Here is a 125898-nt window from a genome sequence, read left to right as displayed (position 1 = left end):
CTCAACATAGCCCTGTGGGAAACGTCTCCTTTGAAACAGGACATTATGGTGACTGTCAGCTACCCAAGAGTGCCTGCGAGTATGAGAGTCACAGCACCAGCCTTCCCTACATAAATAATTTTGCTTAAACAAATAGCATTGAGTTCATTGTACTCGTTATGGGAAATATCTCAAATAAGGCAAATACTGAGGTTGTCAGAGAGATATGTCTTATCTGAGGCAAAGGGCAATTTTTTAGGGGAGGTCATCACTGTTGACTGATTAAACACAATCCTGATGGGATGTCTAACACGTACTTATCCTTAGAAATGCCTCACTTTTTCTGGGTAGCCTTTGAGAGCAAAAGCTTGTCCTGGTCCCTTGCCCAACTTCTATTTCCTATGCAATTATCTGTTATCTCAAAGCAAACGTACAACAAAAGAGCAGAACGAACAAGACCTTTGCAAAATGAGGTGCTGAACCACTGCTATGCTTTGAAGGATTACAGCACACAAATAAGAAGTGTGTGTAGCCAAACGTACTCGATATCTCACCATCCTGGCAATTCTGTGTCTCCTTTCTACAGCAGCTTTTCACTCCACCATAGTCCTATGTCTCTTTTGAGATGTAACTCAAATTAAATGCACAAAATCTTCCAAGTTACTTTAACTGAGTCAACAAATAATAATCCCAGGATCAAGCCATGAAACCGCAATCTCTGAGGATGATAATTTTTTCTCCTTTTGTTTCTGATGGGCTGGTAAGGAACTGTTCATATCTTTGAAACTATAAATGGGTTTGGAAAAATGAGTTCTGCACAGGTGAAACAGCAGGATTAAGGATGTCTTTAACCACATCATCACTTCAATTTTCTTGCCTTATTGCTAATAACTGCTCTTTGCAGTAGCTGAGCAGCTTACCAGCATTCAGGTGTGCATCAGCATGACTCCTCGAGAGACCTGGTGGCACTACCTCCTTTTGAAAGCTGGAAAAAGGAAAAACTAGAAGATTGAGGTAAAAAAATGCCACCTTTCCAATTACTAGGAGTGCTCAGCTTGAGATTTTTCTGAATGCTCCATGTTTTATAGCATCACGCAGACTTTGTGGTTTAAACATAAAGACTTTGCACTGGCTGCGAGCACTCAGACGTGGAAATCTGAAGTAAAGTATTAATCCAGTGCTTGTGCCCCTACGTCCCTACTGAAGCACAGCCAAGTCAATGGATACCTCCCACCTCCCTCCTCTTTTCCTACCCCGGTGCATTGCATACATGCATGCTCAGCAGACCAACAAAAGGACAGGAGAGACAAGACAGCAAATAATGCAATGATCCCCGGTGTTCAGGGACTTCACCTTGACTCTCCATTTCAAGTGGAAGGCGCTCAGGTACTATAAAAGGTGGTGGCAATGTATCACTGTAAAATAAATTAATATCTCATGCCAGGCACATAAACAACTAGGAATACACTAAAATAAAATTGATTGTGAGTAATTTGCTGCATACTTTGTGCAACTTGCATGATGGGAAGTGCAAGAGAAGAAAGGGTTCTCCAGCCTGGTGTTCAAACACCCTTCTCAGACCATCTCTTCTCCCTCATCTAACTCACCACAAGCTTTCTTCAGCAGACACTGAAAAAGCCCCTCCAGAGCCCTGTGTGCTCCCATTGAGCCCTCAGCCCATCCTGGAACACCAGGACTGAAAGGCTGGAGGGGAGTGGCACACAGTGCAGGAGGCAAGTGTCTCCTACCTTGTCTTACAGTCAACCAAGAATCCAGCTGACTGGGTTCACCTTATGTCCAGGAGCAAAAGAGAAGGACTTCACCTCTGTCACTGCTGCTGGGCAGGGTTTGTCCCTCGTGCCCTGCTTGGCTGCCCATTCCCAGGCTATAGGAGAAACCAGGGAGCACAAGACACATGGACAACAGGTTGTTCACCATGTTATAGGAATACTAGCCATGTAGGAAATATCCCATCTACATGCTGAACAAAGCCTTGGCCAGAGAGGATCTTGGCTAAACTAGTCTCTGACTTTAGTAAAGGAGATCGTTTTCAATTAAATGGGCATTTTATAAAGTGATGAGTAATTTGAAGGTAATTTTTGGGTTTGATGTCTTAGCATATACTGCAGTTGGCTTATTTAAATCATTTTTAAAATGTCTGTGGTGAGACTACACAGTTCTCTGATTTCAGGATTATCAGTCTTTCATGGGGCCACATTATTTTTATCTGATTACACCTAATTTCACTTGTCCTGCCCAGCAAGAATCGCCTAAGTAACAGCCCTCACATCCTCAACCTTGGCTTCGAAGCAGAAAGGTTCATGATCTGGAAAAGTGGGTAAAGATTTACTGACGGGGAGATTTTAAAAAAAAGCACCTCATGCAAAGAAAGACAGAGACAAGCATTTAAAAATCTTGAATACCTGTCATTTTACCCGAGTTGAAATCTTCCTGCCACGAGTAATTCAAAGCAGTTTAACATAACATCAGGGACCTGACTCCTGTTTCATTTACCTCGCTGAAAAAAAAAACAGAATAAACCCATTCTATTCAGAGGAACTAAACCATTTTAAACAGGATTGGAGGTCATGAGTAGGCGTATGAAATCTAGGCAAATTTACATGATGTAGGAGTCCCCAGCTTTTCAGACACAGTATAGCTATTTAGTGAACGATCAGCAGTTCATTATATTAGTGTTGGCACGCAGTACATGGTAGCAGATGACTGGGTAACACATTTCAAATGATCACTGTAAATCACATTTAGCTCATGCTTTCACTGAGCGCTGCTCACCATTATCTCCTGTGGAGATCTTTTCAGGCATCAGCTTTGGGGGAGCGTGCACCAAAATGCTCTCTCTATATATTTTGAGAAGTGTAGAGAGAGATGGAGCAGGAGGTCAATGATCTGCATACCTACGCCCAGCAGGACCAGGTTGGGTAATGCTGAAAGCAGCCTCTACGTGGACCAGCAGAGCTTCAAAATCCTATTGTAGCATCTCCTACCCACGATGGAAACCGTTGCCCATCCCTGCACTCCCAGGACAGTTCGTGCTGGGGCAGGATCAATAAATAGATGCTGTTTACATCTCCACTTCCTCACTCTAAATGTCAGGAGGGTTATGGGTTATATTTTGCTTTTGTGTGCAGTGTTTGTGAGGTGCATCCCATGTTTCCTGCTCTCGGTTTTGCCTGTGCATGCACCGATTGTGTGGATACTGCCTTATCTTTATCCCAGCTAAGCTTTTTATCTGCATTCTGCTGTTTATTGCTTAAAACACCCCCATACAGTCATTTGGCAGCTGAACACATGCCTTGTGAAAGGAAGGGAAGAAGTGGAAGGGCACTTACAGTAGATTTAGAGGCTTATTACAGTAACCAGCAGTTCATGCCAGATACTATATAGCCAAAGCATTGAATAGGATTTCAAAACCTATCAAAATCCAGATACTGTAGGATACATGAGCCAGCAGTGTGCCCAGGTGGCCAAGAAGGCCAATGGCATCTTGGCTTGTATCAGAAATGGTGTGACCAGCAGGTCCAGGGAGGTTATTCTCCCTCTGTACTCGGCACTGGTGAGACCGCACCTTGAATACTGTGTTCAGTTCTGGACCTCTCACCACAAGAAGGATGTTGAGGCTCTGGAGCGTGTCCAGAGAAGAGCAACAAAGCTGGTGAGGGGCTGGAGAACAAGTCTGACGAGGAGCGGCTGAGAGAGCTGGGGTTGTTTAGCCTGGAGAAGAGGAGGCTGAGGGGAGACCTTATTACTCTCTACAACTACCTGAAAGGAGGTTGTGGAGAGGAGGGAGCTGGGGTCTTCTCCAAGTGACAGGGGACAGGACAAGGGGGAATGTCCTCAAGCTCTGCCAGGGGAGGTTCAGGTTGGATATCAGAAAAAAATTCTTCACAGAAAGAGTCATTGGGCACTGGCAGAGGCTGCCCAGGGAGGTGGTCGAGTCGCCTTCCCTGGAGGTGTTTAAGGAAAGGGTGGATGAAGTGCTTAGGGACATGGTTTAGGGAGTGTTAGGAATGGTTGGACTCGATGATCCCGTGGGTCCTTTCCAACCTGGTGATTCTGTGATTCTGTGACTTCTCTGTCATTTATCTGTCCCCCATCACAGGGTCAAAATAGTGCCTTTCATTGTACAGACCCAGTGCACCAGTGCTACTTTTCCACAAGGCTAAAACAAAAACCCTGAGCACAAGCACACAGACCTCTAGAGGAGATAAAAATCTGCAGTTTTGTGCCTCCAAACAGCTTCCCAGCACTGGTGTTGGCTATATGAAGCACTGTCCTGCTGAATGCTCAAGGAGGAGGAGCAGTGCCCATGATCCAGCAGTTTGCCATGGAGAACTGCTAATGGCATTTCTTATCTCTTGGCAAAAGATGCTGGTGATTGCAATTTCCAGTTCCATCTATTCCCACCTCCCATTAGACCAATTTGTCTCCTGCAGCAAAGTAGAAGAATAAAATACTTGTGGCACTGATATACACTGTTAGCTCAGTGGCCAGCAACGCCAACTGTGCAATACAACTTATTTAGAAAGTTATTGCCATGACTTAGAGGTATTCTGATGTTTTCTTTGCTTTTTCATCATTTCTTTAGCCTTCCTGTTTTTTTTTCTCCAGGACTGTTGTCTTCACTTCTGGCTTCCATCACAGTCAGAGACATCCGCAGTGACCAGCTCAGCCCAAGCCAATGACCATACAGGTCCTGGAGCAACAACGTGCTTCATCTGGGACTGATGGTCAGGTTACAGTAATCCCTCCATATCCATGGTAAGTCTTGGGAACAGCATAAATGTTGCTGTGTACAGTATTCAGATCCAGGAACAGGGTTTACAATCCCAAAGCAGGCACCTGATATCTCCAAATTGCTTTCTTACCTGTTCCAGTTTGCAAACTATCCCTTCCTGGGAGGTGTCCTAGAGGGAAACTCAGGCCTGGTGGCAATGGTGTTGTATTGCCTACACCACAAATCCATGCCCGTGTTGTTGGGTGGTGAAGTCAGTTGTGCCATCTCACTGGGTGGATGAGATAAGGAGAGTGTGGGAGCATCCAACTGGTTGGGTGGTCATACTAACTGGTTGGATGGTCGTATTCAAAGAGTAGTGGTCAATGGCTCAAAGTTCAGATGGAGATCCATGACAAGTAGTGTCCCTCAGGGGTCTGTACTGGGACCGGTGCTGTTCAATATCTTTATCAATGATATTGACAGCGAGATTGAGCGCACCCTCAGCAAATTTGCAGATGACACCAAGCCCCACCGGAAGGACAGGATGTCATCCAGAGGGACCTGGACAGGCTGGAGAAGTGGGGCTGTGAGAACCTTACGAGGTTCAACAAGGCCAAGTCTAAGGTCCTGCACCTGGGTTGGGGCAATCCCCATTTTCAGTACACAATGGGAGATGACGTGCTTGAGAGCAGCCCTGCAGAGAAGCACTTGGGGATGCTGGTCGATGAGAAGCTCGACATGAGCGAGCAGTGTGCACTCGCAGCCCAGAAGGCCAACCGTGTCCTGGGCTACATCAAAAGAAGGGTGGCCAGCAGGGCGAGGGAGGGGATTCTGCCCCTCTGTTCCTCCCCTGTGAGACCTCATCTGGAGTCCTGTGTCCAGTTCTGGAATCCTCAATGTAAGAAGGATATGGAGCTGTTGGAATGGGTCCAGAGGAGGCTACAAAGATGATCAGAGGGCTGGAGCACCTTCCCTATGAGGACAGGCTGAGAGAGTTGGGCTTGTTCAGCCTGGAGAAGAGAAGGCCCCGAGGAGATCTTATAGCGACCTTCCAGTACCTGAAGGGGCTACAGGAAAGCTGGGGAGGGGCTATTCGTAAAGGCTTGTGGGGATAGGACCAGGGGGAATGAGTACAACTGCAGAGGGGCAGATTTAGACTGGACATTAGGAAGAATTTATTCATTATGAAAGTGGCAAGGCACTGGCACAGATTGCCCAGGGAAATTGTGGCTGCCCCATCCCTGGAGGTGTTCAAGGCCAGGTTGGACGGGGCCTTGGGCAGCCTGAGCTACTGGGATGTTGGAACTAGATGATCTTTAAGGTCCCTTTCAACCCTAAGTATTCTATGACTCTACAATTCGCTAAGCCTCTGGGGTCGTGAGGACTCTTTACGGTGATACCGTTGTCCCATCCACTGCATTGGCCAAGCCCCAGCTGTGGATCCAGCCATACACCATGTTTTCTTTACTTCCCAAAAGCTGCGTGCAAAAGATGGCTCTCCTGAGGCAGCAGCACTGCTCCTCGCTTTCCTTCTTCCAGAGGGAGGGCAAGCAGCTGGGCTCGGGCCGCTGAGGTGAGCCAGGCTGCAGAGCTGGGACTTGGAGCCCCTCAAAGGGCAGTGGTGCTTGGATGTAGGAGCTCCATTCAGTCTGTGCTGAAGACCAAGCCTGTCTGCAAACCTAGGTTTCAGCAGGGCTCGGAAGTCCCAGTGAATTTATCCTGTGATTTAAACAGGGCATGGCTTACTTTAACATTCATTTGGGAAAGAGTTTAGCTTTTAATCCTTCCTTCTCAGGCCAGAAGGGAAGGATCAGTCCCCTCTGTTTTCCTGCTATTGTATAGCACCCTCTGAAAGATCATTAGACCCTTAGTGATGTTTAGATCTAACAGTGATGGGCACATGGTGAATTCCTTAGAAAAATAAGTTTGCTTTGACCGTTGTAAGTTAATTGGGGATTTATTTTCTTTAAAGCCTAAAGCCCCACCTCTTTGGTGTCTGGGTTGGATTGAATAGGACTCAGAGGCCCAACATCCAACCTGGGCTTTGAATAGGATCCCACAAAGCATTTGCTTCGTTCAGACCCCGAATGTGATGGCAATTGCCCAACAAGTGAGTCAGTGAGGTTCTGTGAATCTGTTTATCAGACAGCAACAATCGTTTGTGGAAATGTCTTTTGTAGCAACAGAAGAGTCTATTTGATGGTAGCACTGACTAATGTAAATGAGGATTAATTAATGTTTTCCTGCAGTGATGTTGGCACTGATAGTGCCTTATTCATGTAATTTAATTTCTATTGACAGGCTGCTAATGGAAATGGATAGCAATGGGTGTCTCTTCCATCAGGCATGCTCTGCCACAAAAATAAATCTCAGAACTGGCAGTTGGACTTGTTCGTTGCTGGAAATGTGAAGCAGTAAAAGAAGATGAGTCAGAAATAGGGAACAAAGAGACTTATTGTCTTATTCATAGCAGTTGTCCCCCAGGTATTTGAACCAGGGTAAATTTGGGGGTTTGGGTCTGGTTTGGGGTCTCCTGCCCCTGAAGCCAGTTTCAATTCAGCCCCAAATCATGAATATGCAGCTTCAAAGTGGGAGGGAATATATCTAACGTAGGTAGGGGGATGTGCAAGCAGCTCCATAGATCAGGGCTTGGGATGGGAGAGGCTCAGCTCCCGACCTCCACCTCCCTCACAGCCCAGCACAACAGTCGGGAGCAAGAGAGTATAGCTGGGAGAGACCACAGTTAAAATACACCAAATCAGGTCTTTTTCTCCCTATATGGTAATCCTGCATGCAGAGAAGACCCTACTATGAACAGGTCTCCAGGAAAGCCACTAATGTTATTCTAAAGCAGTAACCAGAAATGACTGCTGGTGTTCGTGGATGGTTTGAGTCCAGCAAAAGTCTCAGGTGGGGACCCCTTACAAACAGATTAAAATGGGCCAGTTTTCTTCCGATGTTCAAGTCCACAGTTTCTGCAACTGCTCTAAATAGTGTTCTGAAGTGCAGTTAGGGAACTGCAGGTCATCAGAAATCACAGAAGTAAGAAAGAAGAAAGAAATAATATGGTGGAAAAAAACATACATCATTTTACCTAACTCATTCAAGTACAAAATTAACATACAGATATGTTTTTCTGTCCTATGTAATTAATTCCACACATTGCTTACTTCTTGAGCAAAGATAACATTCTCTTAGTGTCCATGGGAACTCATGGTGAATTTCCAAGCGACCATAATTTTATCCTGTACTGAGGAAGTCCCTCACAAGATTGGCTGAAAGGTTCCCTGAATGAGTGGGGATCAGTTACTCACCAGAGCCCAACCCATACCATTGCCCTGTCCTTGGACGAATGAATAGCAGGAAGCCTTCTTTCAACATCTCTGTATCTTCAAGCATCATCAAGTATATGACACTGAAGAAACTTTAGCTGTTGAAGGTCTTTCATATGACCACCCTGAAACAGACATTTTGGGTCATACTCCAGCTCATACGACAGCCAGTAAAAAAATACTTTGAAATGTGAAATGTGCTTGGTCATAATGAGTGATAAGGTTGGAACAAGAGGGATATACCAACCTGGAAACAAGGCACTGCAGCACTCCTCTGAAAGGCAGGAGCAGCCAAAGCAAGAGCCCTGTGGCTGGTAGCTGCCCCATAACTCTGCTTGTCCCCACATGTACCTGCCTGAAGCTCTCCCTCTAATCTGATCACCCCTTTACATGCTCACCATTAGCATTTGCTTAATCCTCATACCTTCACTGAACTCCATCCTTGTCCTTTTAAAGGGAGAGCAATAACCTCTCCCCTCCAGCTATGCGGCTGCTGCTATCTCCATTCTCTAACCAAACTGAAGGCTCTAATTTGATGCTTCTGCTGTGCTCTGCCCTGACTGCAGCGAGAGCAAAGAGAGCCCAAATTTCAGAAAATGAAGAATTTGCCATCTGAAGTCAAGCATCCATGGAGGGTACTGAAGTTACGAGGGGCTATGATGCCCAAGAGGACCACAATACTAACCGATACATCAAGATATAGGTCTGGGTGGGATCAGCTGTGCCCTGCCTGGTGACACAAAGCTGTGGTGGCCCAGTACACACAAGCCCTCCCAAGATCCTGGTACCTGAAACTATTGCTGCTGCAACAATTTATTCCCTTCTGCCTTCTGGGGTATCTCCTTGCTGCTATGAGCATAGAGGACTCCAGCCGTGGGGACCAGACCCCCTGGTTCCCACCATGAACACATTCAAGCAAGAAGCCAAACCCACTGGAAGATCCCAGGAGTGCACTCACATCTGGTTGGGATACAGAGGTGTTCTCCATCCTTCCTCCCACTGATCCTGAAGCAAAAATAACTGAAGCTCTCATCGGCCAGGACAAAAGGACTGGAAACAGCTCCCCAGCCTCATGCCCAAGATACCCCTAAGGAAAGCAGTCTTAAACAGATGCTGAAAGATTTGGGGGAATAGGGACAAAAGCAAAGGGCCTTCCTCTCCCTGCCATTAGGCAAGCCCAGGGTTGTATGGAGATGTAACGCCGCTCATCAGACAAGTTCACAGGGCTAGAGAAAACAGGTGGGTTTCCGGGTCTAAAAGCCCTTCTTTGGGTTTGAAAGAGAAGTGGTATTTCCAGACTAGGGGTATCGGAGCACAATTTCTTGAGTTTAATTTTGTTAAGTACTTAGGTAAGTGAAAAGAAGGGCTAGCACCTGCACAGAAGAGGGGACTATTAGCAAAGTGATAAGGTTAGGGAGAAAAAAGAGCAAGAATTACTGCCTAAGGAAGGAAGAGAGGTTAGTTCAAGGTAAGACCTGAGGGAAAGTGTTAATGAAAGTCTATGGATTCCTTGGCTTTTTGCAGTCAGCAGAGCTATGAAGGCTGGTTTCCAGGCTCCCCTTTGCCCTCCTTTCCTACAAGCACCTGCCTGCACGAAGTCCTAAGTATCCCATCTGTGACTGGATAGCTATTGTGCTACCCCAAAAGGTGAAGGGGCTGGGACCTGTCCCTCTTACAGAAACACTCTAATTAGTGACGGTATGGAGAGCGGCTCCAGCCAAGCTTAATTCCCCTCCCTGCTTAGGGCAGGGAGCTCAGCAGCAGCCCTGGCCCCTTTTAACGGGGATGTCAGAAGGGGATTATGCAGCGGCTTCCCTTTCCCTTTTTCAGTATTTTACTGCTATGTGCTGCAGCAGGTGCCCGGATTGGGCCCCTCATTGCCAACAACATCCTAAACCTCAGTGGGGCTCAAGCAGCAAGCAGGGGAGGGCAAGCAGGAATTCCCATCCAGATCACAGGTTTGTAGGGGATGGGCCATGGGATGCTTGATGCTCAACACTCAATGTTCCAAGTTTGTGCTCTGGACATGCCTACACGTGCCCCTTCTCTGGAGATCTGGCTGTGCTGAGGGCTCATTAGCTGATTTTATCATGCTGCCCCGAGGCTTTGTTGCTAGGGTGCATGCACGGGCAGTTTGCACCCAGTGCATAGCACCCATGGGACACCACAGCTTGGAGAGCTTGAACCGAGGCTGAGAATCAACCTGCTCCTCCCCAAGCAGTGGTGGGTACCCAGATACACCCCCATATAGGTCTTGAGAGCCATTGCCCTGGCAGACGCACTGCTAAGGAGTGCAGGCAGCTCTAGGGTGGGCAGAAGTGATTTTACCTAGAGTGCTTCCTCTTATTTTTATCACCTATATCCTTTGCTGAACATAGCTCCCAGCAGCTCCACAACAGGTTACGACCCACTGGAAGCATGAGGTTGCACAGAGGCTGGCAGCCACGTTGCTGGAATTGAAACAGTTGCACAAACGATGGGAGATGTTTTGTAAAAAAACACTTTCAAACTGTTATGGGATTCTGAATTTTGGCATTGACAAACATCTTAAAATCCAGTTCCATGTATTTGATCCCCGGAAGGCTGAGCGTTGGGCTTCTATCTGCAAGCTTGCTTATTTTCTGCTGGGCTACCAATAATTTATTTCTTTTTTTTTTTTCTTTATGTATTTGCTAAGCCCATGACCTGACCTCCGCGGACACAGTCACTTACACTGTCTGTTGAGGAGATGTGACCAGCAGGACTCACTTTCTGCTGGATCTACCAAGACCGCCTAGCAGTGTCTGATGAGCACACTTGCTGATCTTCCAATAACAACAGCATGTCATCCTACATCTTCAACACTCCTACCCCACGCAGGCTTTCCCTATCTGTTTCATTTACAGAACACAGTAATTATCTGTTTTATACGTGAAGATACTAGTGGCAGCCTAGCATTGTTCAGCTCACGGTGTTTCACCGCAGGTTGCAGTCTACTCTTGCAGCCCGAGAGGTAAACAAACAGCCTACTTAATAAGTACCAAATTCTGTCAATGCCAGTAGTTGCTATGGTGAGAATTCCCAGTGCGGCGCTGCAGCCCTTGGTCACTCCAGGCAGACAAACGTGGGCGTTTCGGATCACAACACTCTGTTTACTGAAGTAGGACTGAAACGCATCGGAGGGCAGGGGCGGAGGTTGCTGGAACGGGGAGCCTGCTAAGGAAACCACCAGAAGCAAACACTCGTGGATGGGAAGATTTAGGAATAATCAGAAAACCAGCTCAGGTCAGCAGCACCAGATTCAGCACTGGCTGAGGGCTGTTTTGTTTCTGTTGCATTGGTATTTTTCAGGGCAACCAAGAGCACACAGGGATCCAGAGCACAAAATCCCTTGGCGCCTCAGCCAGGAAAGGCACCAAGGAGCAGCTGCAGATGGAGAAATATCTGCTCTTTCAGCCCTCAGGGAAGGCTGTGCAGAAGAGATGAGAAGGCTGATAGCACATTGCTTGATCTGCCTGCTGCATCCTCACTTCATGAGGAAGATCGCAGGCTCCAGGGTTGTCAAACCGTCAACTTTCACTTTGGTTTGACAACAAACTCACTTCACATATATGGTTACATTTAAAGAAAATAAGAGAAGGAAAAAAAGAAAGCTGTTGGAGCAAGTAACGTCCACAGATGCTTCCTAGAAGTAGAACATTATTTTGTGATCTGGCACCAGGATTTTAGCAGCCTATAAAAGGTAAAGTTGGTACTACAGCCAGCCATTTGTACTGTACAAATAAGAGCTGTGAATATATTCTGGAAGTAATGTCAAAGAGGACCAGATGGGAAATGAGCAGCATTCATTCTAATTTAACAAAGACAGCTAACCCAGAATATGCATTAGCATGTAGCATTTTCATCTGTCTCCATTCAGAACAGATTCTTGGTATCATTTCCAAGCAAAGGAAATTGAAGGAATACTTATTCCTTGGTGAATTACTGTTCTCTCATAATTGGAAAAGTTTGGCATCCGAAGCTAGGTGTAATATGTTTTGCCTGGAAATGTATGCAAGGACACAACACACCCACAAAACCCTGCGTTTGGGCGTGCAGCCAGCTCTATGTGTTTTGGTCCATGCTGGATGGATCCAGGGTTTTGGAGGCCCCGGGCACGTTACTGGCCTGTGGAGAGAGATTTCCTGCAGCACGGCAGCAAGGGAAGGCTGCGCCATCCGCACAGTGGGTTTGATGCAGGAGCTGAGGGAATTGTCTCCAGACAGGGGTCAGTCTGCACATTAAAGTGACCGCAGGTCTGATTCCCTCTTTTCTTGCATAGACCCATTACAGCTTCTGTGTGACATACACTTTGGATGCACACTTTGAGGACTAATCCCAAATTCACAGGATACCAAATCCTGGATGCACATTCTTAGGAAACAAACTCATAGAATAGAATCATAGAATCACTAGATGGGAAGAGATCCACTGGGTCATCGAGTCCAACAATAATGTTTGGCTCTTCCAGGACTGCATCAAGCAGGATGAGCCTGTTTGAGGAAAGGGATCCCAGGGTACAATAAACTGCAAGATTTCTTCATGTGTTTAGTAGAACCTCTGATCCAATTTTTAAACAACACACCATTTCCATTCCCTTTCTTTTTTTTTTTTTCCTTAAATATTTAGAAGGGATTAGCTACAGAAAACAAGCCACATCCTGAGCAATTTTTCCATCTTGAATTCAATCTTTTTATTGAAAATAGTTCATTACTGGAACGTCTCTCAAATTCCAAGCTCCTTTGTGTAACATTTCTTTTTTTGAAGTCCAGAACCGCCGCAGTTCCCCCAAGCCCCTCATCCTGCCACGTTCTAAAGCCAAAATTTTATAACATTCTGCTCAGTGGAGCTCTGCATTTACAACATACCATTAATTTACGATAGCAGTGCAACTTCAACACACAGTTAACGAACAGGTACCAGATCCATCGCAGAGCACTCCTCCTTTGTCCAGGAGAAATGCACAGAAACGACCCGTCCTCTCTGCCATTCAGCAGTGTTTTCTCGGTATGTTATACAGCCCTTGGGCCAAGTCCTGCCCACTGAGTGACCCTTCCAGAACCAAACTCAGGGAGCTCTGCTGCGGAGCCTCTCTTAAGAACAGCAAACTGAGCAAAAGCCTGAAAACCAGTTGAGGTCAGACCAGATCACCATCAAGTTTCCACCTGACCTTGAAAAATCTGATCAAAATGCACGGCTCTGACTGCAAGTTGACACTGTACACAAAATGCTTTTTGTATGACTGAAGCATCTGGTTTAATGGATCTTTTCAGTCCCTTGGCTTTTCCTACACAGAATCACATTTGGAGTGGCTATGTGTAACTCCTGGCCAGTGGTCTGTGCCTGCAGGGCACAAATCCTCTTTCTATCTCTCTCAATAACACCTACAATTCATCCAGCTGGTATGTGAATAACCCACTTTCAGAAGTAGAACGGGGTTTCCTACTTTCCAGGTAAAGGCTCTGCCTTGATCCCAGGGACAGCTGCGCTGGCGTGGCTCCATGAGGGTCCTGGCACACCGGGGAAAATCAAATCTAGAAGTCCCCAACTAAGGTCTGCAGCCAGCGCCAGATCCATCCCAGCAGATTCACCCAAATCCCTGCACCTTCCAGCTCCAAGATTCTGCCCCGTAGGTCCCTGCATTGCTTCCTACGGGGTCACTGCACTAACGTGTATTTGCTGTGTAATTTGCCGTGAACGAGATACAGTGGAGCCTGCTGAAAGTGGTGGCAGCCTGTTCCACTCCCTGCTTCATCGCTGCTTCGTGTACTAAGCACTTAGGTGCAAAACTGGCTGTCAGTGAGTGAAGTGAGGCACGGCTTTGAGAGTTTATAAAGCAATACTGAACAACGTGAGACTGCTGCTGTGTGAATACATGAATATCCCTCCATCATCATGGCCAGGAACAAAAATACCAGTCGGAAAAAATATTAACCTGCAATTACACGCAGTATAGTGCACCAAATCCCCTACACCCAATCATCTTTTTTTTCTGTGCTTTCAGCCTCTGCAAAGCTAAGGTGTAGGTTGTGTCCTATTCATTAAGGCTGGAGTAATGACTTACGAAGGCTCTTGAAATCACTACCCTTTCTAGCTAGGGCAAAGCAAGTAGCATGAATGTTTATAGGCAAGAAAGACTAATAATCTCTTTCCCTTCTCCTTTCCTTTTTAAATCCTCCTTTGCCCCTCCTCTCCCGGAACAAACACACTTTTTAAAAGGCTTTTAAATAATCTCATGTTCCTTAACAAAATTACAGCAGCAGTTTCCTCCTTTAATAGCACTCTACTTCTTAGTAATCTTGTTTTAGCTACAGTTTTTGATGAAGAGCACTGGTAGATGAATCATCTGTCACCCCTCTTAGTTATTTTGCCTGGCTTCAGGAAGAAGGAACTCTGTTTTGGAGCACGGTCTCTTCTCCAGAAGAGGAAGCTCTCATTTATGTCTGCTTTTAACTAGGAGTGATAAAAAATTTATTTGAATGCTTAATCAGGGCATAAACAGATGAATTGTGAATGTGACACAATGAATGACTTGGTCATGGCTCTGAGTCACTTACCTCAAATGAATTGAGCTGTCTGCTGCAAGCTAGAGGTCTGCTCCTGCACGTCGCCTTCTTACAGAAAGTGCTGGAAGGCAGTGGCTAAAAGAAAGATCAGAGACTGACCAAGACCCAAGTGTTAGAGACAGTATTTTAGTTCAAGAGCTCTGATGTGGATGATCACTTCTCTGGCAACCTCAGCTATACAAAAGCCCAAAGAAAGACATTTTTAGAAATAGTTATGGTTTTATTTATCAAAATATAAGGGGCAGAAGATACCAGTGAGGGAGAATAAGATTGCATGAACATGCGCACCAAATTGAATTATGCATTCTGCAGCGATTCAAATAAATGCATTAGTAACTGGAAAGAAATCTATAGGAATGTTGTAGCTATGGGTATTTTTTTTTTAATTAGTGTCCCTGTGTAAGTGCATCATTGGATCTTTGCGCTGGAAGAGCTTCTCTTGCACATGTGCTGCTGAGGCTTACACTGACAAGATGCTTACACTGGGACATCACCAGTGTGATGCTCAGCAATGTCACATACAGATCTGCCATTTCCTTAGGTCTGACTGCTTTACGTTCAAGCACATTGTTTTACAGTGGTCCCTACGTAACAGAGGACACTAATAAAAAGCAATCTCTCTTCCTCAAGCTTTGGGTAGGTCTTCCAGGTGACCAGAAACAGTGGACGGTATCAGCTGAGGATGCTGCCGTGTGAGAATCTAATATCAGTGAGGAATGCATGAACCCTACTCCACTGATGATGAGTAGGAATCTTTCAAATGAAGATGGAATAATAGTTTTAAACACCTTTTATTTTTCCTCCTGTCATCTACCACACTCTCCACCTTATTCCTGTCTAAGTTTAACAAGTTGTGAGCTGGTCGAGGCCAACCACATGGCCAATATGATGAAAGGAATGTCTGTATGAAGAGAAATTTATCATTGTATCTATGTGCATGCACCTGACACGTCAATACGTTGCACCTTAACAATTCATCACATACATAGATGCTTGCTTTCCTCCCAACTCATTAAATCTATCCATTCCAAAGACATGGAAATTTTATAGCATTTTCCTGAATTCTGCCACCTTCTCTTGACAGGACAACAGTACCTCCTGGTCAACAACAGCACCTTCTGGTCAACAACAGCTCCTTCTCTGCCAAGTGGTCCAGACGCAGGAGAGGAATATCAGGCCTCCCTCCTCTGACAGCAGATTATCTGATATATAAATGGCTTAATCTGAATCCAGATTGAGTTTCAATTAGATAAACTCCTAACTGCACCTTGGATAATTTCCCTATGAATTTTCTACGGGAGTTAGAGATCTGACATGTTGGCAGTTCGCTCAAACCAACATATCCAGAATGGGTTTTCTTAACATTGGTCAGAAGAGTTTACGTATGAGAGAAAGGAGGGAAAATTCCTTCAATGAATAAAGCACTAGCTATTTTGGTCACAAGCGGCATCAGCTACTTATAGCTCTTTTCCCAGAAATAAATGCATGGCTTTGCAGGTGGTATCTCCAGGAAGGATGAATGTTCCAAGAAAAAGAACTGTTGATCAGAGGTAGCATTCAACTCACAAAGCAGGAATGGCATCTCTGTGCCACGACCTGCTGAATTAACGCAACTAGGATCCACAAGGACTGGTTTCAAAAGTGAACAGGTAAATACAAGGATGAAGTACTTGGGCAGAGGTGTATAAACAATGGGATATATCATTAGTAAAAAAATCATTGGAGGGATGCTGACGAGGACAACGGATCACCTCATGAAATAATGCAAACAGTATAAGGATTAAACAAGAAGAGATTAAAACCTTGACAAATAATCAAAATGAGAACTGAACTTGACTCTAACTAAAGAGAAGGAACTGCTTATAACATGCAAGAGGAATGCAGCTTGGCTGAGAATGACCATGAAACAACAGAGTTCACAAGTCATAGGAAAGGAAGGAAGGAGAACAGCAAAATAAATACAATGGACTTCCAGAAACCATATTTCCAAAACCTCATAGAACTGATAATCATGAGAAACAAGTCTCATAGAAAAGAGAATTCAGGAGAGTTGGCAGCACCTTAAAGAAACAATGGTAAAGACAGCAATTCAAACAATCCCAGCAGTGAAGGGAAAGCAACTGTCGTAAAAGACAGACGATTTGTTTAAATCATGACCACTTCATTGACCTCTAACGCAAAAAATAGTGCATTCAGAAAATGGAAAAGAGAATCATTTGCATGTGAATGTAAATGCATAGGCACGTAGGGAGCAAACCAGGAAAGTCAAGATGTAGAAAGAAATACAACCAACAGGACATCAAGAAAACATTAAATACATTGGCAGGGACACGAAGGCCATGGAAGAACTATCCAGAAGGGAATGAGAGCTAGCAATGCATGGTGTGAAGGCAGTGGAAGTAGTTACCTTTTTTTTACTTCAGCTTTCTGTAAAAAGGCCACTTCCAACCAACTGGTTAACACAATTAGTGCCATGGAGAAGAACTTGGTCTAGAAAGAAGAAAGTATAAATGAAGAATACTTAGCTGAATTAAATATTGTGTGCTTAGGCTACTTGTTAAAGCAATCTCATAGCTGTTAGCAGCTATTTGGGACCCAACAGAGAGGAACTAATTTGTCAGAATACCAGAAAAGGAAGACCTAATGTCTTTTTAGCAAAGGGAGGGGCTGAAGAATAAAGCACAAGCCAACATCATTTGAATTCCTAGAGAGGATTGGAATAAATAAATAAATACTCTATAAACATCTGGAAAATAACAAGGAAGTGAGTAATAGCTAATACAAATTTGTTAAATTACCCAGATATTTTTCCTATCACTAGGTCAGCAGGCTACGCAAGAACTCACAGATGCAATAAACCTATCTTTAGTAGAGATTTTGAGACTCACGTGGCATTCTTATAACTAGAAAACATGATCCACAGCTCCAGACTAAAATGCTGTAAGGTGGATGTCCAACGAAACTGAAGTCAGCAACATCATGCCATTGCAAGAAAGAAAATAGGAGGAAAAAAAAAAGAATCTTAAAGCAAGCACCATACCCAGCCAGGAGTGACCTCTGCCTGGGCTGTGGTGTACTCCTCTAACATTATCCTGGGTTGCTAAGTCCTCACTGGAACTCTGCATCAAATTTAGGGCAGTGGATTTTAAATAAGTTGAGGAACAAGGGCAGAGAAACTACCCTAGGATGACAAGAGTGATCAAGAGTCTAGAAAATATGACCTATGATTATATAAGACCAGAAAAAATACTTTTTTTGTTTCATTGTAAAGAAGAGGCTTCGGAGAGGGGCACAACAGTTGCCTTCAAATTCATGAAGGGTAGCAGCAGAGAGGAAGGGAATATGCTGTGCTCTGTGTCTGTTGCAAACGGGTCAAGAACAGGAATCAAAGTGAAGCAATGCAGTAGCATACATTTTCTGATGGTTAACCACTAGAACAAATTACCGCAACTAAGAAATTTCTGTCTGGGGCTGTTCTTAAGAAGAGACCAGATACCCGCCTGTCATGTAAGAAGTAGGAACCTTTTGTCCTTCCTTAGGGAATGGGATAAACCAGATAATCTCTGGATATCCCCTGTGACCTTATTTTCTGTGATTCATGCACCAGGAAAGTCTCAGATAGAGGTTTCTTTGATGATGACTGCAATGGACCTTAAAAGCAACGTCCAGCTGTGGATAGCAGAAACAGATGGTTCCAGCAGTTTTGAGAAGGCTTCTCAGATAAGTTGTCTTCTGAAAATTCACAAAGATAAGCCACTAGAAAAACAAGAACTTCACTCTTAAGGGAGTGAATTGAGTCTCAGAAGTCAGATCAGCTGAGCTGGTTTCCTAAACTCTTCCCCCCCCCAAGTGACCAGTTAACACCTCCACCCTCACTCCAAGTGTTAACATTTCAGGCAGCGCTTAGAAACATGCAAGGTGATCAGTTGGGAGGAACTCTCAAAGATTGTGTTCAGTAGAGCTCACTGATTTTATTAATATTGCCAGCCTTTAGTACCAAGCCATACAAACCGAGACCAATTGACTTCTTGCACCAGACTTGGCATATGGTTCAGCTGGCAGAAGACCAGAACCCAGAAGCAGAAAACATGCCAGGCAGCAAACTTGAAATGATAGGAAACCACCTTCTTTCTGCTCTGGAGCCCACAGAGACCAGCACCAGCTCAGAGCTGGGCAACCACTGATATAGAAAAGAGTGGTGCCAAGATTGCAGCTTCTTTCTTGGCACAACTTCCATCAAGGATATCTTAACTTTCCTAGTAGCAGTCGGGCAGGAAGACATACATAAGCACTTCTCTCAGGCTGTACTAGCAGGTCAACCCTAACTAAGAGAAGCCACTCTCAGGTCTTATACTGGAAGATATTTAAAAACTTACAGTTCAAATCTATGAAATGCATATCCATGTATGCACTAATTAAAGAAATTACCTGAGCCATACAAATCCAACAGGACTCTTCGGTAAAAGACAGGGGAGAAGACATGTCTTTACCCTGCTGAGTCCACAGCAAAGCTCAAAATACCTTACTCCAGCCAAGTCCCACAAAGAAGAGTGAAAGAAAAATCCTACTCCTCTAGTTACCCTCTAGCTTTCTTCCTAAGCAATCTTCTTCATTCGTATTGTGAGAAGCCACAAGGCTTCTCACAGAGGAGGAAGGAGAGGAATTAATTCTCCACAGCTGGTTCTGCAAGTGCCTTTCTCTCAGGACAGGCAGCTGTAGCCTTTCTGGCCAGAAAGGGAGGGTTAAATCCTACCCTGCCAAGTTTCAAATGGACAACATCCAAAATTATCTTCTTGCCTTTAACTTTCCTGAGTGGACACATTCTGGCCTGGGTAAATGAGACATATGTCCATATCTGCATGCATACTGACAAATGGCATCCCTATACTTCTGCCGTCTCTAAGGCAAGTGGATAAACCCTGCCCTTTCCTAGCTGCTATGATCCTCCAGGGATTTTTTTTTTTATGCAAATGATCTAATAAGCATACTTTCAAAAGATTTGCATATGGGCATAAACTTAGCACAAGCACACAGCCAGAGCACAAGAGCAAAAATCCTGGCCCAGAGGGCTGGGAACAAGGAGGTGTGGGATGCCGGCACTCCACCCTGCCTGAGACTGGCGGTGAGCACATCCCTCCCCTGCCAGAGGGACCAATGTTCTCCAGTCGCGTCCCTTGAGCAGGATGAGTAACTGCTGCCTGCAAGCTCAAGCCACATTTAAAGTTGAGCATAAGCCTCCTCAGCCCTATTTCCACCCTCTCTCATGCACAGCCAGATTCCCACTTGCCACCGTCAGCAGGAGTTGCTGGAGAAAGAAGGAACAGCAGCAGGAGGAAGCCAGGGAGCAGCAACGGGCGGATATTTATGAGTTTTTTATCTGGATCTTGGCAGCCTTTGTTTTGCCGGGGAGGAGGTGAAAGAAGAGCGCCTCGAAGCTTGTGTTTGGTGTGGGGAAACTTATATTGACTTCCCCTGAGCAGCAGGCAGGTGCCTACCTGCGAGGGACCGTGTGGATGGTCCAGCAACTCAAGGCAAAAGCAGAGGGACCCTTCCCTGAGGAAGATGGGGGGAGGATGTCCCCTTCAGTGGGGAAGGAAAGGTCCTGGTCTCACCCGCTAGAGAAAGGACAGCTGCCAGCGGAGGGCACAGCCAGATGCAGGATGGCCAGGAAGGGTGGCAGGGTTGGGTGACAGCAGCCTGGGCTGCAGGAATGGGTGTAAGAGGAGACACGTTACATTTGGCAGCCGGGGCCTCGAGCAGGCCTTGGAGAGTGCAGCTGATTGGGAATGAGTTATGGAGCCAGCTGCCTCCAGCATGCCTGCTTCGAGCGGGAAAGCCCAGTTCTGTGAGCTGTCCCGTGAGAAGGGTCTGGAGCCCAGGAAATACTGGAGCAAGACAGGGGTAAATCCTGCAACTGCATCCCTGAATGTAGAAGAATTTGGTGGCTTGTTGTAAGTGTCCAAGGCAGCCCAAGGGCAGCACAGGATCTTTTGCTTTCCATCTTATCTAACTTTATCTCCCCCAAAATGCTGGTGGGAGGCAGACTCATAGGAAAGCAGGGACTACACTCGTGAGGCTGGACTGTCCCCTTCCAGGGCTGGTCCAGCAGGGAAGCTCGGACGTGGGTTGTCCAAGCTGCAAGGGATGGCTTCTCTTAGCCTTGTTCAGCATTCACCTCCATATTTGTCCACTGGGCTTTTTAAGAAACATCCAAGTTCATACGTTAAGAAGTATTTTTTGCCCTGTTTCCTGAAAAACTATCAGTATCTGTGCTTAGCTACAGCGAAACAACTTTGCATACAAGTTTTGCAGAACAAAAAAGTGAATGTCCATGGCACTTCAGAAAGAATTACAACCACAGTGAGAGAACTAAGGAGTTCAGACTGAAAATCAGGCTGCATCACCAAGAAGAATAAAATGAAAATTTCTATGAGCAGAGAGAATTCCTGGAAATAGCTGCACCTCCCCTCTCTGCTCCTGTGAAGTCAGGTTACAGTGAAAAAAAGGCATTTTTAAATGGCACCAGAGTTTTTGAGTACTGCAGAATATTTACAAAGGCAAAACCAAAGCACAAAAAGCACATGCAGTGTGCTCAAGATAACAAAGAAATTCTGTGATACAGCAGGTAACCGAGCTTGGCTCTGTAGAGACTGAGCATATGCTGTAACTACTGGATCATCTTTCTTCTGTATTACTTTTGCTCAGCTTGGTAATAAAAATACACGTCTTTCTCCACAGGCATATTGACCACGTAATGCTGAACGTAGATTATGAGGTTTTATGTTTGTTTATGATAATGGATGCAAACAAAATACCTGCCTTGCAAAATATTTTGGCTGCCATCCACTGCAAAATGATTGTTAGGAAGAAAGCTAGTCTAAGAAACTCCTTCCCTTCAGCCACCAGAAAAAAGAAATTAGTTAAAAACTAAAGAGTATTTGCCTGTCTATTTGGAAGCCAGCAAGCTGGGCAAAGGCAGGGGCCCAGCAAAGTTTCTGATTAGCAAAACTAGTGACTTTAAAATAAGACCTCAAAGCAAAGTCCCGGCCCTCCCTCAGCTCCCTCTGCTTTCCCTTTGCCGCCTTCTAAAGGTGGCTACAACAGAGGCTCTCTTAACCAAAAAAATGCTTGAACGCAGTTATGTTGGGAGGCACAGTTTCAAAGAGAGGACACACAAAATAATTAAAAGCAATATTCACTGCTCCACTTCAGAGAGTTCCTGTTTGAGCTCAGGAGGGATGAGAGGGAAAGTAAGGGATGCTTCCTGGAGAGCAAGTAAGGTGAATCGAGATAGAAGAGAGAGGTAGGCTCAGGACAGGGAAAAGGTAGGAAACCAGAGCAGATTGTTGCGAGTGGGAGACATGGGTGGGAAAGGAGAAGCAGGTCTGTAGGTGGGGAAGCAGGAAAGCAAGGGGAGCAGGGCGGACAAGAGGATTTTGGAGAGCAGCTAGCCAGCTGGCACACATACAGCAGCTGCTGCTGTGTCAGCCTAGGAGAGTAGCTGCAGCTGCACGCTGGTCATGAATAGCAGAGGAGCAGCGTGCCGGCTGGCTGCTGGACGGACGGGAGGCAGCCGGAGCGCTGAAAAGGCAGGGGGAGGCTCTGTGAAAGGTTTTCCACACAGGGGAACATGACAGCCCTTTGATTTCTGAGCTGTTTATTCTCCAATTGTCCACTCCGGTGGATGATCAGTACTAAAGAGTTAAAATAGGGAGAGGGGGGGAGGGAAAGAAACAGAAGGAAAACTTAGGTCCTAAATGGGGATTTGGGCTTTGATAGCATATCCATAGCATGCAGTTGTCTGGATGTATAGCTTTCATAGTTGTCAGCAGGGATCAAAATCACAGGGTGCTTAAGCTAAAGGAGAAATCTCTGCTCAGTTACTTTCATAGTTGCTTGAGCCACCACTGGAGGAGGACATGATCCCACCACTCAGCCATCTGCTCAGTGTACTGCACATGTCACTCTATAAGCGCTCTATAAGCACTCCCGTGTGAACTCCTCTGCGGCTGTGGTTGCATGCACCCTTTGTGCTTCTACATGAGTGTGGATGCACACATCCCATGTGCTCCTCCACAGCCATAGGTGCATGCACCACGTGTGCTCCTCCACAGCTGTGGGTGCGTGCATCCCACGCACTCCTCTGGGGTTGTGGGTGCTCCCACCCTCTGCGTTCTGCTACAGCCACAGAGGCACCCATTGCATAGACTCCTCCACACCTGTGGGTGCACGCACCATGCATGTTCTTCCACAGTTGTGGATGATCCCACTCTTAAGTTCTCCTCCACAGCTACATTTGTGTGCACCACATTCCTACATGGCTGTGGGCACTTTCAAGCAGCACAGTCCTGCAAGGCTGTGAGTGCATACAGCATGTGTGCTCCTCCACAGCTGTAGGTGATCCCAGCCCCTCCACTCCTCCACAGCTGTAGGTGATCCCAGCCCCTCCACTCCTCCACAGCTGTAGGTGATCCCAGCCCCTCCACATCTCCACAGCTATAGGTGATCCCAGCCCCTCCACTCCTCCACAGCTGAAGGTGGGCCACCCCATGCACTGCCCTATGGCTGTAGGTGATCCCAGTCTCTCCACTCCCCTACATCATGAACATGCTCCTACCCCACACATTTCTTGACCGTGTGTGCTGGCACCGCACGTGTTCTTTCATGTCTGTATGTATCTAGTGGGATATGTCCCTCCCCATAGCAGGGGGGGTTGAACTAGACAATCTGTAAGGTCCCTTCCAACCCAAACTGTTCTATGATTCTATGAATGTCCTACAGGGGCAAAAATGCACACACCCTATGTGCTCCTCGATGGCTAGGGTGCTCCCACCCCACATATTTCTCCTTGACCATGTGTGCTGGCACTGCACGTGCCCTGTCATATCTGTATGTACGATCTACAGGGGTAAGGATACACGTACCCTATGTGCTCCTCCACGGCAAGGGATGCTCCCAGCCCACACGCTGCTCTATGGCTGTAGGTGATCCCAGTCCCTGCACTCCTCCCCAGCTGTAGGTGATCCCAGCCTCCCCGCTCCCCTACAGCTGTGGATGCGTGAACATGCTCCTACAGGGGTGCTTCCACTCCACACGCTTCTCCTTGACTGTGTGTGCCCTTTCACATCTGTACATATGTTCTAAGGGATAAGAATACACATACCCAATTGCTCCTCCATGGTTGGGGTGCTCCTACGCGACGCACCTTGACTGTATGTGCTCTTTCACATCTGTATGTACATTGTAATGGATAAGGATGTGTCCTTATCCTATGTGCTCCTCCACAGCCAGAGATGCTCCCACCCCACACCCCTTTCCTTGACCGTGTGTGCCAGCACTGCACGCACTCTTTCACACCCGTATATACAGGGGTAAGGATACGCACACCCTACGTGCTCCTCCATAGCCAGGGGCGTGCCTACCCCACACACTCCACCAGCGCACACGCCCCACGGCTGCTTCTCCTCCAGCGCTGTGGGTGCATCCACATCCCAACCCACTCGTGTGTGGGTGCATCCGCTACCCCTCAGGCTCACACATGGTGGGGGGGGGGGGGGGCGTGCAGCACCCGTCGAGCTCACACGTGGGGGTCCATCCATTGCCCCTCAGGCTCATACATGGGGGGGGTGTGTGCACCGCCCCATCGGCTCACATGTGGGGGGACATCCACTGCCCCACCGGCTCACACTGGGGGAGCACACACTGCCCGTCGGGCTCACACATGGTGGCGTCCATCACTACCCCTCGGGCTCACACCTTGGGGGGGGGGGCATCCAATGCCCTTTGGGCTAACATGTGGGAGGGCATCCACTGCCCCTCAGGCTCACACCTGGGGGGGTCCATCCACTGCCCCTCGGGCTCACACCTGGGGGGGTCCATCCACTGCCCCTCGGGCTCACACCTGGGGGGTTCCATCCACTGCCCCTCGGGCTCACACCTGGGGGGGGGGGTTCCATCCACTGCCCCTCGGGCTCACACGCGGGGATCCACCCCCGTCCCCCACCCGTGCTCACACGTGGGGGTGCCCCCCCTTTGCCCCCCGACGCGGCCCCCGCGGGCAGAGCGCAGCGGGGCAGGGCGGGGGCCGCCGCCGCCGCCCTTTAAGAGCGGCGCGGGGAGCGGCTCTGGCCCCACCCGCCGTCCGCGGGGCCGGGCCGTCCCCCTCATTAATATGATAGGCGGTGGCAGCGGCGGCGAATGGGTAATGAAGCTGTCACTCCGGCACCTACTTGTTGGGTGTCCGCGGAGCCGAGGCGCACAGAGGGCGAGCGGAGCCCGCGGGAGGGGAGCGGCGGCGGAGGAGCGCTCCGGGCGGCCCCGCCGGCAGCCCATGCCCTGCGCCCCCAGGCGCGCTGCGGGCGGCTCCCCCGCCGCCCATGCCGCGAGCTCCGCGGCCGGTGCTGGGCTCGGAGGGCTCCTCTGAGGCGGCGGCGGCGGCGCGGAGCTGCAGGCATGCGGAGCCGGGCCCCCCGCGCCGCCGCGCTCGGCCTGGCGCTGCTCCTCGCCTCCTGCCTGCAGGTACGGGGCGCGGGGGGCTCCGCGGCGGCGCCTCCCTGCCGCCCGCTCCCTGCCGTGCGCGGCTGAGCGCTGGGAGTGCCTGCGCGGAGACCTAATTCTATCAGCTTTTAGATGCGTACGGTCCTGCATGCGTGTAGGACTCTTTTATATGTGCATGCATATATGAAAAATTATATACACGTGCTTTTTAATACGTATGCATTTATATACACGCGCTTTTTTATGCATGCGCGTACCTATAGATGCGTTTTTATATATGTGCTTGCATATACTCGCTTTTTTACATATGTGCATACTTATATACGCATATTTTTATGTACATGCCTGTATATAAAACTATGCACCTTTATAATTTTTCTTATATATGCATGCACATTCCTACCTTGCAGCCGCTGGATATTGTTCTGTGCTTATATATATATATATGTAAAAATTGTTGCGGTGGGGTTGCCGGTAAAGTTGTCCGAGGGACACAGGGAGCGCCTGTCTAGCTAAATTTTATAAGTATGCATGCATAGATAGATATGTATATAAAATTGTGTGTGTATCTATAATTTTGTCTATATATGCCCGCACCTTCGTGCTTCGCAGCTGCCGGGCATCGTTGTTCTTTGCTCGTGTGCGTATATATATGCTTATATATATGCTTATATATAAAAAAAGCATGTGCTGCTTGCCGGGGGATTGAACCCCGAGCCGGGAAAGTTGTTGGGGGGACGCGGGGAGCGCCTGCCTGGCCGAACCTTATATATGTTTATGCATATAGATATCAAAGTATGGGTATATCTATAATTTTATATACATATGCCTGCACGTTCGTACTTTGCAGCTGACGGGTATCGTTGTTCTTTGCTCACACGTTATCTATACGCGGGTATATTTATATACGAGGCTGTGCTGCCGCGGTGGGGTTGCGCTCCGTGCCGGGGGGGAGCTGTCGGGGGGCTGGGGGTGCCTGGCCGGCTTCACCCCCTGCTGCCCCTCGCTGGTAACGAGCCCGTGTCTTCCCCTTTATTGGTTTTTTTTATTTTTAGGTGTCCCACTCCACGGGCTATTTCGAGCTGCAGCTTAACTCGGTGCGGAATGTAAACGGCGAGTTGTTCAATGGGGAATGCTGCGATGGCATAAAGAGCCCCAGGAACCTGGACTGTACCCGGGACGAGTGCGACACTTACGTGAAAGTCTGTCTCAAGGAATATCAGGCCAAGATCACGATGGTCGGATCCTGCAACTACGGAATCGGATCTACCCCCATTCTCGGTGGAAATATTTTCTATTTGAACAACAACAAATACTCCCATCAAGGCAGAACCCCCGAGACGGGCAGGATTGTTATTCCCTTTCAGTTTGCGTGGCCGGTAGGTTGATGATCGGCGTGCTATTATTACTTTTATCCCTTTATTTTGTCCGTTTTCCCCCGTACCCGTCGGTTCTGCAGCTTCTGCCCCGCTTCCCCGTTAGATAAACCGGGCGCGGAGCGGGATGCGCGGAGCTCGCCTCGAGGAGCGGAGGGGCTCCTGTGGTGCCGGTGCCGCCCGCGGCTCGTGCGAGAGTTTTTTTTTATTATTCAAACAAAACGAACTAATAAGAGTGGAAAAAACCTTCCCCCTTACTCCGCCCCCCCCCCCTTCCCCCCGCCCGACGGCAGCCGGTGGGCGCAGCGCGGGGCTGTCCCCGGCAGGGGGCGCTGCCGGCGCTCCTGCCCCCCCCATCCGTCCCACACCTGCGCGGGGGCAGCGCCTCCCGCGGGGCGAGGGGAGATGGAGCTGCGCGGCCCCGAGGCGGGAGGGAGCCCGCTCCGTGAATGGGGAGCTGTGGGCTTGCAAAGCGTTGGTGCTGCCCCTTCTGTCCTCTCTGGATGGCGGGGGGGGAAGGCTGTGTCTTGCTCCCTAATCTCAACCCAGAAAGGAGAAGGCTCCGGGGGACCTTGCAGCAGCCTTTCAGTGTTGAAAGGGGCTACAGGAAAGCTGAGGAGGGTGTTTTTATAAGGGCTTGGAGTGATAGGGTGACAGGGAATGGCTTTAAATTGGAGGGGGGAAGATTTAGGCTAGGCATTAGGAAGAAATTCTTCATGCTGAGGGTGGTGAGACACTGGCACAGGTTGCCCAGGGAAGCTGTGGCTGCTCCATCCCTGGAGGTGTTCAAGGCCAGGTTGGATGGGCCTTGGGCAGCGTGAGCCAGTGGGATGTCCCTGCCCATGGCAGGGGGGAACTGGATGATCTTTAAGGTTCCTTTCAACCCAAACCATTCTATAGCAGGCACAGCGCTTATCCCTGCCCTCGTCCAGCTTTTCTGGGATGCTGGTGGGGAGTGGGGCTCAGGCTGGACGGTAGGAATGGTTGGGCTCCCTGCCCGCTTGTAGGCAGGTAGGATCCTGCAGGGAGTTCTACAGCTGCTGCTCCTCTCAGCCCTTCCAAGTGGGCCACGGGGTGGAAGCTGGCAAGTTGTGAGGTACTGAGGAATGGGGATGGTGCAATGCCCTAGCTCGGGAGGGAGATGAGTATCGGAAGCCCTGGTACCTGTGGATCGTGTTTGGTACCTGGTGACCAGCAGATAATAGTCCGTACTGACCCCTCAAGATTTGTAGCTCACAGGATCTTTGTTAGTTTAAAAGCTGCTGCTAGAAATAGTCGGGAACAAAGCTGCTCACTTGTATTCTGTGCCTAAAGGAAAACATTTCCTATAAATCACTAAACTTATTCATGTGCTGCTCCAACCTGATTGCTTATGCACCTCAGATTATGACCTGATTGCTCTTTGAAGGCAGGGCTTTTGCTCAAATGAGATGATTAAAAACGTGGTACAACTGTTGAATTTCTCTGCCACAAAGGTGGTTGCGTTCAGGTTGCCAAGTTGGGGCTTTTTGATTGCCTTTGGTGCTGTGGCCTGTTGAAGTTTAAAGATTCCTGTTACCAGGTATAGCCAATACCCTAAAAAGAGGGTATTTGGAACTCTGCTCTTAAGTTATAAGATCAAAGGAAAAATTAAGATTCTTTCTCCACTTTATTGACCATTTAATAGAGGCTTGACAAAATCATAAACTCTTCAGTAGGGGATCTCGGTAACCTTAGCACCTCAAAGTTTTTATCTGCATAAGGAAGTAAGGGTAACTTAACTCACACTTTTATTTTGCCAGTTTCTAGTGTTGCTACTTGAAACAAGAGGAGGGTTTGATAATCCTTACAATGCTGTTCCCTAAGCCGAGCCTTCTTTGGTTTTCCTCTGTTGGAATAAGCACATTCCTACCTTGCAGCTGCCGGATATTGTTGTTCTATGCTCATCAAGTCCTAAGAAAGACCTGTTTGACCTACCTCTTTGCAGGTAAATTACCACAGTGTCTCTAGCGTACAGTGCCTGTCGGCTGCTGTTTCTTGTATCATCACCTCCAGCATTTTAAAGGACTCTGGTTCTTTCCACTGGTTTGTTTTGGTTTTTTGTTTGTTTTTTTCTTGCAGCTGTTGCAAAGCAGGCTGTAATTTATTTAAACAGTGGCACTGCAGTTTAGTGGGTGGCTGGCCGGTTTTTGGAAGGTTTACTGAATACTCTCCCCTGCCCACCCTCGATACTAAAAATAAGCTGTGGAGTAGTTGTGCTTTTAAAAACAGTCCTGTATTGCAGTCTGTGGATGCTCACATGGAAAGAAGTCCCTCCTGTATATTGTAGTTATGTTTTGAATTCTGGATGTTCAGTCTGTTGATGGGGCACACGGCATCTTTGTCACAACTGTACATGAGCTGTTACAGACTGTGCAAGAAGAGGCTTAATTGTAATGCTGGTTTAATGCAAGGCTGTTTTGAAGTAGATTGAGTTCCTGGGTTAAGTTTCAACTCCCTGGGGTAACTTCAAAATTATGCTCAAATAATATTCTCTCTTACCCGACCTTGCAAACAAGAAACAATACAGACATAGGCTTTTCATGTGACTTTTTTTGCTATGCAACAATAATGAAATTAATCTTGCTTTATTGAATATGCTGGGAAGAGACAAGACTAACAAGAATCAAAGTGTGTCCTCTTATGAACCAAATTTGCCTTGGTGCTGGCAGTGAGCAAAGTATTTATTTCAGTAGTTCCAGATTGGATTTTTAAGACTGAAATCCATCTGTAATGAAAACCAGCACTGGTGTATGTGGACTTCTAACTGAAGCTCATCTGAATAACTCCCTCACTTAAGGACGCTAACGTATTATGTATGAATCACTCTGGGAGGTTTTCTTGATGTCTGTTTGATATTACAGTGTTCCAAGCTAACAGTAGTTGTAGGGCAAGTAGTATCTTGAAAGGTGGTGTTTTGCCTTGATTTTATGTTGATGTTTTTTAAAAAATACTTTAAATTATACCTGGTAAAACTTAACTCTAAAATTTGGGCAGATGTGTCTTCTGTAAAGCTGCAGTAGCAGAGTTCAGTGACTTCCACTTTTTGATACAGTGTCAGTTATCCGGTTTATTCCTATTTCCCATCTTTTTTATAGTATCATTATTCTGATCTCTGATTTGCAAGAGGCACTTGGGATATTGCCAAAAAGTTCTTAAAATTACCACCTTGGGATACATCATCCACGGAAATCTGGCAGTGGGAGAGGCTGAGGAACAGCTAGAACAATACAGCTGTCGTCTTCACCCACCTACCTCACATTTCTTTTTCTTTGCCTCCTGCTGTAAAACCTGAATTTAATGTTTGAGGTTGTTAAACAAATGATGCAATTAAAATTTATGTCCAACTTTTAAACAAAAAAGAAGAATTCAAGTAGCTTTTAAGAGTTAATTCTGATTACTTACACAGTTTAGGTTTATTAGTCTTGAGCATTTTTTATTGTAGCACAAAACTGTTCAGCTGCTGAAGCTTTAGGAATGCCCTGCACAGCAGTAGTTATCAATAACAGATTATTGGAGGAATTTTAGATTGGGGTCAATAGACGAGGGATTTCTTTGGAGCTTGCTTCTAAAGATGATGTTTTAAAGTTAGAGATGTTCTACTGGATGTTCTATGTGGAACCATTTTTCGCACTCATTTGTGAGATGGCATGGAATGGAGTGTATTCTTTTCCCTCCACCCTGTTCCTTCCTTCAGGGAATTCACAGCTTTTCCTGCACCATAAATATTGGGATGGCATCCATTACTTCAGTCAATTAGTCATATAGAGGAATTGTTCTGACTAGTTGTGGATGTTGAAATCGTGTATTACTGTGTGTATTGCTATCCATCCTCAGCCCCTCTGGTTTTGAGATTCCAGTGTGACTGACAGTGCTGTATACCTGTGTGTTCAGGGTCTTTGGGATAAATAGCAGAAATGAGCAATTTTGCTTCTCATTCCTTGGTGCTTAGCTAGGACTCTGTGTACCTGTCTGAAGGGGGGAGCAGTTAGTAGAGGTTCAGGCAGCCCTCGCAACTTGCTTGGGTAAAGGGTGCCTTTCCTGCTAGGATGTGGGCAACTAATCTATTGCTTTTGTAAGCACTCGTCTTAAGTTTTTCCTATTTAAAGTGTGATTGTAGAACCTCTCTCTAAATTTCTCAGATAAAAATGTGTGACAGTATGGAAGTGTAATATCCAGGCTCTGTGAGTTTCATCCACATGCAGTCTACATGAGTCTTGTCCAAATGCCTGGAAGGGTTTAGTCTTGATCTAAAACATACATAGGAGCACAAACTCTCAAATATGTAAACCTGTTGAGAGGATATAGCTTAGCTGCAGCAGTAAACATTGAATTTCTTAGAAAGCAACTCCCTTCCCTGCCAAAACCTGGGCCGGAGTACTTGACCTTACAGGTTTTGTTACTTGATGGGTAGCATGTTCTGTTTGGCACTTACAGATGTGTATTTCAGTATAGGATTCTGCATCAAGGTCTCTCAATCCTTCTAATTTGAAAAATGAAGGTGGTTGGCTTCTGGAAGGCATGTATCCTTGAAGGATGTTATCTGGGATCCTTGATACCTGTAGGGAACTAGGTAGCCTGACTGTAAGAAATGTTCTTGTCTATTGTTGTTTGGTGGGTAGATCTACAGTTGGTCTAACTTCTGTCTTAACACAGCCGTCACTGCTCTCTGATCAGGATCTTGAGGCTTTGTAATGAAAACATCCTGGATTAGATTACTTCATGCTCTCTGATGGAGTAAACATGCATCCTGTCAGCTTGAATGACAACCCATCGTGACAGATATGCTTAAATTAGGAAGGTTAAAGTTAGGCCATTTAGCACTGAAAAAGGTACTTGTTTACTGCTGAACCTGGGGGACACTAAGTATGTTTTATGCAGGAGAGAGTAAAAAAAAAATAAAAAATCACAAATGAAATGCCCTCAAGTGATAGAAAATAAGCTTTAGCTCTAAGATGTTGTTCTTTGTTCCATTGAAACTCTTCTTAAAAAAAATAAGCGCATGCAGCACACAGTTGCAAGCGCAAACACAGTTGAAAGCAATACCTGAGGGCAGGTAATAAGAGAGAGCAAGACGTTATGCCAAAATGTAAAATTCACCTGGTATAGCCATGGGTTATAATGCACGTGCATCTCGCCACGTTAGCAGAGGAAGTCAGCATGGAAAAAAATAATGTAGTTAATAGCTGTCTATTGATGAACTGTATAAATGTTTAATGTCTCGTTTGCCGGCAGCCTAACTATTTTCCTCAGTTGAAAGCTCAGCTGATAGCACAAAGCTTTCTTTTTAACGCTTGACCGTTGTTTTCAACCCTGCCTTCTGAAGGTGCTCCTTGCTTACTGGCTCTGCCTGATGGGCTTGTCAGTGGACTCCAGGACTGCTGTGCTAACTGGCAGGCCAAATTGCTTCTTATTTTGATTAGACACTTGTAATCCTTGTGCTCATAAAGCCTTCCCCTGCCTGTTGCAATTGATGGACAGCTATGTTGTCGATCAGAAAACGTGGATCCATGTTTCCTCAGTTTTGGGGAAGTAGATAAGGAATCACACATTTTTGCCTACTGTGTGCTGTATTTGATGAGAAATAAAAAAATTAAAATTAAAACTTTTTTGATCGTAAATTGAAGGTCAGGGCTGGGGCAATGGTTTATTATATGAATGATATCCCTTTAGTTTCAATTTACACTAAATGCTAAGAGTAGTCTGCAGGTTTTATGTTCTTTCTTTACAGAGGGTAATCGGGTGATGTTTTAGAGACTGGCTTTAGCAATGCTGGGTAGTGACAACTCCAGTTGATTTCAATAGCAGCTGCAGGTGTGACCTCTAAAAAAGAATCAAGGCCTTAATGGTGCGCACTTCAGAACCACCCTTTGAAAAAAGGATTTATTATTGGCATGCTGTGTGTGCCAGCAACTATTTGCAGCTTGCCCAGAATAGAAAGCCTAAAGACTTAAGTTTCATGTAACTATAGAAAATCTGTCTTCTAATTTTAAGCAGAAATATTCTTTGCGCTCTTAATCTTTCATGCAATGATGTCACTAAATCTAGAATTTCTTCTGTCTTTGAAATAAATATGCCTCAGAGGATAGTTTTCCGCTAACTATTTAAGCTTTTATATCTTAAAGTTCTGGTTTTTTTTTTTTTTGAATGTCACAGAGATGGTCAGATAGTAAAGAACACTTCTATTTATACTACTTGAAAGCTTGCTTAAATAAACACTTGCTTATTAATCAGAAACACTGAGGCTGAACTAAAACCTTGCAGACAAATAACTTTACCTCCCAGACACCGAGAGTGGTATGCTTACACACCGCTTGTCAGCTTTCTGATCTTTATTCCAGAAGGTGCTCCAGCCAGCTTATCAGTGAAATGCTACACTCTTAGCCACATGGTGTGGGCGTTAAATCTTTGAAAATGGAATAGAATCATAGAATCATCTGGGTTGGAAAGGGCCTTAAAGATCATGTAATTCCAAACTCCCTGCCATGGGCAGGGGCACCTCCCATTAGATCAGGCTGCTCAAGCCTGGCCGTGAACACTTCCAGGGAGGGGGCATCCACAACTTCTCTGGGCAACCTGTGCCAGAGCCTCACCACCCTCATTGTGAAGAATTTCTTCCTAATATCTAATCTAAATAGTCCCCCTTCCAATTTAAAGCCATTCCCTTTCATCCTAATAGGTATTATAGTAGTCAGGATTATTCTAGAGGATGGAGCTGGAGAAGAGGGTGAGGGCATGATTGATTCACTGCAGTGTGATAGAGGCTCTGTAGCACTGTCTCTGGGCTGTGTGAAGATGTTTCAAACACCATTTTCTCAAAAAAAACCCCAACAGTCTGCATATGAAAGGTCCGCTAAAGACATGACTGCTTGTAGCTTTAATCTTAACCAGTCAAGTTTATCTTTAACATGGTTGGGGTAAAACTATAATCGGTTGTGTTTATATCACACTTGCGTTGTTTGGCCTCATTGAGCCAAGTTCTCACCATGTTGTAGATTTTCTGAGCAATCCTGTGAAGTTCAAGGAAATCTGGCATAGATTTTGAGGAGCTTTGTGTTGTAAAAGGTACCTTCTGTGTTTGATGCTGCTGCTTATATTCCTTGCACAAATTCAGCTTCCTTTGAGTTACTATTATAGTTCACTGTTGGTCAGCACAAAAGCTGCTGAAAGTTAAGCTTTTGTCAAGTGATGAATCATGTGAAACAACTACGTTTTGTGGATGTGAAAAAATGCCAAAAATGGTTTACTGCATTTTTAATGTGTTTGTCAGTAATCAATTGCCACAAAGTTTTTCTTGCGTGAGAAGCGTTGCATTTGAGACAGATGTGCAAAGTAAATGATGATTTTATTTTTTTTGACTTTTAAAATTAGTTCGGTTTTTATTATCCTTGAGGGCCAGTGGCCTTCTGGACCCATTTTTGAGCAATGCCACAGTTTCACTACATGTAGGAGAGATGAGTAGAATTCATCCTTTCTGTGTAGTCTGACTCCTTCACTTGTTTTTCCTGTAGGTGTTGCTTGGTGTGAGTGTTGGCTCTGAAATACGCTCTATGAACATGCTTTACAAACTGCTCAAGTTCATAAATCAGCTATGGATGCATCATATACTTAGACATCTGCAGAAGCTTTAAATTACTGTGTGCCTGAAAGCTTCCCTCCCTCTTCTGAAAACAAGGCCAATGTTTTGTCAACTGTTGGTCTTGTTTGTGTTGGTTGCTCTAGATAGAGCTTCTCAACCTACTGAGGAGACTGAAAAGGGAGGGTCATTTTCCTGCTAGCCCATCAATTTACTTTCCTGTGGTTGTCACCAAGTCTAGCTGCTAGTGATCTTCTGACCTAGAGGTAGCTCTTGGGAGCAGCAGTTTGAAAGGAGAGAGGCTACTTCTAGGAGTGCAGAATAAGGGTATTCTGGCGTTGCTTCTGTCTCCTTAATGCTCAGCCAGATGCTCACACAAAGTGTAGTCGCTACTGTTCCTTGGCAGTAACTCCACCGTTCTCTTCCTCTTCAGCACTTGGATATGGATGGGCTTCTTCCCAGAAAGCTGCTCTGGCTTCTGGTTAGTGGGTGTCTAAAACCAGTGAATCTTTGGCCAGAGGTGACCACTGGCAGTACTGTCATATCCAGTTGGTGGCTTTTGGGCTGCATGTTCAGCTGTCGTGTCAACAGGAGGTGGACATGTAACCTGACCGCAACCCCCTTGCCCTGCCACTGCCCCCAGGGTTGGGGAATAAAGCGGTACGAATGGCCAGGACCATCTGTGCTAGGTTACGTGGGGCATCTGCTGAACTTCCACTTCCCATGAGGGTGTGAGACCCTCTTAGAGCTGCTCTGAGCTGCAGCCATACGCCCGGGGAGACCTGTTGGGATGGGGGGAGTTGAACCTGTGTGGTGGTTCTTGTGTAGAGCATCTTGAGTCAGGGAGGAGCGGCCATCTCTGATGTAACCATAGACTTTTTGTGCCTTTGCTTACTTTATGAGGAAAAATACTCTGTATAAAACGCAGTCTTTAAAACCACTGTCTTAAGCAGCGTCTGTTATGTGTCTGTTTGTTGAGCAATGATGCTAGACTGAGACTGAACAGATGAATTTGTTTTGCAGTTACTTGGATGCCTTTGGCTTGTTTTCTGGTCTGATGGCCAGAGTTTTGCTCAGAGTTACTTGGTTTTAGAAATCCAATGTGTGCAATGTAATAGATACGTTTCAGCATCACCAAAGATTTAAATACCATCCAGCTCTGAGATAAATGCTTGCTATTTACCTTGAATGTCTCTGTTGCTGCTTTTGATATTAGACCTTTTTCTTGTAGTTATGTTCAGAGAAAGCTTTGCTGTTATAAAATGTTGAGTTGAGCTATAGCTCGTGCTTATTTATTAAACTTCATTCCCAAGGTAATTTTTTAGAGTTGTAGTTAGCTTTTATTTTGTATAAAAAGGAGGGAAATTACAGGTTTATTTTTTAATTATTTCACATACTAAATAAAGTCTAAGAAGCATATTTGATGTTAAGATCTTCCAATAGTAAGTATTAAGAGGAGGCTCTTAGATGGAACTCATAGTAAGCACAGATTTTATCTGTGGTTGAAATGGTTGGTTGTTCCTCAGTAGCAGTTAGAATGCTGTATTAGGTGGAAGGGGCAAGGCATTTCAAGGCTAAATGACAATCTTAGTCTTACTTGATTAGAGCTTGCAGAGGTTGCTAAGAAACAGCCTAATAGTCCTTGAGTAACCAATTATATGCCCCTTGGACAGATGCACAGGTGCTCATTCTCTGAAGTTTTTTTTTTTAAATCTGAGATAAGGCTACGGTATTAGTACATAAACTGCAATCTGTTTACATCCTGCTTCAGGCTTGAAAGTCCTGATTATATGTATCTTGTTCCCAGCAGGATATGTTCTGTTTTGGTTTTTTTTTTTGTTCAGTACATTACAGTTTGAATATTACACTTAAATTGTTCTTGCAATCCTCCTTCTACTTCCAGATAGCCTGCTAGAGACCTAGCCTCTATGTTCAAATTGGATAAATTTTACATTTCTGGACTTTCGGGGAGTAGGCAATATTAATATTGATTTAGTATCCCACAGTTGGAACAAAATATTAGGTTTGTGTAGTGCTAGGTTTCTTTACTCCTTCTGTTGCAGGTCTCTACGTGCATGTTGTACTGAAGTGTTGTATGAGCTGGCAGTTAAAACATCAAATAGGATTCTTTCATTCTTCTCCCCTCACCCCGGCCCCCGAATATCTATAGTTCTGCTTATAGCATTATAAAGTTCAAATGTCTACCTTAAAACAGTCTGCGCTTTTCATTTTAAAGGTTCAGGATTCCAGCTGGAGAACTCAAGTTCTAATTAGGGAGCTTGTTCATACTTAGAAGGCTTGACTGACATGTGCTTTAAGCAGTAAGTTGAGAAATATCTAAATAGCTTAATTATTGATCTGGTCCCATCAAGACTGAAGTAGAAGCCTTTTGGAGTGTGCGATTTTTGGTACCATTTACTGTTCTTCCTGTTGATGACAGTTTTAATAGTGTTGGTCTGGTAACCTGTGCTGCTGCTCAATAGATTTTTTTTTTTGTGACAGTTTCTTTCTCTTACACAATGAACAAACTTTTTGGGGGGTGCTTTTGATAGATGTAATTCTTTTACATTACAATGACAGTTTTGTATTCCAACATGGAGTTTTTACTCTGTCTGGATGCATGTAATCAGCATTATTATATATAATCAAGTCTAGAAGTCAGGCCATGTTTACTTGGACTACTAAGAGCAAGTGTAGCCATCTGTTGCCCTGCACTAATGACTATTTTTTGTACACAACAATGAACTGATAGTGTCTCTTGTGTTGGTTATAAACTGTTGTTTAAACCATGTGTTTACATATAGGCCCAAAATATTGTAATGTTGAGTTTGGCTGTTGGAGACCTTAGTAGAACTGAGTATTGTTTCTGTGATTCATCTGCACAGACCAATAACACCTTCTCTCAGAAACTGAGGGAAGGGAAGGAAGAAGGGAAGCCGAAATGTTTAGACTTACATATGCACGTAGGGTGTTGGTTGTCAAATACTTAGCGCTCCGATGTTTGCTGCTAAGTTATGATAACTTCAGGGCTGTGTGGTTTATACCTTGTAGTCACTTGACATCTCCTCTTCTTCTGTAAGAGGTGAAGAGTAAAGTGGTTGCTCAAACCTAGCTGGTGGCAATTCTTTATACGTTAGTTCTCAAAATTCAAATCCACTTTTTCTAACTCCCAGATCACTGCAAATGTAAGGTAAATAAAATAAGCTTTAGCTGGCAGGAAAGATAGCCTTGGGTAGTGGCAGCATGCTATCAGTGATAATTTGTTTGTCCCTAAGGCATTAGGATGGATTTTCAAGATTTGGTAGTCTGTGAAACTTCAGCTTGCCAGGGCATCTGGAGAAGACAGAACAGCAGAAGAATCAGTGGCAAATGAAGTACTAAATAAGCTGCGAAGTGTTCTTGAGTACACATTCTTGAGTTGTGAATCCAGCTTCGGACTAGCAGAATTGCTCTTTTTTTTTTTGTTAGCTTACTTTACGTGGTTTCATTCTGTCCTTCACCGATACTCATCCTTATGAGGAAAGCTGTAACGCATACCCACCAGAGAAGTAACTTGGGATTGACAATGAAAGTAACTTGACTTGCCGAGAATCTTTTTCACAGCTTCCAGATATATGACAATGGGGGCAGAAGGGGGAAAAAAATAGAGGAACGTTCTTAATTCTCTTGCTTAAAGTAAACTTACAAGGTGAGAGCCTGCTTTCAAAGGTTGTTCTATGTACTTTTTACAAAGGTTTCCTTCCAAAGATGTGACAGTTTGGGGGTGGTGGTGGCTAATTTGTGATAATACAAAGCTGTATCAGATCTCTGGGTTACATTAGTCTGAAAGATATGATCTGATATCAAAGTTCTGTTGCTTTGTTATGATGGGATTGATCAAGTCTTGGTTGTCATGTATTCAAACGGGTACCTTGGAATTGCAGGCTACATATACTGTTGTAGGCTGTGCTTATTTGCTGCTGTAAGCAGTTCGTATTTACTAGCAATTAAATACAGCATCATGGTTGGTAAAGACTTACTGTAGCCACAAAATACTGTTCAGAAGGTTCAGTCCTGCTGCTGAAATGATACAAACATTTGGTTTAGGAACACGTTTATAAACTTACCTTTTTCATGCCTAAACTCTGGTGTTCCCGTGCATATTTAACTAAGTGTATGTCTGTGAGCGGAATCTCTGTTTAATCCTTGTGTGTTGATCTGCACAAAAGAACTTGCACCATCTCTTATGGTGGTGAGTCCTATTTTTCCGCTCAACTTATTTATTAAATTTATGGAGAATAGCAAGATATGAATATAGCTTTGGTTGTGTCTCTAGTGTCCCGATTCAGAGAGATGAGAAGGTTGTGAGTGAAAGTGAGCACCTATGTATGAAGTTGAAATAAGGTGTTTTCTTTCTGCTTGTTTCTCTGCCATCCTCTTTTGAATATCTGCACATGCTAAACTGAGCTGGTGTTTGGTTTTGGGCTCAAGGAAAGTTTGTGTATTATCCCTTTTTTCTGGTTTAACAACATTTCTGTTACTAGCCATAAGGAAATCCACAACCTATTTGTTAAGTCTCTTGTGAAAATGTGAGATTCAAGTTGACTGAAGCTGTCACACAACTCATGTAGCAATGAAACCTGGACACTTTTCTATGCTAAAAAGGCCTATGAAAGATACCTGTCCTCAGAGCCAATGCCACTGGAGAAAAATAATACCTCTTATTTGGAATTATATAAATGTTTGATCAGTCAGGTTTTTGCCATCACTACGGGTCAGCAAAGCCTTTACCTCATATCTTCTTTCAAATGTAACTCATACTGTCCCAGTAGCTCTAGAGTTGACTTGGTTGGGTAGGACTGATGTGAGAGTTGAAGAGGACTTAGGAAAAATGTGCCCTCGTTTCTGTGCTCCCTTAGGAACAGAGGTCGAGTGTAGGTCTCTGTTCTTCCTAAGGCAAGACATCTAGGCTGATTAGCTTGAATTGATTTTTGTGGGCGTTTGCTTTTTCAAAAACAAAGGGAAAGGCTGCAGTGCTGTCAACAGCTAGCATTATTTAAAAGGGTTAAGATTAAAATGCTACTCACTGTTCCGGGGAACTTTGCATACATAGAACTCGGGGGCATAGCTTTCTTTTTTCTATATTTGCCTACCTTCTCGGTATGCATATTTCCAATACAAAAGAGAGTGCATGCAGGTGTTCCTGTGTATAGAACAATAATTAAAACATGTTATTACATAGTTAGTTAAATTCCCTCTTGACTTCAAGTTGAAATTGTAACGATGCGTGGCTTGAAGTGCCCAGAGGACACTAATATCTATGCCACATGGAGCGAGGAGGGGAGGGGAAGAGTAGTATTAATTACTAGTTTGGCTTTGAATTCTAAATATTAGCAAAAAACAAGTCTTGTGCTAACCATTAACGGGTCTTCATGGTTGTTACTTATACTTCAAAAGAGGCAATCTAGCTACTCTCATTAATACAACACAAAAGTGTGTATATAATGGGCTTATTTATCTTGGACTTCTTCCAAAACTTTAGGAAAAGAGTAGTACTTGGTTAATATCAAGTTTGTCTGAAACAGTTCAAATATGGTAGCAAGTACCTAACTATCAGGATGTATTGTGCTTGTACATTTCTCTTTCAAGAGGATTTTTTCTTCTGCTTTCTAATTCCATCAATACTTTCTTCCGTTCTTTGCTATTGGATTAACTCAGTGGATTTCTGGAAATTGCTAGCGATAGTTCCAGCTGTGGTGGACAGAACTCTTACCTTAATAGCTGTAAAATCATGAAAGTATCTGAGATGTAAATAGCTTTTTTGTTCCTTTTGCATAATGATCAGGCAAAATGTTTATTGAAACTTAATCCTGTGACCCTTCGTGTAAACCAGTGTTATCTGGCAGGTTTCTGGCCTTTTTTTTTTTTTTTGGGGGGGGGGGGGGGCGTCCACTAAAATCAGAAACTAGCAGAGAAATGTCTGCTGGAATTGCTGCTCTTCTCCCTGAATAGGATGTAAGGAAAAACTATTATTTGAGATTCTAGCAGTTTTGCAGGGTTGATGCATGAAGGGTTAATTTAATTGTCCTTCCTGCTGCTTCTGCTCCAGACCTGTCAAAAAGAGGCAACACCGGGGGAGGTTACCTTGGGCTCTCCTGTTTGAGAGAGATGGGTAAAATACAGACTGTGGCACTCAACTTGGCTACCCTCAGGCAAACTAGTAGGATGTTGTATCTTTTCTTATGGTTGTAGTATAGCTACCAAAACAATATAATTCAGTATGCTGTTATATTTAAAATAGTTCTCTTTTGGTAACTGGCTGGCTTTTCTAATGTGTGATTTCTTTAATTTCTTCGAAGGTATAGAAGGAACATTTGCTGATGCTATTCTATGTCCCAGTTTGCTTTCCAGAGAAAGCATGATTGGAACAGACACTTTAATACCTGTATCAACAGATAATTAAAGATTGGTTAACTTCTAATCAGATTGCCTAAAGGTTTACAGAATAAAGGTGTTGAGTAAATTCACTAGCAGAGGGGAGCTGTGGAGGGATGAGTAATGCTTCTTTCGAGCATCGGTGTTTGCTGGTTGCATTTTGCTTTTGTGTTCTGAGCTCATCATTAACTCTGATCAGCTATTTAAAGAAAGATAAGTGACAAGTAAGATGGCAGTAGACATGTCCAGTGGATCTACGGATCAGATCAAATGCAGACAAAGTCTGTCATTCTCTTTGCAGGCTGGAGTGTGTGTGGTAGGGTAGGCTTCCTTTATGTAGAAGTAAAGCAGTTTTACTGAGCTGCTGAATGGTATGGAGTTTCTGGAAGTTTCTTTCCATGACTTTTTAAAGATCTGAAGAAGATATTCTGTGGGTACTGACCAGAATGTTTAAGGCACTTTTCCCGTACTGGGCAGCGTGCAAAAAGTTCAAATCCAAAAAGTCCACTTGAAATAGGTTTGCCTATCTAGGTGCGGCTTTGAAAGACCTGTGATATCTCAATTCCTGCTTTCTGACCCCTGCACGTTTTGCTCCTTTGGTTTCCTGAGGTCGCTAAGGATTCTGATCTCTGCCCACGTTCTGAATCTTTGTTGTCTAAACCCTGAGCTGAACCTGTGGTGACTGTCATGTACATGGCTACTGAGGCAGATCCAAAGGGCTAAGCAGGCACATCCACTGTTCCCCTGTATCAGGAGTACCTAGTGTATCCATGCAGAGTATCTAGCAGGAGCATTTAGGTAGAAATCTGGATGATGAATCTGGCTTGTGCTGAAGAGACTGGATCATCTTCCTGTGTCTGTCTGGGATCTTGAGTAATGATGATGCTCTAAGTCTGATGTCTTTATTTTTCCCTCTTAAATCTTTATTTATTATTTATTTATTATTAGCTGTTATTTCCAGACTGTCACAGATGCTCTTGCATGCACAGCTTTTGTGCCAGTCATGCTAACCTAATCTTCACCCTTCCTATTCTATTCTTTTCCTAATTCCTCCTGGAGAATATAGGTGTTGTTTTGTAAGCTCTTTTGTTCCTTCTTAGTGAGACTGGTTCCTGAGTGACTGAGAGGTCTAGCTTTTAAGGGGGAGGTATTTCTTACTTGTACTTCAGCTAGTGTGGAAGAACATGTCTGTCTGGAACTGTGATACCTGGCTCGGTGCCAGTGCAGAATTGCTTTCCTGGTGGAGTAGGAGTAACTAGGAATAGCACCAAGCTTCATCTATGTTGCACGGATGCCATTAGGGACTGGTTTTGCCTACTGTAAACAAAGTTTGGAGATGAATTGCCTAATTATTTCAGTTACCTCTCTGTAAACCTCAGTTTAGTCTTCCCCAAGACAAATACTGGTTTTCTTAGAGTTAAACCAGGATTTTTATACAAATGTGGTGATAAATTCTTCTCTGAAAAAGCTCTGTGAAATCAGAAAGCTTAGTGTTTCACTTGACACTTGTCAATCTTCAGCAAGTTAATAAATGAAAAATGCTTGTGGTAATTGTGCATTTCTTTTATCTTGCCTTGGATGACAGTATGTTCTGCTTTCAGTCACCTATCACTCTTAAAAGACTGTCTGAATTACGTTTTCCTCAGGGCGAGTTTTAGAAGCCTATAGTCCTCTGAAGCTTTATTCCAAATAGTAAGTTCTCCCAGTTACTAGCTCTAGCTCAGCTTGTCCTTTTTTCTGAATAGCATTCGTTACATTTACTGCAACAGGTGTATGGCTTGCAATGCACCTATTGCATTACATGGTTTGGTGATTTTTGCAAATATTTTACTTCTTGTGACATTTCAGTATTGCAGAAAGGAATCGTGATTAGATTTTTCAATTATGACTACTTCTGTCACTGCTTTCAAAGGGGAGTTGTGAGGTATAATTACAAATTAATTCAGGACTTTTTTTTGTTTCTCCTGGCTTTGCTTTTTTCCTCTAATGTTCCTACGTTGCGATTTTTGTTACCCTGGGGATAATTACTAGTGGCTTGGGCAGACATGCAAGATTAAACAGTGTAAACTTTTTCTTTATTAGTATCTTGTTTTAATGTCAGCCATCAGAAAAACTGGAATACTTGCTTCAGAATAGCACCCATACAGAAACAAGAGTTCGTGGAACATAAGCAAATGTTCATGGAAGTCTTTGGGGAAAGAATATGGAAATCTTTTTTTTTTCATTATCCAAAGCTTTGTTTTCAACCTGGGAACTTCCTAAACTAGTTGTGATTGGTCTCTGAAGTATTTGTGCTAGTCTGCCCTCGGACACGCACCACTTTGTCCTTAGGCAACCTGCGTAACATTTTGCCAGTCCTTGCATGAAGTGCCATCTTTTCTTTTTTTGACCGTGACTCCTGCTAGCTTAATCTGTTGCCCTTTAGTTCTTCTCAAGAACAGGAAAATGGATAGTCTATTCCTAATCATCCCAAGGGCCTTTTTAGCTTTGTAAAGTTCTCCAGGAATGACAGAGCTGGTCAAAACTCCTTAGCCTGGATGAGTCAGATAGTGAGGAGTTTTGACCAGCTCTGTCATTCCTCTCATGGAAATCATTTGGTTCTTTGTTTGTTTTTCTTACCTTTTTCTGGACCTTTGATTTCCAAAATCTGCTTTTTGGGGGATGCTATTCATCCCATCTCTTGGGAGAGGGAGAACTGCACTGCATCCTCCAGCCTCCAGTTACAGAATTGCATGTTGACATAACACTAAAAGTGAATGGTTTTTCCCTTGGTTTCCCCCCTATTCTCTAGCCCACCCTTCCAGCCAGGGTGCATTTTCCAACTGACTTCTGAATATTAAGTGGTCAAGACATGAGTGAGAGTGGGAAGCAGGTCTCTTGATCAAAGAAGTCTACGTTGAGCTTGCTTAGCTTAGCTAGAAACAAGCTGGCTTTGGTGGGTGGAAGGAGTAGATGTTTGAAACCTTGCTTAGCAATACAAATTTGCATAGAACAACAAAGTCACAAGGGGTGTTAACTCAGGAGTATATGAGGCTGTATGAAAATGTGTTTACATTCAGCAAGGTTGGCAGTTTAAATGCTGTATTCCTGTAACGACAATTGGTACAAAGTATTCTTGGATACTGTAGAAAGATCAAGAAATCATTGACAAGATGAAACTGTGTATATGTTAAGTCTAAACTGGTTTCAAGACCTCCTAGAATCTCACTGTTCTAGTCACTAGAATAAAATTGTTACTGATAATTCACCTAAGATTAAATTATTTCTTTCATGAGCATTACACTTGTTCAGCTGCTTGACCAAAGCAAAAAATAATTAATAAACGAGTATTTTTGGTTGAGACTTGGGGAACACTGGAAGTGCCTAGAGGTGGCATAAGCAGAAGGCGTTTGTGGTAGAATGGAAGTGTTTCAACAAAACTAGTAAACTTAGCAGCTTATAGCTTGGATTGGTATTAAACATCAAATTTTTTCTTTGTACTTGCTGGAAAATCTCAGCAAAGGCAAGTTATCACAGGAGCCCGTGTATCTGAGCAGCCAAGTTTTCACTGGTGCTTTTGGGGTTCTTTTTCTCTTGTTTAGTTCTGAAAGTATAGGGAAAACAAATGATTTGGAAGCCAGTCCTGTGGTGTTTGTTCAAATTTAAGTGATCACAGGTGACAGCTTGGATTTCAGAGTTGGAACTTAATCTCCCCGAGTATAGCAGAGATGTGTATATGCTGAAGTCAAGGAAAGGGGGATGGAGTAGGGTGGGGATGAATAGCACGTAACTATAAAAAGCAGAGGCAAGGACTGGCATTGCTGCTATGCACGTAATGGTAAAGGCACTGCTTTAAAATAGGGATGAGGTCTTCTAGAACCTTTAGTGTCCTGTGAACCGAGAGTAGCCGGCAGATCAACTTTTCTTCAGTAGGTCCTGATGACTGCTGCTGGGTCAGATCTGCAGTTTTTCTCAATAGGAAGCTAATGACTGACTTCTGGCACAGTGAACACTGTTTGTGAGGTGCGTGCTTCCCATTTACTCATGGATGCTGCTGCTCTGTCTGTAGCAGTTGTCTGACAGAGCGTGCTATCAAAGGTCAGGGCCAGTACTGAGGTACTGGAAATAAATACTCAGTCTCTAAGACATCATGTGTCACAAGGATGAATTGGCTGAGTTTTGCTTTGAGTTTCTGTCGAGGGTGTTAAGTTATAAGACACTTGTGGAGTCTTTCATCTGAGGATTTAGCTTCTCATATGCAGATGCATCTCCAGAGAGCTTTCTCTTTGCTCAGTATGCGGTGTGAGCTGCGTTTGTGTTCCCCCTTGAGGAGCTGTTGTTGGAGACATGGCATTTTGGCCTCTTCTGAGCTACCTGAAAATGTGTCATTGTTTCTGCAGGAATTTGCTAAAGCTAGTAGGTGACTCCAGATGATTTCTTTTAGCTGCTTGCTGTCTGTGATATAGCAAGACCCCCTCATATTAAGAAACTGTTGCATTCTGCCATAGCAGCAGGATCAGAGAATCTTCAAAACCTTCACTTCAATATTCCTGCAGACACATCATTTGGTAAGGTATGTAATGATCTAGTAGTTTGATCACTTTGGAGAGAAGCACACTATGCTCCTGTTTCACAGAGTACTCGGCACTGCCAAGTAGATGATGTAATACCCCTTGGAGTTCCTCCTTGAAGTTGTTTTATCTTTAGATGTTTGCACCTGGTTGTTGGTAGGATACTTCCACCCAGTTGCTGGGCAATTTTCTTTAACTGGAGGTGAGTCTCTACCTGGGTGTTAGATTTGATATATTAACTCTGAAACTGACTCTAGCTTATTCACCTGTTGTTTTTATTCATGCTCCTTTTGCAATGAAATGAGTCTTAATAGTCTAGACATCTAGATTTCTCCCTGCCACCCCCACATGTGTACACACATACACACCCCTTCAGTTTTGACTTTACTTAGTTTGGGTGAGGGAGTGGAATTAAAGTTTCAAACTCATGTAGGCAGAGATCAGCTGTTGGCTGTTAACCATGGCAAAAAATACCCCCTTCTCCTCCCCTGGTTTTGCAGACTTCCTGAAGATTGTCAGGTGGAGCTGATTCACATGATTTCCCCTGAAACATCAGTAAGGCTCCAAAGCTTGTAAACATCATCCTGCTTTTGTGACAGGGCCAAGAGCAGTATAACTACAGTAATTATTCTCAAATAGAAGGATGCAACTTGTTTAAGTGCTTTCTGCTATCTGCTGCTGGTGTTTGTAGGACTGTAACCTAGCCTTCCACAGAACTTCTAACAAAATGAGTTTATTTGGCTTCCAGAGAGAAGGCTTTTGTTTAGGACTCGCTATGCCAATGGTGTGCACTTCTCAAATGAAAAGTGAGGGTTTAGAGGATGAGCTCCTTCATAATTTTGTATGGTGGAACGGCCTTTGCATTCAGCAGATGAGCTCTTGCATGTGAGCGTGGCTGAAACATCCTTCAAGTTCCAAAAATCAGCTCTATCTCTCCCCCAAATGGGGAACGTTTATTCCCTCAGTAATGGTCTCCATTATGTCTTTGTAATGTGTGCTTCTAGAAGATCAGTCTGCAGGGTTGTTCCATCTGCCTGCCCTTAAACCTGTGTTGAGGATGAGTCCTGTATCTTTTCAGAGTCCTTCTTCAATTTCTTCCTTACTCTTCCTGTACACTTCTGGTTTATTCATGAGGACATTGTAAGAACTTGCCTAACTGCAGAGCTCCTGGGGAAGGAAATAGAATATGCTTGCCTTCAAGTCGGCTCTTCCCGTGGCAAGCAGGCTGCTTGGAGGAGGGGGAGAGAAGCTTAAGGGAAAAAAAGCAGGGAGAGGAAGGAGTGTCCAGACCTGGGCTTGCGTGAGTTCTTTAGAAGTTTCTTAGGAAAGCAAATCTGAGAGTTGACGGTGTTGATGAAGACTTAATGGACTTGGTTGCAAGAAGTACTGGTGATGACTTATTTCTAGTCTAATTTCTGTCACTTCTGGAATAAGGATAGTGGTGTGCTGCTGGCTTTTGATGTGTTTTTACTGTTGAAATGCTCAAATACAAATGTTGCATCTCCTGGATTGAGGTTTGAAAGGAAGTGATACTGACTGCTGCTGAGACCTGGCATTTACTGTGGGACTATGGAACAGAGAGATAATGTGCTGTCTGGATTTGTTTAGGAGCCACATTTTTTCTAATTCATAGCAGATTCCTTCTAAGTTTTTTCCAAGTAGAAACTCCAGTCAAAGTCCTTATTCACATTAACTTGATAATTCTTTGTCAGATAGAAGTGTTCCAATAGACAACAGCTTGAAATTGAAGCAGAAAATGGCAGCTGTTGATTTCACCTCAATTGTAAGTTTTCACATTTTTCAGACTTTGAGTTGGAGAATGTAAGTTCTGAACCTGATTGCAAATGCTGTCAGCAGATGGATCCCTTTTCTTGGGATGAAAAGTCTGACATGCCTGTTTTGCCAAAAACATGATCAGTTTTGAATGTTGACTTGCAAATATCAAGGTAATAGTAGTAGTTCATGAAAAGATAATGCCAAACCAATATTGCAGGTCTTGTTTTCCCCCTCCCCAGAAAGGAGAGAGGATGGGATGGGGAGTGTTTTGTTTAGCCTAAACAGTGGAATAATGCTTTGAAGTTGCTTTTGTCAACACCATTCCTGAGAAAAACACAACTGAAAGAGCATCACCAGGATAAACAGGCTTAATTTGTATCTTTCCAAACTGTGTGGCTGTTCTATTCAGTTAGTTTCTAAGAAATGGCATTCTCATAAAGCGATACTGTTCTGCAGAAGTGTACTAGTGCTTCTCTTCTGACACATAGCCTTTAGCATCTTCTGAGGTTTGGTTTAATGAGCACAAATGCTGTCTTGTATTTAGTTCTTTCTGGAAGAGAAAAGACAAAGACACCAAAGTCAGTAGAATCAAGTGTATTTTCAGTGCAGTATGTTCATCCCCATCCCCTCCCTTTCCAATTGTGCCATGGTCACTTTTAAAATATTTTCTAAATATTTTGCTGGTCGAAATGAGCAACAAATACTACTTCACAGAGCTTTTTCTTTGTGTAAGAAGAGACTGGAGTGTGCATGTCCTGCTGCTGAGGTGCTGGTCTTATCAGCCTACAAGAAGAGGTCTGTGTAAGTTAGAAAAGAAGCAGGTGTGGTGGTGTGTGTATATTACGTGTAAATCACTCATGAATTTCAGGCATTCTTAGGATATTTGCTAAAAAAGTAGTTTTCTGTTGAATTTATGCAGCAACTTGGACATACATAGCTACATCAATCAATACGCTTTGCGAGAACTTCTTGCCTTAAATAGCTTTTAGGCTAGCTTATTCTTATTAAGGATATGTTAAAGAGCCAATACACTGCTGGATGATGCGAGGGGTGAAGATTCACTGTATAGATAGGTTCTGGACAAGAACGAAATTAATGCAAGTTCTGTAACTTCTTTTGGAAGCACAGTTTAAGAAAGACCTTGTCCAGTATAATTATCTGTTCTACAAAAGTTTCTTGCAGCTGGTGCTAGCTGAACATATGCTGAGTAGTCTGTTAGCTTGTTGTGGAGTGTGGACATGAGTAATGCAAGACAATGGTAAAGCTTTTCTAAAATGAGTATACCATTACGTAAGCTAAAAGTATTCTTCGAATTTGATACCCATTACTGAGCCTGTAGCTCTTGCACTTATCAGACAGGGTTATGGTATGGGCAGATATGTGGGTATTAAAATTTACACTTAAGAAATGGTTTAGGTAGTCAAGGAAATATTTCTGGAAAACTCTGTGCAGTGCATTGTGAACACAGTAACACGGATGCTTCTTTAAATTTTCAGCTCTTGTTGTACAGTGAAGTGTAAAATTCAGAAGGACTTCAGCAGATATGGGAGGTTTGATACCTGTTGGGAGACAGGAAGAAGTTTGGGTTTTTAACCAGTAAATTAAGGGTTTGTTTCCTGTTTTGAGGTGTAGTGATTGTAACTCAACAATCCATGCTACCACAGAATGGAATTACTCTTTAAAGTTATTGAGTAGCTCGAGGTGAGGAAGAGATGACAGGTTGGGTTGGTAACCTTAACTGTCTCTTTCTAGAGAAAGAATAGCCACAAAAATCAGTTCTTGTTGTGCTTGTTGAGGGGTTTTGGAGGATGACTATGTAGCTGTCAGAAGAAGGCAGGAAGTTGCACAACTGAATTGTCCCAGCTGAAACTGATTTTCCAGTAAATGTGTTTGTCTACTGTTTACTGCTCTTTGAATAACATTTCCTATGAGTGTGACCACAAGCCTTCCTAAAATGTTACACTCCATATGCTTGCTCACATGTGAATGCCAAGTGTTTGCCTGTTAACGCAGAAGTAGACATGGGAGAGCCAAGGCTGTGGGATGCCAGTAAGTTAAAGGATTCAATAGTGTGAGTCTTACCTTTGTTGTGTGTACTTTAGCTTTTTATAGATGGGTTTATAGTTTTTGGTGGCCAGCAGTGGGAGGAGGGTAAAGCCAATGCTTGAAATGGGGCCAGTAGAGCACAGGGCTTGCAGAACCCTGTCTTTGCCCTGCCTGCCACGAGGAGGCATTGCGGGCTGCGGAGGTCTGTTATATGGCCAGAAATTCAGTTTCATGTCTTGGGAAGAGCTCTATGTCAAAGTCATAGTTGCTTGTAAAGTGCTGTTAAGCAGTAATACTCAACTCGAGTCTATGCCAGCTTCGATGGTCAGATTTGCCACCAGAGCTATGGGACTTCTTATTTTAACCATCTTCAAATGAGTAGAATGCCTCTTCATGTCCATTCCCACCTTCCAGCGTGTGCATGCTAGAATAGTGCATTGCAAGGAGCTCTCTTTACCCACAAGAATTCCCCTGCATCCTAGGCAGAGATAGAAATCTGCTTTCAAGTGGAATGACGGGAAGATACAGTTGACCGATGTGTTTCCTAAGGCAGGAAGTCCAGATTAAATGTTTTTCTGTCTTAGCCTGTGTGGGTAGTCAGATGCAATGGCCAGCTCGCAAAAGGAAAGACCAGTGCTTACATAATATGAGTAAGTAGACATCTGGAAGCACTTGAACGCTGTTTTGTACTTCCAATACAAATCAATGAAACACAGGAAAACTGAGGGATATGCTGGAAGATCAGTTCCTAAAAGTAGGGAAGGTAGATTACAGAGATTTGGATCATGCACTGATTTGCAGAATTGTGCCTAGGTTAACACTTATTTGAACCAAAGTAAGGAGACGTCCAATTACTATAAGGTAATGTTGGGGCAATACTGTTTAGCACTCATTCTCTGATACTATTCGCTTTATTTTTCAGGTTGCAGTTTCGTAGAAGGGTGGCAGGGGAAAACAGGGAGTTGGGGGGTGACGCTACAGAAACGCTTCACTCATTTAAAAAGAAAATAATGGTGGAGTTATGTTCTATATTGTCATATTTCAGAAGGAGAAGGCCTTTCATTTCTCATCTGATCTCCATTAGTTGTTCTTTCCAAGCCCAAGTATGCCTCTGTCCATTATAGTCCCTGATGAGCTTCCCTTTCCCCCTCTTTCCTTGAGTGTAGTCTATTTACCACTAAACCTTTATCTGTTTCAGTGATGGAAAATCTTCCCCAGTATACATCTGAAGGCTGGAAGTACAGGAGAAACGCTTTTCAAAGGCATAGCTTGTGGCTTATATGTTAATATAACTAAGCAATAGAAAAACACGTGCTTAGTGAAGTGCATTTCTGAATAGACTCATCCCTTGCTGTTGTAGGACCTCAGGCAGAGCCCTTCTGCTTAGGCTGCTGCTCTGTTCTTTGCTGCTGCCCTAGAATAGGGAAATTTTGGTGTTATGATCAACCTTTCTTGGTGAGGAGGTGAGGGGTGTAAAAAGCACTTAGAAGATACCTCATAGTAAAAATGTCCAGTGTATAGTCTTAGCACCTTATGAAAGAGAGCTGCATTTTTACATAATCCTCTTCTAAAAGTGATGCTCTTAATTTCTTGGCTGAACGTCCCCAGGCCCGTGTGAATTCACAGATCGTTATCCTGTGATTTCTGCACACATTAAGGCTTGGCTCTGCTGTATTTAACAAGTTTCAGGTTTTGGTTTAGCTTGCTTATAAGCATAAAGATGTGTGCATGAGGGTTTTAGGGTCATGGTGCCGTAACTTTCTGTTCTTGGAGCTTTTCCTTTTAAAAGTATGTAAGAATTTCAGTAACTTGGACAAACTAAACTATTTAAGTTGGAGGTTTAGACAGCAACTCTTGTTAAACTCAAACAAGGTAGACGTTACATGTATGCATAAGGTAACATTTTCCTAAATAAGTTTAGAATTTGAATACCAACATCTATCCTGTGTATTTGGTCCTAAAACAAAAAAAAAAAAAGCCCAAAGCCTTACTTTAGCCTTCGTGTTTTTTCTGAATGATTTTAAAACTGTCTGAAATCATGCTTTTCCTCTTTCCTCAGGAGAAAATATACTACCAAGTGTGATTAATAGTTTCTCTTCCATGTCTTCTGCCGGTCCGTTTTCCAGGCTACCCCTTTCATGAGTTGAAAGCCTTAAGTTCTTGATTAGGTGCAGGGTAGATTTTTGTGTGTTTCTTCTTTAGATATGTTTTCTTAGAAATCAGCAACCAGATCTCTTCTAGACTGATCTTTTGTGAGCTTCCTAAAGGATGGCTCTGATCTTATTCCTTTTTCTTTTTTTTTTTTTTTTTTTTTTTGGTGTTTGGTTGGCTAGATCTTAAATATCTTAGCTGTTTCTCAGTGTTCAGAACCCCTCACTTCATTCAAACCTTTTAGGGCTACTTCTGAAAAGGTTTTCTGTGGCTAAACAAAGCTAAGAATTAGATGCAGTGGGAGGCAAAGAATAATATTTCAGACTGTGGTGGTGGTGAATGTTTTTGTTTTGCTGTTGGCGTACTTTGCCCCACAATTTTTATACTATTATATTTCATACTTTTCAGAAGATGCCTTCAAGGTTTTTCACATGACAGCAGAGAAGTGAAATTTTTAACTACTTCCACTTGGCTTTCTGGTAGCATCAATATCTACTTATTGCAAATTGCTGTTTGTCTGGTGTGTAAGAGCAGTCTTTTATTACTGTCTAACTGATGTCTTCTTTCTTTTCAGAGATCGTTCACGTTAATAATAGAAGCATGGGATTGGGATAATGATACAAAACCTGGTGAGTATTTATGTAAAAGTTCGGAGTTTTCACTTACTCTGTGCTGTGCGTGCACAGACTGGGGGAGAGGGACATGCTATAGTGCTGCAATTAGCTATCCCTGCGAATCAGTCTGAATGCAAGTGTGTTATCCAAGTAAAGGGCATATACAAATCCAAGCGGTGAATAACACGTTAGGAAATGTGACAAGTTACTACTGGTAGGAAAAAGTACGCACGACAGTAAGTGAAAGGCTGTAATATGTGACTCAACTTTAAAGTATTTTTAAAAATCATGGAAGACCCATTTTTATTAAAGGAAAGCTGTCTGTGCTGTAGAGTTGCAGTTTAAATTCTCCTCAGTTTACCCATAACCATGTTGTGCAATACTTGTCATTTTTTTTTGTTGAAAATGTTCTAATTCATGGTATGATTCCTTCTGTTTGTTTCTCCTCAAGTCCTGAAAGTTACCTTTCATTTCTGCCTTGTAAATGCTGTTTCTCAGTATCAGAGCAGGGCTATTGATCTGCAGAAAAAGCAAGATTATTGTATAAATACTTCAGAATCATATGGTTGCCATATTGTTGCTAAAGTAGGACTCCAACTAGAACTTTGGTAATAGTTTACAAGCTTGTCTTAAAATAATCACTGCTTTTGGTTACAGGTGTTGGGTAACTTCAGACTTTCATTTTGATTAATGGTGGATTATTTAATCTTGACTGGGATCAATACAGAGGAAGATAAATGTTTGGATGCTATGATATGGAAGGTTCACATTCCAATCATCATCAGTTTCTTCTAATGATAGGTTCTGTTCTCTGCTGCTTCTCTGACCATCCTGATCAAGATACATCAAGCATAAAAAATTGGCAAGGCTCAATTGCTATTAAGGCCATGTTAGAGTTTCAAGGTCTTTTTCCATGAGGATTGGGATCAGTCCTGCTTGCATTTTCCTGACACTTTCCTAAGCTAGAGATTCTCCTAATAGACTGTCTTCAGTGATAGACAAAGTCATCATGAGTTTGTAGCTTGTTCCTTCACCCTCCTTTTATTAGAATTAAGCTTTTTTTGTTGTTTAACAGTTCCTTCAGCCTTTTCTTATAGGTATGTTTTCTTTAGATCTTCAGTAATACATGTTGCTCCAACCCTTCAGTTGGTCCACAGCCTTCGTGAATGGCACTTGCCAAAGCTGGACATGGTATTCAAAATGAGATCTTGTGTGCTGAGCACAGTGAGCCTGAATCTTGAATAGGTTTAGATATCCCACATAGCAATAGATTGGAGGCATCCTCTTGAATGCTTCCTTTGAAGTACTACATGAAGTTGATTCCTTTTAAGTAGTTTCCAGCTTGGGAATAATTTCCCTGGGGGCATATAATACATATGGAAATGTATAGGAAATATTGGAATATTCATGGCCTAGTTCTAGATAGCACATCAACTTATGGGATGGTGTAGATGGGGGTGAACATGAAGAGCCTATCCTGCAAAATGTTTCTGTATACATTTAAGTGCTGAATATTTGATTTTAAAACGTGACATAAGAAGTAATGCTCTTCTAACTTGATATGTTTGTCTTAGAATCTGCAGAATCCTTTTGCAGATCTGTAGCTCTGAAGTCCAGTTTGGGTTTTTTAATTATGCTCTAAAAGGAGGCAATCTCTTCAGGCTTATGTTAAGTCTTTCTTATGCCTTTTATTTTTTTAACATGCTCTAACAAATCTTTTTATTTGCATTGATGTATTTTTTTTCCCCTGAACTTCAGAACAGCAGGGTATATAATGTTTGGAGGCCCAGTGGGCCATCTGCTTTTCCATGAACTACAGGAGTCTCACTAAGTGTCAGATTACAGTTTAGCTCTCATGATTAACTGCTAATGGCAGGTGAACTTCCCTTTAATATAGGCTACCAGAGAGATGCTGTTAAGCTGTATTGCATTTGAAACTTAAGAGGCTTGTCATGTGAATTTAGGAAGGCTTTCTTGACCTATAATTTGGCAGAAGACTAGCTAAATGCTTAATTTGGTTAAATGTTTCTGTAGTCTGTTTACTGATTCCTTGACAGAGGCGTTACCAAGCTGCAATTTAGACTTGTGTATTAGATTCCTAGGAAGAATTCCTTAATGCTGAAGATCTTTTTTTTATTCTGAGTGGTCTTGGCAGGGAGTCTTCCAGTAGGTTTTTGCCTTGTGCATCTGTCAAGGTGCAAAGACGCTTCACTTGTATTTCTGCAAGGACTACTGAACTGCCAAGCAGGGACAGATCAGTTAATAAGAAAAATGATATATAGGAGAATAGGAAGGGGATTATGGCAACTTCTTCAGAGAAAAGGCAAACAATGTCAGCATCCTGAAGGGGTGAAGAGATTATCTGTGGAAAGATGAACTCTGGATCATATCCTGAACACTGAGCTGGCCTCTGGATCAGCTTACAAGTGTTGCTACTATAAGAAAGATTAATCAGAGTAATTGCCAGAGTCTGTTTATAAGCTGATTAATTAGTTCTAAAGTCAGGTTTTGCTTTCCTTTAATGGGGATGAGTAAGATAAAGTTAAATGCAGGTCCTGCGTTCCCATTTGGACTTTTGAGTGGATATTTATTAAGAAAAACAACCAAAACCCAAGAAGTTTAAAAAAAAAAAAAAGAAGAAGAAAAAAAAATACCCCAGCAAAAAACCCACTTACAAAATACCACACCAAACAAACGGAAAAACAAAACCTGGAAAGAGGGTTTTCTACGGAATAAGCCTTCTAAGGAAGGCTTTAGAATGGTTGTTTTTCTTCCCTCCTATTGTCCTAGCATCCTGTATTCTTCCTTGCACCCATCAAAAGCAAGGTAAGGGTGCTCAGAGCAGATCTGTGCAGTACTGTCTCAGGAGCAAGTCTGCCAGGGCAGATGTTTCCCCAGTACTGCCCTGAACCTTCAAACCATTAAGAGGGGCTTCAGACCCTGGTTCTTGAACTATTACTGCATTTTTTCCCCCTCTTTGGCATAGCAGTGTTGCTTAGAGGGAAGCTGCGGCGGTATTGTGTTACCACTTGTTTGCTTTGTCCCTGGAGTGGGAGGAGAGGAAGCTGTCTTAGATACAGAGTCACTGTAAGGGGCCTGTTCTCTGTCATCTGTCACAGTGGTTCATGTTACTTTCCAGGTAAGTAATTTATTTGAACTTGTAGTTGTGTAGTAGAGGTTTTGGCAATGCTTATCCCAGCACTGCTATTGTGAAGCAAGCTGCCATCTCCAACCGTGAAGTAACTTTCCATTTGACTATGTGCCTACTGTAAGGATGCAGTGGTTGCCTTCCTCTTTCATGTTAGTCTGTAAGAGACTCATCTGTCCTTATGGCTTTTTAAACGGTTCCTTGGCGAAAGCCTGCTTGCTGAGAAGGTACCTTCTGTTCCTCTGGGCATGAAATTCTTATGCTACTGTGTGTGCTTCCTTGCAGACAGCTGCCAACATCACTTTTTGTATTGGTGTAAGTGGCTTGTTGGGAATATCTGACCTCCGCTAACAGTTACCGAGTTGATGAACAGTATTCTTATTTAGATGTAGTCATGGCTCCTGATTGCATACTACAGTTATTATAAATACTCTTCAGATAAGGGTTCTTCTTCCTCTGAACATCAGACGCTTAATTAAAAACCACCTTTTAGCCATCATCTCCATTTATGCAGCTGTTTGCTCTGTTACCAGTTTTTCTAAAGACTTGTAGAAAATGTCGTAGTAATCAGGAAGCCTTATTGCTTCTGAGGGTTATGGGGAAGTTAGAGTAATGTCTGTTGCTTTTTTGAACAATAGCTAAATTCAGTTATCCATTTCATTGCCATTACTAAGGGTTAGGAGTGTAATGTGTGAGTTCCTAACATGAATTTGAATGGTAAGCCAGGTTCAGTTAGCGAACTTGTCTCATCAAAGCAGTTAATTGAGAGGCTGAATATATTCAGTAACACTTTAGCATCATGAGTTATGAAGGAGGAACCTTGACAAACATGTTCCTCCTTGTAATTAAAGATCTCTTTGGAAGATGCACCTTCTGTTTGGGTTCAGTTTTAAATGTGTGAGGTAAAGCAGAATTCTCGTCCTTTGGTACTAAAAGAATTCGGTATTAGAAACTAAATGACTTGGAGCAGATGTGCTGAATCCTTTTGTGGTTCAGGGTAAATTATTTAGCTTTCTTATTGAGGCTGTTAAGCCCTCCTTTTACTGATGCAAGATTGAGGTAAAGCTCTCAAGACTCAGAATACTTTATTTTAAAGTGGAGTTTGTGAAGAGAAGTTTTGGTCTGTTTTAGGGTTTTTTAGGTGGGTTTGTAGTTTTGGTTTTGGTTTGGTTTGTTTGTTTTAAAAAGCAAGCACTATTGGGTTATTTATACCGTTCTTGACCTTGGGTATCCAGATAGTAATAGAACTGTTCTGCATAGGTATGTTTGCAGTACCTATAATGTTAACTGTCGAACTTGAAGATTCTCGGTAAGATTTTAATTACATATGTCACTCCTTTAATCTTAGGACCTGTTCTTCAGTCCATTTGATGCGCTTCGAGTAATGCTTATAGCAGTGGTGTCTCCAGCCATTTTTAATGAGCCTGTGTTGCTTATAGCTGGAAAATAGCTCTGTAATGCATGTTTTCTATTTGTTCAAGTTCCTTGACCATCCAATGATTGAGCACTTTTCTTTTAGTTTTTCATCAAGGTTTTCAGATCAATAATAATTAGAGAAGAATAATATTATGAAAGGATGTTGAATCTAATCATGAAGCTTTTAATGGTGACTGGTAGTATGATCAATATCCTGTTCAGTGGAAAATAAAATGCAGACAGACTTTTCTAGCTTACAGGTTTCTTGTGTGCCTTTATACTGACTGCATGCTGCTGGATGACAGAGGAGTTTAAGTACAGGAATTTCAGAGTTAAAGAGCGGGGATAGATTTCAGTGTGTCTTGTCAAGCCATAAAATGATTTATGCGGACTAGTCCAGGCAAGCATGAATTGTAGCCTATACCACTTTCAATGCTAATTTTTAATCTTTATTTAAAGAAAACGGGCCCTGAAGCTCTGAATTGGGAATATTGTAGCTGTCGTAAATGCGTATGAAATTCATGTATGCAAGCAGAGCTTCTGTACCTTTTCTTATATTTAAATAGTGTTTGGAGTTCCAGCTGCAGCTTGCAGAGTCACCTAGGAAAAACTCTTGCAGTGGGTTATTACCAGACTTGAATAGCAAAAACACTTGAATAGTAAATACACTTGAAGATTCTTATTGCTGGGGTTACTCACCATTTACCCTTACCCTTACTTTGCTTTGCTTATACTTAACATTTACTGAAGCAATGTACTGACTATAGTTGCATCTCATCTAGTAGTAAAGCTTCTATGCCAAGAATAAAATGGATTAATATAAAATAGATACTCATAAAGATGAAAAAGCTTTGTGTTGCCAGTTGCATAGTCTTATATCCTAGAATACTCCTGTTCAATGTGATAGCTAATTCTTTGTGCGTTTGGTCTCACTTAGAGCCTGGCAGTAGCAGTCCTGCTGCTTTCTATGAGGGCAAGGCAGGATGCTTATCAAGTGTATTGCAACAGCGGTCACAATTACCAGCAGTTCCACAGGGGATAAGGATAAGCAGGATAGAGTTGCGAATGGCCCCTTGACAATCTCTTCACTTGTATATTTCTTCTCAAAATGTCACATGCAAGTTGTACGGTGTCCTGTGAAATGCTTGCTAAAGATGTTTTGCCTTTACTATAGAGAGAATGATAAAATGGAAAAAAAGCTAGTTTGCGTACAGAATATAAGCCTACCAGAGCGTTTACTATTACTCAGCAATTTTGCAGCAAATAGTGTGTTTTGCTTTCTTTTTAAAATTAAACTTGCACCAGAGAACTTTAACATCTCAGCTACTAGGTTATGCAGATTTTGCAATTTTATAAGAACAAAAAGGAGTCAGATCAAGATAAAGCTGCTGGTTGTCAGTGTGTGGGTGTGGTATGTTCAGCTGCCTTGAAAAATAAGCTATTTCCTATGGATTATGTTCCAGGGGTTTTTAATATTTCCTTTGGGACACTTTTTTAAATTGGCCTTCCTGTAATGAGCTTTGCAAGGCAAAGGAAAATTCAGTTATACAGTAGATCTTTATCATCATAACATTTTCTTTACTAGGACTTCTCTTAACCAGTTGAGAACTTTTTATTTGTATTTATATGCTCTTGTTGAATTTCTTATTTTAAAAGGTGAAGACTTGTTAATAGAACGAGTGGCATATGCTGGCATGATCAACCCAGAAGATCGATGGAAGACACTACAATTTAATGGTCCTGTTGCCCATTTTGAAGTGCAAATAAGAGTGAAGTGTGATGAAAACTACTACAGTTCTCTGTGCAATAAGTTCTGTGGCCCTCGAGATGATTTTGTTGGTCACTATACATGTGATCAAAATGGAAACAAAGCCTGCATGGAAGGCTGGATGGGAGAAGAATGTAAACAAGGTAGTATTGTTTGCTTTATTTTACATCGGCTCCAATGTGTGTGTAATAGATGAACTGCAGTAGATGTTTTAGTATCACTACTGTAGCATATTAATTTTAACACATACAGACCTTGTCCTCTGAATACAAATGCTTGAAAAAGCTTAGAGTGGAGTCCAGGGCGCAGGATACAGCATTGCTTGAAGTGTGTTCTGTGGAGGATATGCGACAAGTTTAGGACTTGAAGTAGTGAAACATCTTTTTACTAATTGGTTTTATTCAATGGTGGTGTTACTTCAAAGTGTTGTATTATATCTGTTAATTTAAGATTTTATTGAACAGTGATATCAGTAATACCATAGACTTTAATCTTGTAAAAATGGCCTTGTAACACTATTTTCACAAATGAAAAAGTGTAATGTATGCAAAGCTGAAAGCTTTTTGATAGCTTTTATAGTGAACAGAAATTGAAGTGTAAGTCATCCTTTTTTAAATGTAATACTCAGTCAAATATCTTGGCACTTTGCCTTCAATCACTGAATAATTAATGCTAAAATTACTTGACATGCTCCTCTTTATGTTGAGGGCTTCTTGTTTTTTGTTTTCTGTTCCTTTTCTGTAGAAAGCCTGTTAATGAGAGGGGAGACTTCTAGAGCTCATTCATTATCTTTTGAAGCATATTACCAGTCTAATACCAGATTTAAAAAATAACTTTGATAAATGCTTCAGTGCTGATATTCTTGCTGCTAACCTATTTGGCAGCAACTTTTTCAAGGATTTATCTTAAGTTGTTTCATGAACAGTTGTTATGGGGTTGTGTTTTGTGAAATGGATAGCTGGAAGCAATGACTGTTGGACCGTGGTCAAAGAGTCCGTTTGCACAAGCAGCAGATAGGCTGAGTGACAGAAGCCCTAGGTGACAGTCCCAGATTGCTGCTGTACTAGTGGATATCTGGCTGCCTAGACTGATGCGTAAACCTTTTTCTGTTTACAGCTGTGTGTAAACAAGGATGTAATTTGCTCCATGGGGGTTGCAGTGTACCTGGGGAATGCAAGTAAGTCTGCATGCTTGAGTATCTTCTTTGAGTACTGGTCTTTCTAGTATTTTCTCTGTGTTGCTACTTCTAAAACCCCTATTTTAAAATGGAAGAACTATACAAAACTATGGATGGAAATAGAACTGAGGTAGATTTCATGTGTAAGGACTGTATATACTTCGTATTGCTTTGCAATCTTATTCTATTTTTTGCTTGTATAGGACTGAGCAGACTTACTATGTGTAATCCAAACTACGCCTTTGTTAAATGAGAATAATCTTTTTTTCCTTTTCAAAATCCTTAGCAGCTTTGATCTCTATGTACTATCTGTTACCCTCAAATAAAAAGATGAACTTGATCATTGGAATGTTATAACTAGGAAATGCTCACAGTTTTAGAACACTATGTATTTGATCATTAAAATGTAGTAAATTTATCTTTTACAAGAAAAAAAGGGTTTTTTTTGGTAGTAACGTAGTTAACAGTAGCAATTCCAAACTAAACTGTCTACCCCAAGTAAATGTATTTTGAACCTTAAATCTGTGAGAACAGAATCTGAGATGTGCCCTTAATTTATTGAAGAAGCCTAGTAGTTTCTGTGGCAGCAAGAGGAGTTCATAGTTTCCTTGTAGAAGTTCAGACATCCCACACAGCAGGTCAAGGAGAAATGGGTGTTATATTTATACTGGCTGTTGAAGAAATGGGACAGGTCTGCTCACGAGTTTGGGATCCTGTGTGAGTTCTTGAGTTCTTTTGTGGTAAGAGTTGTATGCATTGTTGTAGGAGTGGATTTCTGCTTTGTAAGCTGTACTGAATCTACTTGCTTGGAATGATGTGAAACTCAACTGGCTGCCAGAACCCCCAAGAGCTGACAAATATAATTTGTGGCAAGCTGTGATAGTTTTAAGGCAGTTTTGCTTCATCCTTCTCCTAGTAACTACTGCAACCATCACGGATGTGGCAGAAATAGGATGTAGGTCACTTAGCTTTGGACCTCAAGCTAAGCTAGAGTGGATGTGCAAGTCTGAGCTGTGGCAGCTGACGTGCAAACAAGTCCCATCCTGCTGGAAAGACTGCAGTTCCTGACAGCGGGTATGGCAGATAACAAAGTAAATCCTAAATCGTTGCACCACAGAGTGGTTTCTTACCACCCCGAAACTTCCATCAGCTTCTCCTGACTTGTGGAAGATTTGATCTGTTGTAGCTTCCAAATCTGACCAAAAACTGTGAATTCCATTATATGAATTTACCTATTGTTTAAATTCATTTTTACGTGATATAGAGAGCAGTGTTATCGGTGGATTTGCAGTTTCACTTCTGAAGAACTGTAAAACCCTCCTGTAAAAGATTTTTTTTTCAAGGCAGATCTTTAAACCGTGGCTTCCTTTTTGTAAGAAAATATTTATTTGGAATCTCTTCGTATGACTAGATATTTTGCGTGTGATTTCAAGTTCTGGTGTGCTCCTACTGTCAGTATCACATTTCAGTAAGAAGTATTCCTTACCTTGAACCTTCCAAGGACACATCTTTCCCCTTGAGAAACCTCCTGTAATGAATGCTGGTTCATGTAAGGGTTTCTTTAGTCCTGTAGCTATCAAAGGAGTGTCCCAGGGCCATAGTCATGTTTGCTTTTGGAATGTAAGGAGCCTTTCAATAAAGGTGAAAAAGCAGCAGGCTTTTTTGGTGGCTGAGGGAGGTTGGTGCAGTTTCCTTCTTAGCTTTCATTTCTCTGATATCAGCTGTATCGGGGAGACAGAAGTTGGGGAGGAGGAGGAAGGTTTAAAGAAGGAAATAAAAAAAACTTTGAGGGTAGGGGGCTGGGTGGCTGTGGTATCTCTTAAGGTGTTCGTCAATAGGTCATCTCATATGAGCAAAGCCTTTCCTTAGAGTATATCACTGATGTGATGAACATATCACTGATGTGACGAAGCATCTAATATTGTAAGTTTACGTGCCCCTTTCTAACCTCCCCAGCTAAATAGAGCTCAAAAGTTAACATTGAGTCTGCTGAAGTTGTCTGACCAGAAATAGCGCTAATTTGTTGGATTGATTCTTTTATCTGAAATAAAGTCCTGGGGGAAGGAATTAAGGGACTTAATGTTTCAGATGGGTTGTGTGCCATTTGCCTTGTTTCTTAACGCCTGTCTGCTGGAGTGACAGATCTGTGATCAGCAGGTTAAAGGAAAACAATGGCCTTTATATGTATGGACCACTCTGTTTCTATTATAGCTGCAGACTTGGCTGCCTTTTTAAATGTGACTTGGTAGCTTGAGCTTGTTCGCTCAAATATCTTGAGCTCCTATTCTGTAATAGTTATTAGGCTACATTAGAAACATTGTTTTTAATCCAAACGGGTTGTACATTCTGTAGAAAAATGATGCTGAACTAAAAATAAGCAAGGCTTACAGACGTGACCTTTATCTTCAGCAGTACAAAGGAAGCTGTTATTTAAAAGAAACTGTTTGGTGCTATTGAATTATAATCTAGATCCCTCATCCTGGTTTTTGGACAGTTGCCACTGTCATTTAACAGGTGAAAACAATGTCCTTTTTTAATTCAGAAGGAAAATGAAAATGTGAGAAAAACAAAAAAATGTGGGTAAGAGATGTATGGAAATCTGCTGGTGCCGATAGCTACTTGATTGCCAAAATCCGCTGTGGCACTTAGATACAGAAAAGTTGGAAAACTGTTTCTATCTTCAACTTGTATGAACATGCAGGTAACTTAAGCAATGACTCTGAGTCTTCAGCCTAACTGTCATAGCAAGGACCTACCTTCCATGCTTTGATGTTCCAAAGTAATTTAGAGCTGTTCTTGGGTTAAATGGTATACTAAAAACAGATCTTTGAAGTAGCTGAATGACTGCAGACTGTTAGTAGAGGATATGCCATTAGCGGTAATGGTAGTGGCATATCTGTTGGGCAAGTTCATGTACCCCTCGGTTTGAGGAAGTTATGGTGTTGTGAAGTTTACAGTTTCTTTTGTAGACCTTTCATCAAAGAAAATAGGTAGGGCATGACATGGTGTCTCAAAGAGACCTTATACGGGAAATAATTTTTGTGCTGTGGCTGGGCCTACGTGATAGGTTCTTGTCATTGTGGAGACAGCTTAGAAAAAGTAACAATTTACTGAATAATGAGCAAAATTACATCCTTGAGGAGAGCAAAAGCAACCTAGCTGGATCTTTAAAAGCTGGGAAATTGCAATCATTTAAAATAGATCTAAAGCAAAACAAAACTTTATGCGTAGTGATGTTCAAGTTGGTTGGTCACTGTAATTTCTTTTTTAGCCTACACTGGCAGATCAAATAGTCTTCTTTGACTTCACCAGCCCTTGGTAGTAGGAATTGTCAAAGAAGCCACACTGCCAAGCCATGATGATTGGTCCTTTTTGTATGTATTTGCATCATTTGAAGTACTTCATTAGATTCCATTAAAATGTCTAGAGAAGAATAAAGTTTGGTCTTATGGCTTATAGATATCTTAGGCTTAATCGCCTTAAATTATCAAAATGAATAGAGAGAAACTACAAGTAACAGTTTTTCCTTCCTTGATTAAAACTGTTGACTCGAGTATGTTTGGTGCCACTTGTAAACTGTCAGTAGGCTTAATAACTTAATCTTTCACTTCCTGGTGATCCAGAGTGGTGTGGGTTTGGCAGAAGTGCAGATATGCCTCCTGTCTGGGCTACATTGTCATATTCCTGCCAGGATGATGGTATTTTCAGTAGTCTTCCTACTTTTCCTGTTGCTTTTGAATGTTTGAATTTCTCTTCCATGCAAAACAAATATAGTCAACCCCCTAACGCTGCTTAGCTTGTGTTCAGCCTCTGAAGCTGTGGTAGGACCTACATTATGTCCTGGGAAATGCTGTTTTCAAACAACTGCGAGATAAAAAATTCTTTAGAAAGCGTAAACTAACTGACATGAAGTAGAAATGAGATTAACAGTACTTAAATGTGAATTCATGCAAGGTGAACAAAGGAAGGATCAAGTGTTAAAACCTAAATTTTGATCTGTGTGCTTTGAACTGTGTTACTCTACAGTTGCATTAGAGCTACATGTGACAATGTTGGTGAATGTTAAATGCTTGCCTTGTCTTCCTATCCATTGCAGTAGGACACCTACCAATATTGCTAATCTGCTTGTGTTTGACAGTTGTATACGTGGTAGGATAATATGGTTAACATCAACATTTGGGAACTCTGCCTAAACTTAAAAAAAAACACAAACAAACACAAACAAACAAAAACCAAACAAAAAAAACACCAAAACACCCACCCCAAACCCCCAAAAAGCAGGTTGCTGCATTCTCAAACTCATTCTTGGTTACAGGGAGATCTGGAGAGGCATCTCAAAGTGGGTTGTTACTGAACAAATGTGGAGGACTAGCAAAAGATCTTAGAGGACTGGAAAAAGAAGGAAATAACTGTGTTTCTAAAAATGTGGAGAAAGTGGGACATGGGTAACTTCCACACTGTCTAGATCAGATAGAAATCTCAAAAGAACACTGAAACAAGGGTACCGCTTCTAAACATCTAGGAAATGTTCTCACAAGAGTTACTGGCTAGTGGGGGCTTGTCAAGAGCAGATCTGTATGATATAGCTTCCTTCCACAATTGTTCCAGAATGGATTTATAAGAAATATTATAAGATCTCAAATAAGAAGTCTCATAAGCTGCTCTGGATTGTATACTAGAAGGCCTTGTTTGAGCAGTGTGCTAGCTGCTGTGACATCTGACCGTTTCAGTTCCTGCAACTTGAACTAGATACGGTCCCTAAGAGTGTACAGCTGTTGTTTGGCCCTGCAGGAATGCACTGGGTACCAGTACCTTGCATTGTTTCGTCTCTTTTTTGATGCAAGGTGTACTGTATCACAGCTTTGAGTTTCAAAGAGCTTGGAAAATTACTGCAGTTGCTGAGTACATCGTCATAGAAGTTCTCTTGGCCTGTTATCATAACCAGTATGCTTTTATTGTGGGTTTTTTATGTCCTATAAATAAGCTGTCTGGGATTGATGGCAAGTATTTTACAAGTAGGCGCATTAGACAAAAAAGAATCCCATGTTTTGTTTCCCTTATTGATCAAGGAACTGAGGCACACTCTCTGCTAACTTCCTGGGATGGTTAGTGGGTAGAAAGGCACAGAATGTATCCTAAGGTAGATGCTGCTTCCAGGAGAATGTGAGCTGAGCAGGCGAACGGGAAGTAAAAATGTGTAGTACCTTAACTTGTGTCTGCAGTAGTAGGTAGTGCAGACAAATAGAACATTAGATCAAAGGAGTGCCGAGAACCCAATAATCCATGCTAAAAACACTTCATTTTTTTTTAATTTTAGACTTGCTCTAGTCTGTTCTTATGCACTGAATGCCTGTGTGCAGCTGGAACACATTAGGTGCGCTCCTGGCATACATTGTCTTACACTACCTTAGTTTAACCTAAAAGGAATCCAGTTCCTTTGTTCCAAAACAGTTCTGTGATGTGAACCAACACATCGTCAACAGGAATGATCAGGCAGTTCACTCAAAAAACATGCTCCCGGTGGTAACCAGTGCAAATACAGACACACCCTTTGAGACACTTACTTGCAAGTTAGCTGAGCAACCTTTCCCCATATGTTCTGGGTAAACAATTTTGAATCATCCCCTCTATCAGCTTCTCCGCAGACTTCTGAAGTACTGGAGTGAGAATGTTGGCTCTCAATGACTTCCTTTATGAGAGGAGGAGAAAGTTCATAGGAAGATGTATCTTTTGGTCTAATAAGAATGCTGGGGTGAGGGGAAAGGGTGGCAAGCTTTCAAGTAATTGGATTATTTGAGGTCATTAATGAGGATCTTCTCCTTCCCTATTGATGAAACCATCACGTCTGTTTCAAAGGTGAGAAAGTGGAGAAAGCCTCTGTGACGAGTCTTTAGTCAATGAGCACCGTACTAACTATAACAATGAATCTGGATGCTCAGAATCATAGGATCGCCTAACAGTTAGACCATGTTGCTCTCTGCTATGCAGTGATTAATCTCTTAAAAGGTTAAACAGACTTTCTTATAGTTATTTTAAGTAAATAACTAATATAAAGCTATTGTTCTGGCATATGCCACACCATCCTGTTCACGTCATTAGAAAATTCAGTGGTTTTCCATTTAAGAGGGTTATTTCTCCCCCACTCCTGAATGATGTATTTTGCTTCTGCTCTTAATGTCACTCCTCTGCTTTGTTTTCCTGTATTGAGTGTTTTGGCCATAGCTTCCAAAAGAAATATGAGTGGGAGAAGCTCTCTCCAAAAAGCCTGCTTAAAATGTGTAAATATGGCACAATGATATTCACTTCAGCTTTTGTAAGGTATGCAAGATGCCAGTAAGGTGTAATCTGTGGTAATTAAAGGCTTGTACCATGTTGCTTATATCCGCCCTGAGACTTTCTCAATTTATTTTTAGGTCCCATATTTTGACCTACACTTGAAGTAGTTTGGTTTTATTTCTTTCACGTTGATTTAAGTGTACTTGTACATTAAATGCTGACAAAGCTCTGTAGCTAGGTGTAGAACAGAATTTATTTAGGTATGCTTTCATTCTTGTGTTAGGAGCCTTTTAGTACAGGGTTAACCAGAGTAGATCAGTGATTGGATGAAACCTGCAATAGGAGGTTTCTCAGGTGAACTTCATGTGCAGAAAGGGATAAACCATGTGTGAATTTAGTACAAAACAGCTGATTGAATATTGATTGCTGAGAGCACCCTCATTTATTAGTATGGAACAAGCATCTTCCTTTTAGATAAAGAGGAGTTGATCAAGCAAGGTTCTGAGGGACCATGGCTTACAGACAATTGGAACTGGGAGTACCTCTCTTCACCTTTCTGTATTTCTTCCATAACTACCATTGTAAAATCATGGAGTTTGAGAAGTCTCACCTGCGCAAAGGAGGTCTGGTAAGACCAGATTGCTCAGGGCTTTATCACAAATAGTGTATCTGTTTTACAGTGACAGAAGTATCGGATCCTTTGAATGCCTTGTGCCCTCCGATTTGGAAATGCTCAATTTAAACTTTAACTTTCACTAAATTATAACACAGACATGCTCAGAAGAAAGTCAAAGACCAGTAGGAGCTTTTTCCTTAATTATAACTCTTCTACAAGAGCCTAGGGGAAGCATAGGTCTTTAGAAAAATCTCTATTGAACTTGACCAGTTTAGCTTTTTTAATAGCTGCAGGAAAAGCAAAAACCCCAATTTTTTTTCCTTTTTCCACCTTCCCCTTCACTCCTTCCTCTGAGTAAAATAGGTATCTTTGAGCTGTGTGTAACAATGGATGCTTTTGTTGCACTCTTTAATAACTGAATTTACTATTTTAAGTACATTGAGATGTACTGTAGAAGACATTTCTTCCCTATCCTGGAATTTAGCCATTTGAAGCCCCACTTGCTTATTGTAATGAAGTATGTGCTATAAGTTGAATTATTGTGGCTTTATCTACTTGTCAATGACAGCAGTATTTTTCCTGCATGGTTGCAGTTTCTCTAATCTCAAGACTGAAATGTTATCTAGAAGCTTTGCTAATGTTAACTCCTGCCACCTCCCCTTCCTCCAGCCTTGTGTTAAAGTTTTTGTTTTCTGCTGCCATCAAACCCTTGTCTTTGGGAAAATGGAAGCTGTGAAGCACAGCTATAGAATTACCAAGATCTTTTCTGCAAGTTCTTGGTTTCAAGCATAACTAGCAATTGTTCTTCTATCCCTATTGCGCTCTGCCTGTGTTAATCCTGACCTGAAGGAACGCTTTGGTCTGGAAGCGGATGCCTGTACTTCAGCCTTCCATCAGGAAGTTACCAAACTGCAACAATCTATTTATGGTAGCTTCTTTTGTACTGTGAATAACCCAGAAAGGGCTAAGATTAAGACGTTTCTGATTTTGTTTTGCATGCGTTTGGTTATAAAGAGGAGTTAGAGCCGATGAAGTCAGCAGAGGGGAAGGACAAAGGAAGTGAAATCTTGATTCTAATAAGAATTTTCTTTGTCCATTGAACAATGGGAATCCTTAAGAATTCTCTAAATTTGGCTTATTATTTATTCAGATGTGAAAAACTTCATATTGCAGAAACTTCCAACAAATTATCCTCAAATGGGGAGGGGGTGGCAGAGAAGAAGTAACTTCAGTCCACCACTACACGCACAAGCAGTTTCCTTCTGGCTTTTGTATCTGTGCCTTTTCTGCTGTTCATAGTGGATTGATAACCTTTTTTCATCCTTGTGTTGTGGCTTGATATTTTTTCTTAGAAATGACAATATGCCTGTTTCTGAATTGATTTCACTTAATTGATCACATATTGGTCTAGAAGTGAGCTGACATCTATGTAAACATTATCTTTTTAGAAGGAAGTGGAATTAAAGCTGCTCTAGCACCTGCTAACGTAGGATGCGACCAGACTTCCTGTTCAAAAGGAAATCCTAATTTACTCTTCCTTGTAAAGTGAAGGCTGATAGGCTTACCGCATAGTAACCTTTTGACTTGTAAACACTGTGTTCCTTTGGACTGCTTTTAGCCTCTAGAAATTATTTCCTTAGAGCTTGGTGGAAACGTTAACAGTAAACTTTGCCTGTGTTCAAGATCATGAAAAAAGCAGCAACCGTTTTCTATTGAACTAATTTTAATGAAATCAAGCGTACCTACAAGCTCAAGTAGGTGCTCAAGATGCCTTGAAATTCTGGAAAGGTGGCTGCATTTTACTTTGCACTTTTTTTTGCAGTGTTAAACAAAGAAACTTGTTATCTGTTGGGTATGGAAAACTAATAGAGTTATTGTGATTTATTTGCTTTGTGATGCAGACTTTCACCCCTTGAAAATGCTTGTCGTATGTGGGTGGGGAGCTGGCTCCAGCTAGGATAGTCATGGTGAATCACTGGCAGTAGTGCCAGTTTTGGCATGGATAGAGATTTGGGTTGAGGCCAGTAAAGTGAGTTGCAGTGCTTTTTTTATTGTTTATTACCAGCCCCTGAAAAGATTTTTCTGTCCTTGAGGAGGAAGGAAGAGATCAAATTTAGCAGGAGCAGTATTTATTTCCTCTTACTGCTAATACAGCAAAAGAAAGCTACTTCTGAAATATGTTATGTTTTCCAGGCTTTTGACAGCCTTGCTTAGATGAGCAATCTGAACCCTCTAGACTAGGTACACAGCCGAGGCTCTCCTTAGGAATCCTGAAACTGTGGGGTTTTGAATGAGGAGCAGATACTGGGTCTAAGAATTCAAAATAGTTCTAGAACTTTGTATAAAGAAAATAATCTTGTAAAGACCTGCATGTAGAGTCCTTCTGCCTATGTAAATAGTAGAAAATTAAGTATTGTGCTGCCAGTGTAACCTGTTCTGTTCCTTTGGGGACTGAGATGGCTTACAGAAACGTGGAAGTGGATTGATTCACAAGGAGCCAAGGCACTTCATTTATACTTATTTTTCTTGTCTTCTCTCGCTACGCCCCAAAGACTTAGGAATTTATTTTCTGCTCTTCTGTGGCGTACAAAGAGTGTTGATAATAGAATGGTGGTGTCAAATCTACCAAAGTATGGTTTCCATTCTAATGCTTGTTTCCCCTATGTGTTAGGGCTCCACTGGCATGCATGTGCCCAGCTCCCCTTCGGTGTGTTTTTATGCATCTCTCTCTCTCACTAGTGTGGTTCTTAAATTGTTTATAAGGAATACTCTTAAAAGAACAGGCAGACTCTTTTTGTTGGCCCCAAAAGAATAAGATTATAATTTATTTTTTATTAAAATGTCTGTGAAATATGCTTTTAAAAAAGTGTTACACTATGTGCTTATTTTAAGGTTCAATCTTCAATGTTTTTCTTGTAGCATAAGCAGTTTCTTTTGTTAGCAGAATTCTGTTACAGATAACAAAGATACAAGGCTCTGAGTCGGTCTAGTGACAAAATTTCAATCCTGTTTAAAGCAAAGGAATAATTGTGGATGTTTTTTTCCCCTGTTGTCTCTCCTCCTTTTTACAAAGAGCACTATAATAGAATAAAACTGTAAAAAAGATTCTCTTGAGACACTGTCTCAACTCGGAAAGCTGCCAGGACAGCTGCGTTTCTGGCTGCCCCGGTCTTTCGAGACTGTGACATTCTGGAACAGACCAGCTAATATCTGCAAAGCTACCTTCATACAACAGTGCTGTTGTATGCTTATGCTTGATGCCATAAGCCAGCAGTCTCCTTTCGAAAAGTAATTCGGCTTTTTTTATAGCAATCACAATTCTTGTACTAATGCAAGGTGATTATGTGAAGATGGAACTTCTTGTGAAAGAACCACTAATTTATGTACAGTTCTCATAATGCATAGTGCTTGATGGCGTTTGTTGCCGTGCTGTGTAACATGGTTGAGTAAGATCAGTTCAACAGGACTAGTATCTCCCTCCTAAACAGGAGAAATAAAGTTTTGATGTTTGTTGCACATTGAACAGTGACCTGGTTTTTGAGAACGGTAAGTGTAGTGTTCTAAATACGTAAGTGTAGTGTTCTAAATACCTGTAATGCTGATAATTAAGCATCATGTTGCTAACTTTTAACATGTGAACTTACATCGTAGGTGTCATTATGGTTGGCAAGGACAGTACTGTGATGAGTGTGTCCGCTACCCAGGCTGTGCACATGGGAGCTGTAATGAGCCATGGCAGTGTAATTGTGAAACCAACTGGGGTGGCCTGCTCTGTAACAAAGGTACTTAACATTAATGTATAGGAAAAATAAGTAAAGTTGCATGAATAACTGATAACTCATTAACCTTTTTTTTCTTGCTAGTGTGCAACTACCCAAATATTTCTGTGCTTAACTCTTTACTGTCAGATTGTGCTTAAATATAAGTATAGGAAGTTTAAGACAAAAGGCTTGGAGTGGTCCTGGCTCTAACTCATACACTTGTCTCTTGCTCATCCTTCCCTCTTCTGTGCATAGTCATGAGATGACAGGTTAGCTAATACAATATGGGGATGGCGCGGGTCAGTGATGTTCAGGCTAGAAAGGCATCTGTGTGCCTGAGTAGAGATTAAATGGTGGTATTTGTGTTCCCTGTGGATTGACACTGTTCTCTGTCCAGATCTGAATTACTGTGGAAATCACCATCCCTGCCTGAACGGTGGAACCTGTATGAATACTGAACCAGATGAGTATCGCTGTGCTTGCCCAGACGGCTACTCTGGAAAGAACTGCGAAATTGGTACTTCTGAATATTGCATGTATCTTCAGAAATCTAAAACTGTTTTGGACATGGCTATGTTCTAGTTAACCAGGTGGCATTTTTTTATATGCTCATTGTTGTTTTGGGTTTTTTTTTGTGAAGTGGAGGGGCTATTTCCTCTTTTCCAAAAGCTCGCTTGGTTTCTGAGATAAGTGTTGAACATGATGGTGTACAACTTGTTCTTTCAACAAAGAACAAGTGGGAATATGGCAGCTCCATGTCTCCTGTCTGGTGTCTTAGGCTGGCTATTAAAAAAAAAAAACCACTTAAGGTAACAGAAATGCTACAACAGTTTCCCTTGGGTTTAGATAAGACTGAGACTATTTCTTCTCTTTGAATTCTTCACTTCCTTAATCTGAATGTGAAATAGGGCTGTAGTCTCGTAGAAATGGGTTGGAGGTGCACCTTTCCCTGTTGCCTTCCTGTCACATTTTCTGGTATTCTGGCTTGCTTGCAAACATGCATCTTCAAGCTGGGGAATAATGGACTCTTCAGATTTAGCTGTGGTGTGGGGGCTTCAGCCAATTTTTTTAGCCACCTGGATGTGTTGATATCCATTTTGATAAACTGAAACATGCATTTTAAGATGGTCTCTTAATAATAAGAGTTTCTTAATGCATTTCAATTAATAATGCAGATGTTAACTGCTACAGAACTGTGCTCAAGCCCCCTGCAGTCTAAACAAAGTTCAGTGTTTTCCCTGCTCCCAGTAGCAAAATAGACAAAAACATTTCAATCATGCTTATGATGAATTATGCCTTCTTGACTGGAGCCTAACTGCTTCCTGTCTCAACCACACTACAAAGATATAGCATATTGCTTTTTTATGTGTATCTGTTTGTGTGCTACACAAAGACCTGTGTAATATTCCTGTACTAGACCAAAATATTCCTGTACTAGATACTATCCTGGTATTTGGAGTCTTTTCTTGACTGTTCTGAGTCTGGAGGTAAAGGGTCAAGTGCGCAATTTCTGTTCTCACCTATTGTTTTAAAGATACGATGTTTGAAGAAAAATGGAAACTTTCAGTTCAGCTTTTTCAGCTGTTGTATTACAGTCGGGTGTTCTGCAGTGACTTTCTTTATTATGATGACTTGTTCAATCTTTTTTTTCTGTTCTTCCCTCTTAGAATTTTGCTATTCTGTTAGTTGTAAGTGTACATGGAAAGAAGCCTGTTTTTTTCTTTCACTTAACTTTTGGCCTTAAGTTCATTAAACTATTATCAGTAGAAGGTTTCGCTTTATCAGGATGTTGATCTTACTTGAACTTCTATGGTTTTACAGTATTAATGATACTATCAAAACTTGAATTTACTTCAGCTAGTAGAATGCAATGCAAATTTTTGGCTAAACTGGATAAGATCTTGTTTTGGCTTGCCCTAACAATTGTGTAAAAGTTCCTTGGCTCTCCCAGTGCAGAGGTAGCAGTAAAGTGAGCTGTATGTTTGAGCTCTATACTGATGGTTAGCTGTAGATTAGTGTATGAGCTGCTTTTTTTAGGTACTGGTACCTAACATCCTAGACAATGTAAATTCAGTTTGCAAACTGTATAACGTCCGTGAAAGATTGTAAAATATAAATGCTAGCAACAATTAGAAAGTGTTGCCTAGTAAGTGGATAGCTTTTCTTCTTTCAAAAAGCTTCCTTGGCACCTCTCCCTTCCCTGTTCTCTTGGTCGCTTTAAATCAGTATGCAATTTCTAACTGTGCAAGTTCTCTTTAATTGATATTGGAAGAGTATTTAGAATTTCGTTCCCTCTTTTCTTCCCAGCGGAGCACGCCTGTGTATCTAATCCCTGTGCTAATGGTGGAATTTGTCATGAAATTTCATCAGGCTTTAAGTGTCACTGCCCATCAGGGTGGAGTGGACCAACGTGTGCTATTGGTGGGTATACATTTACTGATGACTGAACCATTGGGTTGGGCAGGTTCATACAGCTTACTTGATAATGGTGGTCTGTTGGGTATAGAATGTGGTGGTAGTCTTCTGTCTTACCTGTCTTTTAACAGCTATGCATTGAGAAACTCTGAAAAGGTTAATGGTACTGTGTGATATCTGCTTGATGCCATTGAGAGCTATAGGTTATCAAAAGCATAGCTGGACCATATCCAAAGAAATGCCCTGTTGCCAAAGCTTGTAGAACAATTCCTGACTCTTTAGCTGGTCTAAAGCAAAATAAAGAATTTCTTCATTTTTAGGAGATACAAATATGAAATGAAAAGTTGTCCACTTCTTAAAGTAGTAGAAGAATAAACTACTCCTCGATTACTTCCTAGATTTAGGAAGAAATTCTGTATGATGAGAGGGTGGTGGGAAGCTGGCCCAGGTTGCTCAGGGAAGTTGTAGATGCCCCCTCCCTGGAAGTGTTCATGGCCAGATTGGATATAGTGGGAGGTTAAACTAGGGGGAACTAAATAATCTTTAAGATCCCTTCCAACCCAAACCATTCTATAACTCTCTTAAATGCGAAAGTATCTGTTTTGGAAGACTAGGAAGAAGTTGAAATGTATTGTGGACCTATGTAAGTGGTTCACCTGTGATTTGGAACACAGGGTTTCTAGCCATTTTTCAGTAGCAACTGTTGTCAAAAAATACTGACTAAACTTCTGTCATGATTAGGAATGTGATTTTTTTTTTTCAATGAATGTGTTAATCTTTGGCAGATTAATTGCTGTTTGCAGATTAGAGAGGAACTCTGAATTTTTCTATCTTAAAAGTCTGAGCTTTTTAGTAAAAAATAGGTTAGAAGTATCTGTTCTTAAGCTTATTTCTTGTTACGTTCTGTCCCTTCATCTCAAGATAACTTTAAGACAGACAATCGGCTTAAGCCAAATTTTAAACCATGTAATGCTAAGCACACTTTGACTTTCCAGATATTGATGAGTGTGCGTCTAACCCCTGTGCACAAGGAGGGACCTGCATCGATGGTGTTAATTCATTTGAGTGTATATGTCCACAACAGTGGATTGGAGCAACATGCCAGCTTGGTAAGTAGTTACCTCTGAAGTTTTGAAGACCACTGGAGATTATTCCTAAGTGATGAATGACTGTGTAAGCGTGTTTCTGCCATGATTTTTTTATTGAAGAAAACATTGAAGAAGTTTTGGTGTTGGAATCTTAGCTCTTTAGATCTTAAAGTCAGAAGTTTCAGGTGAACCTGTAGCTATTTAAGGCCCAGTTCAAGCATACTTACAATAGTTCTTCTAAAACGCCTGTTAACTTAATCTATTACAAAATACAGCATCGGTGATGGTGTAGCTTCTGCTTCGTGGTGGTAGGACAGTGACTACTATAAGCTTATGGAGGCAAGGAAGGGGTTTGCCATGACTAACACATTACCTTTTTGAGTTTTGGCGAGGGGAAAAGTAACATAATGTGCATGTGCTATTATAGCCAAATGTTCATTAAAACGTGGTGATATGTGAATGGGTTCAGTGCCTTACTGAAGTATAATATGAGCTTCTGATGCTTGGATTGCATGGAAACTTTGCTTGGTGCTATGGTAATGTGTTTCTGGGTTTGTTCTTTATTCTCTTCTTTCTTTTATCTTCTTTCACAGATGCTAATGAGTGTGAGGGGAAACCCTGTGTTAATGCTTACTCTTGCAAAAATCTCATTGGTGGATATTACTGTGACTGCATTCCAGGATGGACAGGAGTAAATTGTCATATCAGTTAGTATTTCTTTAGTATGTATGTTGACCATAGGATGATTTATTCTTTCAAACAAGGTTTTATGATGAAACATAGTACACATACTTTTAAAGAAAAAAATACCTGTTGTCAGAATTTTTCTAACTTCCAGCAGTGTAAATTGAAAATCCTGTTTGAAAACTTATTTAGACAATGTAATTGGTGTTAAAATGAGCTTAGATATGCACTTATGTAACTCTAATAAATCTCTCCTTATTTGCTCTTCCCTGATCCTGAACTATATCATGTACTGCTTAAATTTAAAATACCTTTTAGCTAAAACATTCAATATGAAATTAGCTAAGAGCATTTAATTTAATTTCTATTATGCTGTAATAGAAATAGAAAATAATGTATTATGTAATTCTTAAAATAAGTATATCTTGAGACATAAAGCTTTCCATTGAAACATCTAGAAAAATCCTTTCTGAAAATTGTTAGTTCTCACTTTTTATGCTAGACCTGTGCTTTACAACTTAGTCTTCAGTAGAAATTGTAATGCTCTGCATATTTTATCTGTAGATATTAATGACTGTCATGGACAATGTCAACATGGAGGGACTTGTAAGGTAACTTTTGTTTATTACACTCCATCTTGAAAATAAATATTGTTCTGGCTAGTTATGAATTCTGTAGTTTGGAATTACAGGTTGGTTAAATATTAAGTGTAATGTTGCACCTGCAGATTCTACCACAGTTACATAAAATAATTCTGTGTGGTGCTACTTGAATTTTTGTGCGCAAGTTTTATCAATAAACTAATCTTTCTCCTTTTACTCCCCCCGCACCTCTGTGAAGGATGAAGTGAATGGTTACCATTGCTTATGCCCTCGTGGTTTCACAGGAAAAAACTGTGAGATAGAAACAAATGAGTGTGAAAGCAATCCCTGCCAAAACGGAGGCCGTTGCAAAGACCTGGTGAATGGATTCAGTTGCCTGTGTCCACAGGGCTTCTCGGGAGCCTTCTGTGAGGTGAGGGCAGTGGTGACACTACTGCAGTACTTCTTATGGACTGAATTCTTGAAAGGCACATCTCCATGTTTAAAGGGGAGTAACCTAAGGCCAAAGTATTACTGACTAATGTAGTTGTTACTTGACACTCTGAATGAGCAAGTCTGTTGTGTGGTGCTGTCATAGTGGCTGTAATAGTTGAATCTGCAGCCTGATAAACTGCAAGTTGTTGCACATCATGGACATCGGCTCTCCTATATGTTTAAAAGTTTCAAGTATTCCTTAAGTTTGAAATACTTTTCTTGCAGTTTCCAGGACCTTTGTGCTTTTGTTACACTGCAGTATTTTATGTCTTCATCCTAATAATTCTGAAGTGCATAATTGAATTACGTTTCAAGTAAACCTACTGCTGTTTGTAGAAGTATCCACATAATTAAAGGCAGGCAGATTCACAAGTACTGGCTCTTGAAACTGTTTCACGTCATTTTATGAACGCATAGTTCAAGCACTTAAATAATGATTCAGATCTGAAATATTGAAGTCCAAATGATGTATCGTGAAGTACTTTATGAATTAAAGGTCTGCCTCTTTCTAGGAAGGGCATTAGTCTTTCCTCAATGTAAAATTATATTGCCCTAAGAATGTACTCTCTAGCTTTCACTGAGAGCCAAATTAAGTGTTACAGTAAGCAAGACAGTGTCAATGGGAGGCACTGGAGTAAAATTTTGTTGGGTTTGCTCCAAAATTTTTTGTGTAGGACATTGGAGTGATCCCTCTTAAGTGCTGAAGTAATTTTATTCTGTACTATAGGCATTGTCAAGGAAACAATGCCCTCCTTTTATTTGAAATTAAAAAGGGTTGCAGATACTGAGCAGCTTAATAAAAATGGTGCAGTACCTAATAGCTCATGTACCATTTCTACATAAGGGTCATAGCTCGAGTGCTCTACTCTTAGATGATTCATACCATACTGTGTAATTGAAGTTTTAGCAAATCTCTTTGAATAATAGGGGGGAGTTGGCTGCTTGCCTTGTGTGTTGCAGGAAATATCTACCATTGATTCCAGATGCTAAAGTACCAGCTACTGAACTTGCACTGGGAAGGGGAAATTTACACTAATGGAAGGAAACAAATGGAGACATCTGATAGAGGAGATCTGAGAATCTTTGTCAGACCTTTGCTGTTTTCTGTAGTTTGCTTTGAATGCTCTATATGAGAGCATGAAACAGCTTGCAGAAAATCTCTCTGCAGCTGGGATTGGATGTGTTCCTCTTAATTAAATACTGAACATCATTTACATTCCTTCTGTTTTAGTCAGCTTTTTTTTTTTCTCCTTTTTAGCTGCAGAACTACTAAAAATAGTGACCAAATCCACTATCAGACTTGATTTTTGAATCTGTAATGTTGAGAAAGCTATCTTTCTCACAAGAGAGATGTGAAGAGGGAATAATGCACTTGAGGGGAAGAAAGCAACCCTTAAGAATAACATTTTGAAAGAAAGATACTGTGGTGTAACAATATCTCTTTTGAGGCCACTTTGTGGATTTTTGAGGCCAATTTGGGGCATCACCAGTCAGTGATCTTGTGTGTCAATCTGACGTAGGAGAAGCAGAATTGTTTTGCTGCAGCAATTTCGCTGTGGGTAAAGGTTATATTATGAAAGCTAGGTTTAGATTTTGCTTTTTGAATCTGATGGTAAGAAGTGTTCAAAATGTACCTAATATTTCTGTGTGCAAGTTGATGTGGTTTGTTAAGAATAAGACCTTGAGCAGGTTGAGTCTACCTAGACCTACTCTGAGCTTATGGTTGGAGTAGCTGATGTCTGGAGGTCCCTTCCAAGTGGTCGTTCTGCAGTAAATTCTGTGTTAATTGAGATGGAAAGCAAAGTTGCACTAGAGAATAGGAATTTTTTTTTTAAAAGTCTTGCAGATGCAAAGTTGACAAGTGCACTGGTATTTAATTTGCATTATACCACTTAGTATGTGGGTGTGCAGGACAGAAGAGACTTTTAAGAATCCAGAACAGTCACAGTAAGATGTCTTTTAATGACTTGTGCTTTGCTAACAATGATATTGCAAATGTGCTTATTCAGCCTCCTGCGAATGAATATCTTTTTAGTGCATCAGAAATGCTTTGTATTAAGATTGACTAAAGAAACCTGTAGTCTTTTTGTGTTGCAGGATGGAATGCAATATATATATATATGATTCATAAACCTCATTAAAATTTCAGGCTCCTTGTCAATTAGCTTTGTCTATGTCTTTGGCAGCACAGATAATGCTGCTTGCTCTTGGGAATTAAAGCAGCTGCTAATAACTGTGGTGTCTTACAGATGGATATTGATTTCTGTGAACCTAACCCTTGCCAGAATGGGGCTAAATGCTACGATCTGGGAGGAGATTATTACTGTGCGTGTCCTGATGACTATGATGGAAAGAATTGTTCTCATCTCAAGGACCACTGCAAGAACAACTCTTGTAAAGGTACATGCTATGATTATTACTACAGAAGCTGATATTAACCTGTTGGTGGTACATTTAAAACAATCCCAAAAGTAGTATTTCTGGGAATAGCACAATGTGCAGAAACATTTTTAGTATACTTATTTGGATTTTTTGAAATAAGGGAGATAGCAATAAGAGATATTTGTAGCAGTCCTTATTTATAAAGGGATGAAGACTATTATACACTTCTCATTCTAGTGATAGACAGCTGTACAATTGAAGTCTTCTCCAATGCTACCCAAGAAGGGATCCGTTTCATTTCATCCAATGTATGTGGGCCTCATGGACGATGTATTAGTCAGCCAGGAGGGAACTTCACTTGTGCCTGTGAAAGAGGTTTTACTGGAATATACTGTCACGAAAGTAAGTACAATTTTCTTGTAAATTATTGTGCTTCTCTAAAACTTAGTTTTTGGTATAAAGCATTGCAACGTAAAATGTTTAGATTTTAATGAAGTTGCATAGAGTGCTGTTTCAGGTGTACTGCTTGAAATCTAGTTTCTTCTGGTAATGGTTGTCTGTTTGTAGTGGTTCAGACTTTCTCTATAAAAGAAAACTGGCTTTTAGCCCAACTTCAGTGTGAATGTGTCTGTGCCTACTACTGACAGGCTTACAGGAAGCTATGGATTTTTCCACCATGGGGCTGATAAAGAAGGCACAGACACACTGACAAGCACAACTTAGGAGCATGTGTACTGCTGGTTTTTTGAATACCTGGATATTTTTGCCAGGTAAACTTAATGCTCTGGTTTGATTTTCTACATGAGAGAGAATACATAGAGAGACCTTCCCAGGCTTGAAAACAGAAGCTTGAGCTGGTTTTGTGCATATACAAATGACGAATGACTTTGTGTTGCTTTTCCTAGAGGCAGAAGCATAGATCACACTTCTAGGTAAGTGAAAACATCCTTGAGCAATAATTGTTGACCTTTTGTTGTAGATATCAATGATTGTCTTGGGAAACCTTGCAAGAATGGTGGGACGTGCATTGATGAAGTTGATTCATTTAGATGTTTCTGCTCCAGTGGCTGGGAAGGAGAATTGTGTGACACAAGTGAGTTCTGCTAAGCGTTTCAGTGTTGAATATGACAGCTTTGCTGTAAGTTAGTGGTGGTTGGTATGTGGTTAATAATAATGGGGTAGTTCCTCTGTTCCAGAATTACCTTCTACCCAGTATTGTTTGCAAAAGTATTTCCAAGAATATTTTTGGGTAGCGGCTCTAAAATGCCAAATTTCTTTAATAGGACCATAATCTGATACAGCACAGGATATATCTCGGAAGGAGAGAACTCTTTTCTCCTGGGAGAGTCAAATTGGATATGACCAAGCATATGTATTTCTGATTGCTTACTTAGTACAGAAGTTTCTCTTACTAATCTACTCATCCATAGGTGTTTCCAAACTTGAAAAGCTTTCTGGCTTTAGGCCAGTGCAAGCTATAGTGTCCTTCTACCTTACTGAAAGAATTCATAGATCTGGTATATATTCCTTTAGTAAGAAAAGAACCGCTGAAGCCCTAGTTTCTACTCAGTGTTTTGTGTTCTGGTTTCAGTGGGAGCATGCCTTTAGTCTTGCTGCTGTTGTTTGAGAGATATTGGGCCTTAATCGAGAGAATAGTGTATAAGGCCAGTTCACGGTGAAGCTTGCTCAGAGGAAACTGCAGTTGTTTCTTTTTCTGCTTTAAATGAACCACCTCTCCTAAAATGTAACAGCAAGGACTTGCTGAGACTTACTACAGGATGTTCACCAATTGAGATGTGAAACAAAGACTGAGAAGCTACTGGCAGCTATTGCTGTGAAAAGAGCTTTTCATGTGTTCTTGGTAAAGTTCAGCCTGGAATAATTGTGTTCTTCCTATTAAAATGTCTGTCTCAAGTGAAAAGAGCTTTCTCTAAAATTCATGTATGCTCAATTTGTGTGTGCGCACACACACATATGTATGTTTATGTATGGATAAGCTATTTAATAGCCTTAATTCTGTATTTTGAAATATAAAGCAGAAAAGGGAGCCTTAACTGTCACATGCTGATGTCCTGGGATGGGACTCCTTTTCAGGACATTGTGATCTCAACCAGAAAGTTTTCCAGCAAACAGCTGTATCCTGAATTTCAGAGGAAGATGCAGCTACTCTGCTCTACTTAGCAGCCATACGGAATGATACTTTTAAGCTGTCAAAATATTTCGTAATTCCTTGCTCACATAAAGACAACACCATAACAATTAGGAATGCTGTCTTCACTATTTATTTCCTTTATAATTTAAATGCTTAAATATAAGCATTTTAGACTTTCATGTCCTTGACTAGGCTAGATGATCTGATTTGAATAACTTTTTCTAGATTTCAATGACTGTTCTCCTAACCCGTGTCACAACGGTGGACGATGCATTGATTTGGTAAATGACTTCTATTGTGAATGTAAGAATGACTGGAAAGGCAAAACTTGCCATTCACGTAAGTGTTTCTTTTGTTTGATATTTAGTTTACCCAAAGATTTATTTTCTTTCTTCTCGTGAGACTAGAATTCCTGAAATTTAAAATAAAACAATTGTAGTGAAATAGTAGGCATATTTTTTATTACTGCTTTCAGTTTCCCAGCAACAAAAGGGAACATTTAAAAAATATATTCCCTTATGTTGTGAGGGAATACGGCAAGTGGAACTAAGCTTTTCTAGTACTGTGTCATTTAAATATGAAGTGTCTTTAAAAGTAATTTTGTGATTAAAAATTACCTGGTCTTAAAATTCAGCAAGACCAATTAAATTGTTTTATTGTGATGTACAGGTGAATACCAATGTGATGCGAATACTTGTAGCAATGGTGGAACATGCTATGATGATGGAGATACATTCCGCTGTTCATGTCCTCCAGGATGGATGGGAAGTACTTGCAACATTGGTAAGCTTTTTGAATCGTCTACAGATAAAGCCAGAAGTAATAGAGAACTGTATAAATAATACTTAACCATTTAAGAAAGAGGCACACTGTTCTTCTAGCTGTAATTTCTTCCACTCACCTGACACGATTCAGTTTTTTAGGAAGCTGTTCTCCGCAGGCTGCTTGCATGATCTTTTACATAGCTTCTCCAAAGCAGGTTTTGAGTGCTTGGACTTGTCTTGACTTCTCTAGTAGTCTTTAGATACTGAAGTTTTTCTTAGGAGCTTAGTGTCCCCTACTTTGCTTGAAGGCTCATAATGTGTATAAGTTTGTGATCAAGAGGCACACGAGCAGGTGTACTTGAAAATTGAGATTAAACTATTCTTCCTAGGGGAATTTCAGGGTTGCTGCATGCTATAGGAAACTACTCTTGATCTTTTTGGAGATCCACTGTAGTTTTCATGGTATGTTTTTCTTAATATCAAACTTCCATTAGGACCAAGAAGTTAGGTGACGGTAGCTTAGTATGCTTTTTATTTTTAGATGGAATGTTATTTAATCAAAATCTGAACTTTAAATACTAGTATTTTACTCTGAAGTACACCTTGTGACCTAAACCAAAATAGGAATTTAGAAGTAATTGATGGATGCTTGCACAGATGGGGGGGAAAAATAGATAAGTTTTTCTGAAACTTCATGGCTCAACAATTGAATTGGGATGATATTGAAAGAAGGTGAGAGATTATCATGCAATAAGACTATTTTTGGAGTCTTTTGACAATCTTTTAAGTCTTGAACTCTTGACTTAAATGCTGTTTGGGATTGTGATATTGTCATTTCCAGATGGTAGATATTTTTGGTTTCTGTGCTAAACAGACTTTTTCTGTTTTCAAAGCTAAAAACAGCAGCTGTATTCCAAACCCTTGCATGAATGGTGGAACATGTGTTGGCAGTGGAGATTCCTTTTCTTGCATCTGCAAAGAAGGATGGGAAGGACGTACATGCACACAGAGTAAGGCTTTTCTCCTTTCTTCTTCTGCATTCCCCTGGGACATTAGGAGTGTCTGGCACGGGGCTGTTAACTGAAAACAAAGCGAGTTTACGGAGTTCATGTGCCAAAAACATATGAATCATTCAGAGTGGGAGGTAGGTAAAGAAGGTGATGCTTGAGTAATGAATGAAGAACTTGCCATGCTTCTTTTTGCACCTGGTCTCTGCAAAAAATAAGACTTCTAGCCTTCTGTAGAAATATAATTTTGGGCAACATGTGCAAAGCAAAAAAATCCTTGGTAATAAGAGGCATGTATAAAGGCAGGCAATAGCGTATATTCCATCATTTTCTTTGAGGATAGGCATTAACTACTTTGACATACCAATACAACAAATGGCTTAGGCGGAGTAAAGCCTGCAACTCTCATTCTACTGTGAAATTACTGTTGTATTGATGTATGCACTAATTAGCTGCTTTAAAGCTGATACTGGTGGTATAAATGCTAACAAATAGTTCAAAGCAGTTATAAGGGGAATGCTTTATTTAAGAAATCTGGGTAGTTGAATGTATACATATGAAGTGCCAAAGCAGTAGTAATCCTCTGGAAAGCTTTTAGAGCCTGGGTTGTGTTATCTACCATCAATACCCTGATTATTTCTATATGTTTCCCTTATTCTGCATATCAGTCTGTACTTGATATATCAAAACACACTGCGGTTGTAAAATTTCCCTTTTGTCAGTCTGTTCATAAGATTTAAGGTATTTCCTTGGTGTCCTAAGTCTAATCGAGCTTTCTTTGCAAGTGTGGAAGAAAATGTTCGATTCTGTTATTATTTTTCTTTGCTTTCATTATCAAATGTAGTGTCTCTTGAACTATAATATGTTAGAAAAAAGTGCCACAAGTTACACTAGTCTGCTTTTCTTCTTTTTTTTATAGATACCAATGACTGCAACCCTCATCCATGGTAAGTATGTGAATTCCAATTTCTTACCTATTGTGAAAAGAAGTCAACATAGTAATATGGATTTCCATTCGAGATTAGAACTAATTCTGCCCTCAAATAATTGAAGCCAGCCTATGTAGAAATCGGAAAACAATTTTTGCCATGCCTTATCAACATGGTTAACAAAGACCACAAAACAAACCTGAGTAGATTCATATATGAACAGATAAAAATATTTTAGTGTAGTCTTCGTGCCAAAACTGGCTAATGAGTTACAGATATGAAATGTATTGGACTTGATAACATTCAAGCATTTTAGAATAAAAAATGAGAAATCGGAGCCTGTTAGCTTACGACAAATAGTTTTAGATAATATAAGAATGTCCTGTTAGATCAAATATGATATATGTGTGTTTGAAAGGCAAGATTAATTTTTTTAGAAGACATAGTGGCAGTATTTTAAATAGAGGTTGATATTTAGGGTTGAAGGGGAAAAAATGCTTCTATGTGGGTGAAGCAAATCGTCTACCCTTTTCTTCTTCTTTTCTTCTGCAATAAACCTGTACTTTGATATTAAAAAACAACCACCTTGCAAAAGCTTGGGCTTTCACTCTACGTTTTACAGTGCTGCTTTATCTCGTTGAGTTCTGTTGATTTATTTCCCCACGCATGCACACACTTCTGTAGGATGCTGCTTTTTTAATAGGTGACTTGCTAAGCAATATTGTTTATCTAACAGTATGCTTTCTCTGATGGGAATCGATCATCCCCCTAAAAAGCTGTAGAAGGTTGAATTAACAGAGTTTTAATTGGAGACCAATGAAACAATATAGGTGGCTTAAGTAGACTTGTATTATGAATTAGCAGGGTCTTCTTAATCCTGCATTGTTGAATAGTGAGAAAGTATCGTGAATGGGGACAACAGAAATTTACATTTGAACGTGCATTAGAGCTATGGATTTTGCTCATCTTTAGTGAATCTATTGTGAGAACGCTTGGTGCCATAATAGGTTTATTATTTTTACAGTTACAATGGAGGCATCTGTGTTGATGGTGTGAATTGGTTTCGATGTGAGTGTGCACCTGGCTTTGCTGGTCCTGATTGCAGAATTAGTAAGTACCTGTGTGGATAAAGATCTGGAAGGTTGTACCATTTTGACACACAAATCAGAAAGAACACCCTGTGACCCTTTTTGCATTAGGATAGCTGAATTCCAAATAAAGCAGAAGCCACCTGACAGTCAGTCAGGTACCAAAACCTTATAAATAATGGCAACTTACGTTCCTCTCCATTTCATTAAACAAAACTGAAATGAGTTGGGTTAAATTATACTCAAAGACTTGGACATTTCTGAAGGCTCTGGGGCGCTACCTTCATGGAAGCTTATTAAGTAGTTCTCTTGATAAGCAACTTTTTGTTAAAGATTGTGTATCAATAGGTGCTTAACATTAGAAACCAAAATCCACTGAGACATGGCAAAAGAAAACAAAAGCATCAGGAATGTAGTCTTGACATGCGAATAACAGAAGTATTTTTTTAATGGAATGTTACTGTTTTACTTGAATGTGATAAAAACTTTACTTCTACCCTATTTTATTTCTCCCGCTTTGGAAAATCAGACTTTCAATCTTCAGTAGCCTGAAGGCAGTTGGGCTTGGTTCTTTCACTCCATAAGTATGGTGGTGTGATTTCAAGTTGAGATTTCATCCTCATTCTGGTAGATAGTATATGAGCCAATACCTCTAGTCGGAGAGTCACTGTAGCACTTGTGGTAGCATCAGCTTTTAGTGATCTCTGGTTATTGAACCGAGGTGGCTGATAATCACGTATATAGATATAGACATGTGGTGAGAGAGACTGAATTATCCTTTTCCAGACAAGAAATGTAGAGAGGACTAGTTGTAGTCAAAGACAAATACTGTGCCTTTTTTTTTTCCTTAAGTAGACTGGTATAGACAAAGGGAGTAGCTCTGACAAAAATCCCTTTTATGGGACTCCAATAACAAAAACACGGTTAACAGTCAGTATTTTCAGCATACAGAGGCTGGAGATTCTTAAACCAAGATAGCTTGAAGAGAAGATGAGAGCAGTTAAGCCCTATAGTAGTTTGGATACTTCTGTCTTTGAATAAAACTTCATCTTCAAGTGGTTCTGAAAGAAGCTAGAGTAGAACAGAAAGCCCTTCTGCATCCAGTTGGTATTTTCTGTTGCCTATGTGGGTAACAGTCTTGCTTCTACCGTTTATCGTGTTCACTTTCGAAGTCCAGTCCTTTAAGCACAGAAGATGAGCTGATAGAGAGCATCAGTCTAGAATGTGGTGTTTAAATAGTTCTTCTGAGAGGCTAGAGTAGGCATTCGTTTCCAATAGAAGGAAACCTTTTGAAAGAATCTTTGAAAGAGAATGGTTATGGTTGAAAATAAAGCAGTTGATGCCTGTGTCTCATGACCTGACCAGCTGGTTTCTACTGCCTGTGGCAGACTGTTACGTCGATGAGTATTATGTATGTATTATGCTGCCTACCTTTTTATATACATATATGGCTGATCCTCTGAAACTTTGAAGGTTGCTTCTGTAAGAGGATTTTGTGCAAAGTGTGTCCTAAATTAATCTAATCATTATTTCAAGGTGATGAAGAAAAGTTACATCAAATGTCTGTTACAAACTAAACTGTTATTCTTCTTCATTATGATGAATTGTATTGCAGTAAGTCAGTTTTCTTGAGCGCTTTTGAGCCAATTCATTGTTTGGTTCTTGCACTGTGATAACTTCCTGAAAGCATGCGCTTTCCTAGGAAGCCTAAATGTCAGAAATTAGTGCCAGAACAGGATGTGGAACTTCAGGTCTATAGCTGAATGTGCAGAAGACATTTAGCACCTTCAGCTGTCCAACACTTCTGCTCTGAGATGAGTCAGCACATGACTGCTACTCTGATCAACAGAATTTCAGTTAATTATGAGAAATCTGTTAGAGGTTACTGCTGAAATGGTAGAACTATCCAATTAGGAGATTAATTCCAAAGCCAAGCTATCCTTTGCTTGTTAGAAAAGCAGATATGGTTCAGGCTACAACTCAGTAAGTGTTTAATTACAATGTTACATGTTTCTGCCATTGAGATTTACCTATTTTCTTTCTAGATATTGATGAATGCCAGTCTTCCCCGTGTGGATATGGTGCCACTTGTATAGATGAAATAAATGGATACCGATGCACTTGTCCTCCTGGAAGAATTGGTCCTAGGTGCCAAGAAGGTATTTCTATATCTATCAAACTTTTCTCAAGAAACAATAGAGTACAGTGTAGCCAGTATAGAGTTTCTGTACCGTAGTCTGGTGCATAAGGAATAAGAGATGGTAGTTTTTTGATTTAAATTTTTATAGATTCAGTTACTTGAAGAGGTGAAGTGTCGGTGTGCTTTTTTTTTTTTCATAGTGATTGGAATTGGAAAGCCTTGCTGGCTTAAAGGAATGACCTTTCTCCATGGCAGCAGGTGGGATCAAGAATGCAACAACTGCCACTGTTTGGATGGCCGCATTGACTGCACCAAGGTAGGCATTTAGACCTATTTTCTTAAATCTTTCTGGCTGAAACAAACTTGATAGTCTTCATACACAGGTCAGTTGTTGGTTTTCTTTACAACTAGGCTCTTGCATGGGTCTATCCCAAACTGCCTATGTTTGGGGGGGGGGGGGAAGAAAAAAACAGTCTAATTACTTCCTGTAAAAATACTTATGGGATTGTCTTTATAATTGTAAGCTGCTCTCTACCTGCTAGAACAAGCTTGCTGGGAGCAGACAGGGCACTTTTTGCAGAAAAGGAAATAGGAACTGAAATAGAATAATAATACTCAAAAGGATAAATAATTTGCTGCCAAAGTTTTGCAAGCACAGTTTTAGAGCTCCTGATTTTGTGAAATGCTCATTCCAAGGTAAAAGGACATGTAGAAAGAAAACTTTATTCAGTGGGTAAAAATTGCCTTTGTATTGGCCTTCAATATGCTTATGAATTGGCAGATTGCAACCTTAGTGTATTTATAATGGACTATATTCTGGTGGTGTGTATATATATATATATATATGGTGACTATATTCTTAGAAAAATTAAGACTAGCCTAAATGCGTTTCTCGGTGGATTTGTGGTACATGTGCACCTTTACCTCACAGCTGGAAAGAGACAGATCGGTGTTGTTTACAAGTTGTTGGGCTAAGTGGGTGGCTGCAGATGAGCACTAATAACACCTACAGCATTGTCTTACATGGCAGTCTCCCATGTTTCACAAGAAGTATCTGTTTAAAAAATCTCTGGGTCTTACTAATCTATCCAGCCTTAATCTTGCTTGGGTGTGCACTGTAGGCAAACTAGTAACTAAGTCTTGTGCTCAGTGATTTAGAAATGCTTTTTTTTAGACCTTATATAATGTTGTGATTTCAAGTTTGAGACTTCTTTAGAAAATAACGGTGCATGATGGTAACTGGAATCACAAATGGTGGTGTAGTAAATGCAACTCATCCATGTGTGGTGTTTGGTTCTTTCGCTTTCTTGCTGATAACTGGTGCTTTAAGAAATCTGTACATTCGTAAACCCTTAGCTGTGTAGAATCTTAAAGGGTATAACATGAACTGGAGCTGTGTTTGGAAGCTCACTGCACCTCAGTGACTTTGGGTGTACTAGTGTACTGTTTTCTTTTTGGGAGAGTGATTGAGGTCACGGTGCTTATCAACAATGTGTAATAGCTATTAACATCTGGGAATTTATTCTCAGTATAAATATTGAAGAGATATTAATGCTTGTGGAGACATTTCTAGATTATAGAAGCCTAGATGTCTAATTTAGTTTAAACTAAATCCTTGAACCTCTGTATAACTCAGTTATGTGGGACAAATCTGTAATCCTCTGAGGAGATATGCCTAGTTGCTGGTGTCTCAGGTAATCTTTGCCCAGGTTTTACTGTTCTGTCTGTACAAAATGTCCTTGTTTTGTGGAAAAGCAGCTCCATCCGCTAGTAGAAGTACAGCAGTATCCACATACGTGGGTTTTGCAGTCAGTAGATCACAGCCATCTTAAGTTAATTGCTTATTTTGATTTCATGCATAGAAGCAATTAATTGTAACGGTACTTTGTTCTTCTTAATTTCTAGGTGTGGTGTGGTAAAAAACCTTGTTTGTTACACAGACACTGGCATAATTCAAATAATCAGTGTCCCATGGGACAAGAATGCCAGGAGAAGTATATGAAATGTTTTCAGCCGCCATGCATGGACTGGGGAGAATGCAGTGCCTCTGAACCTCTGCCTGCCAACATCAAGTGTCTGCCTAACTCTGGATACTTGGACAATGACTGTGCTAGAATTACTTTAATTTTTAACGGAGACAAAGTCCCTCAGGTGAGAACAGAATTATGAATGAAATATTTCAGTATATGTAGCAATATATTCCATGTTAGAGCATGGAAGATTAATGTTTCTAATATAACACCTTACTATCATAAATTCGAAAAAATTATTAGACTCCTCTGTTGTGCTTTGTCTAAAGGATGAGGCCAAATTAGAGTTTGTAATGAATATTTCTCTTCTTTAAATCTTGAATAAATATATTATTTCTTACCTTTTGTGATGGGCTTAGATTGCACTAGGATAGTCATGTAAGCTCAGTTTCTCACCCTTAATTCCAAAGTCTTGTCTTTTGCTTTTCTGTCCTTTCTTCTTGCTCTCTTTGCTGCCTTTATCAGATCTCAGTAACTGCAAAAAAAGCACTGAAGATGTTTATTTTTATGTACTGTTTTCTACTTGAACTAAAGTCGTACGATCTCTCTTGTTCTAACAGGGCACTACAACTGAACATATCTGTTCTGAAATTCGGTATTTGCCAGCTACTAGGACTGTTTCTAGGGACAGAACTCTGATAATATTATGTGATCTGTCTTACTCAACGGAGAATGCGGTGGAAGTTGCTATTGTAAGTATTACACATGTATTAATATACATAGTAAAATGTTATCTTATTAGTTGGAAATGGGAAAGAGGTGGTTTAAGCTTATTTCACTTGACTGCAGGTACTGCAGTCTGTGGCTTAGTCTGACTGCAAAGCAATTTTATGATCTCATAATTTCCTGTAATGGTAGGTAGCTGAAACTTCAGGTTTCATTAATGACAGTAGGCTACCACAATCTCCTGATAAATTACTCTGAAGACTAATGTAGCCCAAATTGGTGAACAGGTGCCTACCTGTTCTGTCAGAAATCCTGGGCTGTTGACCTTCTCAGTAAGGCGATATGACTGCAGGTGGCTGGATTGGATCTTGTCGCTGTAAAGCAGTTTCTGCTGTACATTTAGGCTATGGCTGTTTTAGGATGTTCACTAAATATTCATAACTGATAAGTGGAAGAAGGTACAAGTTGAGCAGATGAAAGTAACTGTTGTTCTGTTGTGCTAATGATTTGCTGTGTAGGCATTTACAGCTCAATAGCTCAATGCCTGTGTATTGTTTAGTTTCCAAGTAAAAGGTTAATTTTCATAGTAAGGTGTTTATCCTGGCAGAAGCTTGGTTGTCCATCTTTACCAATACTGTAAAGAATATGATGGAGGAAGCAAAGTGTATGGTATAAATAGAGTAGACTGTTATTAGTCCAAGTTTCTATCTAGATAATCCACGTGTTGTGAAGTGCTTCAAACTATGACTAAGTTTAGCTCAGCACTGTAAGTAACGTGGAAGTCAGCTGCCTTTTATTTGAGGTATGTTAGATTAGCAAGTAGGCATGTTACCCACCAAGTCGGACACTGCATCTGCAGTTCAGATACAGCCAGCCATGCTACTGCTGTAGGAAACTTCTAGGGTACTGTTTGTAACTACTGTCAGGTAAATTCGACCTTAGTGAACTCAATTAGGATGTAGCTGGATTTAGAAGGCAGATTTCCACAGTTAAATGATTGCAATAACTTCGTGTTTTTGCCCTTCCTTCTGCTTCCTTTAGTCTTTTTTCCCACATCGAGATGAACAAGATAATAGCCTCATACAGAACGCTGCTAATATAATAGTAAATGCAATCACCAAGCGGCAAAACAGCACTGTTATGTTGGCAGTAACTGAAGTCAAAGTAGAGACCATCGTTGTTGGGAATTCATCATCAGGTAAGGCTCCCAATGCATATGTCCCAAGTGTGGTAAGCACCTTCTGTTCCCCTACTGTCAGTCTCTTGTATCTTTTTCCCCAACTTATAAAGAAAAATATCATGTTTTCTTTAAGATATACTGCAAGCTGAAGAGAAAGTGCCTTTAAAATTAAGATTTTGTGATTGTGTACTACTTTAAATTTAAAGTCACCTCTAGCATAATATCCCCACCTACCACTGCCATTGTTTTGGCTCTGACTTTCAACCCCATTCTCCAGTCTAGGCATACCTTTCACAAGATCAGGAGTTCTTCGTGTGTTGATAAAATCCTTTTTGATTCTCCTGCATTAATCTTAACCCAACCTCAGCCCTTGATGCTGCTGCACTATAGAAATTGAGGCTGTGAAGTAGTGAAAATATAAATAGGGGAAAGACAAAGTGATACTAAGTCTATTCTGAAGGGCTTATTTGTTATTTAGTTAAAACTGTCTAGTATCTTCCAATACTTGGCCATGATAATGTAGAATTTTGCTCTGTTCTTCAGCATGTATTTTTAACTAATGCACAGATGGCTTAAAATGTAATGTTCATTCCTCTTAATGAGAGTATAGTGTCATTGGAAAGACCTCTGTCTCTGCATATTTGCTCTCCAAGAGGTATGCCAAAATAAACAGTTGAAGGTTTTTCATGCCTCCCTTCCTGCTTGGGGGAGGCAGAGGATGGTCTTGTGGAAGACCCCTGGTAGGCTTCAGCTAAGATCCAGAGTGGAAATCTTACAATGGGATGAGACTCTCCCACCTTTTTCCTAGACCTCCCCAACATTAATCTTCTGGAAGATCTTCCACCCATAGTCTAAACAATTAGTAAATTTCCTGGTTCTACTTCCCTTGCATTTGCCTTCTAGGGAATGCCTTTCATCTGTTAAAACCTTGGCAAATGTACTGTTTCCTTTGCTCCCTTGAAGGGAGCGTACCAGCTTTGTTCTTCTCTTGAACAGAAATTGCATAGATGATAAAGAATCAAGCTGAGATTCTGGCATACCTCAACCTCTCTTTGTTCTGATTGTGTTAAATGCTAGGGCAATGGGGATGGGGCCTTTGTCTCCCACTCAATAAGTTTCTTCTAAGAAAGTGGATAGACTTTGACTTCTGTTGTAGTTAGTACTAGAGAATGGTTTCCAGACTCCTCATTTTAATGTGGATGCTCATTATTGACTGCTGGCCCATAGTTCTTTAAGTGGAGTTGTTATGAAGTAAGCTCTAAGCTGGACTCTCCTGTTCTTTGATTTGGTTTGTTTTATTGTTAACCCTTAACTGAGTGAGGTAGGTAGAAACCTATTGCGAAATGTAGTGTAAATCCCGCTGTCTGTGTCGAGAATCTCATTTCTGTGGGATGCTCAAGTGTCTAGATGGAGGTGATAATTTAGACACTTCATTAATTTTCTCTAGCTTGTAGAAAAATATTCTTAATCTGAAATCTTCATACAGACAGTTCTGTTTAAGAATCTTTTATTATGTAAACTTGGTTCCACAGTCATATGATGAAATAATAAGAGAATGCAAGCTTTGTATTCTAATCTTGGAGAAGCTGGTATGAAGAGGTCCTTCTTCCTTGAACCATATTTCCCTGTTTATGGCTTGATGTTAGTTTGTTTATGCCAAATGAGGAGAAAATAGCAGTTACTCCTAAGAGCACACTCCTTCCCCAAACTGCTACAATACAATTCTCAGATCCCTTGAGGTCGACCACGTATGCAGCTTATTCATCCCCCTTTACCAGAAGGAAGTGTTTGAGAATGTGTCATATGCCACGTAAGAATGTGTGCAGAAGACATTTTAACGTTAAAATGAATTACTATGGTTTTGAAGCAGTTGATCGATTTAGTACAGACATCTGCAGGTTCTTCTGTAAGCAGCTGCCCTAAGACTGCAGAGGGAATTTACATTTAGATCAGAGGTTGGAATGGACTCTTCTTTCTCCTAGTAAATGCAGGATATTTCTGATGCCAGTGCTAGTACTCCTAGAGCCACTTAGAGGCATAGTATTCTTTATAAGCTGCCTCCTGCAGGAATAGACCTTTTAAGAGTCATTACTGAGATTTTCTGGGCCAACTTAGCTTAGGTGCCTGAGAAAGAGATGCTGCCTATACAAGGACCAACACAAAAAAAAAGCAAGAGTAGAAGGGGAGAAGACAAATTGATAGTTACAGAACATGTTCTAACCTGTCACAGTTAAAACAAGACTCTGCTCGATTGCTTCACTACGTATGAGTGGACAAGTGTTCAAAGATAGGTGTTTACTTATCTTCAGTTGGAAAACGTCAGTGTGTACCTGCCCACAATGCTTTGCCTGAGCAGCTGATAACATTGGTGTGCTTGAGCACTCATCCTGTTTGCCAGACTTGGCTCCCTTTTCCCAAGGAAACTAATTTTTGTTGGTAGAAGACGTGAAAGCAAAAATTGACTGAGAATCCTCAACAGCCTTTCAGAAAATGATCTATGGAGTTGCTTTGAACATTGACAATATTGTGCGCAGCTTTTTGTCAACTCAGAAGGGAACTATTTTAAAGGTGACTGTACTGGATTTTCTTAATTTTTTAAATAGTGTTGCAGGCAAAGTCTTGGGGTTTTGTGTTGGACCTCATATAACCAGTTGGCAGAGAAAAAAAATCTCAAATGTAGCATTTCCCCTGTCATGATTAAGCAGGGAAAACTTGTAACTTAGTTTAGCAAAGAGCATTTCTAGATGGACTGGTGCACTCAGATGTTGTTATGGTATTGTAATAACATCTGATTCCCTTTCTTCTAAAAATCTTTCTAGGCCAAGCTGTAGTGATGTATGGAAACATCTCTTGGAGATGTCCAGTGCTATATATCTAGTTCTGTTAACTCAAGGCCTTGTGTCTTTTTTTTTTTCCATTTGCTCTCTAGATTATTTGGTTCCAATTCTTTGTGCGGTATTTAGCATTGTATGGCTGACTTGTATCATCATCTGCGTGTGGTGGACTCGGAAGAGAAGAAAAGAGAGAGAGAGAAGTCGTCCTCCCAGAGAAGAGGGTGCCAATAATCAGTGGGCGCCTTTAAATCCCATAAGAAATCCTATAGACAGATCTTACAGTAACAAAGACATTCGTTATGAATGCAAAAACTTCATATCTCCTCAAAAAAGAACTTGTGATGCAGTAGAGGAGTATGTAGAGTATGAGGAAGAGGAGGATGAAGAGGAGGAAAGAGATGAGGAAATGGACAAATTCCTCTCTCACAAACTTGCAAAGCCTTTGCCGACAAAGGCATCTGACATATCAGAGAGCAGTCCAGTAAAGAAATCCCATCAAATAGGCAAAATGGACAACAGATCTGTAAAAAATGTGAATGCATCAAACTTTGAAGGCAGTAGAGACTAACCTGTATTTGGAATGTAGGCAGACTGTGCCTGCGCTTACTGGGGAGGGGAAAAACTGACATCTCCACTTTGCATCAAGGACTAAAAATATCTGGAGTCAAATGTTCATAGTTTCTTTATTTTGCGTAAAAAAAAAAATAAAAATAATAATAAATAAAATTTATTTTGTTTCTTTAGCCTTGTATAAATTATTCAATGACTGTCAGATGAAAAAAAATGAGTAATCTTTGATAGTTGCTATTTTTGTAAAGTTTACTTATAATACACTCGCTGTGTGGCAGAGGAGAGGTTGTATTTTCAATATGTGTAAAGTTTATTACAAAAGACTGTACACTGTTTACAGAATGTATTTCTTTTTATTACTTGCTCTAATTTAAATGGTGGCTTTAAAACCTCCTGGTTGAGGAAATTGTGTGAACTTTAAACTGCGTTCTTGACTTTGAATCTCTATTAATGGCAGCTCACTGCACTTGTTACGTTAGTAGCTTCTGTAAGATTTTTTTTTTTCCAAATTTGCCTTACACACTTTGTAATAGGAACAAAAAAAACTTATAGAGATCTTTCAACTGTGTTTTAAAAGTGGCCTTTTTATTTCTGTTTAATTACTTTAGAATTGCAGTATTGAAGCATGTGACAAGTGCCTTGAGATTAAACTTTTTCTATAGCAACTGTCAAAGACTGCCATATCAGCATAATAAAATTGTGAGAACTCTAGGTTCCCCAACTGACACAGTTTATTTTCTAATAGTGAAAAGTGCTTTTTTGTAAATATGTACATATTAAATGAATCACTCTGTATATTTGATTTAATAACTTAAATATTTTGGTCTTTTTTTTTTTTACATGTCATTCCTTTTAATTTATGTTGCAGAAAAGGAGGTTTTATGGCAGTTTATAAGACTTTTTTGGTATTATGTCCAGATTAGAAAATGATGTTAATACACTCAATGTTAGGAATCTGTTGGTCATTTGTATTTACATAGGAACATAACCACTTATGTGTAAATAGATCCAGAAATGTTTGTTTATCCCCATGTTCAGCCCATCTCAAGAACACTAGTGGGTGCATCTACTGTACAGTACCAACATAGCGAGGCATTGTTTCTTTTTTTTCTTTTGTGAATATGTTAATTACATGTGGTATTGCTTTTTTGTGTTTAAATACAGGCCTAATGAAGGGAACAATATTTTCCTCAATCTTGTTTCTGTTGTGCTTTATTCATCTTTCGCTCTAAACTAAAAAGGCTGGCAAGCTCAGAAGATGGGAGTACCTCATTAGAAATGGTTATTTGTAATGGAAGGCTTGTGCGTTTTGGTTTTTTTTTTTAAAAAAAAAAAGGCTTTATTATTGCTATTAACTGGGCAAACTACAAGTTTATTTTAATTACTGAAGAAACATAACACTACATACACCTAGTTACCCTACCAGTGCGAGGTAGCGGATGTTTGGGAGTATAAACTTTGGCCCATGAACAATGTAAACATGAATGTTTTGAAACCAGTTATTTTATACAGGAACACAGGATTTGCTTTGCGGGATCTTCTGTTTTAGTACATCTTTTGTTTGACATGTTCTTAAAGAGAAAACTTTCAGAAAAGAAACTATTTATTAAAGCATTTTATAATGATGTTTGTTGTAACTTTTTTACTTGTGCTAAATATTCAAAACTTATTTTGATAACCTGGTTAGGAGTTAGTTTAGAAAAGGGTACTATCCTTCTCATGTTCCCCAGTATAATCCTGAGTATTTAAACCAAAAACACTTTTTTTTTTTTCTGCTACTCTTGTAACTTTTTGTACTGTACTGCTGCTGTCTTCCATAATCTAATAAAATGATTCCCTCATTGTGTGTAAGATACTTCAGATTGAGTTTGCTTTCGAAGTGCTTGGAGTTCTGATGTGATGAGGCTCACCGAGGGAGGAGTGAAAGTCCTGATTTAATACCTAGTGCTTCCTGTAACCCATGCTTTGCAGCCTGCATCAAAGTGCTGGTACTTCCTGAGCCAACTTGGCAGCATTGTCCTCTGCCCACTCCTGCTCCACTAGCAGTTTGTGTGGGAGGTGGTATCCCACATGTGGTCGAGAGGCATCTTCTGTACTGAAACCTCGTGCTGCCTCTTTGACAAGGGCCGATAGTCACCGACGGCACATCTGATGCGCTGCTTTTGAAATGGCTCTTCTCCCAGCTGCAAAGCAGAAGCTTGTCTATGCTGTATCATTTTTCTTCCCTGGGTGATAAGAGCAGGCACAGGTTTGTGGTATTCTTGCAAATTTGATTTTTTTTTCATTAATATTTGTTTCTCATTCTGCAGCCTTTTACTTGTCATGCTCCAGCTGCAGTTTAGTAGGTCTCTGCCTGTTTCTTACGGTGACTCAAATAGATTGTATGGAATATTTTCTGTAGTGAAAAGCATACCCTTACATATGATAATACGGACTGTAACAGTTAAATTTACCTAGTAGCTACCAAATGCCAAAGCAGAATTCAGGATCCTAGCAGAGGTTTTGTCCAAATCGTCATACAGTTACTTTGTTATTTTCCTTGAAGTGTTGAGCTGTTTCTGTCAGTGTTCTCAAAAATCAAATTCTATTGTTATCTTTGATTTTCACTTTTCAAGTATCTGTCTCCTGCCCTTGAAGAAAGGCATCTGATGGGGGAGGGGAAAGCCAAAGCTGAGATAAGAAACCAACACTTCTTCATTGATTATTTTCTAAAACCAACTCCGTAATGCCTTGGTAAAACTTGGTGGCTGCATTAGCTCCTTAGAAATAGTGGGAGCAATGCTATTAACCATTCAGATCGGTGCCAAGTTAGCAAAATGGTCTTTTTGCAATATTCACTATTCTTGGAGACTGCAGTATCTGAGCATTTGCTGTAGAGAGCAATTTCCGGTACTCACAATGTATTTAAAATATCAGAATGCTCCCTGCTGGAGGTTTTATACAAATACAAATAAATGTAGTGGGTGTTGCTGCTGTAGGCAAAAAGAGAAATAATAGATTTTTATATACGCATCGAATAAGGCTGTTGGGTGTTTGGCCATGCAGCAGTGAGCTGGCTCACTGCTCCTGAAGGTTCTGGTTGTGCTCCTTTGTATTACTGAAATAGCATATAAAGTAACGGTGTTGCAACAGTGTCATCACCCACTATTCTAAACTAAGGGTCAGAACACTTCCCGACGTCCTGGACTTGTTCCCTTGTGGGTTCCCAAAACCAGAATGGAAAAGTTTTCAACTTGGTAGTGCTGTTTGCCTGACAGAAATAAGAATTATTTTATGCAATCTTCAGGTGATGACCAAGGGTGAGTTATGTAGACTGAGATATGTGAAAGAATATGAATAAAAGAATGAACAAAAAGTAAACTTTTTTACTTGAACAGTTTAACGTTGATCTGTTTTATAGAAATCTTATTTCTATTGTGCTCTTAAATTAATTGCACATCTTCTCCACTTGCTTCACATCACCTTATTCAGTAGTCTTGTTTCCTCTTGGCTTATTTTTACATGAAATATTGAATTTGTCCACCTCACCATCTTGCTGGGGCACACATGCTAAGCATAGTATTACTTCCAGAATATTCCAAGAACTGCATAATGAGTTAAAGGGCTCTTCCAAAGATATTTTTAATTAATAAACATTTCCAAGTTAATTTTTCTTCTCTGATGCCCTTTTGGAGATCTGATGGTAGCCTGAAACATTTGGTGCGCTCAGTTTTTCTGGTCATTAGCTGTTGTCTAATGTGTTCTCCGGAAGACCATGTTAGTAGCTCTCTTGAGGTCAAACCATGCTGGGATGGAACGTTAGTTCATACAGCACAATAACTCGCTACTGCCCCATACTTTTTTGAGAACAACCTGAAAGTTGAAAGATACTCGAGTGGCTGTCTTGAAAGCTGCAGAGGACACCAGTTGCAGTGCTCGTTGTGAAGTAGCTTGGGCAATAAGGGATTGGGGTAGCACGGAATTAACTTGCACAGGAATTTGGGTTGGTTCAGTTCAGTTACGTGTGGTATCTCTATCTCATTGTTCTTGAGTGCTGATGGGCTTTGGATGCAACAGAGAAAGGATGCGCCTGAGGAGTTCAGGTAACCTGTGGACCTTCCTAGGCAGCTAACATCCCTTCTGTTGGGCATTCTGACCATGACTTTTGGGAGGCTGATGATTGGAAGGAGGGTAGAGGCTGGCTTTGATTTTTTTTCACCTTTCTCAGCAGCGAAGTAGGTGTTTGAGTCACTGTAGGAGTCTTCTTGCTTTGCAAAAATTACGAGAATCTCAAACTTGCTCTGTTAAGCGCCGCAAAGCAGTCCCTGCCCGGCCTCTTGTCCTTATTTCATCACAGGTGATGGAATAAAGAATGGGCTTATAAAACAGTAAAGGATAAAGAGAATGAGATGCGACTAAATCCTTTTCATGCTCATTGTCAGTAGCCACCCTCATGAGCACAATTTTTCTATACAGATGCGTGGAACTTTTTGCCTTTGCTTTGTATAGAAGTGATTTCTCCCAGCATAACAAGGACTCAGCCTAAGTACAAAAATCTCTATTCAAACACTGATTGTAAACATCTGTTTGCAATCAAATGTTTATAGATGAATGTCATAGGTAAAATTCTTAAAGAGGATTTGGGTTTTTTCTGGAAGTATCACTCAGTTTTATCATTTATCATTGGGTCACCTTTTCCCTTGCAAAAGCCAGTAAAATCTGGGTGGTTTACATGAATCTTTTTTGCACTGCATATACTACTTCTGGACCAAGAAGGAAGAGACAGAGCAGTGTCTGTGTTCGTAGGACCAAGTCAGTCTTAACAAATTATCTGGACAAGGGACCCAACCCTCCTGCCTTTTAAGTTAATAGTTCAGGTTATTTGCAGAGTATCAGCACGGTCTCGTGGAAACCTTACACAGGCAGCCTTTAGAAGGTGTTACGCTTCGGTTCGTATTAATGCTACTCCATATTACTCTTTACAACTACAGAGACGGAAAGAATGTGTGCTTTTCTGAAAACCAAACTACATTGTTGGGTTTGTTTTTTTTCCACTGGTGGACATGGCAAAGGCATTACTTCATATGTGTAAATGTGACAATCCTGTAAGGAAGCAGGACAGACCAGGGACTTACGCTGTTTTCTGGCCTATGGGGTTACCAAGACTATCAATTTCAAATGTTCTGTCAAAATAAACTGACAAAACTAAGTACATGTGAATCCTTCAGCCCTGTTTGGTAGGGGAAGACTTGTTAACTTGTAGGTCTTTCTCAGCTGCTATCCTATCTTTTCTCCCATCCATCCGAAGGAGGCTTGAGTTGGAGGGGACTTCTCCCTGCAGCAGATCTGCCATGCTGATAGGCTACATATGAAAGAAGACTGAGCAGGGAGCTGTGGAGCAGGTTTGGAAACTACTGTGGCAGGAGCATACAGAAGGCCCTTTGAAGGCTTGGCCATCTGCCTGGAGGTGTAACTCTGGGCATAACCCCACCTATTAATTAACAAAACCCTACCTGTGGGTGGAAGTTGATTCAGCCAGCAGCCGTACTGGTGCAGATCAAAGGTCTGTCTGGTCTGGTACCCCGTGTCCTGTAGTGGCCAGTGGAAGATGCTTAGAGAAAGTGCAAGAAAACAGCAAGTTGCAGCGTGAGCCCTTCTTGCACCCATCCAGCTTCTGTTAGTTGTTTTAGGGGCTTCCCGAGCCAGATGTTTGATAGGCACCTCTTCTCCATTGTATCATATCTTCCCTGTTATGTTTTGGACATCCGCAATGTCCTCCAGCATAAGTTCCACAAGTGCACCATGAATTGGGTAGAAAAGTATTTCCTTCTATTTCTGTGAACTTGTTCCTTGAGAAAGTCATATGAATATAGCAGTTGTTCCACCTCCACCATCTCTACAACATTTGGGATTTACAGTGCAGACACCCTTCTCCCCCCAAGTCTTGGGGTTCAGACTGGAGTCTTTTCCGAGGGGCGGAGAATGCCAGTGCCCTGGAATCATGCACATAATGCTAGTAGAAGAATTAATCCTGCAGCCTCTCTAGCAAGAAGGCTGAAAAGGTCATGGGCGTCAGTGAGTACAGAAGAGGACTGTGTTTAGGGGAATGCTGCATCAGTAAGGTCCAGAGATGAGAGTCAGATAGGTACCACATCACATTGGCTCATCCCTCTTTGATTTCTCTGCTGCTGAAGAACTGTTTAACAAGTCACGGCTAGAATAGTCTTTCTCAAAAGAAGTGTATCAACGGTGTCTTCTAAGCTGAGGCCAGATGGCTGTGTTCATGCTGTGCCACCAGGAATCATGGAGGAGAGGCAAAAGGCAGAAGGGAGAGGAGAAATAAGATGGGTTGAGTGGTAGGTGGCTGTTGTCCTGTGCCGAGCCATAGACACACCCGTGGTTGTTCAGGCCAGGAGGAGAGCAGCCGGGGAGACTTCTCCACACCGTTATCTGGCAGAGGGTGGGAGCTCCAGTTTGTGACTGGGCTGCCTGTTATTAAAAGCTTGCCCTCACCTGAAAACTGCTGCAGACAGCAGCAGAGGGTACATCCTGGCAGGGCTTTTTGGCTACGTGCTGGTGCTTGGAAAAGCAGCAACACATACAACTCTATTCAGAAAAGGCTCAAAATTACAGTTTTGTAGGTGTAGGAGCTGTAGTTGATATCGAGTTGTGCATTACATCATTTGTAAATGTATTTGTATATGATAGCTGTCTCTCCTTTTGTACCCTTGTTAGATGCAGCCCTAGGATCTGATATGTGTATGGATTAGGAAATTTATGGACAGTTTGTACCTCTTTCTCCTTTTGCCACATGAATTATCTAGTTCTTCCCTCTTTGGTGGTCCCTTCACCGATGTAAGTCCGCATGGCAGGCTACATTCCAAAATCTTCTGTGCTCTGTGCATTGCTTACAAGAAGGTGTAAAGGGAATGAGAAAGCACCATTCAGTGCTCAAACACCAAGTCAGCCCATGCTCTAGCCAAGGTGACATCCCTGACCTGGCCTGCCATCTATAGGGCTGAAACTTCCCTGGGCTTTGCTGGGCAGGACTGGCCGCTCTACAGACCACTGGAGGTTCAACTGCTGCTGCATTTTCTATTCTCCACTTCCCAAAAGCAAATTGAAACGGTGAGTTTTAGCAGCTTCTCAATGGAAGGCAAAATAAGGCATTGATGTAGCTGAACATTTGGGCAAGTTAAAAGGTGAGTGTGGGTCAGCAGGCTTCACTCTCTATTTCTCATGTCTTTTTTTTTTCTTTTTGTTAAATAAAACAACACCTAGAAAACTTAAGATGGAAAAAAAAAATGGTAACAAAGAGCTTTGCTCTCTCTCAATGTCCTCGAGCGTGCGCCGGGAAGCGCAAGGGTGCTACCTTGGCTCCCTCAACCCCAATGGGCTGCTGGGTGGTGCCTGGATGCACACCTCAGCCTTGTGAGGTTCCCCAGCATGGTGGCACGGGGACAACCCTCACGCACAGCCCGGAGGCGCCACAAATGCGACGAGCCAGCAAGGAGGTGTTCTGACAGCCTGCTGACATCGCTTTCAGTACAGATAAACCAGAGAGGTTATCTCAAGTGCAGCAATATCCTCTAAAAAAGTGAGGAGGAGAACCTACTTTGCACTATGTCACTATGGATAAAAACCTGTTAATGAGCAGTGGTGGTGGGAGTGGAGACCCAGCACCTTCTACGGGCATCATGCGGCAGCAGCCTGGGTGCGCAAGACAAACAGTAAAATGCAATGGAGGTACTACATGGTCAACATTTTCCAGCCTGGGTGTTTAAATTTTGCTCTATATTTAGTCCTCTAAATGAGTGCTTTGATTTGCAGTGTTTCCAAGCACCTGCTGCTTCCATTGACTCTGGTGGTCTATATGGGTCCCAGCAATCCACAGGGTTAAGCTGCTCTATCCCCATGCCTAAATTTGGGTACTCGGGCTGGGAGCAGCGGGTGCTATATTCTGCTTGGGTTTGTGTTTCTCCTGCCGTGGGGTACGGTGCTAAACTCGGGTTTGTGGGCAAAGTGTTTTCAAAACAAGAGTGGCTTTGATTTGCCAGTTTCTGGTTCAGCTCATCTGAGCGATTAATCATTTATTGGAGCATAGAGGGATTAAACCTTCTGGAAATAAAAACGGAATGAAGGCAGGCTACTTTTTCCTAGCAGCAGACGCCTGATGCATGCACAGCACGGCTACCGTGGTCCATCTCTCTTGCAACAGGAATGTTTTTCGCTGCCTGTCCCCAGCAGACCCAGCGGAAACGCTGAGCTCTGATGCTGAATGCAGGCATCCTGCTGGCCGAACCTCCAGCTGGCTTCAACAGCTCCGTAGAGGACCACCGCTAGTGGAGCCAGCACTTGCCTTTTAAGGAGCCCTGGTCTGGAACCAGGCATAAACACTTTGCCCTATCGTGCTCCTTTCTAGGGCTGGTAATTCATGTATCTAGGTATTCACCAGCAACAATATCCATGTTTCTGTCCCTTTGTAATATCCTGTTGTTGCTTTCCAGAGCAAAATACCAGCAGACATTCAAGGTTACTTCCTTGGCATGTTCTGTGTGTTTTCAGCCTGATTGTATTTGCACTGCTTAGATGTTTCCTGACCTGCTGTATCTCCCCTGCTTTTGCATCACAGGCTGAGCTTTAACTTCGCATGCTTTGCTGCACCAGATCTTTCTTTCCCAACCATGGCCCCATCTATCTTTCAGAAGCTTTATTCCAGCCGTGTTCCCTCCTTTCTGCTACTCCTGTTTTCCCAGATTGCTCCTCAGATACTTCTTCATAGATAGACTTCAGATATTGAGGCAAGTCTTTAAGCAGAGCAGGAGATAAGTGGTGAACAAGGCAAGGGTCAGATGCCCACACAAACACAGGTGCTCGGTTCTCTTACTTCAAGGTAAATGACATCTCTCAAAGGTGATTTTCATCACAGGTTGACTGCTTCAAGGCTGCATCCAGACATTGCTCCGGTTCTCCGCAGCACCTGGATGAGAAGTATCACCCTCGGGATCCTGATGTGTATCTGGTTTGCTGACCCACCGCTGCTCCCTTTGCTCATTCAGACTCTGAGAAGCGTGGCTCTATATTGGCTGTTCCCCATTGCCCCAAGATGCTCCTGCTTTGAAATTCATTCTGGAGATGAGAGCCCGCACCCATCTCCCCTCCCAGCCCTGGGCTGCAGCAGAGCGCTCCAGCCTCCAGCACACAGCCTGTATTGCGCGTGATGCTGCAGATGAAAGCTGTTGTTTGTTTACAAGCTTTCCTCAATTAGAACTCATTTGCTGCTCACACACTATATTTAAAAGCTCAAGTTTAAATCAGCATTGGTGATTTAGGAGTGCCTGTTTTGTTTTCTTTCCTAGATAAGTATGATAATTCCTCCACCTGTTAAAAATCTGTTGTTAATATTTGCTGTCAGGTTTCTTTTTCTGTCGTTTTTTTTTTCTTGCCAGGATAGCTGCCTGCAAGTGTTTATTTAACTGTAGCTGTTTATTTCTCATAAATCTCCTTGTCTATAAATCCATTTTGGATCACACAGGAGAGTGCTTTGCGATCGAGCTGAGTTTGATCCAAATACACAGTTCCAGTCTGAGCATTTGGCAGCCGAGGGTCTCTTCAGAGCTCAACACGTGGCCCCAGATGTATGGAGGGGAGAAGCGTGTGCCCTGCTGCCACCTTGCAGGCAGGTGTCCTGGCCAGTGTCAGGATTCTGGGTTGTGGGGCGGCAGTGGGAGCTCTGCCCCATGGAGGGCTTCCCTGAGCCCCCCCTCCAGCCGCAGGGGACCCCTCCAAGCAGGGACCCCTCCAAGCGGAGCCGCTGCGCTCTCCTGCTGGGGCTTAGGTGACCTTTTAGCCTTAATTGTTGCAGGTCAGCTAAGTGGGGGAAAATCTGATCGGATTTTTTTGTTGTTTCTCAAGGTTATTGTTCTTACAGCTTTCCTGTCGTTTTCTTTCTATTCTATTTTTCCTTTGTTTTTGCCTTTTTGCTCATTACAAACTTATCACCTGATGTTTGTCTGTAGATTTTTCATAAAATCAAACCAATCAGATCAGATTTACTTATGGGAGGATAACTTTAGCCTTTAAAGAAAAGTTTTATATAGCCCTTAGTACAAAAATTGTCCTGTGTTTGTGTGCACTTAACTTCATTTCACCTTTCCATGAATGAAACTTTTGAGAGTTTCTTAGCCAATTTCCAGTGTAAACTTAGAAAACTTGGGTTAAGCCCAGGATGAGAAGAGAAACCTTTGCCACACGCAGTGAACTGCTCCAGAATGCTTCTAGGGAAGGGGAGCACACCCAGGATTTGACACCTATGGCTTCGTGTTTCATCAGTCGGTTCTCCCAACTAATTCTGTCCTGCCACAGTCTTCTTTATACAATTCTCCACTTGAATATTTTTCTGTCCATCTACTGAATTTTTATGACATTGAATGTTCGAAGAGACAAAAATTGGCTATGAACTGGGATGCTGACAGAAAAGTTCCATATAGGTGTCTGAGTGGGACACAGCATTTCTTTCTTCCATACCCCTGGACTTCCCCTGTATCTCATGCCTTCACCAAGGGCCAGGTTCTTGTTTCCCACTTCCACACCATGGAATTAATTAGAATAATTCTGGATTTTAGGAAAAGGCATGATAGTTTTTTGTTTATTCCTTTCATAATTTTTAGAACACCTTGAATGACTTTGGGGACGCAGTCAGGAAACATAATTGTAAGTAAGATAGAAACAAGAAAGTCGAGTCCTTGTTGTATCTTCCATGCTATTTCCATCTGCAATGAATTTCCTCTCTCAAATTGCTTCTCTCCAGAGTCACACTCTGCCAGAGATAACTAGGTGGCGGTGAGTGAAGAAAGGAATGGTATTGTCTACAGCTTTGAACCATGAATAGCCCTTGGAAAAACAGCAGCAGAGAGAGATACAAGTTCACATTGATAAAGTGGGTTGCCAAGTGACAAAAGGCTTGATCTTATTTCACTGGAGCTGGCAGTGAACTCCCAGGGACGTCACTTTTATCTCTGCTTGCAGCCCATCTTGGATACCATTCACCACCAGCCTGGGCAAAAAGTGAACGTAGTATGGTTGTGAGGATTTCTGCAGGGAAGAAGCTGGCTTTGCTGGCTGAGCATCCTTCTGCTGCAGCCGCTTGGGCCAGGGTAACGTGCACCCACGAGAAGCGAGCTCCGTTAGCTGAAGTTCAGCACAGTACTGGTGCTCTATGTTGTTGAAGGAGTGCATGCAGCCAATATTCATTGCATTTATGTCTATCAGGGCCTCATTAGCCACCAACTTGTAAGCAGAAGCCCAAGCAGGCAGCATCTGCTGCTGTTGATAAATCCCCATTGATGAAGACTGAGGCCGTCAGCTCTCCGTTGGTGTTGCAACCCATCCTTATTTCTGGCTTCATCAGCAAATCCACCTTTGAGTGCATCAGTCCAAACCCTGGTACAGCCCTCATACAACACAACGAGCTGATACCATGTGAGGGTCTCACCTCCCTGGCTCTCCACCAGACCCACCACTCTGCTTTCAACAGGTGATGGAAGGAGACGAAGCAATTTAAGGCCGTTTCGATAGCTGCCCACCTCCCTGCTGCCTGGTTCTGCCCTCTGGGCACACATGACGCGAAGCGTTGGGCAGCCCTGCAGCACGGTTGCCTCCCACTGCCACCGAGACCGTTTGTCAAAGCCCTGCGTAATGTCAGCTGGCAAGAGGAAACCATTTCATTTCGGTGCCTCCAAGGGGTCTAAATGAATAGCTGAACTGCAGCAGCCTAATGGATTTTGGAGGAGGGGAAGCAGGACGGGACATGGCAACAATTCACTGGGAGGCGTGTGGGGAAATGTTGTTGCAGTGATGAGGAGCGGGAGATGGAGTAACAATGGCTCCGGTTTACATTGTGCTGCACCAGCGCTGTGATCTGCTGCCAAGATCAACCCGGGAAAAAGGAACTTGAAAATAACACGAATAGTGTGGCAAGAGAGATACCCTACAGCATATCCTGCTCCCTCGGACTTTGCCTTTGAGTCAGGAGTGAAATATTGGAGCTATTGTGGTGAAGTGAGACTTAAAAATAGAAGGAAAAATTGCTGCTTTTTTTTTTTTTTTTTTTTTTTCCCTCCAGGGGACATTAATTGTTTTTAAGTTGTGTTGCTTTTAGTTTGAGTAAAGAAGGAAAACACTTGAAGGCATTGAAAAGGCTAGAAAACGTGTCACTCATCGGCTCCGGTGTGAGGGCTGTCCCTTATCTCCATTGCCATAGTGATGGTGCTGCTCTGGTTACTCTCCCAGATGGGTTTCACGCCTCTCCCTGTGTTACTCTCAGTGTTCGGGCTCCTTTCATAGCAGGTCTTCATAATACTATGAGCCTTAAGAAAAAACTAGTGCCCAAGATCAGCTTTGGGCTTGGGGTAGCATTCCTGGTTCCCTGTGTGCACACCCTTGGGGGGAGCGAAGAGCTGATGCCGGGGGGTTCTGCACAGGAGGTGAAGATGTCCTCCAGGCAAAAGCTGGAGATTGTCCTCTGCCTTGCAAGAGTGACACCATGGAACCAAACTGAGTTTGGGGGGTTACGAAGCTTATATTTCTTATAGTGATTTAACCTGTTTTGGGTTTTTTTTGTTATTGTGGGGATTGGTGGGCTACTAGGGTTGGCTGGTAAAGCTTGGGGGTCTCTAGAGGTTCAGAGAACTGCATTTACATGAATGTAGGATGAAGCAGACCACCATCAGACCTGGTCACAGCAGTGATTATTATCTGACATCTTCAGAAACAGCACATCCCTTTGTGTTATGCTCCTGTCTGGGCCCCACAAGACACTGCCAACGCCTCATAGGGGTACCTTTGTGGGTCTACAAACCCCCCCCCCTCTGCCTCTGAGCTTCCTTGGGAGCAGAGAAGTTGGTCTGAGGCACAAGTATCATCACCACCGTGGAACAGCTATGGACAGCTTCCAACTGCCCTCTCGGGAGGTGTCCCCCCCATCCCAGACCTGCTGCCACCCTTTGATGAGTGACTGCTGCCGCACAGGGACGGGGCTCCTCCCTTACAAGGAGAATGCTGCACTGGTTTCTATAAATATAGCACAAAACATTTATGTCTGAGTTTACCAAATTCAGCCCTTTCCCACTGATAAACTGTGAGAACTGTTCCTTTACGGACAGAAGGAACTGCTAAATCTGGATTTACCCAGATCGTTGCGCTCAAGCTCGAAAACTTGTTTCATTAAAGCCCATATTGCTCTGAAGACACCGTGCCTCCTTCTCCTTGTGCCAATAGCTCATCAGCATCGTTGTGCAGTCTTGTGCTTTCCTGCTGGCTCAAATATGCTTGTCCTTAACTCTCAAACCACCCATGCCTTTGGAAATATTAAAGATCCCGGTAGAGCTGAATACATTCACCTCTTCAAAGCATGTATAATGGGTTGAGTCAGTGTCATCTTCGTTAAAATTAAGGAGACTCAGTTCCTTAAGATACTGCCTCTAAGGTTTGCCCTCCTCCCCTGTCCTCATATTGCTTCTGTGCCTATGTCCATGTCAGATAACGGATATTCCCAGTTACCAGCATTGGAAACCTAGTCTCCCACAAGCACTTTCCAAATCTGAAGATGTTTCATTTTTCCTCAGGCTCTGGAAAGGGCCTTTGAGCAAACCAAGCACTCTGAGATGAGTTTAACCAAAGACTTCTTTGCAGCTGAGATCCTCCTGAAAGCAGGTCCTTGGAGATGCCCACCATGGGGGTGGCCACCACCACGCAAGGAGATGATGTACTCTGCAGGAGGGTGGGGGACTCAGTTGCCCCTTGCCCAAGTGTGCACCTCCTCCAGAACCTCAGGGGAACCCCCATACGACAGCTCATTCCTGCAGAAGGTTGAATCAGCAGGAGGAAGTGAAGAAAGAAAAAAACCCAACAGATTTTAAAAGACAGAAAAACAGCTTCTTAATGATGTGAAGCCTGACAAAATACCCGATTGCTCTTCAGAGATGGCACAATTTGATAAAGGTATTGAAAACACAACATGGGGGCAGAGGAACAGCTCAGTAGCTGGACATAGGGGTTGGTATCCTGGATGGGATCCATGGCAAGTGGGGACAGGTCTGGTGGTAGGGCTGTGATGAGCGGTCAGTGGTTTTCTGATTCAATTACGTGCTAAAAGAGGGGTATTGACTAAAACACTGAAAGAGGAGCAGGCTCAAGCTGTTAGCATAGGGGCTTTTCAAATGTCCTTAATAAAAGAAAAGGAGAAAAACACCAATAGCACCCAAACATCAGAGGGAAAAAGAATCACTCTCTAAAATCAGGACTATTCATGCCAGATTATGGTAATGCTTTTAGGCCCCAAAGCTCTGGGAGAAGGCTGAGGCAAAGAGGTTCAGAACATAAGACACTGACTGGCAGAGCTGCTTGCTGGAGAAAGAGGTTTCTTTTCTACAACGTGTTTTTTGGCTCAGCACTAAAAGCAAGCCTCCCATGCACCCTTCCCTCTGCATTCAACCTGTGGTGTGCAGAGGAGATGGCCATTCTCCTCCTTCCCTCCATCCCAAGACAAAGCCTAAAAGCTGCACTTACCCCACCATGACCTTGGTTTTGCCTTGGGTGGAGAAGAGCCAGGAGCACCTGTGGTTTGCACCAGGGAGAGGGAAAAAAACCTACTTGCACCCTACCTAGCTGGTGCCTGATGTGGTACCCCATTAGGACAGAAAAATCAGAGATCAAAAGGCTCCTGGGACCCCAGTCTGTGTCCAAGTTTTGGAAAACTTCTGTTTCTGGAGGTTAAGAAACCAGACATAGGATCTGTATTGTGGGCCACACTTCTGGAGTGTCCTTCTGTCCACAGGAATCGCTTTCTGGCTGCAGCTCTTTCCCTGAGCTGGGCTTATTTCCTCACGGATCAGAAATGAACCTGAGAGCCTTCATGCCCCATTAAGCCTTGCTTGATATTAACCTGTTGGGCTTTGCTCACTTCATGGAGCGACAACATGTTAACACCCTGGAGAAATAATAACACGCTAACATCCTGAAGCTATGGCATCCTAATGTCTTGGAGCCAGATGTAACCAAATTCTCAGTTGATCTATGGTAATATTTATTTCACCAGGGCACCATCAAACTCATGGTTTTTCAATTTTGGCACACAATGCCTTCATATAAAAGTGCAGGAGTGCCTGAGAAAATAAGCTCACTGCATTATTGTTACTATTTTATTCTTTCTCTCTTTTTATTCTTCCACGTGGGCCCCAAGCAGCTCAGTTCATCCCCCATTTCTCTCTTCTGGGCATAACTATAAATCCACACTGAATTGTTCTTCTTGCTGCAGAAAGTCCTCTCTAAATGCAGATCCTTTGCAGAGCTTTATTCAGTTCATCAAGGGACAGAAATACATACCACAGCCTGTATTTCCTGTCAGAATTCACCTGAAATTTTGACAGCAAGAGAAAGAAAATCCCAATAAAACTCCCTGCCCACAACCTGACAAGAAAAACCCAGGTTTATAGTCAATAATTCCAAGGAATTCACAGGGACCTTGCTCGCATACACAAAAAGAATTCCTCACTGGGAATTATTAGCTTGGTTGGAAGCGTTTTCTTGCTCTCTGTGCAGTGTTGTGTCTCAGCAGACAATTTAAGAAACCTTTGCCCACAGCTGGATGACTCCAGAGATGGGCAATTCACCATTTCATCCACCAGCCCACAAAACAGTGTCATTAAATGGGTCACAGTATGCGGTCTATTTTGTTACCAAATAATCTCTCCTTTAAAACATAAGGTCTTCACACAGGGATGTTCACACCTTCCTGCTGCCCTACTATAAATCATTCAGTCTTCAGGGGAAGGAACATTAATATTTGTTGGTTTTAATCTGAACAGAAATTTGAGTGACGCGGCCTTCTCTCACCGTTCTGGACCCCTCACCACAAGAAGGATGTTGAGGCTCTGGAGTGTGTCCAGAGAAGAGCAACAAAGCTGGTGAGGGGCTGGAGAACAAGTCTTACGAGGAGCGGCTGAGAGAGCTGGGGTTGTTTAGCCTGGAGAAGAGGAGGCTGAGGGGAGACCTTATTGCTCTCTACAACTGCCTGAAAGGAGGTTGTGGAGAGGAGGGAGCTGGGCTCTTCTCCCAAGTGACAGAGGACAGGAGAAGGGGGAATGGCCTGAAGCTCCGCCAGGGGAGGTTCAGGTTGGATATCAGAAAAAAATTCTTCACAGAAAGAGTCATTGGGCACTGGCAGAGGCTGCCCAGGGAGGGGGTCGAGTCACCTTCCCTGGAGGTGTTTAAGGAAAGGGTGGATGAAGTGCTTGGGGACATGATTTAAGGGAGTGTTAGGAATGGTTGGACTCGATGATCCAGTGGGTCCTTTCCAACCTGGTGATTCTGTGATTCTGTGAAGGTAACTGAATGTCACTGAGCAGTCCATGGCTTACAAACATCAGAAACCTGTCCTTCTTATGACTGAAAAGGCAGAGGACTGCAATGACTCAGCAGATGCTCCAGCGATGGCCCAGAAGACACCAATCAGCTCTCATGTCAGTGCTGATGTGTGCGGTTGTCTCAGAACACAAGTTCGTGGCAGCAGATTCTGTGCACCTCTGAGTCATCCACAAGTTTGAAACCCTGAGGTGACAAATTTCCAAAGGGACCTCAAGGTGGTTTCCCAAATGGGGTGTCAATTGTGGAAGATTTTGAGCCCACACATCTGCAATGCGACTGGGACAACATCCAGCTGCGAACCTCCTGGGAGCAAGCCAGCCAAAGGGCTCTTTGTGCTGGAGCTCACCTGAGAGGGAGAATGTCATAGGAGAGGAAGAAATGCAAAAACCTTACTACATGAGGCCAGTCTTTAGTGCAGCTTCTCTCTTCTGCCTTTCCTCCATGTATCCAGAAGATGAGTTACTTGATGGGGAGTCAGTGAGACCTTCTGAGAGCACCTGCTTGGTTTCTACCCATACACCGAGATACCCCCAGCCTTACTTCTTGGGTCTGGGCTTGTGTTTGAGTCCAGAGCCAGGCATGGGGTAGGGACACCCAGCCTGCTTTTGACCGCAGAGCATGTCCATCAGCCCAGCTCAGCACTGCTGGTGTGGGACCAGCCTCTGGCATGGGCCGTGGCTGTGTAGCTTTGCTTTCCACAAACATTGTGGTATGCAGGCACCATGTCCACAGAAGCCCTCAAATTTTGGTGGTGCAAGTGAGAGAACCTGTTCGGCAAGTGCTGCACAGCCTAAGAATTTGGGTCCCCTCTAATCTGATCTCCGCTGCATGCCTGCACTGATCCCACGGCTGTTTATCTGCTCTGCAAAGAGACTCCTTCCTTGCAACAGTGTCAGCACGCGGGGCAGTCTGCAGTGAGGGCTTCCCAATGGCCCTTTGACAGCTCCAGGAACGGAGTCATGCCCTGAGCAGCTGAAGGAAAGCGCCTCTGAATATTCTGCTTTTCGGTACTTTTGCACTTGGAATTTTTTGGACCGAACTTGGAAAAAATCCTTGCTGTGCTGCCTGCAATGCCACCTCCACCAGAGGATGCCGACGGGGTCAGTAGGCATCACCGCTTTACACGCTCCTCACAGATGTTCCCCAAGAAATTTTCTCCACGATCATTTTGATGCCAAGTCAAGTGGGTGCTGATATATTTGCACCAGGGGCAACATCCCCTGCGCTCTGGGTTTGGATACCTGAGGCATTTTGATTTAAGAATGTCCGCCTTTGCAGGTGTTGATGGTTATATTTCTCAGAGCCTTCTCCCAGTCCTCGTGGTGCACAAGTGGCTTTCTGTCAGCTCTGCAGCTCTAGCTTGGCAGCGGCACTGGTGATGACACATTTCACAGGTCTGCAGGGGAAATGAGTAAAGCCACACAGGGTAAAAATTTCCTGGGGAGGAGGGGGGAAGGCATTTATGTGATTTTGAAACTCATCTGAGTTTTAAATATTGGTTCCAAACCGAAACATAAAGAAAACGATAAACGTTTGAAATCTCAGTCCAGAGGAACAAGTGGGACTTCAGATGTCAGAAGAAGATTCTCCTTCAAAACAATCAATGTTCCTCAAATGTTCAGTCTTTCCTGGACTGCACTTCTCTTTGTAATAGAATCTGCATTAAAAATTAATGAAATCTTGTTTCAAAAAAAAAGAAAAGAGGCTCTTGGAAAAGGCCAGGAGAATGTCTTGACCTTGGCAGGAAAGTGCCAGGCTAAGTTTTTGCAAAGTCACTTCTGGTTTAAAGCTTTGTGTTCCCACAGAAATTTTCATTATTTTAAAGAAATTATTCTTTTTCTCTTCTTTATTTTTCTTTTTTTTCCTTGGCAAGAAAGGACTCAACCTGAATATTTTCAAGCAGCTGCCTAAATAAGCTATTGTAAGAATACCTTCTTATGACACTGAAGAATGAGCAAAAGTATTTTTGGTCACTGAAGTGAATGTATTTACTATCACACATTTTCCCTCTATACTCTTCCCAGCCTATTTCCCAAAGCTCCGGGGCAGTGCATGTCTCTCCTCAGGAATTTCGTCCTGGGGCTTTTGCTCCCTGTCTTGGGCCCATCTGAACCTCCTGCTGCCATTTTGTCCCTTTCCCTCTTCTCTGACCCAACATGAGTCATTTGCTTCTTCCCTCTATAGTCTATTGCTTCTTCCCTCATTTTTGGCATCCTGATAACCTGTCAGGAATCACAGCTGTTTGTACTGGTGCCCCCAGGCAAATTTTAAGCCCCTAAATCCCCTCTTAGATGCCTCGGTGGTGCATCGGATCTGGTTCAACAGTCTCTTAAGCAACAGATTCTTAGTAAAGAGCTAAGGATAGGAACATCCCTGTCTTTCCGCTGCAGTTTGCCCTCCAGGATGAATAGGAGCATCCCAGCTTGCAGCTGATTATTTCTTTAACACTTGGAGACATCTGCCTGGGAAAGTAGCTCCCTCCCCAGGATTCACACGCATTTATGCATCCGGCATAAGTAAACGGAGAGCAATTTACCAGAAAAGTTGCTGGGCATGTGTGTGACAGCTAGAAATCGCAGAGAGGCCCTGATGGACTGAGGAGAGAGGCTGCATCCCATAAATGGCCTTTCCTGGAGAAGGAGGAGGGGGAGGGCAGTGAGGAAGGTGGGTGGAGGAAGCCAATGCAACCACAGTGCCCTTTCTCCTTCTGCAGAAAGGAAAGGCAAACACCGTTCTCAAACGAAGCTATGAGTGTGGGAAATCCTGCATTCGTTTCCAAATATATGGCAGATCCGGTGGCTGAGTGACCCAAGCCCCGGGATATTCTCCCTATCCCTGTGCAAACAGCTTGTCTCTCGCTCACCGTGTCCCTGCACGGTTCGGACGCGCTTGCAGGGCTCTGCAGTGGCTTTCACTGTGTACACGACTTGCACTTACGCACAATGCAACAAAGGAACCTTGTAAAACCGGGAGCAGGAATGGCGTTTGGCCTTCTGACCCCTGACGCTCCAACAATTTAGTTAATGATTCTGGTTATCAGATATACTGGCTCAGCAGTGCATCCATCACCAAGCTGACAGGGATTCAATCCTATAAGGGGAGGGAATGTGCAAACACAGTCAGTCGTGGCCCCTCCAGCCCCCAGGTGCCTCCCCCTATTAAAGCCAAGAACAAACATTCCCATTGGAGGAAGATCTGTGATTTATTGTGAAATAATATACTAGAAGGACCTGTAGATGCTGGCAGAGCCTCACATGCAGGATAAACCCATGAGATGATGCTCAGCTGCTAACGCTTCTTGCGGCAAATTGGGAGAAAAGCAAACAAGCAATTGTGCTTTACTTTCCATGACAATCTTTGCCCATTCATCTACAATATATTAACTGCTCCGAGTTCAGTTCTGCAGTCCAAAACTGAAGTCAGCATCTTTCTTTGCCAAACCTAAGATTTACACCTTGCATCTGTACTCTTTCCATGTTCTGGCTCTGGACTAAAGTCTGTTGTTCCATTTGTTTTCAGCACCTACCTGGACACTACCCCCTGCCATCCTGCCTAGTTCCTCCACTACGTTTACGTAGATTATTCTGCAATAAATCACAGCTATATTCACACGATGGAAAAGCTCTGTTTATTGTTGGATTTGGTGGAGGTCACTAAGAATGCAGTCAGCCACAGCAGCCCTAAGGGCACCAAATTAAGAAAAAGAGAATTGGTGCCCTGACAGCAACATCCATGGCTTGATTTGCTCACACTTACACCCGTCCCGAAGCTTCCCAAGGCTTGTGACTGCTCTATCACCCCTAAATTTTTGTGCATTATTTGAGCACTGTCTGAGTGAGACAAAATACTGAAATAAGGCTGGTAAGTTCACCAGCTTTTTTTCAACAGGCTTGGAAAAATCTGGAGAATCTTTCTCGGAACAGGCAGTGCAGAAATGAGCCTGAACTGAGAGCCTCTAATGATCTGTCCCTCCTTCTGCTCAAATGCCATGAGAAATCCCCACTCCTGATTAATTTTCTTGCCTCACCATGTCACACATATATGGTGGCAGGGAGGCACAAGGCATCTCCCGGGGTGTGAATTTTCTCCTAGCTCCTCCATATGGAAGAACCTCATCCAGAGAAGAGGTCCAGAGGAGAGGTCCAGAGGAACCACGGCTGAACCCTGACTCTGTAGGAGCACCAGGAGATACCTGACTGCAGAGCAAGGCATGCATTAACTGGCCCGGTGTGCATCTGTTTTGCATAGCAATTATTACGAATAAGGTCAGGGTTAATTAGTTACTCCTGGTTGCTGCAGCCTGAAACAGGCCACCCTCTGAGCAAAGGGCTGCAGCACGCAGCAGACCTGGCACTTGCCTTCACTCCTGATCAGAAACTAGGCAAGCGGCACCAGCTGGGCTTTGGAGGGATGGTACACACACTGCTGAAGTTTGTGTGTTGTTTTGGATCCCTTAAGCTGCCCAAAACCTTAGCTTAGCCTTCCCCAAGCTCACTGGTAAGCAGATAACATGAGCGCAGGAAAGAGGCTGTGGCAGGGATACAGCAGCACCAGCTCCTCCTGGCTGGTGGGTGCTTTCTACAGTAAAGTGCCTGATGCCTGGAGGCCCTGATGGTCTCTGTATGGGTGTATGTGTTGTCAAAACCCCCTTCAATGGGGTTTACAACATGGCCAGGTATAGCATCTGTATGCGGCAGCACCTACAAGGGAGAGGTTTGCCCCAGCCTCTGAGCGGTGGCCAACTGCGAGGAATGCTGCCACCAACGCACAAGATACCCCCTGCACTCTTTCCTCTCCCTCCATGCTTATATGGGATTCCTGAGGAAGACAAATGTGTCCATCAGTGCCAGGAGGACAGCCTGGGTGATTTCTGGGCAGCACTGCTGTGTCAGAATCTCAGGTCTGGCCAGGTCTCGCAGAGACCACTGCTTTAGGGAAGCTGCGTTGTAGCACTGTGCAATAACAGCAGATAAGAGAGTTCCTGCTGTGATTATGGCATGACCAAACAAGTTTCCTGATCCCATACCTATGCCTGCCGCTCCTTGAGACAATACTGTTATCCCTGACGGGAATGTGCAGGCAAGCAGGAGCAAATCAGAGCTGCAAGCCCTGGTGCCCTGTAGCAAATAAACATCACTGTAACCTCATCCTGTGCAAAGCTGTTTCAGGGGCTTGAGGCAGGAAGATTTCCTAAGAAAATAGGATGGGCAGAGCATCCTCACTGCATCGGGCTTGGAAGGGACAGGGAGAAAAGAGTTCAAAGGTACAGGGAAAAGAGAACAGGATGTGAAACAATGTTGAAAATATGACAAAAAAAAACCCCACAACTAAAAGAACAGACAAACGATCTCTCTTCTTAGGTGCAATTTGCAATTGAACGTTAGAGGGGCTCACAGCAATGGAAATACTCTTCATTTCCCCAGCTCTTCCCAGCTCCACCACGTATGCTGCGACTGCTTCGCTGTGGCGGTCCAGCATGCCCTGAGCTAGTCACAAAACCAGCACAGCCTGACCATCTTGTCCAGCAGAAATGTGCACAGAGGAGCTCTCTGAAGCTTTGCATGTGTGATCTGGGCTTTGTTGGCTTGGCTGCAAGAGAAGAACCTGGCTGACATACTGGCTCAATCTGTGTTAGTGCAGCCCCTGCTGTCTCAGGACAAGCAAGCCTGAAGAACACTCAGCCAGGGTTTTTCGTGGCACTGTTCATCTGCATGGACACTGACCTGGGCAAATCCTTGTGCTCAACGTTAGGCATACTGTTGACAGGCTGGTATTGGCGTTTTTGGGTAGACTATGTGCCTACCCACAGTGTTTTGCCTGCCTGACTTCCCTCGCCACTGAAGGATCATCACTTTCCTTTAAAGAGAGAGAGGGACTTTCTGCTGCTTTATAGTTTGCTCAGCTGCTGTCCCAGCAGCAGAACAGAACAAAATGCTGCAGACCCACTCAAGATGTGCCTCTCCTGTCTCTTCTACGCACTCGATTGAAGGAAACGCATCTGATTTTAGAAGCAGACCTATGAAAACATGAGTGTATATGCAAGTTCTACTGTAAGCACACAGACATTTACCATGTGATTCTTACCCTGCTTATAAGGTAGTGAAGTCACCAGGTCTATGCCAGTGGAAAACAAGGGCAAATGCAGCCCGAGCAAGGCCCGTAGCTCTGTGACTTGGTGAAGAGCTGAAAGTGGTTTCTGAACTTCTTGTTTTCGCAAGCTCAGTTTGTCTGCATGCATTTAATTTTAGTGCCTTACCTGCAGTCTGGACAAACAGCGTAAGGTCGTGCCTGGGTGTGCATTCAGCACAAAGGAACAAATAATGGCTTATTCGACCGTGGTATTTAGCAAAACCCACAAGAAAGAGCTTTCCAGCTATCTCAGAGGGTTCATTTGCATCCAGAGAGCCAGTTTGCTTCTCTGAACGCTTCATGGCCTGCCTGAACAGTGCCACCCCCAACAGCTCTCAAGAAACAATTTAATAGATACCACTGGATAAAACTCTGCGACTGCAAATCAGAAAGGTCATCAGAAAAATTACCCTGAAGTTATTTTTTTCCCTAGTAAGAGTCAATTTGCATAAATACAGGGGGATCACCAGGAGTTTTTCTGTTCTTCAAGCTAGTGTCAGGAAAGAACACTTGAGACAGAGACAATCTCTCTCCCTTGCCAGCAGAGAAAGTGCTCTGCAGTTGTCCTGAAATGCAATGGTTGAACACAGGCTTTTTCATTCATCTCCACGGGGTGCCCAGTCCTGTGAAGATCTGCTGAGTGAGCCGCCTCCTGCCATCCTGAGACTCAGGTCAATGGTTGTGGTAAACCATCTCCTGGTGTTTTGCTTCCTGGGAACTGCATCTTGGAAATGAGCTGGGAGGTCAGAAAAGAGGAAGAACATGTGTGTCATTTGGCCAGCTCAGATCCACAAGATGAGAAGGCGTGTAGAAACAAAACACATTAATGATAGACTCAGACAGTAAGAGTGATTTCTACTTCACTAAGGAACCAGCTACCAAGTCTTCTGAACTCTACCACTGCTCAGCAGATAGGCAGCTCTCGTGTCAGAAGAATAGCAATGGCAATTTATCATGGTTAAAGGTGCAACAGGTCTCTCTAGATGTAATTAGGTGCTCTCTAAGAGGAAGAGACTATGGCTACGCCTTGCAGGCATGTTTACTTGAGCACAGGGAGCCCTCATCAGAACATCCAATACTAATATATTATCACTAATGATGACAACCAACAGTTTCTTCTCCGCATGAATTACAAGTACACGTTCACACTTGGCTAGAGAGCCCAATTTTCACAAGAATTTTTTTTCTCTCAAACAGGACTCTTGTATTTTATTAATTACCTCTTATCTTTTATTAATTATTATTTTCTTTTCCACTACTGCTTTGTTTCAAATTATTTCCAATGTTATTCAATTGACACGAACCACCACTTTTCTCCTTCACCAGCCCTCGTGTGTCTTTGTCTTTAGATGCTCCATTTTCTTACAGTTAGCCCGAAGGCAATATCCGATCTCTCAAACTAGCTATCACAAGACGGTTTGCCAATCTTTATTTCACCACCAAACATTTTTTCAGTCTGGCATTTGACATATGAACTATGTGTTCCTCTTACCTCTAGTTCACCTTTACAAACGTTCATTCTCTAACAAGCATATTTAAAGGACCACTGCTCCCGATGTCCTGCACTTAGCACAACAAATCGCTCTCTAAAGATCATAGAAGGCTGAGGCAGCTTTGGATGAAGACTGCCTGTCTCAATGTAGTGCAGTGGTCTGGAAGTGGCTATTGCCCAAGTGTAGAAGTGATACTATAACAGACCCTCCAAAAATATTGCACCTTAAGAAGCCCTGTAAAGCAAAAGCAGCAGCATTAACTCTTCTCACAGATGGAGGTAAAATGTGTTAAGAGGCATTAGTGTGAAGGAAGCCACATAATTATTTCAGCCAGACCTCAAAAGAGATGAAATGACCAAAGAAGGAGGCGTCTCAGGAAAGCCCAAGACTGTCTGAATGGGAAAGTCATGGCAATCTCTGCAGCCTCTGACAGGCAACATGCCGTTCAGGCTTCCTGAGGTGTTCTGACGGATGGGGAGGTATTACATTATCTCAGCTGAAACCACTTCCCCAGCTCTGGGGAAGCCCAGCAACTCTGTGAATCATATCCTGAAGTGCACAGACCAGAGCTCAGCATTGTTTGCTGCCACATCCCTCTGTCTGTCTGGCAGGACTGCTCCTCTGGAGGAAAAAAGGGCTAGTACTGCCTACGGAAATCTCAGCAATACCCAACCCAGCAGTCAGCATCTAGCCCAACATCACTGTCCCTGCTAGGGAAATCCCTTCTGAACAAGAGTTTACTCCCTGTATCTGCAAGACTGTCTCCAAGCATGGCAGACTTGTGGTGGGACACTGCTCCATCACTGATATGTTCCCTGAGGGATGATGATGTGAATCTCTGCATGTGCCATAGTTGTCTTCTGCTGTGATTCAGCGCCTGCATCTCAGGTTTACTCTCACAAGTAAACCTATTCTCAGGTTGTCTAAATGCTAATCGTAATGCCTTCTAGTAAACCTCCTGCTTTATTTCTATCTTCTCCACCATCCCAAATTCTTACTTGGCCAAAAAAAGCTGTTTAATTACAACTTTTTTTTTTAAAATACATGAATAAAAAGAGATGTACTAGTGAGCTCAAGAAACATCTTTCTGTTCTTAAAAAGTCTTGGCTAATGACAGGTCTCCACACCCCAAGGTACACATCAGAGAGACCAGGAGGTGCTAGCAGCAGGTAAGATACCTGGCAGGGGGGTCTGAGACCCTGTTCTGCTACTAGTGTATCATGCCAGTTTCTGCCTAGAATTCCCAGAAATAAGAGCAGTCTCTTCTCCACGGGCCAGGAGGAGGTTGCATTCACTTGATTTGTCTTGTCAGGCTGAGAGATTGTGCCTCAGGACTGCATGTTTGCCTGTCAGTGAAAGAGCCAGTGGCTGTCTAGAATGAGGCTGAGTCTTTCAGATTCAGGTGTCTATCCTGTGGAAAAACTGGAGGTGAGCAAACACTGGACCAGTAGCTTGTTTTACCCCAGAATATACTTTGACATATTACAGGGAGCTCAGACTCAGCTCTGAGAGCAAACTCAAGTATTAAAACCCACATCATCCCCAGATGTGGCCCCAGTGCTGGCACCAACTTTCACTCTGCGTTACACCTCTCTGCTCTGATGATTTTGTCGCATCCCGCTAAGCACCTGCCTTTCTAACACTTTCTTGATGAACAACCCTCTGCAGCTACTTCCTGCTGTCATTCACAGTCACTTTACTCCATTAAAACCTGCAGGCAACTTGTCACCAATTTCAGCCAGGCAGATGGATCTGACACTCAGAAATGAGGTCATTGCAACCAGTAGATTTGGTTATCTATAAAACAGAGCTGAACTCCACCCACATTTTTCTTGGAGTCCTTGTTTGGCTTGATGATCCTACTCCAGAGCCTGTCCTGCAGAATGATCCTCTCCTTCCCGCCTGGATGGGACTCCAGCGTGCTGGAATCTCATTCATGCATCTGCTGTTGCACCGCTGCTGCCAATCCAGCCCAGGCTTTAGGAGAGAACATGATCGCTTCGCAGTGTGCTGATGGAGTCTCCGCAGAAGCAGAGAAGACCATCTAATCCTCACATTCCTGCAGGAAAGAAAGCCCCCAGTGAGCTAAACATAAATGGCCAACGGTGTGTGTTATTTTTAAGTTGGAAAGCCTGAAGGCAAGGTTTAAAGGCGAGTCTAATGGCATTTTTTTCATGAGCTGTCTTAAGTCCCCTTGTCTCTTGCCTGCATTGCGTCAGGCAGCAGTGACATATTTTGGTGCTGGAGCTGTCTCTGTCCCTGTTCTCATGGTGCTTTAAGCCTACATACGTGGCTGGACTGGGCAAACTGAGACACGGAGCAAATGCTGGCTTCCATCTACATATCCTGTCATCCGGGATTGACAGAAGCCGCAAAGTGGCCTCATGAAGGGATAAAGTCAAGCTATACACCTGCCTGATGTTTCGCATTACACTGTGCCTCTCCTCCCCAGAGCCCAGCAGAGGCTCACCGTGCCCCGCAGTGATTTTCCTGTCTGCCGGCTGTCCATCACTGACCACCAGCCTGAGACCCCAGGCAGTCCTCAGCCCTTCTGTGGTGCACCACCTTCTCCCTGCCGCCCCGAGTGGGCACTGGGGATGTCAAAGCCTGGCACGTATCCTCCTTTCCCTCTCTGCTCTCCTGGCCAAAGCGTGCTGGGGCTGAACCAGCCCTCCCAAGTACCCAGGAGCATTGCAACTCCCGCTTCCGTATGCTCTGCTCCCGCAGTGGCCAGAGCACTATGGGTGCCTCAGCTGAGACAAAAATCAACTTCACCTTATGGTTATGTCTAAGTCCCATATTTAACCACTTTATCGCTGCATGGAGCAGTGTTAAGAGATGAAATGGGGCCTTGGGAACCCTGATCCAGTGGGATGCCCCTGCCCATGGCAGGGGTTTGAAACTAGATGATCTTTAAGGTCCCTTCCAACCCAAACTATTCTATGATTCTATAATTCTAAATGAGGGTTGGAAATACAGAAGGAAAAGTACAGTGTGTGTACCCTCTGGAGAACCCTGGGGAAGCAGCTCTTGGCTTGCCACTGGCCAAGGCTGTGCACCCAGTGCACACAGGCACAGCAACTGGATCTCGCTGTGTTTACTGTGCTGTAACTGAGTGCCGCAGGTACACACTGATTTTGCGTGGCATTAAGTGATGGGTTCCCATTTAACACTTCCTCCATTGGATGCAACAGTAGAGGAAGCTGAACGGTCCCCAAAACTCCACAATATCTGCTACATCTACATTTTCATATTCCAGTAATCACTTCCGATAAAATACCATTTTAATGAGTCTCCTCCAGCCATCTCTGCCATAACTATGAGATATAACCATCTTTGACTTTTGCCATGTTTTATACTCTAAAATTAAGATGAGTATTATTGTTAAGGTACAAACAGCTCTTGCTGAAACAACATCCTCTCAAACTGGGATGAAATCCAGAAGGTAAGAGAGGTATTTTGGGGAAGCAAAGATGACCCTTGGGGACAAAGAAGCCCAGTTCTTTTCGCATATAGAAAGGATTGGGGACAAACTTGGATAATATCTTCCCACAATGCCAATGAATGTGAGAGGTGATGTGAGGCAGCTGGACAGGCATCAGGGCTGGAGGCTGAGTGCAGGTTTCAGCCCATCTTTCAGGGTGGCCTCACTTGCGTGCACTCCAGCGTGGACTGAACCTCAATCCTGAAATCCCCAAATCCTTGGCCTGTACACTTCGCTTCTCCCATCCATGTATAAGGAAGACAGAGAGAGATACAAACCAGAAAACTAACATTGATGCTTTGTTTCCTGAACACAAACCTATTCAAATGAGTTGTCTTTTTTTGTCTTTTTTCAGCTTTGGCTGTGACACTTTCTCCGTTGCTCCTCTTTTCAGTGACCTAATGTGCGTTTTTGCCCTTCCTAATCCAGGTTTTTCTGTCCCTGTCACCTGAAGACCCCAGCTCTCACAGACAACAGGGGTAAAGGAAATCAGACATATATCACTCTACCCACCAGACCAGGTTCCAATATTCCCTTTCCTTGTCTGGAACAAATGGGACTAATTTAAGAGCGAAGCCCTCATCATGAACAGGAGAAGGGATTGATCCCTGGACCAGTATCCACATCTATAAAACTGGGTATCTAGAAGCACCACTGGCTCAGGGGCAGCAGCATGATGCTCAAGCAAAAGAACATCAGCTTGTAAACAGGGCTTCATTCCCACTGGGCGAGGGAGCCTGGGCAGACCCCGGTGTCTGGGAATCTTCTTCAGATTCCCTTGGAACAGAGGACTTCTGACCTGGTGCAGAGAAAACAAAGCAGGGGAAATAGCATCAGTTTGGGGATGGAGGCGAGAGGACCTTCTTTCTGAATTTTTAAATGAATTGGGTCATGACAGTGAAAATAAAATCACTTTAAAGAAGCTAAACTGATCTTATTAGGAATATAATTGTGAATGTACTGCCTTCCCAGGCAAAGGAAAGGGTCTTATCTTCAAGAGTTTCATTAAAATAATGACTCTACCACCTCTCCCTTCCCCCAGCTTTCACCATAGGCCCTCCCTTTCCCATGCTGGTGACCGTGCTGGGGTATGCCCCTGATAATATTCTGCTATCCTGGGGGCCTGGAAGGCAGGAGGGCCGTGGAAAGAATCCCAGAGTTTCCATCTGTCAAATTCCCGAGCGGCAGAAACCTGACCCTGGCCAGCGCGGGTACACGCTGCATTATTGCTGCTGTGGCAGAGCAAGTAGCCTGTGCTCTTTGTCATGCTTTATTAAGCAAGCTAAGAGAGAGAGAGAGAAACCAACGAGAGTGAACCTGAAAAATCGAAAAGTCAAATCTATTTGTGTGATAAAAAAATAAATAAATTAAGAACTTGAACCCTGAGCAGCCTCAGTAGTTGGTGGGGCGGCTGCTTTCATGGGAAGAACTGACCAGACATGAGACAGAGACATGACAGCCAAGCTGACAGTTTGCTGCAATAGCATGGGGGTTTTATCCATGATTTTAGCAACTTTCTAGAAAGGGAAAGAGTTGGTATGAAAAATGAGGCAGTAAATGTTAAGGCCTGCGATGCACTTGTTCTGTCCTAATTAGCTCAGGGCTGGGGGGAGGGTAGGGTTTTGCCATTGCATGAGCTACCCCAGAGCCAGACTCCACAGTGGTTGTGCAGTCTTATACAGCATTATATGGGCTGCGAGCCTGGCCAAGTGCTCCTGGGCTGGCATTGCTGGCACCCAAGGTCGGGGAACACCACGGCTGGGAAAAAACAGCTCAGATTTGGCTCCCCAGGCAGCACATCCCCTCAGTCCTAAAGCACATTTTGGAGTGGTGGCAGGGCCCCTTGTCCCGTACATGGCCCTGCCGTGGGCACAGCACTCCTAAGCCACCAGTTAAGGCCACCGCAGGACCCACGTTTAGCCACGCAGGTGCGTTCCTGCAGCCGTGCTCCCGGCCAAATCGCTGCACCATGAAACCACACGGTGTGAAACACAGGGGAAAAGCGTGGGTGCAGGATTTGTCCTCTGAGACTCCGTCACCTGTAGAGATGGATGGGATTTGATGGGGTAGAGCATGGACTCCAGAAGTCACCTGCCTCTGCCCAAGTACTCACCATCAAAGCAAAACAGGGAGGTTTCAACCAGCAAACAGCATTGACCCCACCTGTGGGGGAAGACCACCCCCCAGCAGAGGTCCCGGACCAGAGATATGAACTCAACCAGTTAAGTGATCCCTTCCCAATCTTTTTCCTGTTCCTGTTTAGGGATGCTTTTATGGATACTTCTGTCAGTTTTCCAGCCTAGTGGCAGCTATTCCTTACATGGAAAAATAAGGGCATAGAGGAACTTAATGTGTTTCTAGCTGCTTTTAATGAAATTTAATCACTTTGGCAAGGAAGCAGAATCAGCCCAACCTATTCTTTTTGAACCCAGAGCCCATAACTTGAAAGCCTGGCTCAAGAGAAGAAATGGCCCCTCCTGTTATTTGCAGGAGAGGTAAAATTGCAAAGAGCCAAGTATTGCAAAACCTGAGGCTCTGCAGAAGGTGATTTATAGTTACCTGCAAAGATGTGACTAAGGACCTCAGGAATTCCAAGCTGAACAACAGTCCATTGATAAGCCCCAACACACTGCAGGCCAAACTCTTGGCTACACCCCAGCTGACCCCTAGCAGTGTCCTAGGCTCGCCCAAAAGGCCAATGTCTGCAGGTGAGAGACACCTGAGGGCACCGAAGGGCACTGCTGTGGGCCAGGAGCTATGCACACCGGGGCTGGTTTGCTTTTGTCAGCAGCCGATGGACCAAATCCATCGCTGGAGGCAAGCGACTTCATCACTGTCAAGGGGCTAAGGTTCGGACCCCTGCTAATAACTTTTTTTTTTCAGGGATGTTTTATTTCCACTTATGCTCCTGGAGGCACACAAATAGAAAAGGACAAATCAATAAGCATTTATGAGGCTTGAAAAAGCTTTCTTCTCACTCAGGTTAAATCTTAGTTACACTCTTTATATGGCTGGGATGACTCATTATGTTGCCCTCTCCCCCACAGGAAAGCAGAAATAAACAGGAACACTTTCCAAATTCAGGAAAGACACCCTCCATCCCTCTTTTTTAGGATAATTTTCTACAGACAGCTTACATAGTTCACTTTGAATACGGGCAAACCCCTGATCATGCCTGGTTTGCTGCAGCACAGCCTGACATGAGGAGAACTGGTCCCTCTGGCCATGGATATGTCCACGGTAAGCAGCTCCTTTCCCCATGTGCTGAAACACTCCTCCAATTCTCCAAGCTCTACTTTTGCTGTCACTGCAGTTAGAGGCAAAACTTCCCCCCTTCTCCAGCAGGAGCATGTTTCGTCCAGCAAATCCATGCGTATCGCCAAATGTCGCTTTCTCTCCCCATTCTGTTTTCCTTTCGACCCTATCTGCTTCATCAAAGAAAGGGAGTTGATCACGGCAGCCACGCGAGGTGTTTGCACAAAGGCGGTAATTCATGCCCTGGCGTGAGCTGTTTTGGCAGCGTAGCCTAGGCACCGCTTGTTGTTTCAGCTGACCTCTTCAGCAGTGCGTGCCCCGACCTCCTCGCTGGATGCAGGTGGCTCTCACATCAGCCTTTCCCTCAGTGCATTTTTTAAAACCATTTTTTTTTTTTATGACTTGCTTGTGGATGAAGGACACCTGAAGGCCCTCCCACTGGACAGTCTGCATCATGCGTTGTTTTTAAGACCCTGCAGAGTCAAGAGGTGCTGGAAAAAGGCAGCAGTCCTATAATAACGCTAACAGTCGGTGCTGCCAGGACTCGCCTGGTGTGGGTCTTTGCTTGGCCAGGAGAGCCACACTCTGCTCTTGATCCTGCTGCACATCAGCACTCATGTACCACCCTTGTGGGAACCAGCCATAGGTATCTCCACAACCTCACGATGAGGACAGGCTTTGCAATTCAAAGGAAATCATGACTTTCTTTCATGTAACCATCCCCTTGTTGAGCGAATCCTTGCACAGAGGGAGGTGCCCAAGCCCTTCTGCTCATCCTTTGCAGCAGCTCGGGATGGTGCTCTCTGGCCCTTCCTTCTCAGAGACTTTATTCCAAAGCTTTTGCTACCATCCCAGGTCTTTGTAATGAGTTTGATGGCCCCTAACAAGTTTGGAAAAAGTGCAGGGTGAAAATCCCTTTCACTCCAGCCCTCAGTTCAGTTTCTCCTCACTGCAAGAAATTCCAGGATGGAGAACATTCGGATCAAAGAGAGACAATCCCAGCTGAAACATGCACAATTTGCATATTCCATTAAAAAAAATCAAAGGGGAGGGTGTGTAAAATATTTGCGCCCTGGAGCATATACAATGTATGCCCCAACAAGATGCTCCATGTAGGGCTTATACTTACTCTGATCCCTAACAACAACAGAAAAAAAAAAAAAAAAGGAGAAAAATAGGAAAATAGGAGTTGGTGTAATTTTCAAATCTCAGAGGATTCTGGCTTATCCGGTACACAGCTCATCTCCTTGAAAGAAGCATAGACACCCCTAAAAGCTTGGGCTGAGTTTTGGCAAATTACTTACTTTTAAATACATTCCTTGTGCAGTGGGAGTGGCCCCATCGATAGAAATCTTTATTGCTCTGGTTCTGTTGTTCCATTTAATATTTGATAGGGGCCAAACTCAGGGGAGGTGAGTAAAGGATACATGTGCCTTTCGCTGCTGAATTTTAGCATGGCGCTGTGTAAAGTCAAAGATAAGTTTGTTTTAGGCTGAGAAAAGCACAAGTTGTGAATTTAATGCTGCTACTGGCCAGCTGGATGACAGTGACAAGGTCACTCCTCTGTGTCACTGTTTCTCCATCTGTAAAAAATTTTATCGATCCTTTTTGGAGTGTTTTGAGATTGACTGGTGGAAAAAGGGCTGCCTGAGCTGTGCACCATTACTGTTAGCATTAATATTCTCGCTGCCTTTTATTACAGCTGTGGTGACTATTAACACTACTAGTCCATATTGCACCGCGCTGGTGTTTGAACAGAAGTGAGCTCTTTTTGCAAAAGCAGGAATGTGCACTTTGCATGGGGAGATGTGACTTGCGCTGCTTATCCTGAGTCCAGAGACAATAGCCTTCTTTCTACCTACTCTTTCTAGCTTCAAATTCAGTGCTGATCTGTGCTGCCTTCCAGCAGGAGGTGAAAAATAAAAGGTGGACTGCTCTGTGCTTCCCACGGAGCTGTGGCTTGCGGGGCTGCTTTGCTGACCCCCATCTCCGAAGGCTTTCTTTCAGCAGGCAGGTCTGGTTCATGCATCAGCAGGCCCCGAGGGATGCAATGACGGCTGCAGGGCACATGGAGAGGAAAGGAGAGGCAGGGAAAGACAACGTGCACGCACCTAGATAGGAAAACATCATCAGCAAGAGCAGAGCATCTTTTCCCTTCCACCGCTGCCCCAACCCTTCCCCAGGCAGGGACACAGCCCCTGAGTGTCCACTGCAATGCTAGGGCTGGAGGAGACGCTCTGCTCCTCTTCCCCAAAGGGTTTTTTTCATGGGTAAAGCCCTCCTATGTCAATGCCCCATGCTTGCCTGAAAACTCAACC

The 125898-nt window shown here is 42.6% G+C and overlaps 1 protein-coding gene across 2 annotated transcripts; it reads left to right on the top strand.

The window, feature by feature from the left end:
• The first annotated feature begins 24812 nt into the window (after window positions 1-24812).
• Window positions 24813-94440, top strand: JAG2 (jagged canonical Notch ligand 2). Of its 2 annotated transcripts, XM_054068318.1 has the most exons (26): window positions 24813-25148; window positions 26183-26506; window positions 51609-51663; window positions 57869-58123; window positions 59097-59157; window positions 69701-69831; window positions 70208-70327; window positions 72118-72231; window positions 73221-73334; window positions 73907-74020; window positions 74562-74608; window positions 74838-75011; window positions 77323-77473; window positions 77693-77857; window positions 78435-78548; window positions 79833-79946; window positions 80277-80390; window positions 81265-81381; window positions 82298-82325; window positions 83332-83417; window positions 85441-85554; window positions 85736-85851; window positions 87441-87686; window positions 88126-88257; window positions 89273-89429; window positions 92341-94440. In XM_054068318.1, exons 1-26 carry the CDS (start codon window positions 24828-24830, stop codon window positions 92811-92813), a joined length of 3957 nt encoding a protein of 1318 aa, XP_053924293.1. In that variant the 5' UTR covers window positions 24813-24827; the 3' UTR covers window positions 92814-94440. The 2 variants fall into 2 exon arrangements, with proteins under 2 accessions (XP_053924293.1, XP_053924294.1); XM_054068319.1 differs by lacking the exon at window positions 73907-74020.
• Window positions 94441-125898: the final 31458 nt, after the last annotated feature.

The sequence above is a fragment of the Cuculus canorus genome, chromosome 5 (genome assembly GCF_017976375.1).
Source record: "Cuculus canorus isolate bCucCan1 chromosome 5, bCucCan1.pri, whole genome shotgun sequence".
Taxonomy (NCBI): domain Eukaryota; kingdom Metazoa; phylum Chordata; class Aves; order Cuculiformes; family Cuculidae; genus Cuculus; species Cuculus canorus.
The sequence above is the reverse complement of the archived record's forward strand: the minus strand, read 5'-3'. Positions and strand labels throughout refer to the sequence as shown.

Excerpts from the sequence above, each read along its gene's own strand:
- JAG2 (XM_054068318.1), top strand. The coding sequence starts at position 24,828 with ATGGGTAATGAAGCTGTCACTCCGGCACCTACTTGTTGGGTGTCCGCG. Across the intron at positions 77,474-77,692 it reads CAAGAACAACTCTTGTAAAG|TGATAGACAGCTGTACAATT; the intron begins GTACATGCTATG and ends TTCTCATTCTAG. Across the intron at positions 89,430-92,340 it reads TGTTGGGAATTCATCATCAG|ATTATTTGGTTCCAATTCTT; the intron begins GTAAGGCTCCCA and ends TTTGCTCTCTAG.